At 38.5% G+C, this 136,572-nt stretch overlaps 1 protein-coding gene, 3 long non-coding RNA genes and 1 pseudogene across 7 annotated transcripts; 2 read left to right on the plus strand and 3 right to left on the minus strand.

The window, feature by feature from the left end:
- Nucleotides 1-7,328: 7,328 nt before the first annotated feature.
- LOC124170596 (siderophore biosynthesis regulatory protein URBS1-like) lies at nt 7,329-89,428 on the plus strand. 2 transcript variants are annotated; one of them, XM_046549416.1, is made up of 9 exons: nt 7,329-7,624; nt 75,821-76,013; nt 76,716-76,881; nt 78,069-78,165; nt 78,867-79,049; nt 79,159-79,202; nt 82,626-82,860; nt 85,375-85,443; nt 87,523-89,428. In XM_046549416.1, the coding sequence occupies exons 2-9, from the start codon at nt 75,830-75,832 to the stop codon at nt 87,772-87,774; spliced, it is 1,230 nt and encodes a 409-aa protein (XP_046405372.1). In that variant the 5' UTR covers nt 7,329-7,624; nt 75,821-75,829; the 3' UTR covers nt 87,775-89,428. The 2 variants fall into 2 exon arrangements, with proteins under 2 accessions (XP_046405372.1, XP_046405381.1); XM_046549425.1 differs by lacking the exon at nt 7,329-7,624 and adding an exon at nt 34,111-34,596.
- LOC124170615 lies at nt 78,953-87,516 on the minus strand. The gene is made up of 3 exons (XR_006867520.1): nt 87,408-87,516; nt 79,852-80,249; nt 78,953-79,035 (listed from the first exon to the last, which is right to left on the minus strand). It is a non-coding gene; the product is annotated as an uncharacterized LOC124170615 (long non-coding RNA).
- LOC124173789 lies at nt 83,271-83,381 on the minus strand (annotated as a pseudogene).
- Nucleotides 89,429-93,883: 4,455 nt separating the features above from the next.
- LOC124170606 lies at nt 93,884-98,195 on the minus strand. Of its 3 annotated transcripts, none has more exons than XR_006867519.1 (3): nt 97,571-98,195; nt 97,033-97,167; nt 93,884-95,332 (listed from the first exon to the last, which is right to left on the minus strand). It is a non-coding gene; the product is annotated as an uncharacterized LOC124170606 (long non-coding RNA). The 3 variants fall into 3 exon arrangements; XR_006867518.1 differs by having other exon boundaries at nt 97,051-97,167; nt 97,257-98,195; XR_006867517.1 differs by having other exon boundaries at nt 97,257-98,195.
- Nucleotides 98,196-105,211: 7,016 nt separating this feature from the next.
- Nucleotides 105,212-105,738, plus strand: LOC124153615. The gene is made up of 2 exons (XR_006863706.1): nt 105,212-105,608; nt 105,698-105,738. It is a non-coding gene; the product is annotated as an uncharacterized LOC124153615 (long non-coding RNA).
- The last annotated feature ends 30,834 nt before the right edge of the window (nt 105,739-136,572 follow it).

Consider the following 136,572-nt stretch of genomic DNA (forward strand, 5'->3'; position numbering starts at 1 on the left):
ATTTTCAATGAAATTGGTATTATCAAAATTGAATGTATCTTCAGGGGGGACCACTTCAAGGGACTTCTCCGAATTATTAAAATACTCCTGTATAAGGCAGCTTGAACCCTTTACATACTTTTGCCTCACATCAGCGTTTATATTTTGTAACTTCTTATGATTTATCCAATACAGGACAATTATTTTGCAAAAAATTAACAGTTGTATTTTCATTATTAAAAATAAGTTTAAATAAACCTGGTATATCCCCAACTCTCTCTTCACAACGTTCTCAAATCAAGTGAATTGAAAAGACAAGTTGACACATTATTTCTAGATTTTAAGAAAGCTTTCGACATGGTATCTCACAAACTTTCATACAGATTACAGTCATGTGGATTAAACGAAACAGTGGTAACTGGATAAGCGAATTTCTGAATGATTGTAAATAGAAAGTAGTTCTTGATGGAATTTGCTCTGATGTTTTTAAAGTGACATCAGATGTTCCGCAAGGAAGCATAATCGGAAAGCGTAAGCCCCTTTTGTTCATTATATACATTAAAGACATCTGCTCCTGAATTAGCAGTAAAATATGTTTATTTGCTGACGACACTGTCCACTATTGCAAAATTAGTGATCACTCTGACTAGGAAATTCTATCATCGTATTTAAGCAACGTTCATTTGTGGAGCCAAGGGTGGGGACGCGAACTTAATCTGAGCAATTGCATGTCGGTGCATTTTTTGCAGATTATGTCCAACTATAGCCATGTTTATGCTATGGATGGTATTAACTTAAAGGTAACAGATGAGGTGAAGAATCTAGGAGTTACAATAACCTCAAACGTCTCGTGGGGAACACATATAAGGAATATTTGTGGCATAGCCCTGAAGAAATCAGCATTTGTCAAGCATTTTGGGGAAAGATTTTCAGATGAGAAAGTAAAAGAAAGGTGCTAGTTCGCACTCGTCTCACCACACCTTGAATATGCAGCGAGGGTATGGGATCCAGTGCAGAAAGACTTAATCCGCGAACTGAATAAAATAAAAAGGAAGGCTGCGCAGTTCGTCAAAAACTGCTACGGGCATACAGACAGCATTACCCAGATGTTAAGTAAATTAGGCTGGGAGCCGCTGGAGACTCGGAGGCTGTGCGCTAGGCTTAGATAGCTTGAACAATTGAGAATGGATATCTTTAAGAGTGACAAGGAGAACCTAATGTTAGAGTCCCACTATATTTCCAGGTCTGGCAGAAGTGGTAAATTAAGGGAGATGTTTTGCCGAACGGATAGATATGGGAATTTGTTTTTCCCCCGAACTATAAAGGACTTTCGTATATGCTACATAGTCGTTTTTCGTCGTGGTATGGTATTTGGGGGAGGCGACAGACAGCTGAGGTCATTTGCGCCATGAAGGAAGGGTGGAGAGAAACTCGGCGTCGGAATTAGCCTGCTCCCAACGAAAGGCGCCAAGGGGACCGCGGCTTAACGTCCCACCCAACGGATGGAGTGTTGCACTTGAAATGTCCTCCACACAACATTCAAGCAGGGATCAATCAGTCTCTGAATATTCTCTGCCACCACCAGGATTTGAACCCAAACCTCCGGGGAGGGAAGCCAACACTCTAGCCACCACACCAACCCAATCCCCCTGTCGTAATTTCAATAGAGCATTTCCTTTTTATGTGTAAATGGCTGGTGTTAATACCCCTTGCCACACACCTTTTAGGTGGCTTTCGGGTTAGTATGTAGATGTAGAACTCTAATTGGAAACGTAGTACATTCCAAAAGCCCTTTGACAAGTTTAGACTCCTCTTCATGATTAAGCAGTTTTGCCACCACTGTTCTGTTTGATATTTTTCTTCTCTTGATTGCATCCAACACAATGGACTACATATTTCCATCATATCTTATGTATGGACGCCTACCTCCCCTGATGTATGGAGCTTTCTGGTATTCCCTGGGAATTGCCAGTCACCCCAAAAGTATTTTGAATCTTACCATGGAAAGTAATTTTATTCCAAATTAAATCCAAAAAACAAAATAACTATGTACCTGTACTTTCTCGAAAATGAAAATGAGACTTGGTTGATTTCAACAGATTTATCAACAAAGGAAATCAACAAAGTCTCCCTTTCATTTTCATGTATTAATTTCCACATAGTTGAGCCTAATACAATTGAACATACCTAAGTTTTGTTTGTCAAAAAAATAATTCTCATTAGAACACATAAGTTTTGTCTGATCCTCTGAGTATGATGGTATGGTAACAACGGGAAAAAGCATGCGTGGTCTGCTTGTAATCCCCTCCAACGTTCAATCTTCAATCCTTCTGCAACCTGGTAGGCACATTCAGTGGTTTTCAGTGAAGGCGCTGAGTGCCTTCAATAGAAACCAAATTAAGCAGTATATTTCTTTGATTATTTTCTGAACCATTCTTAGGTGCTCTTACCATTTGGTGGAATGCCATTTTTTGTTTTATATCGATAATGATGGAGCATTCGCTCCTTGATAGTGAAGTTTTCTTGGCTGGAGGTAGAGTAGGATAGAGGTACAGGGCAACGGTTTGCCAAGACATGGCTAAGCAACATGTAGATGCGAGAAAGAAGGCAAAGCCATCACCCCTGCTGGTAAGAGACCTAACATTGAGGAAGAATGGGAGAAAAACAGGAAAAGGGATCCCCACAAAATCCTCAGCTGGCTGCCATTGTGAGCAGGCAAGGGGTAGAAGTTAGTCTCAGGATACTCTACTCCTATCCTGGAATCCATCCTTTCTCATACCCCTCGGGATCCAAGGAGAGAAGCCCCAGGAGCCTATGACTAGGATTTGTTAACTAGTACATCATGCAGCATGCCTGTCCATTGGGGGAGGGAGGAACCTGGCAGTTAATTCTCCACACACAGGTTATCCTTCTCCAGTATCAGGTGCTAGGCCACAGGAAGCAAGGAGTACCGGCAACATGGGCCAATCATCTCTGCCCGAGGCAACGGGAGCTTGTAGTCTTTTGTAGGGTAGTGTGGAAGGCTACATGGCAAGTACTCCAAGTTGGTCCTTAGATACAATATTAAATTTAGGCTCTGTAATAGGCAAAATAAAATGAAAGTAATTACAACTGTATTAAAAATTTTAGTCTATTTTTTAAGCATTCGGGGGGGGACGTGCCCCGTCTACCTATGGCCAGGGTGTAAAGGAGGAATTAGGCGTCTACTATCCAGGGAATAAGGACACTCCAGCGTACTTTCCACTGGTGAGGTGTCTAGTTGCTCGGGTTTACTTCGCTCAGGTCACCAGTGGTGCCACCAGTATCGGTTCTAAAAATTACCCAGCACACAGCAGTAGTTAAAATGGTGTTGTGATGTGAGGACATACTATTGTTAGCTTTTATCATAAAGAAGAGAAGGTAAAGGGTTTGCAGGTTTCGGAAGCATCTATGTTGATGTCTATACTTACCAATGGGCTTCATTACACTCTACATATGCGATGATTTTTGTGCTAGAGGAAGTAAGTTTTTTAACTTCTTCCGTATGTCAAATTCTTCATTTGACAAGCTTCTTGGATGCATCGAAGACGATATCTTCATTCATCACCGGCCCCGGTAAAAACATATTAACACACAGAAATTCAATTCACAAGAGTGAACAACTCGCCACTCATTTGGACTGTGAACTGAGACTGTGGATCTGCCTGGAGCATCATAGTCAGGGAAGTATGATGTGCGCCCATGCAATATTCAATCACTGGTGGTGCATCTCGTCGCCTCGGCTAGTAGGCTATATATACCCCAATGCCCAGAATGTTGCTGAGCGACCTAAAGTAGAAGGTGTGGTCGTGGGGCTCAGTGGACTGGTTTTAGTGGAAAGTCTGGTGGCACGTCTAGTTGCCACGGGTAAAAGTACTCATTTGATTCTATGCCCCACGACTAACAAGTTACACCGGTGAAAGGTTTGGTAGCATGTCTGGTTGCCTCGGCTAATAGAGGCCTTAGAGGCAGATTGGAAGGAGGCCATATACATGTGTATAATTACATTGTTAACTCCTCACAGCAGTGCAGGATTACCACCTATGCAGGTACTTTTTGGAAGCGACTCGTAATTGACCAAGTTATATGTATTTGTTCCTTTCTCAATAAATATAAGGTAAGAATTGAATTCTTCATTTGAGCAGCGTTTCCAATTTTTATGCAAAATTTTACCATAAATATTAGCTAATATCTCAATTCAGTATATACATCAACATGGAAATTATTGATGCATTAAATCCCTTAATATGGACAGTAGAGGTTCGTTCAAAATTTGACAATGCCCAGAAAAAAAACTAGAAATTCAATTCAAAGTCTGCAATTTATGTGCAAGCAACAATTATCCATGTTGACAACACATATAAACAAATCATAAGTTGACCACAAACCGATGCCACTTTTAGGGTCATAAACCCGGAATGGAGGGAGCCCAACTACCCTCGGAGTCCGAGTTAATGCGGAGTCCCTGCCTGGAAAGGTCGAAGAAAGTTGGAGCTGATAGTGTGTTGTAATCTGCGAGACCTATCTTAACATGGGCACAGCCAAGAATTAAGGCTAGGGGGGGTTTTAGGCGCAACTAATACTTTGGGGTGCGGGGTATTGCATACCCACCAGGGTAAGTAGGTGTTGCGGGGGCCCTCCTCCAGAAAATTTTAAGATTAATGGTTCAAAATGGTGAGTTTTACGGCTTTCTGAGGGATATTTGATTAATCATAACACTATTCTATAAGTAATACTGATCCAATGTAAGTAAAATGGATTAAACTCAAAAATTTCTCTGAGCTCTGGGGGGGGTTTTATCCCCCAAAAACCCCCCCTTGCTGCGCCACTGTATCTTAATGATAATGTCCTGCAAAAATGCTCTGCACAGTGGGGACTGAATAGTCTCTTGGGGCTCAGTCCAGCAGTCATGCTAAGGAGAGAACTCCGCCATCTCAAAAGGGTTAAAGAGTGAAAGATACAATGGGTTTGCTAAATTAGTTTTTACCTGCACTTAACTCAAAGGTGAATTGGTACTCTTGCAGCCTGTGGTGCAGCGAGGGGGTGGTTTTGGGGGATAAACCCCCCCAGAGCTCAGAAAATTTTTAAGTTTAATCCATTTCACTTAATTGGATTAATATTACTTATAGAATACTATAAGGATTAATAAAATATCCCTCAGAAAGCCGTAAAACTCACTTTTTTGAACTATTTATCTGAAAAATTTTCTGGGGGAGGGCTCCCACACCTCCTGTTTACCCTGGCAGATATTCCACACCCTGCGACCCCCCAGTATCAGTTGTGTATAAAACCTCCCCCTACGCTTAATTCCTAGCTACGCCCATGCTTTTAGCTACAATACCTATCTTTCCATTCTCATGCAACTGATGAAAAAACACTGATAGCATCACAGGAAATATTCAGTAAAACAACATGTTTGTCAAAAAGAGGGAGAAATTAACCTACAATTGTACAAGAACATAATTTCACTTATTAATTTGACATTTCTCCAGAGTTATCGATTCTGCCACTGCCAACTTGTTCCACCAGCACCATCTGGAACCAACACAGGCTTATTATGAGTGACTTGACTCTAGGGATACCGACTTACAAAAATATTGGGGGGGCCAAACCGTGGATCTTGCCACGGGAAATTTTTAAGAAGTGAGTTCTAAGTTTTTTAAGCATTTCAGAAAAGTCATATGATCAACATAAGTACCCTGATAACTCGAATATCATTATCTTGACACTCCGGGGAAAATTGACAAGCCTGACACATTTTCTGCTCACACCCATAACGAATTTTTGAGAGGGCTTGGGCCCCCTCAGGCCCCATGGAGTTGGCGCCACTGCTTGACTCTCTTCAAACCTTTGACTTTCCCTAACGGCCTCAAAATTTGAGCATTCTTCAGTCACCTGCAGAGGCAAGGGACGATGTCCCCTTCATTTCCTCATTTACTGCTTAACCTCTCCAATTCTTTTGTTAGCTGCTGGTTTTGTTGCAAGTATGTGTGCTGATATTGTAGAGGAAGAGAATATACTAGCATTCCTTCTTGCACCCAGCCAAGCGCCTTTTGTTTAGCGGAATAGGTTGATTAGGTCAACAGATGCTTATTCCGGCCTTCATACACCTGTGGGCATAATATCGAACAGACTTAATGAGCAACTTATTGCAATAAGGCAAATTCATTATTCTATCTCGTTATTAAAATCGTTATACAAGTTGAGGGCATGTTTATGTGAGGAGGATGTTGTGAAAAACACAAGTCTGCCTCAGTAGCGGATACAGAAAAAACTCGAGGGGGGATGCAAAAGATATCTCCTTTACTTAATTTATCCTAATAAAAAATAATCAAGTCACATGCAGAGCTTAAGAAATTTTTAGTTAAATTTATTACACACGTATGCAAGACAATGCCATCTTATGATATAAAAAAGTTATAATTGTGGTTCTGCAATGTTTGGCAATACAGGTGGGCACGCAAAAGGGGGGGGGGGCCTCGCACGCCCTGTGCCCCTATCTCTATCCGCCACTGGTCTGTCTCCCTCCAATCTAGAACATTTTGCTGTAATTCAAAATAGTTCCCTTTCCCGTGTATTTATAAACCCTATTTTCCTCATTCTTTTTCCCTGCTACTCAAAATTCCTGCCTCTTTGTCCTCCAGATCTCCCCAAGAATACTTTCCTCACCCAATAGGTTTATCTAGCTTTTCCTTCCGATGAAGAAGACATCCCCCCCTTCCCTTCATTCTTTTGAACGAGAAATTATATGCTTTGGTAGGTGTCTATTTAAATCAAAATTTCTGTCTGTGGGGATTCTCATATGGTGGGAAATTTTTTCAAAATATCAAACATAATATCCAATTGTTGAAGAAAATCTTTAAGTAATTCATTTTAATTTGCATCAATCAGCAATTAAAAAGAGAACTTTTGGTCATTAACTACAGATAAAATCCATATAGATTTCACTGTGTCGATCAACAGCATTGATCATTTCTTTACCTGTTATTTAATTATTATTTTTCGCCGCAGCTTCTACAAAAATTTGGCAATGAAGAGAACAACTTTTATATCGATATAAATAAAATTCCTTGCTGGTTAAAACATGCATGCAAAGAAAAATTCATGCCCTTTTGAATTTTTCGTATCATTGAAACTGTAGAAAGGTACAGTATGAAGAAAAGTTGTTGATATTTATGGTTATTGAGGAATTGGCAAGTTAAATTTCAGCGACAGTCTGATTTTCCGCATAAGAGGCATCCTCACGTAGTTCCATTATCGACCGCTGCGGATTGCTTCGCTTACAGCGCCGTTATGTGGTCAAATACTGTACTATCTTAATACATCTACTTTCACCATATGACGTAAATAACATGGCGCATCGAGGTTTCGTAATTATATGAGGTGCTGTTTTCGAGATTATTAGCTTTTACTACTTCTGCTATGGTTGATACAAAACTTGCTTTTGAGTAAATCTCCGTGTGAGTGCCTGAGTCATTTGCTTCGTTACTCGCCGCGTCTCATCTGGGTGCGTGTTGTTGTCACTGTCTGCTTGGTAGCCAACTCAGCTGAGAGGAAGCGAGGAGCATTGTGCACTTGTCAACAATAGTTGGAGATAAGGTTTCTGGCGGCAGGCAGAGTTTGAAAGGTAGGAATTCACTCTAATGTCATGAAATCAAATGCATTCCTCATCTCCATTATTTGTATCTCCTCCTACGTTACAAGCGTCACTGCGTAGCTGAACTGTCAGTGCATGTTTAGGGGTTGTGTTTACGGACGCTTTGGATTGCCTTCAGTATTTAGCTCCCAAGAAAACGTTCTGATGAAGAGAATTCACTTATTGTAATTGTTTTCCATTCGTGAAATTGTCATTGCCCTTGAATTTGAATGTTATTTTGGTGTCAGTGTTGAAGATTCGGTTTATTGCCTCTTGTCATTTCTCGGAATTGAGCCAGGGTGTGAAATCATTAACGCTGGTAAACAAAATACCGGTTGTGTCTAATGACTTGTCAATGCAAGTTAAGTGTGAGAGACATAATGTGCATTCTGTTGGAGGCTGGTTATAGAATGCATTATATTCCGCTCGATAACGTAAATTCTGTTGCGAAGGTAATGCTAATGTCTTGAGTAACAATGATATGTTTGCCATTGATCTCGTGGAATCGATGTGTAATGCGTGGTTAGATGTAATGTCATTTAGCCAAAATCTAGGCTTCTCAGCATATATTATGTTCATAGCAACATTGAAGAAGGGTCAACTTTACTCCGCTTCCTTGCTATTATGATTCGCTTACCTTGGTATCCAATTTGATACGTTTTTATGTTAGTTTTTTCATCTTTTTATGGTGTTGTCAGTTGTGAACTTCCACTCTTCTAGTTGGTCGCACAATCTGGCAGTATGAATATACTTCTGCTATATAAATATGTATAGGGTGAAAATAGAAACTGCCGGAGCGTTGACGATATCCCAAAATCTACGTCAATTGCGTGGGTATATGTAGCTCCTTTAGAAAATTCGGTGATGACTCTAATGTTTATTAACCCAGCCATGACCCCGCGTTTTGGCTGCGTCTTCTTACGTGCTAGTGTAAATTTCATCTTGACTTGTTTTTTCTGATCCTTTTTTTTGCCGGCCCGTGGACCATGCCTTAATTTTGGAATAAAAAAATATTCTCTACCTCTTTTCAATTCATACCATGCCAGATAGAGGTAGATAATATAAGAGATTTCTTTTTTTTTTCCTCGCTGTTTTCGTCTTTGAAGATCGAACCTTTTTTTGCAAATTAGGTATTAAACAAGTGGCATAATTAATTTAGTGGTTTCAGCCCACGTCAAGGAAGTTGTTTTAAAATTTATTGTCTTATATGTTGAACTTTCTGTCAAAATACTTATTTATTTTCCCTGCGGATGAATGAGTAGAACGTAATGAGGGGAGCTGTCACATTTAATAATTACAGCGCCGAGTCGTGTGAATATATCTATCTTTGCCAGGTTGCCTTTATGTTTTGTGTGTGGAGAAACTTGAAAGAATGCCGCAGCATGCTATTCGGTGGCGCAGGGTCGTTGCCTGCGGAAACCCTGATCTGCCCAGTTCCGAGGTGTCGCGTATCTCTTCCACGTAAATATTCGATCGTAAATGAACGGCCCTGATAGACAAAGCACACCTTTGGTGATGAATCTCATCTTGTTTACATATCGTTAATGACGTCATTTGTGAAGACAATCCGTGCTGTTGACGTCATCCTGTTTGGACGGAGGTCTTTTGTACGTTTAATTTCCGAGGGTTCAACCCTCGTGGACGCCTTAGTATGCGAATCTCCTGCGTCTGTTTGTTTTTTTGTGATCGTAATTTTCATTCCACTTCGGTGAATCACCTTTTCTCTTGGATTGTTTCCATTTATTTATTTTTTTCGGCACTCATTCATTCAGTACTTCAACTTAAAGGTTAGTTGGATAGGAGAGGGTAGAGCTCAACTCAGACTAAGCTTTTGCATTAACATAGAGGTAACTCGCGGGTTATCAATGCAGTTTTTGATGCAGCCTCTAGCTCACATGACTAGAGTTTTCACGGTTATAGTCCTGCTTGTTTTCCCAAAGTCAATTCTTATTGGCATGATCTTTGGTTGGAGTGTTCAAATGCTTCATCCGGGTTAGAGCACGGGTCTTTATAAAACTTTCCCCTGTTGGCCTCTGCGAACCTTTCATTTAAATTATTTTATGGCATATGTACGATGTGATTCATGTGAAGCTACGGTCGCTCCAAGAGTACAGCGTTCGTAATTCATTGCAAATTCGCCGTCGTCCGCTCGCGTGGCTCTGTTTGACAATCGAGAGATACCTTTGCCAGGGAACATTTCTTTGCCAGGAAACGTGCCTATCTTTCCCCTCTCCTCCCCCCTTAACCCTCCCTACTTGTCTCCCTGCTGATATGAAAAGGCGCTCGCCGGCTGAGCGCCTTCTAAGTCATGTCGCCGCGCCTCTCCCTCTCCCCTCTACCTTATGTTCTGCATTCTCCGCTGGCCATCAAGCTCGGCGGTGGAATTTTTCCACCCAGGAGCGTTTCGGGGAATCTGTTTTGACTCACCCTTTCGTTTGAGCTTGCGAGTCGAGATTCCCCCGAGTGGTGGGTCAGTGACATGCGACGTGAATTTTTAATTTTCGGGGTGGTGTCTCAGGAGTGAGTCTTATTTTTCATAAGTTATAAAATCCGAAGATTCGAGCGTGATAGAGTGGATTATTTTCCATATTGAAGTAAATACTAGTATTTTTCTACGATTATAAAATTTATAAAACCTTCAAGGTAATGTAGTGACATTGAAACCGAGGTCGTAATAAATTTTACTATCGTGGAAAATTGCAAGTATTTATTTCAATATTTTCTTTCGTTAGTCGTCCACGACCAGTACTTGCTCTATCTTCAGGAGCCTTAAACCGCGATTTGAATAAAAAAGAATAATCATCTTCATGCCAGATCTACTCCACGGGCTGACTCATTACGCTTGTGGCAGGGGACACGAGCCGTTATTAAAATGGCGAAGATGAATTAAAATTTTTAAAACGTGCGTGGTGGAGATATTTGACGATAGTGTCCCACCTATTATTTATTTAAGTCTCTCTTGGTCGAGGAAAACTAATTCCTCCACCTATTCGTTTCGCAAAATATTTCTCCTATTTGATCGTTTCCATGAGGCCAGGAAACAAGGTGATTTTCCAACGTGATGTTCTCAGTGTCCCTTTGAAAGATGTGTCTAAATAGCTGGAACAATCCAAGCCTCGGTCATTTCGTATATTGATGCATGATTGTTGCAGAAAGACGCATCGACTTATTTTGCCACGATCGCAGAACCGCTCTGTGGTCAGTGTTTCTTTTAATACGTTTTAATTCTTTGTGAGTGTTCATAATTAAATGTTATTTTAATCTGGACCGGTTCCGGTAGTAAGTGAAGTTCACGGCCTTGCCGTACTCCAAAGGCAATCCGGCATTATCATAAAGTCACCTTCCTTGGCCGAATAAGGCTCAGAAATATTTTCACTAAAGACGAACAGGCAAATAAGAAAAACACATGGAAGGGCATTCATTTTAAATTCATCAGGAAAATCGTAAAGCTCCCAGGAAAAATAATTGGATTAGGGCGAAATGCAATGAATAGGCGTGTGGTCGATGGACACCCTGAAATCGAAAATATAATTTTTTTCTCATTTAATTTTCGTTTAAAATGTTTTTAAATTAATTCGATGGACAATAGTAATTCTTAGGTGATTAAATAATTCCTTCTCTGCACTTTAAATTATCTTCGCCTGCCGAATGTCATTTTGCTTGAGGAAAGAGGTGGAAAAATGAGTTCTTGTGCTGGAATTATAAATGAAAATCATTTCAAATCTTGTATTAAAAGTAAGGCTGGATTAGTGCTTGTTTATCACAATCTAATCTATTAGATCTAGACTAGCTTATAGGGTAATTTAAGGGAGTGGTTTGTAGCATACTCTTGTTCATGTATCTACCGTATTAACGTTCATGCATGCTGATTCCTTACTGCGCAATGATATATTCTAATCAATGTTTCCCATGGGGCTCGTTAGCCAATTTCATATTACTGTCGATTGTATTAGAGTTCAGAAATAAGACCCATATTTTTCCGTTTTTCGATCCATCAGCGACTTTTCGAGCTATTCGCGGCGAAAAATCGATTGCCTTAATTCTTTCGCAGTTAAGTTGATGACGTCACCAACTCATGTCGAGCGTGCCGCCGATTCTCCGCTACTTCTCCATCTTGTGCGTGGGAAGCGTGCGTTTCATTGTTTATTGCTCTCTCGTTAGCAGTTACTTCCCTCAACGTAATGTTCTCCCTGTGCGAGTAAATGAATCTGAACTCTAATGGCGTCACCAACTCGTGAAAGGTGGGCGGCAATTGATGACTATCAGCTATTTCATAATTCGTCAATATGGAAATTAATATAAATTACTTACAATTAGTTAATTACCTCCTGGAATCTCAAATGCTCAACACTTATTTTTCTGTTAGTACGGGGAAAATTAACATCAGTTGATGTGATTGAAGGGAAATTGAATGTTTGAGAGAGCAATCACGTGTGAAATTTCTTTGACCGGGATTCGAACTTGGGCGCCGAGCTTTCCCCCATGGTAGGCGCGGACTATTTCCTCCGCGTCAATCCAAAACGTCTTTGAGTTGGGTCAAGAGTGATTAGGTTACACGCTTGCGAAATCCGAAATTCCCTCAAATAATGCCATGTTTGGCGTTGTGATTTCCTATTTGGCGCGCTGTCGATACGAGGAGAGGATGATGGCTTTTGCCGGACAAGGAATTCTGCCGTGGGAGTTGAGGATAATTGGAATCCGGATGTTGAAACTTTTACTTCCGTGAATACCGGTGCGCAAAATCCCCCTGATTGCGTAGGCCTCAAGACTTTCCAAACGCGCCGGCTAGCTTTGTGTCCTCCTATTACTGCGGCATCTTTCTCTTCTAAGCTGATTCCTAGTTTGGTGATTGAGCATTTTCCTTTGATCACTCGAATCCTGCGCTGTACATCTTTTTGTATCGACTTCTTTTAACTGATGCTCGCGATTTGTCGAACGTCTCCTTATTCTGCGGAACGAATTGACCCATTGACGTGGATAGTCAATCGAAGATGCTATTGGAACCAGTACCTCCTGAAGTCGTGCCAATTTATCGGATGGGTTGAGCTTTCCATATTGACGAATATCAGAGGTTTTTTTCTGGTAAATTATGAAAATTTTCAGGAATCAACCTCATGGCCTCAAAAATATTCCAGCATTGAAATTTAATAATTAGAAATATCTTCAAGTATTTTGACTCCCCTATTATTTTTACTCGTGAAAATAAAACTGGGTGTTAATATGAAATATCGACGCTTGGCCCCAAGAACTTTTGAACCCATCTCGCCTATGCCACTACTGCGCCCTTTCTATGGACTCAAATCTTTATAATTTCGGTTGTATTTGTTTATTTTAGCTCTTTTTAGGTAACTTCGAGAATGGAATTTTATGGTGACTCTATTTTTAAGCCGTCTTACTTCAGAGGTGAAGTATCTAGTTGTAGTTGGCTTTTTTTGCAAAAACACTATCGTGTTCGGAGTGACATCTAATAATGGTGCAACAAGCCATACGGTGATGAGGGCAGTTTTTCGGGTACTCCAGTACGGTTTCGCATTGTTTATCGCATTTCAACTTGGGAAAATCATGTAATCCTTATTTTTCTCTTGCTATGGTTTTTCATTTTTTATTTTGTTCATCGGAAGTGAAGTATTTGTGGTAAGTTTCATCTGGAGACCACTCAAGACTAACTTGGCAAGTGAGACACTGGTCATTTTTATCTGTCATTTTGGATTACAAGTTAACGCGTAAAGATTGCAAAATGCTGGTCTCTTCATATTTTACTGGAAAAGACGGTGATTTATCAATGGGTAATTATAGTACCCACATCCTTTTAATGCCAAAGATATCACATGGAAAGGTAAGGTTTTTGTGTCACTATGTGCAGTGCTGTTTTTAAAGCGCTCTGGCGAAATATACGGAAAATTACCTTCCTAGCTTCACGTTCGACCTTCTAGATTTAAGGAGCAAGACGTGACGAGGAATACTGTGCATGTGCGGCACGTGTCTTCTTCGAATCCCTCTGTAATATTTGCGGAGGATCGCATCCGCTGCCTTGTTCCAGTCGTTTGATAAAGCCCCGCTCCAAATCCGAAAAAACAAACTTCGACTCCATTGCTAAAGAGCCTGAGCAACGTGCTATAGCTTGCGGAGCGATGACCCGGCATTCGTTCTTGAGTCTTTTTGGACACCCTCCAAGTTTAGATTACGGTCTAGAGGGAGGCTTTCCACCACTCTAGTCGAGCACCTGGAGTTTCGCTTTTCAGAGAAATGACGAAGAATCTTGCATGCTGGCTTGTAGATTAAGGAAAGATAATTTTTAGTCCTCGGCATCGGTGTGACGAGAATGACTATAGAATGCCCAACTGATGTATTCGTATCCAGTGGCAGTTTGATTGATGCTAATAATTTTTTGTTCCAAAATGATGTTAAAAATGTCATCGGCTTATCTATTCATCAGCTATGCTTAATGTGGACGTCGAAACGATTTCTTTACTTAAAACTGAGTTCTCGGCGATGGATCAATTCAATAGGTCGCATTATCACCTTAGTTTGGATTCAAGTCAGTGCTGATGGAGCACTTAGTAGGGATTATCTGGTCGTCGTTTAGAGTTGCTTTGAGTGGAGCATATGAGTATACTACAATACTCAGTCCGTTTATCGGAGGAGATATCTCAGGGCAAATATGTGTATGCCATGATGTGTACGCATTAAGAGATGAGCAGGGTCAACATTGTAACTCCAACTTAAATGCTATAATGGAAAATAAAAAAATAGCTAAAGGTAAACTTTTAAATATTTTTTTTCAATCCCGATTCTTCAATTTTTCGCGATGGTGTTATTCACAGAAAATAAAATATTCAATCGAAATAAGCAGCGTACGAAAAAACACTATCATTATGGGAGAAGAAGGAGTAAAAAAAAAATGCATCGTAGTTTTTTCCATCCATAATGAGTTGGGATTAGTTTTCTCATAATTTTTCATTTGAATGCGGCTGTTAATTTCTCCTCAACAAACGGCAACACATCATCCCCAAGCGATCATCTATCCATCGTGGAGTTTATATTAGAAAAAGCGAGGCCTTGCTTAAGGAGGTTTAACACATGTTCCCTTGCTCGTTGATGATTGCCTTAGGTAATTGAAAAACCCTTTTTCGGGGGTATAATCCTTACAAAATGAATTGGAATTTGGATGTCCTGTCCTCGTAACAATTCGCTGAAACCGATTACTCGATCAACTTCAAAAATATAAAACGAGCGAGAGCAATTTTCGGATTCTGCACATGCGACCAGGATTTAAGTGGTAACATTCGAGAGCACGTGATGTTTCTGATTGGCTGAATACAACGATAGCGTTTGTTTTCACGTTGCTCATTTCTATTGGTAAACATAATTTCCATTAGTTTATTACTCACGAAGAAGGATTTCAACACAGTCTATTTCGGAGTGTTCAATTTGCTTACTTTTTACATTGCACGTAATAATGCTGGAGTTGGGGTTTTAAGTGCTATCCTCAGCTTTTTGTTTTTTTTTCACTGCCACATCTAGCGTCTTCGTAAACATAGGCAGAGTAAATATTAAAATGATGGGTAGACTGATTCCGCCCAGGCGACCAAGATTGAAATGACAAAATCCAAAATCACGTGATGATACAGATGGGCTGATTACACCGATAAAAGTTATTAAAGCGTCTCTTATTTCGATAAAATTTGTTTCAGTAAATTCGATTTGAACGAGGAGAAGCAATAGGATTTTAATTAAATATGTTAATAGGTTGTTTAATATTGTGCGTGCCAGAGCACTTAAATGTAGATAGAACGATGTTCCTGAGTGGAGATGTTGAGATTGAAAATATGTGCAAATTTGGGCGAACTACCTTTAGTTTGAACATGATTAAAAAGCTAATGTATAAAATATAACTGTACCTAATCACCCATTTCTGTACGTTCATTCATAACAGTCATTGCTTACAACAACTGAAAGCGTAGTACCAAATATGTATACCTAATACCTATGTATAATGCTTTACAATCGTTTAAGTCGACGCGCCTGAATGACGAGAACCTTCGTCATCCATGCGCAACGTGTTAATGCGCTAACTTTTTCGATTTCCCGCGGTAAAATTGAAGTTCGGGTGTTTTAATCGTTGACCTGAGCGTTTTGTTAATGCACTGCCACATTGAGCGCCTTTGTACCTATTAGTATGCTCCAAGCGGTCCATTCAAAGCCCCTGTGGCCGATCCGCCAGTTTTCCCCGTGAGATGCGGATGAGATGATTCGCGCGGAGAAACGACCTTGGAGTCATCCTAGGTATGATGGTCTCCTCCCTCCACTCACCCTGTTCCGCTCTTCCATGCTTTCCCTCCCCTACCTCCTATGACTACCCTCTCTCACTCTCCCCCTACTTTCCCCTCCCATCCCAATGCGCCTGCTCGCGGCGCCGTATTCGGCCGTGACTTCATTCGCACCGATTCCTGGAGCTCTTTTAAGTAGTGAATGAAACCATTCGATAGACTCACACACAGGCATGGTTATGGGCACATGAAAACGCCCTTTCTCCGTCTTTTATCCACTCCGCACTCAATATTCCCAAGCCTTTTGCCCTGTATTTTGCGATCCATCCGAGAATCGAAGGAAATTGTTCGGACCGTCATTGAAGAAGAGACCAGGGAAAATTATCATGAATATAAAATTTTGACTTTTGTGTTTTTCTCCAGTATTAAAAAAACCGGAAAGTACTCAGAAAATCAGAGTAACATAATGGCTGCATTGACATGTATTTAATTTTTATCATGGATTATCAGTTGCCACAAAACATTAAGCCCGAGTCAAGTGTGTAAAATTGCACTGTGACCAATGACATTTGTGTAAACGTACCCCGCATGTAAACGTTCCTCTGTCTCCCCTTTTTCATCGTCTGATGTGAATTTGGTCTCCTCATTATATATTATCCGGAAATTAGATTTTCAAATCAGAAGTTGTGCATAAGCTCTAATTGCGATGCAGCGCTGAGCTTGGGAAATATGTTGATGGTAATTGGGACGCAGTTATGACGGGAAACTAAGTTAAAGTTCGTCATACCATCATAGGTGTAGTATGGTATCGTGACAGGCATATCGGTTGGTATTTGACTTAGGGTTTTTGTAATTGCTTAGCCTCATTGAGCACACTAGTATTCTTTCACTTCGAGCGTTCCATTCACTGCCCCTGTGGCCGATCTACTGGCGTCCCCCGTGGTGTGTCAGAGTTCAAATCCCAGGAAAAATTGCTGGAGAAGCCGTGATGAAGGCATTAAAATATACCGACACGTTGACCAATACTTTGCATTTAATTCTTTAAGACCTATACTTTAAGACACTAATCAACATTAAAATCATGATATAGTGGCATGGCACCAGCGCGTCGGCGTTTTGGTGAGCTCATTAAGTTTGAACAAGGCCCTATTAAAATATAAGCTTTGATTTGTATTATAATAATTTGAATAAAAGCTCTATAACATTGTAGTGCCTTATTTGCGTCTTGATGTCATCTTGGAGGAAACATTTTTCAATCACTAATGCTAAAAGTATTTGAGTTGCTAAGCCACCTTCCTAGCCATAGGCTTCCCCGCGTGGTTTTGCTAGCGGTGACAACTCGTAACCATATTGCATCTTCGTCCTCGTCTTCAACCGCTCGCAAAACCGGCGTTTCGTGCGGGAAACTTTGCCCTTTGACTTGGCTTTTTCGAGCTTAATGAAAGTCCCGTGGAATTTTCCTTCGAGTTCAAATTAAGTTTGTACTTAATGAGGATACAAGATAAAGATACTCTTCTTTACTCGGAGGTGTACTTGAACTGCTGATTTGATCGATTAATTTGGTTTTCCATTAATATTTGATAATTTTAAGTAATATCGTCTTTTGTCAACCTAATTCTCAGAGTTTTTTAAAAATAGAAATCTATCTCTAGTTGCTATAATACTGGGCTATAAAATTACTTTTTCGTGTTTGCAAATTAAAGCTTTCTTGTTGAAACATATTTATTACGTATCTTTGGTACGTCATTTCTTTTTGCGCAAATTATTGCTTCCTCTGCATTTTCTACCTCTCTTGCAGTAATGGTGATCTAACCTTGTTAGCGCGGAACTTTATGGGAAGAGATCATAATTTAATTTTATGTTGGTCGTGTTTTTGCAATACATGCCATTAAACCCTTTTGATTTTGTCAAGTCTTCCGCGAAGAAAATGTCTCAGCTAGTGGCCAATAGTTTACTCGCCACTGCCCCTGTTAATGTTAGGATATAGAGTCTGCTTAGGTGCCTTGATCAAATTTTATTTTTATCATCTTAGATTTGATTTATCCTCTTGAGGAATACGCAAACCTTAATTACACATTCTACTATTGAATATCGATTTGAGTCTTCCCCGTTTTCACTTGCATAAACGTTAATGGAACACATTACGCTCAAAGCTCGTGTATTGTGAATGGCATTGTCATTAGTATTGCTGCGACTATGATTCCAATTGTATGGCCTTTCAAGGCCTATCGGTTATGTCTATTTTTTGTAATATTAGGATTTGTGGGACAAGTGTAAGTTCTTCATTATTTCAGATGAAACACCTAGAAATGGTATGATTTACCGATAGCATGTGAGAAATATATACCACCGATTAGTTTTTATTTTATTTTTTGGATATTTAATTCGTTGGAAATTTTTATATCAAATTGCTTAGCGACGCAATCTCGATATCGTTGGTGGAATATCGCGATATGCATACGGATAATGTTATCCAACGTACTTCTTTACCGTTAAGTCTATATTTAAATTATCAAAAATATCCCGGGCAAAGACATTCATAATATTAAAAAAAATAAGCTGCTAGGGATTACGCCCCTGTCAATAATTTGCTAGAATAATTATGAAGTAGGTGGTTGATTGTTTGTGCAGGAGTGACTATTGATCATGCTCCTCTCTGTCGGAAAGTGTCTGTTACAGGTGGTGTGATAGGCCTACTGTGATAGGCCTTAGCGGCGATATTTACAGTTGACTGTTTTCAGATAAATTTCTTGCCTTAACACTTTTTGTGCTTTGGACGTAATATTACGTCACATGAAATCTTTTGATTTTTTTCCACGGGCGTAAAATTACGCCATCCGTCTTTTGGAAAATCGTAGTTTGCCATATTTTAACAGAGTAAATCTCTAAATAAAAATAAAAACAAAATCCAAATTCATTCTTTTAAATGACACCGAACACCTATTCCTCGCGTCAAAGGTTGGTCGACTAGAATAAAAGCAAAATTGAGCCTGAGACTATAGAGATTGAAAGCAAAAGTATTGAAAATGGCCAGCACTAAGGTAGAGGTCTACAGTACTGAGGTCTGCACGGTAGTTGTTGAACGACAACGTAAAAATGAGGTGCTCGTAACGGATTCAGTGAGTGATGTTTCACAACTCACCCGCGAGATACTTACCTACCCGTGAAGGTGGGTGGGATATACTCGCTGTTGAGCGACCATCCGTCCCGCATTCTTGAGGGAGAAATTCTCCGTAGACGATGCGACTGCGTCAGTGTTGTTTAAGGGGCACGTACCCACTCACTACTTACGTACGTATGTGCTCGCGCACGTAAATCGCTGTGAACGGGGGCTCTGTTTCAAAGTATGTGGAAAGGAGGCGGCACGTCGTCTCAGCGACTTCTTTACCATGCGAATCGCGAATATCTCCCTCATTCTCTTACCCGGCTTGAGGCTGGAATGCATTCTTCACTCTACTGTGGTGTCTTATAGTCGTCTGAATGATTACAGATCCTTTATTTTTATTTTCGTTTTCTCAATTTTTCCCAGACTCGTGACAATCTCTGCTCCTTTTGTTTTGGAAAAGTATCGTTGACCTACCAGGATCCATTGTATGGAAAGATTTGATTTAGAAAATATATTTTCGTTTTATTTTTCAAGGGTGAAACCTGTTTAATTCAAACTAAACTTTGTATTACTTGGCGAGACGTTGGAGTTAAGTAAGTGGGTACATTTCTGTCGACGTCACGAGCACCGTCTCAATAATCGTAATCTGGAGCAATAGGTTGGCTTGTTGACCCACCAGGAGGCTTTTCAACCCAGATGAGAAGCGTCTATTGTGCGAAAAAGTGGATACGACATACAGAAGTTCCTGGTGACAATTTTTAGTTTTCAAAAACATCAAATTACCCGAGAAAAGTTCGCTCACCATCAGCCGTACAAAATATCGTACGCCCTGAGATCAATTTAATCATTTTGTTAAGTGAGGTCAGGGTTTATATTGATGGTAAATTTCATGTAAGATACAGGGACACTATGTCGCCAAATAATTGTGATGAACGATTTTTACGGCTTGTCATTATACTTCGGAAAGTGAGATTTTAAGAATGTGATGAAGTACTATCTAAATTCTCAATTAAGTCTCACTATGAAATAACTAGAGCATTTCTTTCATGAGCGCAAATCAAAGTGTTGAGAAATACTTCCCTTGAATATAGTTTGTATTACCATGTTTGGCCTTTCGCATTGCAAGATCGCGTCGTTGTGTCTCTGGGCTCTTGCAGCAGGACGAAGGACAAGCAATTTCGTAAGACCAAGAGGGTAATGGCTTGAAGTGAGCCGTGGTTGGTAGAAGGCCAATTCTAATAATATTACAAACTACTAATATTCTGAATTTAGATGCGTAGTCACGAGGTTCCTCAAACGAGGTGAAAATTTTTCCGTTTCTGAGAAAGCAAATGGAAAATGATTTTGGTTAATATGAGCTCATTCTATGCATGGATTTATGTATTTGACATCTTTCATTCCATACCATTCTACGATTGGTTCAATTTGACTTCTTTCACTTTTGTATTTTTGTTTTAACTTCCCTGTAAAGCCGTGTCAAATATTTGTGATGGCTGTGAAGTGACTTGTACCATAATCGTTAGCGTTTTTGTACGTCTCTTCTTTAGGTCCAGTCCATCGACCTGACATTTTATTCATTTAACCTTCAGTTTACAAGAGATTCTTAATGGGTTGAGTCGTTGCTTCTATGTCTGCCGAAAGCTTTTCATTAGTTTTCTTTCATACAATTTGAGAAACTGGAGTATTTTATAGAAAATATGTATGCCCCTTCGTGTCCCAATCACTAACTAAATGAATTGTGCAATAACATGAAAAAAGACGGAGGTTATAAGAAAAAAGAGAATAACTGAGGTTTGAGACCGCTTAGAGAGGCGACGAGGATGGGCGTGTGAGCGGCATTAGAGCTAATATATGCAAAAGCAATTTTATTAGTATTCAAATGTTAAAAAAAATGTGGTGAGATAAGTTTAAAAATGTCGTAATAAAAATTTGAAAATCTGTTAGGTGAATAGAAGAGAAAAACATTTACATTTACGTTTATCTTTGTCACATTCCAAGTATCTTCCAAAGTATTTGTGGTGCGATTGTTTTTTTATACGGCTACGCCTGATCTACTCGAGATTCAGTTTTTTTGCCTGAGAAATTGGTATTTCTGTGCGCTCTTCATATTTTCCAAGTGGAAGTCAAGAGAGGGAGAGAGTGGCGTAAGGCGCTCGATTGAACCCGGCGCCTATGGGCGTCCGTCTGGCGCCCACCCCATCTGCCCTTATCCCGCCGGTTGCTCTTCATGGTCTTCGGATGAACTTTAATACCGTTTTAGGTGATTTTGTTCTTACTCTCTCTCCTTAATTGACAACCGTTGAATATTACCCAACCTCTATATACATCGTAGTTTCCCTGCATAAAACTTTCAATTCAAAAATGATCACTTTGATATTTCACTTGAAAAATATTGAATGGGCTTATATTTTTAATTTGATTTGAAGTCAGGCGAATAATATTCCGCGGGTTATTGTTTCAACCTTCGAGATGTCTAAAATGCTATATCGAGTTAAAATAAAACCTGGGGGTGTTAAAAGTACCCGGCGTTCCTCATGTTAAATCCTGTCGTATTGACTTCGCTATTATTCGGTTAAGATACACTTTCTGCACATTCATTTCCGGGTCCAAGTAAAACGATAAATTAGATTAGGTATTTTGCTGAACGGATGGGTCCGAAGGGATTCGACGAAAAAGGATGCTAATAATGCCAGGCGGAACTTCTTTCGCACATTTCCTTTTTTTGTTGGTTAGCTGGTTGATAGCAATCGCCGCCACACTCCTATTGAGGCGGATTTCGGAGTATTATATGCTACAAATCCCTCAAGTCCTTTGAAAGAAAAATTGTCTGTGTTCGATGATTTTTTTCATCCTTCCCTACGCTGAAGGTCGTACGATTTTTTAAAGCCTCTCCTGCCCTGGCTCGGAACATTGCCTCTGCAGCAAATTCTTCCATCAGAAAATATTTACCTTATTTTTCGGAATAGACTGTAAAAGGGCAGATAGAGTCGATAGGATGTTGACGGTAAGGTATTTAAACAGGCGCTTGTGACTACTACATAATTTCGATTTTGCTACTCTTCCCCCCTCGCATGTTTTTAGGTGCCATTCACTCCAATTTGTTATCCGTCAGCGCAGTTTATTATCGAATCCTCATTCAGTTTCCTCTTCAAAATTCTTTCTCCCCCTCTTCCGTATTTTCCCTCTTTTAAGGCGTTCCAGTTGACGTGTTATTTACGAATTGCCTTTTTATGGTTTGTTAAATCCGTTTATAATTTTTTTCAAAGTGAGAGTACTGTAGATAGACTTCGAGTAATTTCCTATCTGGGGAGTATCATCTGATATCTCTTGTGATATCTGTTTCGTTGGAAGGCGGGGTGTGAGGATGTAGGTTGGATAGAGTGGAGATGGTGTGAGTGGAAACCGTGGTAACTTCAAGTATTGATTCTCCATAATTTTTCCTTTCCGGGCTTGCTTGTTTCTTAATTTTTTTACATCATGACCTTGCGTTGGGCTCTTTCGCATCCTAGGAGTTTCTTTGGAGCAGCTTTTCCTGCTATTTTTTTGCGTAAGAAGACACACCCTTCGACGTGCGTATTGCCATTTCCTTTAGATGGCCGGGGTCACCCCCAACTCCGGTACGTCGCTGTTATCTTATCATCCGCTGTACTGTAGATGAAGATATCTAGCACCTGCAATCGAAGTGTTGGAAAGTGGCGGACGAGGTGGCCGTAAATCTTGTTGTTTAAATTTGATTTCATTATTTGTTGTAATTTTAATGTTGTGATTGTCTAATATCAGCTGTGGATTTCTCGAGTCGTACTTAATTTGTTATCTTTCTCTGCGCGTCATATTTCAAGAGATTTTTACATCGTGTATCCCAAGTTGCTCATTTTAAATATATCATTGGTGTTTCAATGGAAAAATGTGGGGGCCACTTACTGAATTTATCATTATTTCTTTCGAAAGGTCGTACTCAAATATGGGTGAGGTGGTAACGGTACTCTTTATACATTCATTTGATTTTTGTGATGAAAGGGGCGCGTGTGTGATGATATCGATATTTATGTCATGAGCAGCTTAACATCTTGAAGAATTGATTCAGTTTCAAGTAGCTTTGATTTGTACGGGAGTTACAGCAGGTGTTTTCTTACGCTGGTTACGATAAAGAAACGATTAAAAAATGATATTTTTTGTTCATTACGATCGTCGATTGAGATCGTTATCTGCTACTTGTTTTAATTTTGCTCCATATTCACTATGATTCATCTGAAGGTTTTATAAGTTCGGTATATCATCGGTGGACACATTTTCCTTGGATCAATTTTCTTTATTTTGTTTATTTTTACACTAACGACAGATTTAATGCATTCGCTTTTTCGGTGTAGTATGCTTGGACGAGTGATATTTATACAAACTACCCTCATTGACTAATTGGTAGTAATTAATCTAAGTAAAAAATATTCTTAGTCCACAAGATCATAATATCCACTTCCAATTTACCCTATAAAATGCTGCAGGAATTTATTAATATTGTGGTAAGGTCCTTACCGGGTTTAACTGTCAAAGCCTTGGTGTCTCATCTCTAATACAGGAATAATTTTCTGCTTGGATTTATCGCATACCATTCTGTTGTATTTTTTTCCACATGTGCCGTTTGGTGATTGCGCAAAATATCAATATCATCAGATATTATTTATAATTAAACCGTATATTTGGCTGAACAGCAATTCGAGTTATTATGTTCATCTTGCTCATTTGAAAGAATTGAAATTTATTGCAACCATAATTACGGGTAATATGCTGTCTCCGGCCTCGGGTGTCTTTTCTTTTCCAGTTGTCTTTAGTTTCCGTCCTCCCCCCAATTTAATCGTCTTCTTCTCGTAATATACACATTTAAGTCTTTTTTTTTAATTATACCTTTCGCTGTGGCTCCTAGGATATTCATTACCAAGGATTGCCTTGTTCTTTTCCGGGCCCTTTCTGATGTTCCTTAATTCGGTCTGGAGTTGCCCGCTATTCTTCATCCATTTACCATTTTCCATATTCTCCTTTTCCTAACCTTGTTCGTGGAGTTTTTATTTTTATCCTCACCTACCCCAGTACACATTTAAATAGGGGTGAGTACCGAAAATACCCTTATTCCCTTTCAACTATTATTGTATACCTACCGTATACAATGGCAAATTATCTGTCAAACATTGTTATTGAGTGTATCATCGTCGCATTTCTTCTTTAATTCTTTATTCCGTCGTGATATCTATGCATCACGCTTATTTCCATTTATGCCTTCGCACTTAAATTCCTTTACCCGCCACATTCGTCCTTAAGCGTGACGGCCTTCGTGTTCCCCTTTTTCTGGAGCAGGCGTTTCTGCTGCGCAGATGAACTTCCGTGGCGAGGGGTTGGATCAAACTCCTCGACCGAGAGAAGAATGGGGTTGAGATATTTTAAGTGAGGGAGCACTGGGAGACGAGAATTACATTTCAAGGAGGTCATAATTTCTCTGGACGCTTCAGTAGACCGTTCCATTTTCCAGTCTCCTTCCTGCTGCTTGTGGTCATTTCGATGAATACTGCTCGCTCTGCCCGCCTTCCTTCCAAGTGGAATGGATTCGGGTCTAAAAAAATATTGCCGACACGGCCAGTGTACTGTTGTCTGAAGTTTTATTTAAAATTCTTGTTGGTAATGTATTTACGCTCTTACCATATGAACGTATTCATGTAAGAGGGGAACATTTTTTATTCCTGCTGAACATGAGAGTTCGCCTATTATGGGAAGTCGCTATCTGCCTGCTCCTCTCTTATGTCCCCAGGAAAAATGGGTCTTTTGATGCTAATCATAATATTCTTGTGAAAATGCAACCTCCATTGTCCGTTTGAAGAATTATTCTCTTGTATAATGTTATACACTAACCGAGCACTTATTGGGTACATGTTAACATCCCTAGTACGCAGCGATACATTTCCAAGATTTAGGAAAAGAGCCCAATCTTAGTTTTCTCAAACTACGACGCTTAGGACAAGGGTACGCCTCTTTTGGTGTGCCTGTCGCACGGATTTATACGGTAGTTGATACTTAACTCATTAATATAGAGCAGTGTGTCCTGTGAATGACTGAAGATGTAAAGACCAGGACCGTATATGACGTTTATATTACTTACCTTGGATTTGGATATGTTTGGAGAATGAAATTAGCTTCAAATATTACCGAGCTACTTTTATCTGGTATGGTATTTGAAAGAGGCGACGGACAGCTGAGGTCATTTGCGCCATGAGGGTAGGGTATGGAAGGAAGGGTGGAGAGAAACCCGGCGTCGGCATTAGCCTACTCTTAACGAAAGGCGCCAAGGGGACCACGTCTTAACGTCCCATCCGACGGACGGAGTGTTGCGCTTGAAATGTCCTCCACACAACACTCAAGCAGGGATCGGGCAGTCTCTGAAAATTCTCTGCCACTGCGGGGATTTGTACCCGAGCCCGCCGGGTGGGAAGCCAACTCTCTAGCCACCACACCAACCCGATCCCCCTGCTTTTATCTTTGGGAGTAATTGTTTTCAATTATCAAAGCCAAATTTTAGTGATTTTTATAGTATCACAGTTGTGATATTTACTAAGGTACATATTTTGTAGATAAACACTTCTTGATTTTGCACAAAGGTATGTTATTTTTTAAATTAATTTTTAAACATTAGGAGATATCTTTCTGGGAATAATTTATTCGTTAGCGTAGCTTTTATTTTAGGACTGTGGGTGGATTTTTCATCGTTGGCTGTGTGTTATTATTGATCATGCGGTATTTCTCCTGATGAATTGGATTTCACAAACCTGTGCTTTTGCGTCGTTACCTTCGGGTTCGAATTTTTTGCCATGCGATATTACCTTTTCCGACCTCCAGTGGAATCAGACATCCTAGAGAAAGTGATGTGCCGGCTGCGTCACGGTTTTTTGCGGACGTGTCCGAAACCCTCGTTTTTTACCCCCCCCCCCCACCCTCTCCCTTCTTCCTCCTTTGTTACGTCATGCGCCATCTGTCTCACTCTCCCCAAATCCCCTTTTTTTTCCGTCTCAGCCAGACTCCGTTCGTCCACCCACGCGCGGATTTCTAGGAAACCCTCAAAGAGCAATACCATCTTATGTATACGATGTACATTTTTACATTGAGGTATATTTTCCCCTCACATTCAAACTTCAATTATTGGAAGTTTATTTGGATACGATGGACTGTAAATAATGGAGTTATGATACCTTTACGAAATCGAGTAAAGATGTAAAGAAAATAGTTTATCTCGTCGGGTTGTCCCCTTGTGAAGCTAAAACAATTCCTATCTGGTCATCTTGAGAAGGACGCAGAGAATTGCGCACCATTTAAATACATGGGGAATCATGCAGCTTAGAAATTGTTTTCTCAGCCCATTTGATGTGCATGAGATTTCTGTGAAGTAAATTACTGGGATCCCATAAGAAAGTTCAAGCAATTCAAAATGAACTGTCCTCGCGTACAATTTTGCCATTCTATCATTTAACGTTAATGATTTTCGGCTATTTCGGTGGGTGTTTTACTAGCTTCAACCCGGCTCCATCTGATCACTTACGTAGAGTGTAGCGACCAACAATGTTCGCAACATGTGTGATCGTGTCATTATTTCGAGTCAGTTTTGGCGATTAGCAATGGTTACGATATTGTAATTCCAAGTAAAGGAAAGCACTTTTTTCAATGGTTTTGTTAAGCAGTGGTTTTTGTTAAGCAGTTTAAGCTGTATATCTTCGGGGAATATTTACGAAAGCTCTTCAAGACCGAGTTCATATTTGAAATGTGACTCTTATTGTCAGAAGGTGGCAAATTTTGCCGAAAATGCAGACGACTATTTTATTTTTTTTTACGCGATTTCGTTTCGAGCGACGTTGACGTATCCCTCGTCAGTGGCGTAACTAAGGGGGGGGGGATAGATCCCTCCCCCAAAGCCTCAGAGAAATTAAAAAAATATGTAAAACTATTTCCTAGTTTTGACATATAATAACTGCATCTGTTTTAAGTTATTCATATCATGGCGGGGAGACGAGTCATTGACTACCGACCGGTGACTAAGGAGTTCCCCGGACCCCGTTGCCTAGGGTGGTGGGGTCGCTCTCCAGGCCCACCATCCCCCTGAAAAACATAATTCTAGTTACGCCACTGCCTTCAGTAATTGATATCAGTGGAGTGATTTTTTAATTGCCATCCAATTAACTAACATCTTCTTGGCCTTTTTAGCTACCTCAATGTTGTTTCTCTTTAGTTTTGATCAAATTAAAATCATACATTTTGCTCGAAGGGGTTGAAGCAATTAGTTCCTTCAAAATCAAGAAATCGGTGGTAATGGCATCAAGAAAGGGAGATACGCCTTAATCGAAGGGAAGGCAAATCTTTTTCGCCTCTACTCCAAAACCTTCTTCACAAATCGAAAGTCCCTTGGATGGACACCAACATCGAGTTGCACATGAGCATTGATCTATCGATACCGAATTCTGTATAAGAGCTATGGATACTTTCGAGTTACGAGTTTGAAGTACAAAGCAATCGTTTCAAGTAAAAGCATAATTTGTCTCGTTTTTTTTCTGTTGGCTCACACTCAAGAACGAGATTCACGGTCAAACTTATGTGGTAGAAAGACGTGAAAAAACTTATTAGCTGTGATGAAAATGCGAGTGAATCGCTAATAGTACCGCTTGTAAGTACTTCTGAGATTGTCTATTGTACCAAAGTCTCGTCTTTCGAATAAAATGTTTTACCGTGTATTTCCCTTGTTCTAAATTAACTACTTACCATTTCTATTACGAGCTCTACTCCTTCATCTTGCTGTAAACAATATGGTAGTTGGATGAGTGATTATTATGATGTTTTCTCCGTAAAATTCTCCGCTCTTAACTCTGCTCGCAACCCTATCGGCGCGACTTTGGCGTGAGACGAGGACGTAGCGAAGAGAGAAATTGAGGAAAGCAAGACTGAAAGGGAGGTGTGGTTTTTTTTATCGTCGCTACCAAGTGGGACAAAAGATTGTACTCATAAATACGATCGGGGAATATCCCTGAGCCGTCAGTGTCTCACTCACGCGTACTCTTTGCTCGCACTCGTCTCGCCGAGTGACGGCCGAATGCGACATGCATGTTGTGCGTATTCTTTCGCTTTTATTCATTCGAAACGTAGGAAGGGAGTTTTGGGAGGGAGGGATGCCTCCGGTTCCTGTGTCCTCTGTTTAGCGCGCCGCCTTTCCCGCAGGCGGAAAGAAATAATGTCGTTCCGACCAGAGTGGGGTAAGTGATCGAGTAAAAGTAATCGGTAAAATAATAATAAGTAAAAGTAATTTTGCAGTAATTTTATTTGTAACTATTACTTTTTGCTAAATGTAATTTTAATTTGTATTTTTTCTCTTTACGGTGATAAAGGAATCGTTACTTTCGTTTAAAGGTGCGTTTACACTGTGTAACATGTTATATAAAACAAGTTGCTTGTAACATGTTTTGCGAAAAAGTTACGAAAACATGTTACACGGATTTGTAACTTTTTCCGAAAACATATTATGTATAACTTGTTTTATATGACATTGTTATACAGTGTAAACAAACCTTAATCGTTACACTTGATCGGCATCAATGATTATTTCGCTGATTTCACTGATTTAACTGGGCCTACGGATAATTTCGAGTCCTTCGAGTCCCATAATTTGCTTGTTTAGCTTCAGCCACTCGTACGTTTTTGTAGCCTACTTATAATGGGTACACAAAATCACGTCCCTTGTGTTGTTGTAGCAGTTATAATTGTATGTATCGCAGGTGAAATTGCGATGTCAGAAATTTCTATGACTCCATTATACCATATTTTTACTGCAATATTCGACAGTTGCCAGGTGATCTCTTGAGCGGACAATCTTACAATAAGTAATTGCAATTGTAGCTGTAATTTTACTGATTGGATTTTGAAATCAGTAATTTGTACTCGTAATTGATTACTTTTTTAACAAAGTGACTGTGATTGAACCCAGTTACTTTTTTCTCAGTTCTTTTACCAACGCTGGTTCCGAGGACGACGGAAGCATGTTATTTTTTCGATATCTTTTCGACGTTCGATTTGTTTTTTCGATTATTTTTTCTCCCGTGAAAAATGGCTTCGCATTTATTCCCATCCCCTTTTACCCCTAAACCTCAGCACACTCGGTGTGGCATATTGATCGCTTCTCCGAAGGACATCGGCTTGCTTTATATTGTTTTTTTTTATGGAATTTTTTCTTTCGGTTGTGTCCCATGAACTTCTTCCGCTTCGAAAACTATCTGGCGCCGTCCAAAAGTGTTCGAATGCCGTCTGCCTGAATTTCGATGCGAGAATTTCAGACGAAATTTGTTATTTATAGGTATCATTACAGTTGTTCGGCATGATTAATTTATTTTGCAGCGATCGACTTACGTCCATAAGCTGGTTAAGAGGGGTTGGGAAGCATGGGAGCACGTGCCCCTTCCCCCAGACGCTTAATAGATAGATAAGATTTTTAATTCGGTTATCATTACGTTCGTTTCGCTTTGGGTATTACGGAACCTAAATCATTGATGCCTTTAGCCCGAGTGAAGAAAACATATTTGCCGGTGTTTGGTTATTCGCTTGTCAGCGCTCGAAAAAAGCTTCGCCCTGGTACGAAAGGGGCTGAAAAACTGTAGTTATTATCATGGGCGTACCCAGCGAAGGGCAGGGGGGCAGCTGCCCCCCTAGAAGCAAAAATCGCATATGTCTTTAAGGAAAATAATATTTTTTTCAAGCAAATAATTTTAAAAACCAATAAAGAGCTGTTACAGTTTAAAGTGTTGATTTCATTCACCTTTTCCATGCCAAAATACTTACCTACAACATGAACAACCATGGCTTGCCCCTCCTTGTTTTGATCCTGCGTACTTATGGTTTTAATTTATGTAGCTACATTATTATTATTTTCATGTTAATTATTTTTATGTTAAAAGAAAGAGAATTTTTCGTGCAGCAAATGTTGTATGTTGTTTTTTAAAACTCAAATATTAGAAGGCCATATACCTGACAGACCCTTGTGCCCCCCACCCCCAGAAAAAAAGTCCTGGATCCGCCCTTGCTTACACCTGAGCATGTGATTGTATTTTTGTATTATGTTTTATTGCCATTTGCTTTTTCCATAAACATAGTAAGTAAGTATACATTTTTGTCTCGGGATCAAGGTTGTTGATGGCATTCTTCACTTAAAAGAATCAATGCTGCATTCTCTTTACGGAATCGCCTAACCTTTTGAGGACATGTATTCGTTCGTGTTGGAGTTGACTCATCGCTACCCGCATCGGGTCGTGTTGCCTTCGATGAAAGTGAGGAAACAATAACTTCGGTATCTTTGTTTTATTTCATCATATTAGTTGTCGTCGGAAGTCATCACAGGAATAAATAGTCGGCACTGACTCGGCTAATTTTTAGCGTTGGCGTGTAATAGATCATTTTACCCCACCACAAATCATTGAAGTGTCGCTTTAATGTGCGTTGTTTATTTAAACGGAATGGGATATGAAGAAACGGTGAGTAGTCATTGTCTATCATAGTATATGATGAATTTGAAAGGCGCATTTCGTAGCTTTAATCGGATTGTCTATGTCTGGCTAGGATATTCGTAATCGGTAGATATTAATAGTGTGTTTATTGACATTTTCTGTACACTGACGGTCGCTCATACTCTGTTTGTACTCTCAAAACGTTTAGGTCATGATGTGCCTCTTACGTTAGAAGAGTATGTATTTAAAATTTCCGAACCTGGGATGCACGCATTATCTTTCCTCATTTATTTTTTTAATTACTTGTTTTTTTTATTTCCGCCTTATGCCAATTTTGAAAATGTGAACTTTCATTTTAATTCTCGTTTTGTACGCAAGCAATCCTTATTGCTGAAGAAAATTGGTGAAAATATTACTTTAATGCCCTCCGAAACGTTGGACACCGCTGTCCTGCAGCCAAGTCGTCATAATGATAAAACAGTTGCTAAAATCAAATTTTAGCGGCTAAGGATGGTTAGTACAGAAGTTACGATATTTCGCTTCATGTTACTTGTTTTTTTTAAGAAATGAAACCATAGAGGTTAATTAATTTTATTTCATTATGCTTTTCGGGGAACCACAGAATATATCAACGGAAAAAATCACGTACAAACAATACACCACCTGCGAAAAGGTCATCTCCATGGAATAAAGTCATTTGCCCACTTCGCTGTTCCTTGTGGGATAGACGAAACATATTTATCAGACATCATATCTAACCAAGATTGACTACAAATTTGGAAATTTTAAATGCGACTCGTTTAAAAGTTGCGCTGAAATGGATTTTTTATTCTGACATATTCTATCAAGGGAATCGCTCTAAAATTCTTTCTGCGGATGAGTGGACGGCTTCAGAAAATTGACGAAGGTACTCAACTGAAGAATTTTCGCTCTGACGGGTGCGTGTGTTTCTGTCCGCACCTCTTCATAAAAATCGCGGGTCAAAACGTCATCCTCTTGAGTGCAATCTACACTTTGCACGGCGAGTTTATCTGTCAATGTATTGAGAAGTTGACGCTTCTGGAAAAAATAACTAATTTTCCTCAGATGTTAACATTCGTATTTTTTTTGCTTCTGGACGAAAATGGGAAGCCCAATGACTCGACATTAAAAAAAAAACAGGCACAAGAAGACGACTCGGTGAAGATGCTCTGTGATACTTTCAGAGGTCCTTACAGAGCCCGAATGACGTACGTGCGGCCATCCTGATTGCACCATATAGCTTTAACAAAATTCCAAGAGCGAAGGATGTGGAGCGAAAAAATGACAGAGAAAAAAACCTTCTCTCGAGATTAATGAAGTAAATCAAACGGCGGAAGCCTTCAAAGTTTTCCCCTTCCTTTCGAGTTCCCCTTCCCCAGCCAAGCCTCAGAGGAAACCCCTTGACGCCCCACCTCCACCCGTCCGTCGTCTCTTTAAACTCTCCCACCCTCGCGTATACGCCCCTTGCTCCTTGGTCCACCCGCAGCGTCATCCCATTATAACTACGCCATTGCGATGTGCATCAGCTTAAAGAGGACCTTCAGGAAAGTGGCCCCGTGGACCGGTATCGATCCCCTTAGAACTGGAATAATTTCGGCCGAGGGAGGTGATTTTACGCCTCCCTTCCCATTTTTGTGTTGTGTTCACTCCCTCCAGAGAAATAATTGGAAGAGATTATCTGAATGAAGAGTCAACCACGAAAAGGACGCGCGGCAGCGGATACAAGTTCATGTAAGCATGCAGAACTGTAACCTTGACAATGACACGAATCGCCATAAAAGGTAGGTCGATATATGAGTAGGTAAATCCGCGGGTAAATTACTCGGAAAAATACTCATTCTTTCACACGAATTTAAAGTTTTTCCATCAACGCGAAGTCTTATATTTGGCCTAAAGTAATCTTATCTCATAGCTATGCCACCGAACTATTCTTTCCCCTAAATATTTGGTTCAAAAATATTTAAAGCCCGCATGTACTGGTAGTAGAGGACGAGATATTTTGAATCGCGAAGAATTCTTTCATCAATTACGCTAAATGAATATCATCAATTCCTTTTATTTTTTTGGGAGGTTTATAGAAGAAAAAGGAACTGGTTGGCAAATTGAAAAACGTTTTCCATTTGATCGGTTACTTGCCGTTTAGATTCCGAAGCTAGCCTCACACATTTGTGCGCCGCGCGGGAGAAAAAATCAGCACCGAAATGGGTCCTGAGCTCTCTATAACGAAATATGGTGCGCAGTGATAGACGTGCCTTCTTGAAGAGGTCTCAAAGGATGTGCTTCAAGAGGTGCTTAATTCAAATCACATAAAACAATTTTATTCAATAATTACGAAAAAAACACCAAATGGCTGGGAGTTGCCATATCGCAGTCACTCGTTGAAGATCACACAGATATGCGGAAATTCGCGTTTCAGTTATTCACGTTGGTGAGGTATCTACGGCTGACCGTATTAAGAGGGAAATTGCACCATGTTCACCGTTCTCCTTCCAATGTATCCTTCGAAATTGGGCATATTATAGTTGTTTGCCGATAAAAACTATAAATTAATAATATTTCGGCTTTTCCAAGAGTTCATGGACCGGAAAATATCGACGACTTAAAACTACGTGCTAAGCGTAGTATCCAGCTTTTCCGCTGACTCGTGATGTCAAATTATAAGCCGGAAAACAAATCCATGTAAATAACGTTGAGGAGATGACTACTTTGGTCATTGAAATGATAGACTCATCTCTGGTTCTCGGTGTAGGGGCCGTGCATTGCCGCGTAATACGCTGAGAAGTATTTACTATAAATACTAGAAGAAGAAGAAGAAAAGAGGAGAATAACTGTATGCGCGTTAATATGGCCTGATTTATCGGTATTACCTTACTGCCTTGGGGGCATTTCAGATGCCTCGGTTTTGGGTTAGGCGCTGAAGTATAGCCCGTTTTTACAAGGAAAAATATGCAGGAATTGTATCGGTATCTTTCTTCACTGCACTGAACTCTATAAATAGTTCCAGGCGTGAATTCCTCTTAGTGAGTTTTAAATGATAATAGCGTTACGAGTTATAGAATATTTTGCGATTTTGACACTTAGCATACCTCGCTGTTTTAGACGTTGAATCACGGGATTCTTCGCCTAATTGATCCTCCCAAATGAAAATCAATGAACAGTGCCATTCGTCCTCCCTCCTACGAATACTTAACATTCCAATCTCATCCGAATGCTTATTATTCCGGTTCGAATCACCGATTTGTGCGGTACAGACTCGAATCGCATTTCAGGAGTATACTCACTCGACATCGTAAGCAGTTGGTCGCGGAGGGTATTTCCTTCAGGACACGGAATCGCAGAGCGACGACGTTGGTACATCTCTCGTTGATTTCCCGTCTCCACGGTTACGGCCCGGAGCGATAGGGGAAGAAGGGAGGCTTCAGCGGAGTAGCCCGTTGCATTCCGATTGACGTACGCGTTCGCTTTTGCGATTGGTTTGGGATGGAGAGGGGATTCTCGCGATAGAGGGGAGAAGAGAGGTGTATTGAGTGGAGGAGAAAGAGCTCACTGGTGCTAGGCAACTCAAACCGCATGCGGCTCACGCGCCTCGAAGACGTCAACTTTTTTTTGTGTGTGTGTGATCGCGCTGTTAGCAGTGCGGCTCTCGAGACCGCATAGGGAAGGTGGTCTATCCAGCGGCGCCTTTAGTGTCGCTCGCTTCGCCTCGTTGTACGAGTTGAGTCGACACCCTCGGAGAGCTGCCTCGCGTGTGTTTTGCCGATTTTAATCGCGTTTCGTGTCGGTCTCTCGCGGCAGTCGTGTCCGCCGAGGTAGTTGGAAGTGCATCAGGCCATTCGGATGGATTTTTTTTTCGTGGCCGACTCGTTTTCATTATTCTCAAGTGGTTTCTAGAGTGAACTCCATTATATAGTTTCCTCTGTGACGTGTGGTTTAGAGTTGTGTTAAAAAAATCATTCTCGCTGCTCTTGTGTTGGCACACTTGAGATCCTTTCGTTAGTTCAGTGCAGAGGTTATCGAGTACTCACGAGGAAAGCTGTTCCCCGGAGACCTTAGAGGGTAAGCTCCCGTTTCAGTATCTTGGAAATTTTTTAGCATAAAATTCAATGATATGTATGCCTTTCGCGGAAAAATTGCTCGGATGTCTTCATCAGTGACTCATGATCTACTTTAAATTCAGCTTTTTTTGTTCTCTCTTTTTAATTTGTGCCGAGTCCAGCAACTTCCCGGCGTATGCACGCTCTTTATTGCCAAAATTGTTAAAATAAACGAATCAGTGACCGATGCGTTGTAAATAGCCCGTTATTTATTCAAGTATTCAAAGGATTAAGGTAGGTTTCCATGGAGTACGTAAGAATCATTTTGACAGCCTCCTCTTCCTTCGTGTACATGTCTCTTTAATTCAAAATAAGGCCTACTCCCTTTCATTCTACTCTGAAAATCCTGTTATCTTCCTTCCTTCCCCCTCGTTTACCTAACATTCTGCCCTCCAACACTGTTTTCAACATCCCCGCCAAGTACGCGTTCCATCAATACCTTCCGTCTCCTCCGTATCTCATCTAGAAGCTGCCTCTCCTCGCTCACAATGTCCAGCACTTCGTTGTTCATCCCGCTATTAGCCGTCTAAAATCACCTTGGGTATTTCATTGGTTAAAGTTTTCTTTGGCCGACAGTGTTTAAGCCACGGACTCAGTGTCAATCATCAGGGTTCAGAATTGTAAAACCTATGACTGAGGGTTGCTGACTTTATACCTGAACCGTTGATAATACAAGACCTCAGCATTTGGAAACCCAAGAAGATTTTTAACCCCTACTGTCGGGAAATAATTAAAATGTTCTCATTCATTCGCTGCTCTCATTACTTGCCGCGTATTCGCCCGTCCTTTCATTATTCGCCAAAAGGCCTTGTGAGATAGTGCGAATTATTTGCGACTGTAGTAAATTAGCTGAAAATTTAGTTCAGCTATCTTTTCACCCTTGCAAGAAACTCAGGATTATTGGAAGGAAATGAGTATTTGCCATCACTGCTAGCTAAATAATAGAACAATATTTTACTAAAAAATTTAACGTTAATACCAGAAGGTATGTCACGGAGGTTTAACTGTCAAATCTTTGTCTGTGATAAATTATATGGAAAGTCGTAATGCGTTTCATCATGTCGGCCATAAAGTGGTCTTTTAGTCCTAATGACTTTCCAATTGAAAAGCATAAAATCCAAGTTACGTTCGAGCTAGTGAATAACGTTGGGCGGAATCATCTGGTTGGTTGGTCTCTTGCGTAATTCAAAAATAATCTTCAAACAATTGCTTAATTTCGGTAACTTTTCTGTTACGAATTGTTATTTTATAAGAGATGTTTTAGACATGATAGGCCTGGATGCTAGACTCTGAGAAAATCTGAGGTTCATAATATACCTACCCGTAATCATACCATTGACCTCCATATTCCAAAACATCACACGCCTCATATGAACAAATCATTCATAGTAACCGCCTCACGAATATGGAACTCTCTCCCAGCTCAAAAAAGAAGCAGTACAAATATCAATAGGTTTAAACATAGCACATATGGGTTTCTGAAGAATGCCTCCTTAACCCCAAGTTAAATTTCTTTTGTTTATATTCACTTTCTTATGTTAATATTTCTTGTTCATATTTCTTTTGTTTGTCACCTTAAATTTTGTAATTAGTGTGTTATATCTAAGTGCGATTATTTATTTTTTTTGTCGAAAATATTGTATTGTTTTTTTTCATGCACTAGGCGTTATGCACTGTTCACATTTGACTATATATATATAAATATTTATTTACTTTTTGTCTTTTATTTATCTATCTCAATGTGAAATGTAGAAAGCTGTACTTATATTTTCTCATGGGCCCCAGTACCTACGAAAATAAACGATATTACTGTTATTATATCACTCCATATCTACATTAGCTCCATGCTCGTGCATATCGTCGCATTTTTTTCAATCCAACGACCCTTGTTTCTGACTCGTTTAACAATGTCGGTGGGCGTCGATGATAATTTCTTTCGCCCCTCTCCCTTCACCTGCGGAGGCATCTTGCGCATTCTTTCCATTCCTCACGGTGACCCTCTCCGTTTTTATCCCGCCACTTTCCTCGACCCATCCTCCCCTCCCGCTTTTGTTGCACCCCCGCATGAAATGCAGCTTAGACGTCGAGCCGGCAGGAGAGAGGGGAGAACACGTCATCTTCATATGGGGACCGGTGTATGGAGGCTTGAGGAAGTTTTTCCTCGTTCGTGTTAGCGCGGAGACAAACCTGAAACAGCATAAAATATACCTTATCATCATCATCCTCTTAAGTCAACATTCCGAAGATTGGTGAGACGCGACTCTTCGCACTCACTCTCAGCGCTCTCTTATCTGCTAGCCTTTTTCATATTTATGTATTTTTTGTTTTACATCTTTAGCACATTATCCTGTGTAGCTATTTCGCAGAATTCATTCGTCTTTATTCCCACGGCTTATCCTTTGACGATTGTCTTCATCCGGCCATCATGCCTCACCGATCTAGTTGTGCCGTCCTCTTAAGGTCTTGGTATACTTCTTGATTCCTCAGTCTCCAATTATTATAATGATTCATTACTCTTTCGGTTGATTTAATTTATCTCATATACACGTTCTCAAATTGAATTTACCCTTCGGCCATTATTTATTACCATGTAAAATATATTTTAAGTAAGACTTTATAAATTTTATAAAAGTTATAGTCTTCGCCCACGTATAGAAAAGTACGATTTTAAATGTCTATCTTCAAGTTTTGCAGTGTTACCGTGACAAAGGATCAATATTAGAACCAAAAGACCTGTTTTCTCCTTTCATCCCATGAGAAAAGAGTATGAATCATATGCCGTTTTCATTTAGAATAGAGATGACGCGCTAATCAACTGATGCCATGATTGAAAAGTGTTTCCTTTTTATAGCCCATGAAATTCAGCATATTTCAGCGACCTTCCTCATGGAGTGACTGAAATATGTGATCATTCGAATTTAAGCCTTAACGAAGAATTTTTTGAGTTTTTAGTTTCTGCTACTTACACGAAGAATTATGGAATCAGAAATTTTGTACACCAATGCCAAGTTATTCTTATGTGGGTTTCATTCCATTTTATTTGTCCCTTCAGAAGAAATAGCATTCTTTAGCGATAGCATTAGTATCATAGCTGGATAAATTTTCCTGTTATTGGATGGGTTGGAATGCCAGGATTTCTAATGAAGGAGGTTATTTGGATAGGGAGTCTTGAAAGCAAATGTTATTTCACCTTGACCTTCGTTTTCCCTATTTCTATCTGTAATTCACTAAATAGTCCCATCTGACTCGAAAGAAAACGTTGAGCTCTCACGCAAAGGATATCCTTTTGAGTGAATCTCCAGTCATTAACCAGATTTTTGCGGCCTAGAGATTGAAAATACATGTTTCACTGAGAAAAATGTCGATTCTCATTACCTATGGTAATACCTTGGTATCCTCAGTGGCTCTTAGCTTAATCCCCCTAAAATATGCGCGATATTATGTGTTTCCGGAGTAAAATTATGATATTTCACTCTCTACCTTTTATTTGGGCTGCTCGTGGTATAAATATTATTTGACGGTGTTTGGAAAATAATGTTGCCTAAATCATGTAATGGCTCTTTTCCTTGAACGTGTTCTTTAAACGTACCATTATGATCTACCATAGGAATGGCACTCCTCGTTTTTAAGACAAAGTACCATTTTTTTCATGTTTCAATCCCTTCTTCGTAATGCTCCGGCAACTTACCAAGAAGGTGAGGACGGATCTGCCATATTGGGAAGGGCCAAACCTCATGGCATTTGTGTGCATTTTAGGTGTGTCATCTGTCATGAAGGAGCCCAGTGATACAATGGTATACATGAGCACGATTGAGAGCCCAAGGGGGGTTCGTAGAAGGTTACAACACACCGCAGCCGGGACCCAGTAATTCAACTGATACGCCCGCGCTTCCTGGAAGGGACGAAAAAAATGATTGAGACTCCGCCGCGATAGGAGCCCAACAAAGCCTCTGAGGTAGAGATAGGATTGGAAGGGTGGGATAAGGAAAAACCCCCGCCGCTATGAGAGCGACCAGGGCCCACTAGTACTAGCGAAGCCATATTTTATTGTACCAACGATTTTAGAAGATTTTACTATAAATAAGCAAAATTCAAAGATCAAATCGTTGGAAGGTATACATGAGCGATGTCATTTGAGGCCGATTCTGTTAATTGTTTGATGCTGCTACATGTTTGAAAAGAAATGGTGCGCGTATATTTATATTCTTGTCGCGTTGAGATTCAAGAGACGGTTTTCCACGAGTGAGTTCATCGTGAGCGTGGAGCTGGTGACATTTACTTAATTTCACCAGTGAAACTCCTTAAGCGAGCGGAGACAGCGACGACCGGGTGACAGGGATTTCCCCAAAAGGGGAAAAGAGGGAGAGAGGGGGAGAAGGGGTGGTTGGGGAGGACTCCGTCCATTGACGGCAGAATGAACGGGAAGAAGCCTTTTGAGGGCGCTCTCTTCTCTGACGTCCTTCGCCGCTCCTCGCCACCTGTCTCTCCTCCCTCCCCTCCCACCCTCCCCTCCTACTCCCCACCCTCCCTTTCTCAAATCAGTCACTCGCGCGAAACTGTGAATAGTTAGTACATGTAGCTAGTGTCCTTGCACGCACGTACCCCTTAAATAATTGGTTCACCATGACCATAACATATGTGTGTAAGGAAATGAAAGGATGCACAAATGTTAGGTACTGCTAGATAAAAATTATTACCTGACACTTACGGAAGATTCTTGTAAAGTTCCGGTCGAGAACAAAACTATTCCCGTCAGTAAACAAAAACTTCTAAACGGTTTTCCAATTAATATTTTTTCCCTGTGTAGTACTTTGAAGTGGGTCATTCAGAGAATAACTCCTAACACCCTATTCAGTGTTATCCTCTGTTAACCTCTCACCATTGGCGTTAAAGAATTAACGTGTTGTGGCATCGTTATGTGGACTTAAACTTTTCAATTTATTCGCGGGGAGATAATAGTTTAATGTATGATTAAATATCCAGGTTTAGTTAGTGTAAATAAGCTGGGTTTCTCATGAGAACCATCCTTAAAATATTTTCGTTTTAAATTTATTTTCGACGGCTTGCTTGAAATTTTAGACTAGCGTGTGCATTTATATTTAAATTCTCTTTTCCAACCTGCTTTACTGTGAAAGCGTTCTTGCAAAAACATAGTTCAAGTTCTTTTTTCCTTTTAACACATCTGCCCAAGGAAGGAAGAGTAAATTTTCATTATTACTTTCCACGGAAAGTATTCATTATTGGGGCTAAAAAATATGAATTCAGTCTGTTTTTTTTTGCATTCTTTCATATTACTGAACAATCTAATAATTGCTGACCGCCCATTCCATTCTTTCCCAAAGTAATTCCTTCTGTTCCCTTTCTTCTTCTTTGTCACCTTCATTAATTGGAACTAGTACTAGTCTCTTTACCTTCCTTGGAGGACTTTTCCTTTAGTTGTAAGTGGTGAACAAATAAACGCGTCAACGGCTACATTTAGAGACCTGAGAACATATTTTAAATCAAAATTTATACTTTATACTTAAAGTTTACCGGACGCATTCTTCTCCTTAGCTGCAGTTCATTGTGTTAAACTTATTTTGACTTCAGTATTTTTAGTAGGTATTCTATAAAATTCAATAACACTTAATGAGATTATGTAAAATAACTTAATCTGGGCGGCCAATCTACAAGTGACCCTTCTCCTATTTACTTCTCCTTGTTAGCCCTTGTACTATTTCGTTTCTTCATTCCTCTCCCTCGTTACTTCGCTCTTCATTTTCTTTTGAAATTTTTGCCACCAAATTCTAGGGGTGCAGTTATCCTCCTTTAAAAAAGGAAATAAAACGAGCGTTCGCGTTCAATTGCTTCAAGTACACTTGATGCTATAGCAGAAGCTGCATGGTCAAACTCCCCGAATTGATCACAATGCAAAGCTGCAGTTAGTAATTTTACCACCTTGCCATGGTGATTTCTTTTTCTTGGATGTAATGTGTATGTAGTCTTTAAAGGTCATCAAATTGCACCACGATTGCTGAACTTTGCGTTGCTTCATTTAAAACCTCAACACTTCACTTTCGGATTCAACAGGGTCAACATGATGCCTTATTAATTTTGCCTTTCAAGTCTAGTGGTCAGTTTTCTTGTCCTTTTTTTTATCTACAGGGCTAACTAAAACTTCAGTAAAATTTACCTCAATTAATTATTACACAACTCTGAAAAATCGGCTAAATTACAAAATTTATACATTTTTGATGATCTTACGCCATCGGAAATAACAGCTTAAAATCATGAATATCCATATATTAATAATAACCAACGCTATTTGTAATCTTTTTTTCTGTAAGGTTTGAAAAATATACATTTATTTTTCTTTTTTGATTACGAAAAAAAATTATTTTCATTTTTTTAGGTGCTTTGCGGGATCGAAAGTTGACGTACGATTTTAATGATTTTTTTCTTCTACTGACGTATCGCAATTTTTCCGCACTATAGCGACACGAAATTCGTAACTTGAATTTTTATCGCACCACCCTAGCGTTCAGTCCACGTATTTCAGTCTTCTGTCCCTTCAAACCCCTGGTTTCTACCTTTTCACGAATTCTCGGTGGATGGTACTCGACAGTGGGTGGGGGTGGTAGCGGGCGGAAGGGAGTCGGCGACACTTCAAAAGGTCCCCGCCACTCGGGCGCATGCCGCCTCGCCGGTCGCGACTCGATTCCGGTCCCGGTCGCGCGGATTACGCCGTCTTCTCTCTTGATCCATTAACGGGAGAGGGTGAACCCAGGAGTGAGAATGAGCAGTGAATTTATGGCCTCGGGCGACTCGAGGTTGAGGGAGTTTTCCTCGTCTCGTGACCACTGGACGCTCTCCGAAATAGCGATGACTTATTGCTGAAGGTCGTGTTCCACATCCAAAGTTTATCTCGAGAGTTTATCTGCAACGATGTATCAAAGATAAATTTTCGCTCAATTGCATTTACCTCACGTCAGCTACCATGCTGAGAGGTCTTCTCGGAGAAAATTTACGTACTGAGATCTTCGTTACGTTGAGTCGTAGAGCGTTCGTAGGAAAAATAACGGTGTAATGTGTTTCAAAAGTTTATGCTCGAGAACTTTTTTTTAATGAATGATATTTGATTTTGCCGATTATTACGTATTTTTTTAATGATTTCTATCATTTAAGCTAATGTTGATTTTTATGTATCTTACATTTATCGTTAGTTTCATGAGAATTCTCCGTAGAAAAAAGTTTCCATATAGATCATGCTCGTCGACAAAATGTTGGATGAGGAATTTCGTGATTCGAGAGTCACGCAATAGGATATCAAATGAGGTCGTCGTGTCAGCCAGTCGCTTTTGCAAGTGACGAGGCAAATGTGATTCATTTGGGGTTACTGTCGGTATGTTGCGTTAGTAAATACCATTGTTTCTGCGTATTTATCCAAATGGGTTTCTGTTGGCCTCTGAAAATTCTTTATTACCAACATTGGTCGTCGTCATATTGGAGAGCATGTTGACATTGGACAACGGAAGGCGATGTTTATTGTCATTGTTAACTACTTATTGAACAATATCAATAAATCTTTAAACCGTGGACCCAGATGCGTCATTACTAGGCCGAAGGTTTATGAATGACTCGTTTACAAGCACGTCTCTTCATCTTTGAAATTCATCGCTTTATTCAATTGGCCGCATTTATAATGTAGTTTAAGGACAGAGGAATGCATGTATTCCTGTACTATAAAGGTATTTAATTCATATTGAAAATGAAAACAAATTACTATAATTTAGCGTACGCCGTAATTCCTCGACGCTTTAAACTAAAGGTTACGGATAATTGAAGTACCTCTGGTAACGATTTGATGTTTGGGCGGTTTAATTTAAAAAAAAATCTTTTCGTAGACTGAGCCTAACGTATTTCTGAGTCAACGCCAGTTACTTGAACTGAGATTTTCTTTCGTTCATGTGGGCACTGCTGAGTTCCTTTGGCGCCCTTGAATGGGTTCTCTATAAATTGCATTATAGCGAACAAGATTCACTTGGTCCCCCGGATGTAAAAGGCTTGCGGATGTCAATGTTTTTCGAATCCTTTCAAAGCGACTTCACTGGATTTCGTAAATTGTTTTCTTTAGTCTTTCCGTCATTGTGATACGTGAATGAGTTATACCCTACGATGTATTCCAATATTAGCGGCTTATTGGAATACAGGTATCTAACGGCAAACTTATCCGTAATTCACCTCATCCCCAATCATTAATCAGGTCACAATAGTTGATGGCTATCCGTCTATCTCGATTCGAGCTTATTTTAAGTGTTCTTTTTTCAAGTATGAACTTTCATTTCATCATTTTATGTAATCCTAAATCAATATTCACTCGAACAGTTTGCTTTCATTAACGTCTTTTGTTGTCACCACTTCGACATGTTACGCCCCCAGTAGTGCTTGCAAGTGCCCGAACGTATGGTGTAAAGCTTATGATATTGTTTCGTGTATTGAGGAACACAATATTATCACTAATCAACATGAATAAAGTATCTAAATAAATTAGTACAGTGATAGAGACAAGTCAGGTAATAATTAATGAAGTGAGTAATAAAATAAAGAAATAATGTTGGGTGATATATTCGCCACTACAATTTTATTACCGCTGACCAAGATGCAAAGAATAATTGTCCTTTTTAAGGGTGGAAAAATAGCGTCGAGATGCTGAAGCTTTGGTCTGCTGTAACAAACTATGAAAGTAGGTAATTCCATAGTGTAAAAGTTACATTACTCCATGATAATACTCAGGAAAACGTTGAATTATTTCATTCCGCAGTAGTATTCAACAAACTGTGCCATTTCTAATAGATGGCGTAAATCTAATATTTCCAGTATTTATCTAAATAATATTGTTCGCTGATGAGGTCTCGAAATCAAAGTTATCGTGGACGGATGCTTTCCTCCATAGACGCATGCATTTTAGAAAAATAACACGACGGTCTCAGTGCGTTGCTGTGTGGTATTTTGTCCTTGTTATCTCACCATTCGTCGTTTGTAGAATGCTTATATCAAATCGGTGAATTGTTTTCGAACGATACTCGGATGGTTATCCCCAGGGGCTTGTTTTTTTCAGGAATATATTCAGTTTATTTGGATTTAAATCGTTATGCAGTCGAATTAAATGTGAAACTACATATATTGGAGGTCAACTTAGGATTGATTCTCTTCTAAGTACCTCAGGATGGCAGATGGTCGTGTGTGATTAACGACAGTGACCTCTGAGGCCTTGCCCCTCGACCCTCAGAGAGTGACACAGACTCATAAAGAATATTCTTCGAGGGCTCTGAACATTTAAAGACGACCTTGGCAGGTGTGTGGACTTGTGTGCCAAACCGTTGCAGGAGAGGCGGTAGTTCCGGGGTCAATTGATGACCGGAAGGACATCCAAGCGTTGGAAATCTCTTCCGCCATCTCCGTCCGCGAGTACTCGTCTTAACAGCGATCGCGCATCTCATGTTGTCATCTGTTATTTTCCGTGCGACGTAGCCGTTATCGTTGAGGTCATCTATATCTCGTTTTACCTGGATAATAATGACGGTAAAAGGTGTCTTGTTGAGTCTAGTCCCTATGAGGGCTCGATAGGTCTCATTGTTTTATCGGGTGAACACAATTTATATGGGGCCATAAACACGCACTGAATGGTTAAATTCCTTCCTGAATCATCTTTGTCTAGCTCTATATGAATTTAGCTAACAATCAATATCCAGTGCCTCAACCTGTTGTTTAATTTGGGCATGGGAGGGTGCAGTGGCGTAACTAGGAATATGCTTTGGGGGGGTAAGTGGGGGCTCGGGGGAGCTACCTCCCTCCCCTCGGCAACGGGTGTTCAGGAAATTTTTTATTTATTTGATTTATTTATTTTCATTGCCCCGAAAACAGCTCACTTAAGGCCTTTTAAATTCATATCCTAAAACTATTGGGATACAATTGTTACCCTGAATTCCAAAACAGCAGTGGTGTATGTTGAAAGTGTTTAAGGCTAGCTGCCTTTTCTCTACATCATTTGAGTTATCACAGCCATCACTTCAGCTTTTCCCAATTTAATATATATATTCATTACTCCGTGTATCAGTCATGAATAGAAAAAAATGGAAACGACGGCCTTAAAAATGTACTAAAAATTTTCCCCTCATATTCCTGCCGATTGAAATTATGCCGTTACGGAAATCGTAGCTTCGAACTATTGATTTTTCTTGTTCTTCAAATGCTTTTAAAAATACACATCCTTGGTGTAAAAATCTTATTATTTTACATCCCGAGCTATAAGAAATTTGTGCATGAAAGTTCAATTCTCTGATCTAATATTTACATCGATAAACGATAGCACCCGTCCGTCACATACCTTGGTCCATGAGTACCCTGTCCTTCCCCTCCCTCCCTCCCGCCAATACCAATGCTTCCCCACCCAGCTCATGTCCACAATCCGGGCTCTCCTCGTGTCCTTCGGCACCGAGATATTTTCACCTTTGCCCTTTTGTTCAGACTCAGAGCTATCCATTACACATAATGGAGCGACCTGCTTGCCACCAATATTCCTCTGAAGTTTTCTATTCCATTTCACCCAGTGCGTCACCGCACCCTGGTCTTTTCACGTGTTTGAGATGTTCCATTGAGAGGCCATGGCGTATTTAAAAAAAGATGCTCGTTTTTCCCTCTGCCACGTAATTTTTAGCGTAGCCCTCATCTCCGTTTGCATGTACGTTTTTGTCTCCATCGCCTGAGTTAGAGCCATTTCATCTTTCAAGCAGATAAATATATAAAGAACGAGGCAACTGAAAAAATTTTCATCGTGGAACGTCGTATTTGTAGGGTTTTCTCTTATTTGTTTCTACTTATTCATATTTTATATTGATCTAATTCCTTGGAGGCTCCTGAAATGTCGTTACCCATCAATAATCCAGCACTTTGTTGCCACGAACTGATTTCAAGTTTCAATATTTCCTGTCTTGTGTTACTTCATCAAGGTTAACTTCTCTTCTATCCCTAATTCTTTTCTAGATGTACGGTCGTAATTTACGCTCTTTTATGTGTATTTGATTCTCAGGAGGGCATTGCCTTTATCTCCTTTTTTGCTTTAAATATCTAGATTTTTTATGCGTATATAACTCGCTTGCATATATAACATAATTGAGAATCATGTCTGTCTGTCGTATCATTGGAATCAGCATCAATATTGCCCAGACCCTTCGCCGCGTAGTATCCTTTAACGACTGCAACCCGCGAAACATCCTACTTAATAGGCGAGATACTGATTACTCATATTGAGAGGGGGCATACCAGCATAGAGCGTTACGAATGGAATGTTTGCACATTTTTCTTTCTGGGGACAATGTTTGTTCTTGTGTTAGTTATATCTAAGCAATCTCATTACGTTTTGTAAAACGTTTGTGCCATTTTGAAGATTTAGGGTATCGTTTATCTCGACTGTGCGATCAGCTTTCATTTATTAGTGTTATTTTTGTAATGCTGGGCATTCCGATTCTCATTGATTCGATTTATTCATTTGGAACCCTTTTTTTTAACAGTGATGAATTTAATTCGTTATAGTTTGATTGTGTGACTTCACGGAAACAATGTCACAATAGTCTTTGTTGCACTCCAGATAATAACAAGCATAGCGCACTAGCTTGTAGTTTCTGCAAGGTGGGGGGCAAATGCCACGTATATATTTCCTACTCCCCCTTAAAGAGACAATTAGGTATCTTATGCTTTTTACAACGAGTATGATCGCAAACAGCCTCGCCTCATGGGAGTATGTAACCTACCCAGGCGAAAGTCACATCCTTTACAGACTTTACGCCGGTGTCACTGAGGTATTCCATGGCAAAATGGTCGATCAGACCGACTACTGATTTAAAAGACACTTTTCTCCTTCGCGAATGGTGACATTTTGTTTGGATATTCTCGTGTGTTGATTGTTTGAAAATTTCATTCTCACCTTGAAATATTCAGGGTATATGGAGAAGACCCGTTCTAAGAATCATCGGTTCGCCAAAATCTCTTGTTCCTGTAATGCTACTAATCTGTAATGGGTGATTCTTGGTACCTTGCTATAGAGACCGTGAAAATTTCAAGTGATTACTTGAGGTGTACTTAAGTATGACGTCAGAAAAAAGACTGGTCAGAAATAAGTGACACAAGAGGATGAGGTATTTTGTCTGTTTCTTTTGGCTTGTATTAAATGTTTAAAATTTAGGCTGTCACGCCGAAAAAAAATCAATCTATTGTCGCCATTTACTTCTATGTTGATAAGGAAATTTTTTTAAATTCTTCTCAACTTCTCCACCGGTTGAAATTCTCCATGGCCGACGGTTCAATGCTCGACTGAGGTGTCATCCTTAGGGCAGATTAGGACGATATAATTGTCTTCTCTGGACGGGAACTCATCTGCCGTGAGGGCATTGAAAGTCGAGCATTGAAACGTCGGCCATCGATAATCTCAACCGATGGAGAACCTGAGAACAATTCCAACAGCTTATTTGCCGAGATAGCTAATGACCATGACCGGGATTCGAACTCGGATCCCTCGATTTCCAGCCGAGTGCTTTAGCCAGTTAAGCTACCGAGGCGTCATTCTCTCCTGTTTTCCTCTGTGGATTTTACGCACAATTTGTGCATTGCGGGTGACTCCGTAAATGTTATCACCGTGGCTAGTCCCGGTATACTTAAACATAGCTAATGACCTTTTTTGATGAAACTTTTACCTCTATGTGACACATTTAACATATTTAATTTACAGGTAAATGTTTAAAAGTGACCTGTATGTACATAAAATTTCAAGGTGATGAATAAGTTTTAAAAAAAAGCAATACTTCAGGATATCATTAGCCGTCGTGCGAAGGTGATGCGGTTGATGCCTCCTCCGTAAATACCATCCGATTAATCGGTGCAACTCTAGTTTAGAGGAAGCAGATAATTTGTGCCGATCGGTGGCCAATTAGCATGCCGGTGCATCCTCTTTGGTGGACGTGCTATTGCAATGTATTCACCTCGCGTTCATCTCTCTCTCATCCCCTATGCTTTTCTCACGGCGACGCCGAGGACATGTGTTTGTGTGCGTGCGATTCTGGGTGTGACCGAATGTGTGTTGCAGCGTGGATACCTCCCTTGAGTTCTTTACGCTCTGCGTTCTGTCGGGCATCTCATGTCGCGTTGTCTTCTTCAGAGGCCGTGAGTTTCTTTTCACATGCGTAATGAGGAGCAAAGGTTACCTACATCTCCGCTGTATGAGAAAGAGAGAGAGCTCGAATGTTCTGAAGAGTTGGGCGCTGCGTCTTCCACGTTCTCGACCTGGAAACCGAGGACGTAATTCTGCGGAAAGTAATGAGTCTCCCCACTTAAAGTGTCCATGTTGTAAATTTTTCCTCGCGAGCAGAATCCTTCGTAACGGACTCCAGTCGTCTCGTTCCGTCTAGCTCTTTAGGAGTGGAGCGATATGGGCTTCATCTGGATTGAGGCCGATCCCTCCTGTTGTGAAGGTACTTTTCTTAGACGATGCTTCTTCTTCCTAGTGACCTGCGCCAGAAAAAGGCTTGTGACCTGAAGAAAGAAAATAATTTGAATCGTTCATGCATGCATTTGCATGATGAATAAATTAGTTTTGGCTCCAACTTTAGCTTCTGCATATAATATAGCGTAAATAGATTTATTGTTACTCGAGTGTGAAACTGAATCGCTTTCTTTTTCATTTTGAATTCAGCTTCGCAACTCTACCATCCTCTATAAAAAGTAGCTTCGTACTGGGATGGAGCGCCATTTTACTATATTGTTGTTAAAGTTATTTTTCAAATAAGTATTAGCAAAAATATGCTGTATTTGCTTCTAGGCTATTGAAGAGTGGTGTTTATATTTAGTAATGGAAATAGGCGAGTACAAGAAACAAGGGTTAAGTAAAATCAGAGTCTGGTTTCGAAACGTTTAATGCGGATTTAACGGTGGAGTAAGCTAGACTATGTTTCACCGTAGTGATTTATGGTGCATGGGAACTAGAAGTTTATTTAATAAATGAGCCGTTTTACGCCCTCTGTAATTTCAAGAGAGAGTTCAGCGAAGCGAAGTTCGATGTACAATTGTTTTTGTTTATGTATACAGACTTGTTTATTTTGTGAGTTTTAATTCTTTCGGTGGAGTTTAGAAATTTGCTTTATGAGGCCGAGATTAAGCTGGATGCAAAATGATGCGCAATTTCTCTTGTACTATTCCATCCGATCTGCGATTCCCTTCCTCGTAATAGCTCTAATTCAGCTGTGCTAATATTTCCCTCATGTTCCTTCCGAGATAGCTGTATGACTTCATCCAATTTGCCTATGTTCACTCCCTCTCTTGCGTGCATATAGATTTAGTGTCATTTATTTCGTGAGAAGATTGCGAGGTAATTGCCACGTTTTCGTGATCACCCTGTTTCAGGAAGTCACGCAGAGGAATATCTGTTTAGTGACTGTTAAAAAATAAGCAAATTTAACCAATTTTACGATTCCATTCTCTCTGGTATAGATTTCAAATCTTGCTTTTTGTATGCTATTGTAAACATTACTGGTTATGACGTTTGGAATTTAACTAGAATTAACAATCAGTCAGTGGATGCACATGGGTCCACTGATATTAATATGAATATGGACTGCTATCATTTATTATTTGTCGATTATATCATTCGTCTATGCTCAAAAGAACAAGTTTCAAGTTCTGGCCAGAAATACGTTTATTTTGCTGTTTTTTTGTGTACATTTTTTTTCGATTCAGCCCACTGTGCTACGTTTTCTTTCTTTATGGACCGTAAGAGTACTGAATAAATTGATCATACAATGGTCCTCAGTCTAACAGCCATGTACATTCCTGAACTAGGACAGCATAATTATCATTGGTCATTTTCATGGACCTAAAAAGCCAGAAAAGTGAATGCTGGCATAGGTAAATTTATTCACATGGTAATTACTATGCGTTTACTGACTTGACTGAGCCTCTCAAAACGCTAACTAACTATTATTGCAAATTTTCACAACCTCCAGGGATGCCCAAATTCATAAAATTAGTAGTCGACACACCAGATCTCTAATCTTCAATGTCAAAGACTCATGGTCTAAATGATGTCTACTCTGTGTTGAGAGCTAAAGCATAGCAACATGAAACTTGGGATTCCATTGAAAGTAACTAAAATATTGAAAGTGCTCCAACTCAAAAGCGGACTTGAACTACAAGTGTCTAAAAGTCTCCACTTCCCACATATTTTCATCATACACCTGGATATTATGTTGCTGCTGTGTATGAAAACAGATGGTACATTGGCTGTGTTGTTCAAACAGTTGAGGATGGTGAAATTCTTGTGAATTTCATGACACCAGAGGGGAAGGCTAGGTCAAACATTTTGCCAAAACATTTGGATTAGTGCTGGATAATGTTGACTGATATGTTAATGCATGAACCAGAGCGTAAGACCATCACAGGAAGGCAGTGTACCTTACCAAATTCCACAGTCACTGCAATTGAGAAGGCCTGGGATGCTTACCATCAGGCTTAGAGGTCAGAGGTATGTACTTATCCTTCAAATAGGTACATATTCAACCAGTTTTTGCCTAATTGCAAATATCTAGTAAATACATATATTTGCTAAAATGTTTCCATTTTATGCTATTTGGAAATTAAAAATAGATTGCCTGCTAAATTTGAATAATGATAGGGGTTAACAGGAACTTTGATACTCAAATACAACTCCCCTTTTGGGGGAAGCCCTGAAACATAAGTGCAGTAGCCCGCCATTTTACAACCATCAATAAAATAAATCATAGAAGCACTATCCATCATGGGAGCAACTTCAGGTTTAATTTTCCTGAAAGAGGGAGTATAGAGCAAGTTATATTAAAAAACTCAGCCACCTAATTGGTGTCCCTTGTTATTAGAAGTTGAAAAAGTGGCATTTTTCAACAAAAAAACACTAGCGGAATGATGATTTTCATAAGATTTATTAACAAATAAATCCAAAATTGCCCAAAACCTCACTCTATATTAAAGTTGGTGGTCTTTACCATGCTTACAGAGATTTTTATGGCTTTCATTTGATATATGTGATTTTTACAAGTATTTGAAAATGTCACTTTTTTGTCGAAATTTGTCAAAAGTGCAATTTTTGAACGTTTATAGAAAAAAAAGTTGTCAAGTGAAAATCGTTTTGATAACAGTTTTGAAAACTATAGCAGCATGTTTATAGCCTCTAAAATTTTTACTAGCTTCACTCGTTTGGTTTCGGTTTTACAGGGGCACAAATATGGTAGTTTTGAATAATTTGACCGGTGCGCAGAATTTTTGTGTGCGCCTCATTGACTTCAAACACTCATATCTTGGAAAATACTTGCAATGGGTCTTTAATATTTTGGATTTTTCTTAACTAAGGTTGAAACTAACAACAGGGAAAAAATTATCAAAATCTGAGATGGTGAGCGTGGGAACCCCCAAAAATTGGTTGAGTTGACATGGAGTGACCCATATAACAGTTCATTAAGAGTATTTCGTGATAATTTCTCGGTGTAATTATTTCCTTAGGAGTTTGGGCCGACTTCGTACTCATTCAACAAACATTATGTTTACTAAAAATACATCATCAATGTGCTATTATTGCAGAAATTATGCACATTGAACTATGACCCTTTTATATCGGGTTATTGTCAACGTGGCTTGTTTAATGTTCTTTCTAGTAATTGTTCTCCTCGTTCACTTTTATTTTAGGACTCAATTTTTACTGCACGTGGAAGAATAGATATATCGCTATAAATGCCAAAAGGAACATTCCTTACCTTGCTTAAATTTTCAATCGTTCCAACTGAATGTTGATTGAGTAGGTGATTGAGTCGGCAGAGCATAATAAGAAGGTCCAAGTTTTTAATTTTTAATAAAAGTAAATTTAAGCGTTATATTTTCCGTTTTCAATTGGAACCTCCTTCAGGTGACTTTTATCGTTGGTACCCTGCAGGTTTTTAACTGATTCTCTCTCCCATATTAAACCGTCGTCTCTCGTTGCTGTGACTTGGTTGCATCTCTGAATCCGAAAGTGAGGTATTTTCTCGACCGTGTCAACGAACGGCGTAGTTCCGCAGCTGCTCGCGTTAGGTGTTTGAAATCTCATCTCGCTCCCTCACTTTGAACGATGGCGCTAATTGGACCAAACTCGTGCGAATCAACTTACGTCTCCCGCAGATGCGTGTAGGAGACGAGATACGTGATGAGAGGAGACTGCTGAGTGGTATTTGTGAATCAATTGGCGCACCTTTATGTACCCTTCGTTTCAGATAGCACCTTTGAGTGCTTGAAAATGAAAGTGTACTTCTGTAATTTCCTCTTTCGAGCTGTTTCTATGGGTGATTTTTCAATCAGCCCTTCAAAATTTTTTTAATGTCTTGGGGTGGAGAATCCTACCCTTGTTATCCCCGATAAAAGAGTAATGCTTCATCTTCACCTATAGAACGCTTAGGATTTATAGGAAGTCGTTCTTTTGCAATGAGAACGGAGTAAAATTTATTGCTGTCAAAGGTTGTGTCAGTTTGGGGAGGCCCGGGCAAGACGCATATGTTAAGGGAAAGTGTAGGCAAAAAGATTAAAATATATAATTAACAGAACTTTCTTCGTTATTAATCGGTACGCTGTTCCACGAACTTCAACTGAGCTATTAAAAGATGAGAACTTAAACGTTAACAACTCCTAAAATCGATGTAATAAAAACGTACCAATTATCAGTTTTGCCCGTTTTATCCAGGCAAAGCAGTTACGCCGTAAGTGCAAAAAGGATAACTTGAAAAATGAAAAAGTTAGTCATGACAATCATTACAGAAGTAGCTGCCTACTCCTGCATATGATGTGCAGTTCTGTGTGCCCATCCTTTGCACTGGCTGCACCAGTCTTCGGTAATCGACTCATTGTAGTTTTCAGTTCACGCCAAGCAAAAGAAATCTGATATGACATATTTGTTCTTAGATATTTCTGCCTTCTTGCAACTACTGGGTCCTGAAAATTCTGTTATCTTTGTCTTTTTGTTTTTTATTTTATCATATATTTAGCCTGCTCAGCTCGTAGAAGTGGTCGTAAATATCCCCGATTGTTGCCTCTTGTGTTCACGGTTTATTTTGAGAGGACCAAAGCTAGGATGGGTCTAATTTGCAGTGATATGAATATCGCCGAAGGTGCTGGAGTTGACTGTCCCTCTGTTTGCCTTAAAGACAATTGGTGCAAAGAATATGTAAAAACCTTTGCGAACCTTTCGTAAGAAAACAGCAACCGGAAACAAATAATAGTGGTAAGTGGACGCTTTCTGCACTGATTACTATTCCGAGTTGGCTTTTGCATTTGATAGAAAAATCTATTGATGGCGGTAGTTGTGCTCCTATTTACACCTGTTTGTCCATGCTATATATGGTAGTCAAATCAAAGTTGTGTTTCTCCTCCGAAACGAGTACCTGTCCGTTTTGCCCATATCCGTCTTGCCACAATATTAGAAAGATGCATAAAACTTTCAGATATATTTGGCGGTCAGTGGAAGACTACCGTCACGAATTAAAATTAAAGAAAAGTGCCACCGAACAAATAGAAAGTATGATTGATCACTAGACAATTAATGTAAAAAAATACGTACAAACCTTAGCGAAAATCGTAAGGAAACAGTAGAAATCCATCTAATTCACTTTAACGACTAACTCGCGTCTGTATTGCTTTATTTTGACTGCTGTGGTTAAATAGCTGTAGTTGATCAAAATTTGTCCATATCCTTTTTTGCCGACCAAAAATTAAGATTAATCGTTAAACATCGTTAACTATTTTTTTATTTATCTTTGATTTGTTAACATTTGAATTGATTCGTCTGAATTATGCCTTTATTAATATTTGTTACCTTCAGTTAAATTCATGCATTAATTTTTTGCCTATAATAATCTGGCCGAATTTATATCAGCTTGCCTAACAAACCAAGGGAAATGAGAATGGTGTTTTATTTTCTCTGATTACTTTTCCGTTCACCAGTAATGCCACGGAAAATATGGGTATGTGTAAAGCAATGCGTAACGGTGAAGTAACCACTTCTGAAAAACATTCACGTTAGAAAACACTCCGTAATAGCAGCTACAAAAATAACTTTTCACTCATAAATAACTGATTTAATGACATGAGGTGGAAAATCACCATCACTCTTTTTCAGTAAATCAGGATGTCATTCCACTACATCCCGCCTGCCTCAGTTACTGTTTGTTCATTTTATTCTTGTTATTTTTTTAAAAAGCAACCCCAATTTTGAACTAGTAATTTTTTCAGAAATTAATTTCAATATCGGTCTGCTAATTAAAGAAAAATAACTCTCCCTAAACTATGATGTGCACCCGATGATCCCACGACACGAGCAACGCTTAATAGAGGGCATTGGAAGAATCGGATCGGTTTGACGTTGTTTTCCTTCTCGTATCCACGCCTCCGGGAATAAAAGCGAAAAGGGGCGAGAGATGTGGCGAGGTGTATTGACTACGAGCGGGAGGGGGGAGGATGGAGGTGCTTGTTTGTCATTCCGAGGGCATCGGCGCGCGGGAGAGACGTGATTTGCTTCTCGGAAAAGGTGAGCGAGCCTGAGAGGAAGCCGGAATGAGTGTCGGGAAATATTCAGATACCGTTCCACCGCACCTTTCTCCCTCCACTCACTTTTCCCTCACTCTCCAAGGGTTCATGCAACCCTCATCCCTTACCTTCTCCGATCAGATCCATTCTATCGCCATCCCAAAACTCTTTCCTCCCTAAACTGTCCAGTCCCTTCTCTTTCCCAGTTTCCTTGTATGCGCCTGAAGTTAGTGACACCATCGGAGTCAAGTGTTTTATCCTTGAACTACGGACTGTTCCTGAATCTTCGAATCGTCGAATGAGTATGATCTCGTCTTGCCTAAGTATGATCTCGTCGTTTCCCGGCGAATGATGTCTTGTAGTTGGCCTCGGGTTGTCCACCGAGTGAAAATCCGGGTTTAAATCAACGGGTTTTCCACCGGTTGATGTTTTCCATGTCTGCCGACGTTTCGAGCAGCGACTTGCTGTCCATCCGCGGGGGATCTTCTGAAGATTCAGACTTACGGCTTAAGAACAGATCTTACGACTGTTGACGGGTGATGATGAGGGTTAGCTCGAGTGTTAGCTTTTCAGGGGCTTTGAGAATTTTAGCTCAAGATAACATCAGAGAGATGAAGAAAATAATACGAGGAGTATCGAATGCCATCATGAAGGATTTATTGATATACATCTAGATTTGATCACGTTTTTATCGCGTGGAAAAATGCATGTAAAATAATATGGAAAATTACGAAATAATCTGGAAAACTCGGGGAATATTTGAGTGGCTACCCTTGTGTGTAAGGGGAACGAAGTGAATGTGCTCTATGTAATTTACAGGATTTGTATACGATGCTGGAAGAGTAAGAATCACGCTGTTTTACCGCAGCCCTGCCGACTGCACGAGACGTTTTATACTTCATCCGCAATAGTCTGCCATATCGAAATTTCTGCGCCAAAATTTGTGCTCGCATCCGTAAAGTGATGTTCAGATTTTGTAGTTCCAATTTAGCTCTCTTTGTGGCCCGTTTTTTACTTAAAGATCCCTAAAATATCCTAAAAGAGTCCAGGGGTTGTGCATTCCCACTTTGGATCCATTCCAGTCCCTCGTGTTGGTGTGGTGCCCCCTATCAGTTCTGTCGTTGCCAAGTGCCAATCCTTGAAAATACGTGACGAATGTCCCGAATTGAAGCTAGGCCGAAATGTACCTGACTCGTGTGGGACGAGGATCTTATGTAAGTCCTCCGTTAATTGGGTCAGGGTAGAAGAAAAGACTCTATTTGACGTAAGGGTTGGACTGGAACTCAGTTGTGTTTCACTTTTATTTCCTTGAAACCTTTAAAGATGCGGAGGGATTATGCTCATTATTTTTTTTAATAATAGGAATAATATATTTTGCTCAGCATTCTTTGAGTATGTGTTTCGTTTCCTTTGAATTTCACGATGTGGAACTTATCTGGTGCATTGTTCTATGTCTCGCAGTGAACAAAAATATTTGAATAATTATGTGTCTGTTTCTTGCTGTAATTGTTTAGCTTACGGGAAATGTTTTCCGTAGCATCGGTTTATTATTCACGTTTCTTCTTAATTTTCTTTTCATCTTTTCGTTGAAATGGCATCTTGTATTTTTTTCTATTTCCTAACTTTTTTCGAACCGTGGCCGCGATCTTTTTATTACGGTCCGTTACGGGTATGCATCGATCATAGAAAACCTCTCTAGCCTCTTCAAAATGCCCATGATTATTCAATAGGTGCCATTTGAAGAGAATGCAATTTGCCTCATAGATATTGTTCTGTATTTTATCAGTCTTCGAGTGTTGAAATCATTTGCGTTTTATCTGAGGTGGCGTAACTAGGTTTGAATTAAGGAATGATAGTTTAGATCATCATATTCTCATATATCTTACTAGAATTAATCTCACGTTGTCACTCGTGAATGTCCCTTTTCCTCATCATCGAATGCCCATCATTCCTCATCCCGTTCATGCGGCTTATCTGCCCTCCCTTGCTCCCCTGAATTCCCCTTCCACTGCTGTCTTCGCACTAACCTCTCACCGCACATACCTGCGATGGAAATCTGCTCCAGGAATATCTCTATCCGCCCGAAATACCAAGTATATCCTCTTTTTTCTACGTTTCCCTCAATGCCACCATTTAGTTCTCGTAATCGTTATTTCTTATGTCAGAAATATCTGCCCGTTCACTTTCTCTTGAGTTCACGTCTCTTCCCCTAAAATGGTGCGCATTATGATAAGATCTTCTACGTATTTTTATTTGAACCCATTCCTTCCTTCGTTCGGCTTTGGAGTGACTCATGCAAGCCGTTCATTTGTTTTCTTCCAGTTAAAATTTGACCCTTTTTATTTAATTACTTTGAATATCAGTGAAAGCTTATCTGACTCCGCTCCAGGTTAGAGAATCAGTAGTTGCGGACGTTTTAAAACTCATTTGCCAATATTGCTCGAGGCAAATTGCAATTGACGGACGTCAAAGGAAAGGATGGGTTGCTAGCTTGCCTAAAAGGCATCAATAGATTATCTCATGTCCAATTGAGGTAAAATACTAACGTCAGCGGTCATCAGTCGAAGTACTTATCAAATTTTTCGATCACGTTGAAACTTGAGCGTGAATTCCTGGCATAGTACTTGCTCAAAACTTATTTTCTACAATTTGAATTCTATCTTCTTTGAGATAAAAGTTTCATACTTGAGATTCAGTTTTCTATTTTCAATTAATTTACAACTTCATTTTTTACTCTTAATAAAATGGAAACTTCCATTTACTACCATAAGTTTTAAACTCTTCTAATTGGTTGCGTCTCCTTTGTATAAATGAAATTGAAACTTGAATGCCCTACCGTAAGTTTTAAACACATGATATTGGTCGCGTCCTTTTTAGGAATATTAAATGCTTTCTTTCAGCGACTCTAGAGTTGTTGAAATAAAAAATCTCGGTCCTTAACATTGCCTTTTCAGGGTTAAAACTTGTTTTTTTTTTGTTTTTTTTTACGCTTGGCCATAGAGAAAGCACGATCGTTCCAAATGCAGTCGATTTTTGGTGGCGGTTTGCGGAATTCCGGTCGATATTATTGAGGAAGCGGAGATCAGGGGGAAAATATTTGCCCGCCACAGACAGCGGCGGTCTGTTTCCTTTATCTAATAATGGAACTTCATAATCTTGCTTTCGGTATTCAATCAGAGAGCTGCGGTCTCTCCTTTAGGGATACCTCAAATTTTTAACGTTGATAGTTTCATTCCTTTACCGATATCGAAGGACCTTTGCTGCACTTTCCGGGTGTCAGGAGCATTACTCCCTCTATACCGGTCGATATTTTTTACTGTTGTCGTGGCGTAATACTCATTTGGAGCTTGAATCATCATCATATTGAGGTTTTCAGTTTTCAAATGGTAGATCTTTGTCTGTATTTTCTTGTTTCTCAAGTTAAAAAAAAGTTATCTATGGGAATGCCGGGGTAAAATTTTCAAATTTATAGTGTGGACAAATTTTGGACAAAATTGTAGGCTTTACTTACTATTGTCACAAAAATTTCGAGGTGATTCCATAAGCTTTTAATTAGTTGAATCATAAAACTTGTAGATTTCACATAAATAATGTCGAACATAATCTACTAGGATTTTTGATTCAACACGAAGCAATTTCACGAAGTCATACCTCAAACTATATATTTTATTAAACTAGTGTTACCTCGCAGAAAATGAACGTCAAAGCGGAAGTGTAGTGTCGTCTTGAACCAAGAACCAGTTTTCATTTTTCAGGTTTTTCTTTGATTTCAATCCGATTGAGAAATAAAAATAGTATAAAAATGATTTTTTAAACACGTTTTATCACGGAAACAGTGTAAAATTCACTTTAAAAGTAAAAAAATAAGCTTTTCATCTCTCAGAGGAGAAAGCATGGGTACCGGATAGGTTTTTTAGTTATATGTTTAGAAGAGCATGACAGGTAAGGATTGGGTCGCATTATTAAAATTTAATGTTCGTTTTTTTATCATTTTCATTTTCTTACGTTTAGTGGCGAATCATGTCATCAACCAAAACATATTAAACCAGAGCTGTTAAAGAAATTTCTACAAAAAAATTATAACTAACGCTATCTATTGAGAAGTTTTAAACTATGTTTTCCATAAGGAAATTAATTACTTTAACGATTTGGACGCGCAATTGAACAAAATTCCTATTGTTTTGTTATGAAATATTGTGTTGTAATTTGAAGAAGCAAGAGTGTAAAATATCAAGGCGATCTGACGGTGGGAAATGGGTCACAAATCAATTACAAGATTCCATCGATGAAAAAGACCAGCAAACGAAGCAAGTTCAGAAAAAGCGTGTAAAAAAGTGCCCATCGTGAAACTAGTGGTCAGGTTTCTCGTGTGAGGTTATTTCAGACTTCTGAGTTGCACGCACGTTGCCGTTGCGAAACCACCCTGTTTAATTCTCGATTTCAGGTTGAATATTTTTATATTCCGCTGTCACAATCAAAATGATGTTTTATGCGCTGACCTTCGTTGTTTGAATTATATATTCTCATTGTGGTTACTAATGCGGTCGAGGAGAAGCTGCTCAAATTTCTTTTGTGTCACTGTTGTTGCAGCTAACGGGGAATCGAAAGCTTTCATATCGCTCTTGTGATTATGATTGTGCGTGTAAGCCGTGTATTAGTTCATTTATTCCCAGTATTTTTAACAGCAAATAGTAAAATACCAAATTTCACATTCGCTAACTTCAGAGAAGTCACGTTTAGGATGCCGCATTCATGGCAAACCAAAAGAGATAATCTGCGGCGTGAAAATGTAGAATCCGAAAGTTGGCATAAAATGTTTACTCATCCTCGGAGAATCAGATATTTCACGTCGTGTCGAAAAGTCTTTCACATAGCAAAAGCCTTATAGACTCTCTCATTTTTAATGAATCGGTTGCCGTCTCCATGAACATGGAAGGAATCTCAAATTTTGTGGTACTTCAGTATTTTTAATAATATTGCCTAAATGAATATAAACCATAAATATAAACAGATCCCTAGGCTAAATTTGCGCATGGTTTATGATTTTTGTTAAAAAAATTACTGAAAAATTAAAAAAAAAATTACTACTAAATGGTCTTACCGAATCTCAAAGGATTGTAGTGCAAAAAAGGTCACGTCTTAGAATACCTGAAACCGAAAGAGCAGCAGGTGCGAATTACTGTGTAGTTCATGGACTTTCTCCCAGAATATCTTTTATGCGTCTTGTGCCTTGAGGATTTCCCATAGACGAAAATTTTCCTTTTGGCGACTGCCGACTTTGTATGAGCCCAGCCCACGCATTGTCATTATCAAGGCAATAAATTCGTACGGCATTATTCTTTCTTTGCGGAGTGACGTGACAATGGTCCGCCTTTTCTTGGAGAAGAATGGTGGCTATGCTCTCCGGATTCCCCTCGCGTAGCCGAGTTCATTGATCAGAGAGCAGTTTCGCTGGTATCATTCATCTGCCGCATTCAGGTCAGAAAGTGACGCCAGTGCATGGGTGACTGACGAAACTGTCATCGTGAATGGACTGCCCAACGCGAAGGGAATCCCGAAATATCAGTTTCTTGCGTCGATACACCTCAGCTTAGGCATTTTTCAGGAATAGGTCGAAATTATCAATCCTTTACAATTCCCTCTGTACTCAATGCTACGAAATAAGGAAACTTCACCTCGACGGGACCTTATGGTAACTTCTGTTTGGAAGATTCCTTCAATGGCATTGTTTTACTCGTCGCATTAATTTTTTTATTTTGAAAGTCTTGTATAATTTATTAAATTTTAGACTCACGAAGAAGATCAGAGGCATAATACTTGGGATTGAACCTTTTCAAATGCTTTTAATTTTCTATCAACTTTATTCAGTTTTAATGCTAATAACATAATTCAGAAGTCATGGGGTGTCAATGTTTGTCTCATATTTTAACTGCAGCGTCGCTATGTCCATCTCTCTTGTATTGGCTCGGGAAAAACTATTATAAAGAGGGTAGTAATTGAAACCCTGTGTGTTTGGAGATATTCTAATGAGTCTACGGGCCATTGAAACCCTGGAAGCTGTATTTTATATTACCGTTTTATATTAGCTATGAATTCACCTCCTAAAATCCCAACGTAAAACTTGATACGATTCCAATGAAATTACTTTGAATTCAGTGAACACTATGTCTTTACTATGGTCATATGCTAGAATTCGAATTTTGATGTTGAAAAGGATTGAGGCGCGAATGGGGATCTGGAATGTAGTCTTGTCTTTTGGTTTCTTGCTTGGACATTGCGGCTACCTCAGATGATTGCCCACTGGCATGCTAGGTGGTAGCCATGCGCTCAGGTCGACTACATTTTGGGGGGAATACGGTTCTGAACACGAGAAACGGTGGCTGCCGTAGATATGATCTTGTGAGGAAGGTTCGCGCGAGAAAATACGGAATGAACGTCGGAAGGGAAATTCATGTCACCCTGGGCTAGGAAACCTACCATTTTTTTACACGTCTCTTCATGTGTTTCTGAGATATTTGGTCCCGTTGAATATGTGGTAGGATGTGATGGAGCTCGAAGAAAAGTGCGAGTCGAAGATAAGCTTTTTTGAAGATGGAAGAATTTTTACGAAGGTGGTACACGAGTGCCGTCAGAAGGCGTTTTATTTGGCGAATTCTTCGTTTCGCTCACGCCAATACCCCTTACTGCGTTCACCGATTGCTTCGGGATTAGAAATTTTTGAAATTCATTCATAGTTAGCTAGATGATTGGATCTACATACTTCGCCATCAGTTGATTGCACCCATTTTATTGTTAATTTTCAGCACGGAAGTAACTTTCTGGTTATTAGGCGGTATATTGGCTGCTTCATTCCTTGTTAGTGATTTAACGAGTCTCTTACGCTCTTCAAAATTTCGAGTGAACGTACTCGTGAAGTCGATGGTATCAAATGCTTGGGTGAGCCGAAATATCATGACGTTTTTACGCTGAATTTTGTGCTGATTTATGTTGTGATAATTACGGCGAAATGGTGATTATTAAAGCCATGAGACGGTGAAAAACACTCATAAAAATAAGTGTGTCTTCGAACCCTACCAAGCGATAAAGTTGATTTTAAAAATAATTTTCAATTTAAGAATATTCTGCGTAGGTACTGTCGTATTCCGATGAGGTTAAGCATAGTGGAATGTAAAAAATATCTTCGACGGTAGAAATTTACAATTGAAGAAAAATATCATCATAAAGGATGCTTAGTTTTATACATTTTATGGAGATTGTCTTAAACAAAGGAATTGCTCATGAACTCTTAAATCTGAAGTTAGATTTTTTCGAGCGGAAACTCCAAATCCTTGATTAAAATTGTGCTGTCAGCTCTGAACAAATAAATTTATTTTACTACGAGGGTTCAATTTGGATTTCAGCCTCTATGGGGACTCATTCTTTTGTGATGATGGATGACATCTTAATTATTTTAGTTATACTATGCATTGATTTGTTATTCCAGTCGGCTGGATACTACGAAGTAGTTTTGAAGAAATATATCCGAGAAACAGACTGGAAAATTTAAATATAGGAAAAGAAAGTATGAGAAACTTCGATGTGTTTGTTGAAAAACTGCAGGACGTAAGGATTCCCGGAAGTTTTCCGAAAGTTTTCGGTGAAATTTTTTAAAGGAAAAACTCGAGATTCCAGTGCAGCGGCGTGAATAATAATGGGGTTTTCGAGTCGGAGAGCATGTTTCTAGGTGTGTTTAAGAGTCGAATAAAAGTTTTCGGTCGAAAATCTTCGCGCAGCCTTCGTAAGAGTTCGTGGTGGGGATCACTATGGTCGCAAGTAATTCTCTCCTCTCATATTTTTGGGAAAAACCGCACTGCGACAAAATTTGGACGCGAGATTCAAGTTGTTGGCTCTCTATTGACGGAACGCCACGATCATTGACCTGGGTCTATCCCACGTTAATCACACCGCCTCGTACCGTATTGCCTGTGGAAAAAAGTTGACTGCAGCATTAATCACACTAGCTCCGGTTGTAAAAAAAAATGATTTCACGTTTCGTCTGAGAGCCATTTCGAAGTTGTGGATGGGAAATTAATTTATTTTATTGGAAAATTTTATTTCCACCCGAGGGAACTTTGAGATTTGAACTTGTCGTGTCCTCTCCCTCTTTTGATTTGATGAGTAGGAGTATTGGAGGTAATCCTCTTGAACGATCCCTGCCTTTACAGCTCGTAATTGCTGTCGCAGTACTTGACGTGAGCCAATTACAACCTTGGACCAATTACAGGCCTTGCGTTTCCTGATAATTTGTTTTTCCGCTCAAGAAAGCCGAATGTAATTAATTCCATCGTCATATCAGTCCTTTTTATATTATGCGCTTTTTCTTAACTTGCTTCGTCCGCTTGTCTCTTCCATTGATGGAATCTTGTAATTGATTTTTTCCCACTCCCCATTGCCGGATAGATATGAAATTTTTCAACACTTGCTTGGTTTTGATGACAATACAATATCTAATGATCGAACATTTGAAGTTTTGTTCCATTCTGCTCGATTTAACTAACTAAATTTCCATGTGGAAAATTGTTTTGAAATTTCTCAATATATAGAATTAGTTATAAATTTTTTGGCAGAATTTTTTTACACCTCTGTATTCATCGATTACATGATTTTCAAGTAGGCTTCTGCGGAGATTATGACGGTTAGCAGCGATTCTTCTGGGTTTCCTTCCGCGTTTATCCATTTTACTGGACGACATTTGACAGTAAAATGGATTAACGCGGAAGGAAACCAGGAAGAATGGATGCCTACCGATTTCACGATTCACTACTAAAAAGTAGGAAATAAAAGTTAAATGAATAAAGTTAAAAAACACGCATTTCTTAAAAACAGTATTAAATGCAGTAAAAATAAAAAAATGAGCTTTTCATCGCTCGGAGATAAAGCGTGGGTGCTGATTAGGTTTGCATGTATTAATAATACGTGCCAATCTCTACGTGCTCTTCTACACTCCTTTCTTATAAACCTAATCAGATTATACCTTTTAGTCTCCGAGCAATGAAAAGCCTCTGTTGTCCTTTTTAGTGTACCTATACTGTTTTTTAGGAAAACCGTATTTTAAAAAAATATTTCATTTTATTTTAGTTTTGATAAAAAATGGTCAAACAGGACTTCAATCCACTGTCAAGTTAAATTAAATTTCCTCCTTCAGTTAACGCTTATCATTTATTGTTACAAAACTAAGTCTTAATTTTCTCTTGGCTCTCATTAACTACGTTTTAAACAAGCGATTTTATTAGACTTGAATTCATTTGTGAGATTTTGTCACTACCTCCTCTGTAGAGAAAAATGAATTATGTGAATATGGCACTGGAAGAGGATGTTGAAGTGAACCAACAAAAAGCGCTAGGTATTTCATAAAGCAGTTAGTGGGGTACTTCTTTTAGAATCCTGATAGATCACTATAGTGCAGAGGTATTCGGGCTAATTTCAGAGCAGTCTGGGGCGATAATTAATTTGAATGGTGGGAAAGTCAAAAAGCTAGAGATCAGGAGAGGAGTACGCAAATTCTGGAATTCGCTGAAAAGATTGAAAAACATGAAATTGAAGGATCCATGAAGACCTAGATGCATGGCGAAATTGAACCAAACTGATCCTAAGGTTGACTTACGATGTTGATAATTATCTTGAAAGCAATTACGATAATGTAAAAAATGACATCATATGATAGTTATCGCAAATTTTCTGTAGATATCGAGGTACCACGCAATGCGTCTGACGATAGCGATAAAATATCATTAAGAATGTCCTGTCGCAATAATTCGAAACTTGGACAGGATAACGTCTTATTTTCAGCGCACTAATACACTCTGCGGTTTTTGTTGACCTGCCTGCCTTGCCTGAAGTAAAAGAGAATATAAGTAGGCTCCGTTTTCACTATTGCCTTGACACATATCCTCATACACAGTCCCCGGAGTCAAGTATATCTTCGCAATGAAAGCATTCAGATACGCTTTTGGCTGTATCATCTTACCATTCAGAACAGTTGATTTATAGCAGTTAAGTGTATGGAGGAAATATCTGGGAAACCCCATGCATATCTTTACTTGATTCAATTTGGAGACACAATATTTGGAAGCAGATCCGTTCAACTGTCGACGGAAGCTGTAGTCCCGTTCAACAGTCGCGAAAACGTCTTGAATATGGCCCATAACGCCCAATGCGTGAAAGAATCAAATCGGGAAATGGCTATCGCTCAATTGCTTTAAAAAAAAAAAGATATTTACGTGAAGAAAGGCATATTTTATGCCCGCTGACGTATTGAATAATCTGTGGCTGGTCAAGTGGCATGCATTCAAGTTTTAAATATCATACTTATATTGCTTCTTTCTTCCTCGGCGCCAAGGAAAATTATAATTTATCGCCGCTTTACTGAAAATAGATAAGTGGAATCAAGTGAAAGTGGAGTAAAGCTAGAGATGATGAGTTCAGCATTGTATATTTGAGGTTTCTTTAATCCGTGGCTAAAATTATTGACACGAACTTTGACCTTGATCATGGAACGTATTAATACCATTACTAAAGCCGTGCATTAATGCAGTGAGTGAGGTTGTCGTCTCAACATTCTTAAAGTGTTGGGCCATCCCTTTATGCATTATATACCCACGTGGATGAAATTATATGGCTTAACTACCGAGGAAACGCGATGAATCGCTCAGTTCAACCAATAGTTTTTTTCCAAATTGGCTATATGAATACAAAATATATCGACAGAAGTTAAACACTTCTATATCATCATCATCACTGGACAACAATCCTAAAACCTGAATCACACGATCATTTTCTTTCGTCGCGAAGAGTGATCACCAGAGCGATCGCTTTTCGCGACCGGAAAAGTGATTGCTCGAGTGATCATTTTTCTGAATCACACGGTCCCTCCCGCCGTCGCCCTTCGCATCACTTCCGATATCACAGCTCGTTGTCATAGGACTCGCATAACGAAAATATGTTGCGTGTTTGTTTATCTATATCGTTTCCACGATTGCCAAACGTTGCGCTGCAATCGCTCCATACGGGTATGCGTTCTGATTGACTGATATGGGGTTTTAGTGACTGTTTCAGCGACGGAAAAAGCGACCAGACGAGTGATGAAAAAAAAGTGATGGGAATCCTCATCATTAGAGTGATCGCGAAAAACAATTGCCGGCGACGATCATTTGCGAGTGATCACTCTAGGGATCGCTGCAGTGATCACTCGGAAATGACGGATAAAATGATCGTGTGATTCAGGCTTAAGATTGGTTTGACGCAGCTCTCCACTCAATTCTTCTATCAGCTAATCTTTTCACACCTACGTTTTTCTTCTCTATGACATCCTTCTATACCTGCTCTATGTATTTCATTCGAGAATTTGAGCTCTTAAATGTAAGCTCTTATAAACTTGTTTCCTTACTTCTATGTTTAAATTTTCGGTGTCAGTAGGTATTTTTTTCGGTCGAATGCTCTCTTCGCTTGGGCTATTCTGCTGATAATTTCATTCTTGCCTATCCCATCGCTAGTTATTCTTCTTCCCAAATAACAGAATTCATCCACCTCTTTCTGTTTTTGTTTCCCTATTTTTATGTCAGTCTTCACGTCCATATACCGAGTCTAAACTGGTCATATACTATACTCTATACAGTATCATAGATCATATGCTAATAAACGTTGTTCAGCGGATCGGTGAGTTTTCTTGGTTCACGTTCATAAATCGTTGCCCCTACTTCTTTCGCTTGCCTGTGAATATGGCAGGGTTGGCATGGGAATAGCTTTGATGATCAGAAAGGGTAGATGTGTGGTTTGGTCGTTCCAAAGGTGCAGCTAAGGAAGACCGATCATCGCTTTCACGCGGTGACAAGGATGCCCGGAAATTTTTATGAGGCTATGGATGGGAGTGGCGGTGGGAGAGCCGTGCGGAGTGTCCCGGCATCTGGTCTACCGATACTCGTGGACATTCTTCATCCGGCAATGTCATGGAGAATGGGTTGTAAAAGATACGGTGATCAGTCTAGTTCGAAAAGCGATTTTCACCGTCAAACCAATCCCTGCTTCTATTTATTAATGAGATTAAAAGTATTTCATGGGGATCGGGTTGGTGTGGTGGCTAGAGTGTTGGCATCCTACCCCGAGGGGTCAGGTTCAAATCCCGGCGGTGGCATAGAATTTTCAGAGATCCCTGCTTGAATGTTATGTGGAGGACATTTCAAGCGCAACACTTTGTCCGTCGGATGGGACATTAAGCAGTGGTCCCCTTGGCGCCTTTCATTGGGAGCAGGCTAATGCCGACGCCGGGTTTCTCTCCACCCTTCCTTCATGGCGCAAATGACCACAGCTGTCGGTCGCCTTCTCCAAGTACCGTACCATACCAAAGTGTTCATATTCCACTTTTTTCGCTCTTAGTTTATTTTATAAGTATTTTGTATTGTTTATCTCTAGGTATTATTCTATTTATCAAGCTTTGAATATTCATTATGAATATTAAGCTTGCTACGCAGCGTATTTGACCTTATAGAAACCGCTAATCTGGAAGCTTAAAAATCTTTAGCTCTGTGAAACATTTGATTATGCTTAAAGTTTCTCTATTGACTGTTGCGCACGCACTAATGATATGAAAAAGGGTTTTGGATAGGCAAGGGCGAGGCTGAAAGAGAGCAGCATTTTGGTTAAATGAAGAGAGAGGGAGAGAGGACCGAAGAACAAATATTCAAAAGAGGTGAAAAGGACAGTTTTTCAGTTTCGTTGAAGTAGAGTAGTAGAGATGCGTTTTTAGGGGTGCGTCGACAGCAGGGTCATTTGCACCGCTCATAGTCCCTTTACATCAAGGAAGCTTATTGAGTTCTATTAAGCGCTTTCAATTGTATGAAGTCACAAGAGTTTAATTATGCCTGTGTTGATGATATATTGCAGTTTCGTTGAAGATTAGTATCATTTCGTGATATTTAGGGAAACATATCGTCAGCGGTTGATCAAATCTAATGATTTCTGTAGCCGCAGAGCAACCCAATATTATCTTCTTTTAAGAATATCTTCCTAAGAATATTTTCTTCAATTCACATTTTTATTGAAAATAAGGTTATATTTGTTTACTTGAGTCATCATTTATCTCATTAATTTTCTCCATCGTGTTGTATTTAGTCGTATTTTTGAAAACGCTGAAAAGTATTGTTTTACTGTTATTTTAGAAGTCTGGGAAATATTGTTCTAACCGTGGCCAGGTTTGAATCAAATGAAATTTGTGTTACTTTATAGCGTGATTTCCTGAAGGTTATGGAATGTGGGTCGTTGTTATGTCTACTCATGGATGTTGGAATTCCATCTCTCATCCCTTTGTGACGGCGGATCATCTCCCGTCACTCCAGACTTGTTATCTCCGCCCTCCATGTCGCGGTGAGTGGCTTATCGCTGCAATTTTTCTTATTGCTCTCCAATTTAATGTGTGCCGTGTCTACCGCCTCGTGCAATCGTTAGCTCTCGCCGGGTTGATTTTCTCCTGACGAGGAAAGTTTGACGCAACAGTGAGCTAACTTGAAAGGAAAGAAAATCGTGAGTTAACCATTAAATGCACGAACCTTTATCTAAAGATCGATCAATATCGGAAATACCTCGCATTCCTCAGGTTTTAAAGGTATGCCCTGTAAAATGGTCCGACTTGCGATGATTGATGCGTTAGTTAATATTTTACTACCGAAGCGAGTAGTTTGTGTTTTTGCGGTTACTAAACCCTTTTCTATTCCACTTAATCGAACCAAATTATATGTAGGTAATCCATTCACCAAGCTTAAAAGATGTTGGTAAATAAGGATCATTGATTAAATGTGGAGAAGTGTCATTGAAGTATAAATTGCCAGACTCTGATGTAAAAATCCGAAGTTGATGTATTGTTGTAAAATGGAATCATCAAATGAGGCATTAATTTATAAAATTAATGTGGAATAAGTTGCCTTCGCCCTTCTTGGTGCAAACGGTACAACCGCTTCACCTAGTGTTATTCATGGCGTGGCCCACAGCTATGATTCATTATTGCACAGTTTTTCAGGGGGAATCCGCGATACTTCAAGAGGTGGTAGGGGAGACAATTTTAAGCATTTTTTGTCCATAAACATGGGGTCACAACTCTTTAGTTACTGAGCTATGGCAACGAAAATATTATTTTGGATGCATTTTGCAGATACGATGAAAACTATTTTTCTTGGGTATCAAGCCTTTTTGATGTTTTATTTAATAACCTGGATTTTTAAGGACATTAAATAAGTAAAGTTTGGCGAAAGTGTATGATTATTATTGTTTAAAAAAATTAATCTTTGAGCTTAATTAAACGAGAGCTTTGGCCAAGTATCAACAATGCGATTTCGCAATCTCAACAATTTTGAGATTGGTGCGCAATATCCCATCTTGAAAATGCTTTACGCCCAGTCACCGTCTGCGAGGCGAGCGTTGTAAAATGAGATGGATTGAGAATGGCGTGAGACACCTTTTTATTGGCTCGTCATGAAGATGTCCGCGGCGCTGAGATCGAATTCCGTATAGCGATGCCTATGGATGTCGCTAAGTCCTCTTATTAAAAAAATCGAAGTCCGTACGCTCCAGTGTTTGCTTTTAATGAAATGTTGGCAAACAGCAAACTTAGGGAGGCCGAAACAAGAGAAAAAAAAATAGAAGTGAAACTCTGTAATGATATTCATCAGAGGAGGCCTTTTGTAAAAAAAATCTCACCTATGATGCCGATGAAATTGTTGTTGCAATTACGGATCTCATTGGGTTATCTCCTTCGTCTGGGGAACAATGGTTTTATGCTCCATTTTGGGATCCTAAATTGCTTACTTTGAATATCGACTTGTGATCCATGTCGCAAGAGCGCATTTTGATCTCTTAAGTGGTCTTATAAGGTCCCATGGTATTGGCATCGTAGGGCGTTCCATCCTAGCGGGCTACGTGGAACGGACTCCGACTACATTTTCCCTCGAGCAGATTATGGAAGTCACTGATATTAGTACTGCTCCAACGAACCGTAATAGACAGTAGCTTCAGTGCGTTACCAAAGCGTCATCCGGTTGACGACGCTTGGGCTGATATCCTCGCTGCAGCTTGCGCGGCTGATGGGCCTTTATTATTGGCAACGGTGATAGGCAGGTTATGCCGGTAAGTATCTTCAAACCAGTGGCTCAGCGAGGGGGGGTCTTGGGGGATAACTAACCCCAGAGCTCACAGAAATTTATAAGGTGAATCTTTTTTACTTAATTGGATTAATATTACTTATAGAATAGTGTGAGGATTAATAAAATATCCCTCAGAAGGCCGTATAACTAACCATTTATCTTAATTTTTTTTCTGGCGGAGGGCCTCCGCACCTCCCGCTCATCCTGGCGGGTATGCCATGCCCCCAGGCCCCCAGTATTAGTTGCGCCTGAAACCCCCCCTAGCCTCAATTCCTAGCTGCTTCAAACCGATTAATATTTTTTTAAACTGGCTACTCTTCTGAAACTCCACAATGCAAAAATGCAATATTTCATTCTACGTAATGGAAAAAGGTAGTAAAAATAGCTTACTAAAGCTAGTAAATATGAAATAAACAATCCATTTGGTTACCATCTACCCAAAAGTGAAGAATATCAAGTAAAAGTAGTGAATAAAAAAGTGTTACTGGTATTCGTTATTCTTAGTCTACAAAATTTGTTGACGATAGAGTCATGGTCTTCGCTTCCGGTTGTAAGAATCTACTTTTCCTCGGAAGTCGAAGCATAGTTATGGAATCATGCAAATATGGTACCACGGATGTTCTGCCTTGTCATACTATCCAAATCCGTTCTTCCGGTCGACCAGGAAGTTTACTTGGCATTCTCCTGACCTTAAATCATGAATTAAATCCTTCCTTGAGGCAACGCATTATTTAGTTCTTCTTTTCATTTATCATCAGTGTTCATTCCCTCAGAAAGAAATTCACATTTAAAATTTGAATGGTTATCCCTAATGCAAGTTTAATTTATGCCATCATGGAAACTCTTCATGCAATTATGTTTAAATTACTGATTATGCTCTTTAGTCAATTCGAGAAGGTATATCAACCATTTATGGCGGGTTCTCGAGTAAATAATGGACTAAGTGCCAGCGATTGCATTTGGGTAATTATTTGAGTCGTTTCTCATTTGATTTTATGTATGCTGGTGATTCTCTTCTATCTATTTTATTGATAGTCTCAATTATTCAATCATTACCTTAAATATGACTTAATTATTATTGATAGATTTTTCACCGAAATGGCCCAAGATGTTGGTTTTTCTGCCCATTTCGGAATTGAAGTCTTGCCAATGTGACATTTTTCGTGCGCTTGAAGGCCTCCCGTTGGGGGGTATTACTTTTTTATTTCATGTATAGTTTTAAGTTTCAATTCCACGTTATGCTGTTGTGATAATTATGATTAATATTTTCTTACAATTTTTGAAAATGTTTCCTGATATCTTGGACGCCCTGAGATGCGTTGATCATCTGTTATTTAATCAATTACTTTTTGGAAAGAAATAAATTCTGTAATCCATTTAATTAACCTGATGTAATTTTAATCGAGACTACTTTTCCAATCCAGCCATCACTGACGTTTATCATGCCATTTTCTCAGCGAATTATTCTGGACAGCATTGTTCATTCATCTTTTGGTGCTTGAAGTCTGCCTTAACTTGCTGTAATCGAACTAGTGATAGTATTTTAGGCAACCTGTTGCGTGTTCGAATCCCGGTCAAGGCAAATGTTTTTTCCCTGTGGAATTTTTTCACTTTCCTACCATTGCGGTAGTCTTCTAGAAACGGTTATCGCTGGCTACTATTTAGCAGTCGCTATTATTAGTGAAATATGTTTTAAAAGAACTGAGTTCAGAGTTTTAAGTTGCGGTTCTATGCGCACGATGAAGCTAATTTGTGGTAAATTTATATCTGACTTTGTGTACATTTCCCTCCGAAGACACAAAATCCTCCGGGCAAGATGATGTACTTGTAGTTTCACTGATTGGACCTTTTTCGGGGAATCCAGGTTTCAATCCCAGCCAAGGCAAATGATATTTCCCTTTGGAATTTTCACCCTTAGGAGATAGCGGTAGTAGGAGTGGCTTCTTATTCCCGACAGCCTCAAATTCCTCGAGCCTGACCCTATAGCCTTCCTTCCTCCTCAGTTTAGCCTTACCGGATTCTTGGGTATCTGATGTAGGTGTGTGCAGTATTTGTGGATACATATATTAGTATATTCGGCGTTTCGCCCCAATTTATCGTCATTTACGGATATATTTTTGGTTCTGGCGAAGGTTTTTTTTCGCAATTATCGAGAGCAACTGAATTGGTTTTCTGATTTCGTCCGTCGTCAGACCATGGGCTGAAGTCGACATCTTCATCTATACCCTGATCTACATCTGTAAATCCAACGTTGCCATACGATGTCTATTGCAGAGTATGAGAAACGTCGCCATTACCATGATAACCAGGCTCGCGAAACCCAAAAACTAATCCAGTAATTTTAGAAAATATCTTTTAAAGTAAAAACACCGATGTATTCGTTGTAATCTTCCAAATGTCAGTATCAATTATTATTATTATTATTATTATTTCTCCTTTTTCTTGACCTTATTTTAATTTATAAAATGATGTTTCCTGGAGTTTAGGTCAACTAATCTTAATTAATTAATTAAGATTAATCTTAACTCCAGGAAACATCATTTTATATAAGTATCAATTATGTTAGGAGATCTGGCTGAGGGATGGAGGGAGCTAAGTTATTTCCTTCATCCATGGTCGACAGGTTTGCTGTGGTAATTCCAGGGGGAGGCCATTAATTTAACTATTAAATCAGTGAGGGAACTATTGACATCTGAATTTTTTATACCACCGCGCATACCGGTTGCCTCCTCCAAAATACCATGCCTACCGAAGGCCCTGCTCAAACGAGCATCCTATTGGTCGTAGGTGTAAATGTCCAAGTGCCGACTTATGACGATCAGACCATCGTATGATGATTCACTCTTTCCGGCGGGCGTCTGTGATCCTGTGGTGTGTTAGCCGTGGTGTGAGTCTTCGCGCGTCGAACTCTCCCTGGGGAGGCAGATGTTAAGGCGGGAAAGGAAACGCAGAGACCGCCGAGGTGCCCCACTATTTTCCCTCTGCTGCCATTGGCGACCGATTGCGGTCGATTTCTCCCATCGATCCCGGCACGGGCCTCAGGTTACTGGAGTTGTACCACTCAAAAAGGGTTCCGCGCCATCGTGTTGGCGTTATACAAATTGACGCGCGTCGCCATCATTCTTCTGTTTGCTATAACGCACCGCCGCCCACGCGGGACTGTGAGAAAAATATTTATTCTCTCTCCTTGTTCAACGGAGGCAAAGTAAATGATGACGTAGTTTTAGATTGATGTCCTTACCAAAAGAGAAAATGCCAGTTATATGCTGGATTTAATGACTCGTATTTTCTCTATGGTGTGCTTAAAGCCTTGGGGAGTCCTTGCTAACTTGTTACTGACGCATTTTCTTTCTTGTTTTGTTCTTAATCGTTGAAATTTCGCTCGTGTTTCCTGAGTGCTTTCTTTTCAGCTTTCTACGAAGCACAATAAGTAATGGAAAACTTATTTGGATGCCATTTGGTATTCATGGCATATTTCGTTTTATTTTTCGTGTTTATATTCTCTTGCGTTTTTATTCCGTATTATCATTTCACTGCAGTGGTATGAATCCCTGTAAGCATGCGGTAAATATTTAAATCTGTATAAAGCGTCACTCCGTGATTTTGGTGCCGTAGTTATAATGCTTAAAATATTTGCGCGGATTATCGAAAATACTACAGTATTCGTGGTGCCAATGCATTAAGATTAACCTCACTGTCAGAATTGGTGGCGTGTATACAGGATGCATGGCGTTGTCAAGTATATTGTTCACGGCTGCGAATTTTCATATTTTCGGGTGGGAAGTTTTGTTATCCCGATTATCACGCTCTAATCTCTTTATCGCCGCTGTTCTTTACTCTTTTTGCTTCTGTTTAAGGAATGATTCCAGCTGTTTTTGTATTGATCCTTTTTTTATATTTCCTTCTGGATAGTTGTGAATACTCACTTTCTCGTATCGCATTTTAAATTAATTCGTTAATTTTTGCGTTTTTTAAATGAATTTACGTCACATCTCTTACTTATTGTATGTTACGCATAGCTCATACTACCGGTACTTAATTTGTAATCGGCAATATTGTTGTGCCGAGGTATACTGTTTTTCGTGATGACATTCCTTCACGTATGTCTTATGCTAAATAATCTTTGAAAAATATTTACATCTTTATTGTAATTCAAGGAAGTGATGAAAAATTTCGTGACTCCACTACGTCAGGACCGCTCCAGGGTAGGGCTCAGGGAATGAATTCCAAATGGTTGGGAATATCACCTCGAAGGTGTTTATTCTATAAAACATCATAAGAATCTTTGGCATGAAAAAAGTAGTTCATCCGGCATTATAATCCTTTCCCTTGCTTTTAGGCAAACCTTTCCGACTCTCACTTTTCGTCTTCTCCTTATCAATCCCGCTTTGCCTCTCCGGCACCTACTATATCATGAGGTGCATTCCGTCGGAGATTCTCCAGTATATACCGCCCTCCTTCGCTCCCCCCGCGTAACCTCGTCCCCTCTTTTAAGGTCGACAGTCGAGACAGATTGAACTAGAATGCATTCCTGTATTCGCTCTCCTAGTGGTGACGTCACCCCATCGGGATGCACCAATGCGGCGGCGGCGTTACACGCTTTTTCTTGTTGGGGCCTCGCGTTATAAGTCACTTTTCGGTATCGGGACGCGATTCGAATATCGCACTCAAAATGATCTTTCAAAATCGTACGAATTTCGTTTGAATATTAATTAAATGGAATCCCTTGCAGCGGTAGAGAATTTTCTGAGACTGCCCGATCCCTGCTTGAATGTTGCGTGGAGGACATTTCAAGCGCAACACTCCGTCCGTCGGATGGGACGTTAAGCCGTGGTCCCCATGTCGCCTTTCGTTAAGAGCAGGCTAAAGCCGACGCCAGATTTCTCTCCACACTTCCTTCCATAACCTTCCCTTATGGCGCAAATGATCTCAGCTGTCGGTCGCCGCCTCCAAATACCATAATTACACGAAAAGATTCTCAAGTATGCTGCTAAAATTGTTGTCGCACCTCGCCCATTAAAATCAGCTTTCTAAATTGCCACTCGCGGCGTTACTAATCAACTATATCCAATTATCCTTGGAATTTCTCCTTGAATTATTTTCCTCATAATAAATATGCCTGGGTCATCGAAATACATGCCAGGCAACTATTTTATTACGTTGGAGTATTAAATTCAAAACTTCTGTCTAAACTTCATGGAAACGTTTGAAACATTGCTGATTTTTTTCTTTGAAAGGCTCTATAAATCGCACAAAATTATTCCCAGTTTTTGGTTTAGTAGTTTTCTTTATTGAGTAATTTATGGTTATGACTAATTTTCTAGGATTTACTGAGACTGAGTCCTTGAGTTGATCATCAGTCTAATTTTTCCAGTACTTGCGAAATACTTATCTATTTATAGTATCTCACAGAAAGATGGACTTGCACCGGAAGTACTCAAGGCAATTCTTAATGGTGGTTGGTCTCGATAAGTTCTTAACCTTTCACTCTAAATTCCTTGTGACTTAGAGTGTGGGAGAAGTCTCTTAAAAATGAGATATACGAGTTGTAGAAAGGTTATGTCATCAACATATGCATATATATTTTACATTTATTTCTGTGTAATGCTGTGCAGCACATAAAGGAAGTAACTGAAATGAGGCACTGTAGGATTTTGTGCTTTTCATTTTGATGGGTGATGGAATTGATGTGGTGCAATGAATTCCAATTTATTTTTGAAAAAATTCCTCTGTTGGTAAGATATATCAATTAAATTTTCATGTACTGCTGATTTATGGTATTCAACTCATATCCAGATCAGAAGTGGCTATAAACTAGTAAATATCTGCTAACTTTTGTATCCATTGACGATCTGTAAATACAAATCACCATTAAAAATGAATTTTCGAGAATAAGGTTATGTACATGATTTTAATTTTCCTTAAAATTTACTTGTGACTTCATTATTATTCCCATTGCTGATTTGATTTCATTCATGGAAAAGTTTATATTTATTGTTAATGCTGAATGGTGATGGATACTAAGAGGGGTGTGTGCCCCACCATTGCGGGACCATCTGCCTTGCCAAAAACAGTGAACACAAGCAGAACCACAATTGTAACTTTGTATATCATAAGATGGCTTTGCCTTGTGTATGTATATAATCAGTATAAATCAGTGTAATGTTAATAGAAAATATATTCAACTTTGCATGTGACTTGATTATTTTTTTTAATTAGGATGAAAGTAAAGGTAGCGTAAGTTATCTTTTGCATCCCCCCTTGAGTTTTTTCCTGTACTTGTCTCTGGTGCTGAGGCAGATTCACTTCCTAAGTTGTATGCATCTGTTGCAGTACCCCACTAATAATTTTTCTCACCCTCATGTCTTTATATTAAACTCGTGATATACCTAACTATTCCTTATCTATTATTTGTAGGAATCCAGGATGGCATCTAGCTCTGTTAGCCAAGAAGATGTGGATAATGACTATGAGCTGTCATCCCGTCGTACACGCATCAGGACAGCCAGGGCATGCAGAAATGCTAATCCCCCTCCCCCTAGCACAGCCATTACATCTTCCTCTTCCATCAATGCTATACCTCCATCTGCTATGGCATCACGGATAAATGGTAAGCAGTGCTGTATTTAAATGATATTTTAGTGGTGGAAGTACATGAAGTTTATATTCATATGATGCATCTTTTATTGGTGCAAATTTGTGCATAGGAAATATGACATTGCTGCATTTTTTTAGCCACACTTTGTGAAATATTTTCCATCCTACCGAATGTACCATGACTGCTTGTCTATGTTTTATGGTGTTCTGTGAATTTGGTGATCCTCTTTCATCATTCTTTTGTTAGTTTGGTTTCTAGGAAAGTAATTTAGCTATGAAAGCTGTGAGTCCTTCTTTGATATCATTTGTATCATTTGAAATTTTGGAAAGGCCTTATGTTTATATACAGTCATTACATTCATTACAATCAATTACATTTATATTTGACTTCAATCATTCTTATCCTTTGTGATGGAAGAACAAAAGTTTGTATTTTCGGTGAAAATTTATTCAGATCATTTTGTGCGCTTCACTGCTATTCAGCATAGTCATGCATACTGCAGAGCTATGAAACCCTTTGTGCAATCTCTATTGATTTCTGTAGAAAATACACAGTTTGGTCCGGCATCATGAATGTTAAAAATTTCTGTGAAGCTTATCCAGAACTCATCAATTTTATTCTATATTGTTTTTGCCTTCTTCTGTAAAAGTTATTTAATATTGCCGAAAAGCGTGGTGAGAACTATGTGTAGACAGATTTTTTCATTTCTTTAAGATCATCACAACCTTGGCTGTGGAGCTGATCATCCAGATGATGGAAACGGGGACGGCAGTCTTGGCTCATGCTTGGGTGGTGGAGAGCTGAGGAGCACAGAGGGAGCTGATCACAATGATGCTAGCCCTAAACCTCTTGGAAGAGCCAAGGAAAAAAGAGTGAACAGGTCTGTTAATGTAAGATCCTCTGGTTCATGATGATTTTTTTCAAGTTTGTTGCACCATCGTAGAAAATTTGCTGTCCTGTGGGAGTAGGTTTATTATTGAATTTTGTATCATTCAAATGTCTATGTGCTGTCTCATATTTAAATTTTTATACAATTTTTTTATTTGAATTGTCTGCTACAGAAAGTTTTGCTAATGTTCAACCAGATTTTAAAATTTAGGTTCAGGAATTGGTACTTGTGACATTGTAAATAGAGCCAGGTTCCGCCATAAAGTGTTGCTATTTAATTTCTTTCACTGTTGAAATATGTATTCCTAAAAGTGGTATTATGAATATTGGTTCTTCTTGATGGTCCATTTTCTTGATTCAGTATATAAATTTTGCCGTGTATGGGTGTCTGGTGGGTAACATTTATCTGTGGCCAATTTTGAATAACTCTATCACTCCTTGACCAAAGTTTGAAAAAAGGATGTAATACTGTAGGAAAAAGCTACTGATTAGCCAGTAGTGAGCTATGGGTTGTTGTGACCCTAAAGTGCAAAGTTATTCGGTTACTTTTCTCTGTGGAGCTGTCTATATAAAAGAATTTTTACTATCTTTTTTTACATTTCCTAACTTAAAGTTAGTTTAGAATATAGTATATATAGGTATAGTTTATTATGTATATGAAAAATATTTTTTTGGGTCCCTTCCCTTTTTCATGGCCACACTTTTGATGATAATTGGCTATTATATCTCAAGCAATCTATGCTTTTTATCAGAAAACCAATGATCCCTGATAATGGTTAAATCTATGTTTTAAAAGCTTTTTTTTTTATTTTGGGTTGAGCAATCCTCATATAAGAGCTCTTAAGGAGATTAATTCATTCATGAGTCCATTAATGGGGATAATTGGAGAAAAACGGGCATTTTCTATTGCCTGCATCCCATATTATAAGTTCCAGCTATTTGAAGGTGTTTATTCCATGAAACTCAATTAGGAATCTACTTCCTGGGCCAAGAAAACTGCATGCTAAGAAGAAGTGTTCACTATTTGAAGGTGTTTTGGAAAGTTTGGCTCTATAGCCTGTAAGTCATGTTACACATTTCAAATAATCCTATGTTTTGTTCAAATGAATTCATTGCTTAGTATGGCTAAATCATGGTGGATGTGTTTTATTAATTTAGTTCTGTATTTTATTTTGACAGAGCCAATCATCTAAACAAAGGGAAGCAGCAAAGGGATAGGCGGAAACTACGTGAGAAAAGAAGGAGCACAGGTGTTGTTCATTTACCTTCTACAGAGGTAAGATTTTCACCGGCAAATGAGAAATACTGCACTTAAAGTTCTAGCTGGCAAGAATAATATCTATTTCCAGTGGAGATGCTTTGATCGATATCAGGCTAAAAGGTATCATCTTGTGGTCATTGGAAAATATGTTGAAAAAAACGAGCATATCATCCTAATTTAACTAATTTTGAGGCTAAAATATGTAATTAATCAATAGTATGGGGCCAATGAATGAAATTAGAAGTTTCTTAAGAATACTTGGATGCTTTTGTATTTCATTTGTCAAAATTATTTTTATTTTTAATACATAGAGTATTTTTCTTTTCTGGTAGTAGATTTCATGAAGTTCCATCAAAAACTGTGATGATGGATAGTTTGATACTATCAGAGTTTGAATCCAGGTGTTGATGTTGGATCACATCAAATATTATCCCTTCCTGTAATTTCTGGAAAAATTGAAAATGTGGTCAAATTTAAGGTGACTCTCTTGTGATAGTTTTAATTCCACCGCCTTATTAAACATTGCTTAAAAATAGTTGATCAATGTTTGAAAGCCTCCTCTCTATGTATATCAAATCTCAATGCATTGTTGCTGAGAGGTATTGCATCCCAGCAAGGTGCTGCTGAAAGTTGTGAACCCCCATACCTGAAACAATGACATTAATCCACCCCTGACAATTATACTTACTGAGGGTTTTGTCCTTGATGATTCCCAGTCAACTGGTGGGAGCACTGGTGAGGATGAAGATGAGGGTGGCGCTACTGGAGGTGTGATCTCAAATTGTCCCTTGGCTGCAGAGACCAGGCGGAACACCCACCACAATGAGCACTTGCTCCTGGAAAGGACAGGTGCCCCTGATGGGTCTGCACCCTCCGAGTCCAATGCTGTTGATAGTGAGGTTTGTTTAATGTTTTTTTTTTTTATTCTGTAGCCAAAGTGTGTTTTTTAAGTATCATTTTCTTTTGTATTTGAAAAATACTGTAATTGTTTATTTTCTTTTGTTCCAGGATCGAGTGCCTGTGAAACAGTTCACTCAGAGAAGGAACAAGAGGTATGATTAAGAATATGCTTTTTGCACTGAATTGTTGAGGCCTTTACTTTGTAGAATTCCATTATATAGTTGGAAGGAAATTACTTTGCTTTTCTACAAAACACACACTTTATTGCCGACTAGTTTCGGTTACACTGTACCATTTCACTAGTCTTGAAAATGGTACAGTGTAACCGAAACTAGTCGGCAATAAAGTGTGTGTTTTGTAGAAAAGCAAAGTAATTTCCTTCCAACCATAATATGCTTTTTATGGTCAAGTATTCCTTTTTTTCATAGAGAAATTTTAATCAAAATTCTGCTATTTTTTGTTTTTTAACTAATACATAGTCTGTACAGGTTTCATGAGACAGTATTAGAAATTTAGCATATGGTGCTTGTGCAATGATGCATGTGTGCCAAAAACACCCCTTGAAGTTGACATACTCATAGTAATTTTTTGAGTTATAGGCATGTTTTAAAGTTTTATTTTGATATTTGAGAGGCTATTAACTGTAAAAATTTTACCATGGTATAATTTAAGTACAGTTCATGTTAAACTGGCAATGAAAGCATTGGTACGTGCAATTGAAGTGGTTATTGATTGAAATGGCATTTTGAAATTTTACTTATTCATATCAATTGCCCGTTGAAAAATTACTGTCTGACTTACCTTGACTGGCTATCAAACTATGAACACTTGGCTTTCTTCTGAATGACCAAAGGATGGGGTTTTATTTTTTACTAGAGTGCTGGCTCCCTACCCTGAGGGCCTGGGTTCAATCCAAGCAGTGGCAGAGATTTTTCATATCCTCCACTGAAACTGCCTGATCCATAATGGAGGCTTTGTGGGGGGCACTTAATACCCTGCACTCTGTCTGTCAAATGGGACATTAAGCTGTGGTACCCTGGGCACCTTTCATTGACAGTGAATCTGGGCTTCTCTCCACCCTTCCTTCCTTTATCAAATCTCTCGTAGTGCATGTGACTTCAGCTGTCAGTCGCCTCCTCCAAATAACATGCCTTATCTGAATTACCAATCATGGATAGGGTAATGGTTTTTGCATTGTCCTGTAAAGACAAAGGTGTGTTTGTTTTTTCTGCAATTTTATGTTTTGGGAATTATATTGCTGTTAGTGAATAGCATCTTCTAATACTTACCTCTAAATTTTTCATTTTGGAACGTTTTATGTCAGATTGAATCATCTTGCAAGAATAAGCAATGCATCAAATTGCCAGTTATAAGTGTATATCCAGTTTTAGGGATGAGGTTGTAGATGCCCCATGAATGAAGTGTTGTCACCAGAGATCTCAACTTGCCAACTCACAATACCTAGCCATTTTTTCATGTTTTCGGGCAAATGGGAATTGCTTTAGGCCCATGTGAAGGCTGTGGAATGCATGGTTGGAAACTTCCAAATCAGAACTGTACAGTGTTCTAATGCCATTAAAGCTTCAATGTTTGACCATTGAGGACCCATCATCATGAAGTCATGAGTTTCTGTATGGCTTTGAATGGAATGCCTTCTATCAATTATTTTTTAGCCCTAATTTCACTTCAAGTCATTTCCATTCCTTCCTTATCATAATAGAAATGACTCTGTGGCAGCAATAAATTGAATAGGTATTGAAAAGCCTGTTACTAGTTTTGACAAGGGATGGCAAGTGAGATGAAACGAAATTGTTTTGTTTTGAACTGGAGGGAAACAAAAATACGAGGCCTAGGTTTAGTTTCATTCCTGCACGAATTTAAAATCACCAAGGAGTTTAGTTTCGACCTGCGACGAATCTTTACTCCGGGGAACGAAACTGAATTAATCGAAACTCCACTGCTCATAGTTAAGTTTCGATCCCAGAAGTTGAGTGGAGGGGGATACGAGAGAATAGTTTCGGCTCATTTCATGACAGAATGTAGAGAGGTTAAAACATCGAGCTTAAAAATCGAATGGCCAGTTTGCCTTCTCCGTTCTCCTATTAGTGGTAAAAATATGAGGGTCCCATGCATCTAATGGCAGTAGGCCAAACCTATACTTCATTCAACTGTTCTTTGTACAGTGGTCACAGTGTGTGGGTTGAAACTAACAGTTCGAAAGTGAAGCCTGTGGTCCCTCCAGTAGGAAACATTATCTGCGTTTCGTTTCACCCCAGAGTCTTACTTTAGTTTCGATCCTAAGTACCCAGATAGCACAAAGTAAGAGATTTAACCGTTTATTATGGGTTTCTTAGGGAATAAATTGATAAGCAGCTTATCCTAAGCTAAGGGGCTTATATAAGGCAAGGGTAAGATGCTAGGTAAGGAATGCCGTCAAATATCCTGAGGCAATGTAAGTCGCTTCTGTTGGAGCGCCAAAGGCGGCTGTACAGCGTACTACACATGCTACGCGGCTCATCACGACATGAATTTAAAGGCTACCAGTGAAATTAATTGAGTCTTTATAAGGACTTAACTGTTAATAGATTTTCCCGTAAATAGAAAAAAATTGATGACTGCAAGCGACCGGCTAGTGAAGATATAAAGCATAACACAATTACTACATATATCCTTGCGGCGGAAATAAAAAAAATATCATTAGGTGGAACCGAATGCACGACTTCCATATTCCCAGCGCGGCACTCTAACCACTACACCACGGCAGCTATTGTAAGAGAGTGGTGTAGTTACGAACTTAAATTTTAATTATGTAGAAAAACTGGAATGAAAAACTGAAATTAGTCAAGGTCTACACAATTTAACATTTATGAATTTTAATTTATGGCTTGATCACCCTATGACTACAATATGTATATTAGATATTCCTTCCGGCATTTTAAAATTATTCTACGTCCTTAGTCTTGTGAAATTGTGTGTTTTTCTTATGACCATCGTTTCGCCATCAGTTCATAAATGTGAATGATTTTCAAATTATGGTGGTATGATGTTATTTCTCCTCATAATATGGAAGTGCCAAGGATAAAAACATTATTCTTATACATAAAGGCCTTAATAAACACTCTGAAACGATGGGATGATAACAGCATCTACGGAAGTGCTGAAAGTTTGGCATCCATTTTGCCATTACTCTGGATGTTTGTTGGCCTGGCCGTAAGAAACCCATAACAAGCTTACTTGAGAAGCGCCTTCCTTATTTCTTCCTTTCACCTTATCTCAATGACTTATAATGTGCAGCTGGGTAGTTATGACTCCGATTTTGTTTTGACCCTGAGTTTAGCTCCCTGGGTTTAAATCCATTTCGTTTCATTTCTACATTTTGCTCCCAGGAATGAAACTATTGAAATTTTACTGATTTTGACTTTCGTTTAGTTTTTTATTGCCATTCCTGTTTTTGACAGTGCTAAAACTTAATATGTAATGAGAAAAATATCTTAATATGTGCCGTACGATAATTATGTGAAAAGAGTCTGATCAAGATGAGTTGATCCTGATGAAATTTTCTCTTTCTATTCCAGTCCTTCTGACTTAGAAGCTGATGATGAAGACAACCAGGAATTTGACAGCTTAAATCAGTCTGACTCAGCTACGGGCAGTGCTCCTCACCCTCCCACTTCAACTGTGACGGTGGCGCCCCTGCCACCCCTCCACCACCCTCACCATGCACACCACCACCACCATCACCATCATCACCACAGGCACCAGAGTGGCTCTTCTCAGTCTATGCATTCCAATGCTGCTAACAGTACTACGGTTAGTCCTCACTGAAACTCTGTTTTGTGGCTCGATTGCAAATTTTTTAATGAGGAAAAAACTAATTCATTTGATCTTAATTTTGTACTTGAATCTGAATAATATATGACTTATAATAATAATATATGAAGTTACGACTTTCCAAAGAAATCTGGTGTATAATTTCAGATACAGGCGGTCGCCTACTTTCGCACGCAATGCATTCCTGAAATTGTATACTAAAGTATGCACCGAAACTCACCTTCCACTTCTTATTTTGTGTAACCCTGAGGTACAGAAATACACTTAATTAAGAAATAACATGCACCAAAATCACTTTTTACAAATTATATTCAAAATGTCGTAAAGAAGACTAATTGGGCCCAATTTACAATCTGATATTATACATATATATTGCGTAACTTCCATTTCTGTTCCAATGGGTACAATCAAAAATTGTCTCTACGTACAACTGAACTCCCGCCACGGAAATCTTTGGTAAAAGGCGAAAGATTGTACAAATTAACTGAGTTCTGCCGTATCTCTTCCTCCACGATCTTTCTCTCTCATCGCCTCCTTTTTCTTTGCGTCCTTTTCTTCTTTCTGCCGTTCTTTTTAGAGCACGTCTCTCTTTTAGTTCTCTCGATACACCACTATGTTAGCTTTTCTCCTGATCTTTTTAAAACATGTCTATCTCTTAGCTCTCTCAATATAAGACTCTATTAGTTTTTCTTTCCGCGTCCTTCACTACCATTATTGCCTCCTCACTATGATTGTTAATTTTAATTTATTTATTTAAACAAATAACATGGCGGTTTGTTTACTAGTAGAACCATTGAGTTCCATACTAATTAGGGCTTTTGTTCCGTAGAAGCGAAATATACATACTAAAATTTTCTGCACAGATTTTTAAATAATTAACTAATGTTTAATAACAAATTAATAGAATTGCTCACATTATATAATGTCTTTCAAAAATACGTAGAAAATGTAAATAAAAGTTTAAAAAAAAACAAGAATTCTGTTGCATGTACCAATTGAAACTTCCTCTCGGTGTTTTAGTTGACATTCCACTTATAATGTTCATTATAAATAAAAATACAAATCAAGAATCATAAAAAAATGAAATTGTTGAACCCTCACTCTAGATACCTTTAAGTTTTTACACCTCGTTTTCCTGGGTGGGTGACATCGATCGTCACAGCGTATCTTGTGATCGCATATATTTCGCAAGTTCTTCAAAAAAGGCAAAAGACACATAGAATTTGGATATTTTGTGAAAAATTGTTGCTGAAGGTTTAAATGTTGTACATGAATTACACATCACTAAAACAGAAAAACACTATTAGAAAAAAGCAATTCTATTTATTAATTTCATTGAAAGCTGTGTGATGGAGTTCAGTCAACTTTTTTAGGAAAATTCTATCCAATGAAGGCTGAACTACAGCTTTCTTCTTCTCTTGATTAAGGAGCCCATAGCAAGCTGTGTCTCTCAAAAAATCACCTTCATTAAAGTCAACACTGCGATTGCATATGTTCGTATTGTCTGCATGTACTGCTATAAGAAACAGTTGAATGTTGGGATGTACAGTAAAAATCACGGGAATTACAAAAAATTACAGACAAACGTTCGAAAGTCCAAATTTAGCATACGTAGGTAAGTAGGGAAAAGGTGTCAATTTGGAATGTACGGAAGTGTGAATTGCACGAAAGTCAAGTGCATGAAAGTCGAGGACTACCTGTTTTGTGAAAGTTGTTGAATGGACTTATAATCATGTACTGGAAAATGATTTGGTCGCTCCTATTTATTCTGAATGCAAAATAGTAAACATACTTTAACATGTTTCTTAGCTTTATATTGGTGAATTAATTTTATTGCTCTAGTATTTTTGGTTACTGTAGAGGAAAGAGACTGATCAATATCAGTTGCATGGCTTCATTTGAGTAAGCTAAGGGGATTCAATACATTAGATAAGAGCCTGTGTGAAATATATTTGATTATAATAAAGTTTTATCAGATTAGGTACCCAATGCTCTTGTCAACTAAACACTTTGATTTCATTTTTTTGGTTGTGTTGAACCAAACATGTGTTTTAATTTTTTCTTCTGTTTAGTGGATTTAAAATGGTATGCAAAACTCAGTGTTGACATATTACATTGTCTGGTTTGCAAATATTTTTTCCTCTCTCATTTTTCATTTCTTCATATACATGAATGATGTTCAGAATGTCAATGGATTTGTTTTGCCACTGTTAGAGGATGAAGATTATTCCAATACATGGACTCTACAATCCAACAAATGACAATATACTTTAGTGCATTATGCTGTCAGAGATTTTTGAAGTTCATGACCGTAGCTGCTCCACCTATACACATTTATATTGACATAAGTGATGAGTTGAAATTACTATAAATCAAGGGTTGTGTGCCTGTATTTGTGATAGTTGAAAATATATACCTTGGTCCCTCCTTGTTGTAACTAGGTCAGTGTTGTACTCTGAAGTATGATGCATGATTTATTTCTACATCCTTCAGGCACAACAATCTGAGAAGGTACCGAATGGAAATCGACCAGGCACACCCACTGGGGAAAATATGGAAGAGGTATGTGCGTTAGAATATTTTGTCTCTTGATTTATGCACATATGGTTACTCATTTTGGATAGTTCTCAACCCATGTCATACAAATACATATTCTGATAACATTAGTTGTTGATGTTGTGGTTTTGATGTTGTTATTAAGGATGTGCGAGTAGTACTTTTCGATCTCGAGTTTCGAGTCGAGTTGAAAACAAGTACATAGTAGTGTTGAGCATTAGTGTGTGTCGACAGCTGGGTCATTCTGCACCACTACTCAGTCATTTGATTCACGTCTTATATTAGAAGGATCATCGCTGCATAATTTATTTATATAAATTATAAACTTTATTAAATAGACATTATTTATTAAAATTAATTTTTATTGAGAAGAAAATTATTTTTGTTGATAAAAAGTTATCGAGTTGAAAACTACTTGCTAGTATCGAGTGGAGTCAAGTATGGCAATGGTGAACCGGGCAATACAGCAATGCATGCTCCAACATATTCTCATTTTTCCTATCCCCAATTTTATATTCTGAATGCATAGCTCGACGTAAAAAGGAAAAGATAATGAGTAACGTTGGTGTAAATCGTGTCAGAATTAGGAAAGTAAAGATATTATGATTGGATACATAAGTATCCTGTATAATAAAATGAGCGGTACAATGGTCCACTCCGATTACGCCACCGGGTCAGAAGACGGTCAGCTACCGCATCTGACAAAAAAGTATTCGGCGCCCACGTCGACTACTATAGTGGTTGATTGCTACGATTTCAAAAAGCTGAATCTCATAGGCTGTGAGATTAGAACGACTTATCAACCTTAAAAATGGTATTATTACATGAGTTTTCTGATTGCGCAGCCTGTCAGCAGATTTCTGAATTTACTGGCCTTGACAGCTCTGTAACCGAAATTACACGACTCGACTCGACATTCATAATACTACTCAAAGCACTCGAGGCGAGTACCAACGACTCGACTTGCCTCGAATTTTCGAGTACTCGCAAATCCCTAGTTGTTATAATTAAAATTATTTTTTCATTATTTTGTATAACCTACTTCTGTTTTTGTATGCTTCTGCATTTGTATATTTTAATACTCTGTATTCCTCTTTCGGTGCCCACGAGTGCCACTTATACTTATCAAGCAATGGAAGAAGGTTGCTGTAACATCTAATATGAATCAGTTTCCTTCCATGCAAATGCAAATAAGTCAACAAAAGCAACTACTCATCAGCTTGTGATCTGGGTGTGTCAATATCCATAATCAACATGGAAGTAGTGGCTTACAGCAATTCGCAAAATTTGAGGGGGTTTCTAAATTTGAGGGGGTTTTCAGGTTAGATTAGCACTACATAGCCATCGGGGAAAATAGGTGATTCTGAGTAAAACAAGAGTGGAAGTAGATGTGCTCATGCACTCATCAGTATTCTAAGTTATTAGTTTGAGTTTGTGCTCCCTGGATATAAACACCACTTCACGCATTGTGATGCATTTCAAGGTTAGTTGAGCCGAACCTGAGCGTATTGAAGTTTCATTCTAGGTAATAAGTTGTGAAAACATGCCATTTAATATAAAGTTCATCCATATAAATATTAAATTTGCCTCTGCGTTTGGTATCTTCCTAGTTCTATGGTTATTCCTTTTGAGATAAATACTGCATAACAATGAATACGTAAGAGATAAATATGATAAACTTCCCTGATGCTAGGGATGAATGAAATTGAGGCGAAAAGCTACAGCTATTTTATTTTATATTCTTGCCCATAGGTCCCATAATCCTCATCCTCAGGTATCAAAGATTCAAGAATGTATCTTAAATGGCTTTTCAAACATCAGTAATACATTCTTAATATATTTTTGCTGTCTCTAACATCATCCCTGAGGTTCATTTGGTAGTGCTCAGGCATAAGAAGGCCATCAGTGCTGGAATTGTTAAATGGGTGGTCTAAATAACTGATATGTAATAAGCATGAAAAACTTTTTACTTTAATGATTTTCACAGGATATTCCTAGGTTTCCAGATTACTCTTCAGCTTTGCCTCTAGTGGAATATTATGTAACATCCAAGTCTTGTTTCTTTGCATGTTATGATGTGAACAGCTCCTGGAGCGAGCTCAGGAAGAAAATCGACGTCTCCTGCGTCTTTTAGAGGAGCGTGACCGCCGTATTGCATCACTAGAAGCAAGGGTCAGTGCCCTGCGGGAAGAGAAGGAGGAGATTTTGCGTTCAGTCGCTCGTGGTGGCAAGCCTGATTTTGACTCAGACGGTGAGGTACCATCTCCCCTCATCCTGGAAGGAGCTCATGGAGAAAGGGTGCTCACGGAGGAAGGGGAAGGCATCAGTAAGGTGTAAATATTACAGCGACATAAGTTTTACTTTTCATCTCACATCATTGAGTATGGCCAGATAGAGAGTTCTGTTTCAGCATCATGAGAGGTGGCAAGTGACTGCAAGCCTTTTATGCCATGATATTTGTGGCGTTGAGGTCATGTAGGGTTCTAGTCCTCATGTGATTTGTAATATTTGGCCAAAATATGTTCGGGAGGCAGGGGGTATTTTTTTTTTATTTTAGACTGCAAAGTGTAATGCTGGGAAAATACCTGGCTGAAACTGACAGGTAGAAGATGTATCTACAAATTGTCTGAAAATTTTCTCTAAGAATTTATTGGCACATTCTTATCAATTTATTATTATATTCACTGAAACATTGTTAAAAAAGTGTTGGCTCAGTGTTGTCAGAAAATATATTTCAGGTTATTTAATAATGAAGACTGAGTGAGCATTTGCATGTAATTGAAATACAAAAGCTGGTCTTTGGAAGAGAATATTTATTATGGCACTAAGTCTTGCTGAAAAGTTTTGTGTCTACTGATATAAAAACCCTACTTTAGCTCGTTCTTAGATTTTCAAAAAGAAATATTGTAGCAATATGTAAGTAATGTTTATATTGACTAACATACTCATCCTTCATCTTCTAACATTTCATTTTGGCTATTGTCAATAGTTTAAGTGAGCTCAAGGGAAAATAATGCTTGCATATTTGTGAGAAGGAATCGATATCTGCTATTCTAAATTACTTGCAATTTTATTATACTTGTCCATTTTACCATGTGAATTTTTGGCTTGATGCCAAGTATCTCCGGAAAAATAAAATTATATGAAAGCTAAGATCATCAAGAAGGAGAGAAGTTATGATTCCATGACCTAGGTATTGGCAGAACTTCTTAAAAATTTTAAGCAAACTCATATTTGCTTTGTATATAAAATTGACGCTATAATTAAGTAGACTTCGTGCAAAATAAATATTTTCAGTCATGAAATTCAATATGTGTGAAAAATGAAAGGTAAATGAGAAAAGATGCGTTACACTATGATATATAGATACATTTCTCAACATGGCCTCAACATACCATGTGAAGGTTGAAAAAAATCATCCACAACTTCTATGAAATATCATATAAAAATGTGTAGTTATTGATTTTGTCTTGTGAAAAATACCTTAGTATTATTAAATGAAATATCATTCATGGCTAATTGCTAAAAAATAAAGTACATGGAAGTATTAATAAGGCTGTGAGGTTGTACTTAATGTTTTTGTTCATGGTTTGATGGGCTACACAGTGATTATTTTTTTAGGTTTGCTTTTTTTCTTCCATGAAGTCCATTGTTTGTGAGTGTACCATTTTATGAGTTTTTTTTTGACAACTATGAATTAGAACCTGCTTCTAATTCTGTCATTCATGAGCCATTGGCTGTATTTGTATGGCAGCACTTATGTAAGCAAGTGGTATTAAAAGAAAGCACATAGATTAGAACTTTGTGTCACTACATGTCATTTATAAATTTCATTCATGCCCTTAGCATCTTCGTGTGATGCATGGATGTTTTACTGTTTTTTAAATGACCTATTTCAATGATTTATTTTTTGTTAGGTATCATTACCTACATCTTATGCATGTAAACATTTGGCTCTCCAATCTCTGTGCCTTGGTAATTTTGAATTATTTCATGAAAAAAGCCGTAAGACATTATCCTCTGAAAGCTTTAAAATTTAACTCTGACATGTGAGTTATTTCCTGTTTTATTTTTTTTCCTTAATTCAGGAATTTATTTTTATGATCAATATGGTGTTCATTTCTTTTTACTCCAAATCAAAATGCACTCTGTGAGGCACATGCTCCTTTTTTATTTTTAGGATCTTTGAAGTTTTTTACCTTGTTTGAAATAAAGATCAGATACTATCATATATTGCAGCTATTTTAGAATTTGTGATATTTTATATGCCATGTATGTATATTAGTTAATTATTTTGAAATAATTCAATTTCTTGTGTACTATCTATCAGAAACTAAGCTATTTTCTATTTTTGTCACATTTAAATACTCAGTTTGTTATTTTTAATTTATGTTTTATTGCATTTTGGTATGTTCTTTTTTCTCAATAAAAGTAACAAAATTTCGAACACTATCTGCATGTAGTTTTTGATCCTAAAATGTCTTTGAAACAACTAGTACATTAAATAATTTTCAATTACATTTTTCACATCGAAAATTAATTTTGATGATGGTAACAATGCAGCTATTACATATCATTTAAAATGCAAGTCTCTCAGAAGTATTGCCATAATGGTTAACCCATGTCTTTCGTAGAAACATGCCTTGTAATTCATGTTAGTCAGAGTTATTTTTACTTCTATTTAATGGAAAACAAAGTGCACCTCTTATCATCATTATTATATTTCATTTTTTCTGTTTTATTAAGTACGAGGCATGTTTTTAAAGTTAGTACCGTTTTGACATAAAAAAACAACAAGTAAATTTTTTTCAAAAATAATTTATTCACTTGAAAGGCCATACTTTACTCTACTTTTCGACATAATTCCCATTACTATTGAGGCATTTATCGTATCTTGGGACCAGCTTTTGTATGCCATCGTCAAAGAAGCTTGCCGCCTGATTAGACAACCACTGCTTCACGGTCGTTTTCACTTCGTCATCACCGGAATGGCGCTGTCCTGCCATTAAGGGTGTGTTGCTGGTTGATTTTTTGACCTACGGCAACACAATCAATGCAACAGCTTACTGTGCAACTTTACAAAAACTGCGCCGCACTAGTCAAAACAAAAGGCGTGGCATGCTGAGTGCAGGTGTCGTTTTGCTCCACGATAATGCCCGTCCACACATAGCAAATCGAACACAAGACCTTATCACTTCTTTTGGCTGGGAACAATTATACCACCCTCCATACAGTCCTGAACTAGCACCGAGAGACTACCATTTGTTTATGCACTTGAAGAAGCATCTGGTGGGTCAGCGCCATTCCGATGATGACGAAGTGAAAACGACCGTGAAGCAGTGGTTGTCTAATCAGGCGGCAAGCTTCTTTGACGATGGCATGCAAAAGCTGGTCCCAAGATACGATAAATGCCTCATTGTAATGGGAATTATGTCGAAAAGTAGAGTAAAGTATGGCTTTTCAAGTGAATAAATTATTTTTGAAAAAAATTTACTTGTTGTTTTTTTTATGTCAAAACGGTACTTACTTTAAAAACATGCCTCGTATTTCAAAGGTCAGATGAAGTTGGGTGTACTCATATTAAATTTCTTTCACCATAGCTTGTATGAAATTATTTACTGCTCTTTTTAATGTAACACTTTAATTGATTTTAGTACAATAAGTAAGAGAAGTTGGAAAGCATATGTTATCCAAGAGGCTTGAGCAAACATTATTTGTGTGAATCAGTGATTATTTTTTTTTTATATTTACCTTAATGGTAATCATCTCAGTCAGCTCAGTTTAATGATGAAATGGAAAATTATTCAAGCATCATAATAAAATTATTACATTTTTGTAATTATGTTAATATTTATTTATCTCTTAGTAGTGTAACGTGCAATGGCGTGAGAAAAGTATGTTTGGTATGAAAGTAAATTTTAATGCATCAGTTATCATCCTGTGAGGTTGGACAGTGCTCTCTGATATCCTAAGTCATATAATCTTTTCCCTTAATGTTTGTCCCTTACGTGAATTGGTGCCCTTTAATAATAATTTCTCTTGAGTGCCACCCTATCCAGTATGTACCTTCCTACGATCATTATCTGACACAGATATGAAATTGGAGACCTAAACTCTTATACTCTCACTTTCTGAATGTTGTGAGCATCTGTAAGGATACCAATCAAATGCTTTGTCGTTGCTTTGATTAATGGTTATTTGTATTATATTATAAATGTGACGGTCATCGGTCTTGATTTCAGAAGTTATTGATATTTTTTGAAATCTTATCAAGAATAGCAATGAACTGTTATTCAATTCCTCCGTAGTTGGTGATGGAAAACTTTGTAGCATGGGTTAATTTCATTAATTAAGGGACGACTTTTGATCTCTTCTATGCTATATGGATGAGATAGTTAACATTGTGTTCATTGTATTAAGTCTTCAAGCTTTACAATTATTCTATTCATTCACCATGAAATTGCTCCAAAGGCAATTGATTTCTTCTTGGTGCAGAGTTCTGCACTAAAATGCTTTACCAGTGGAAATGTTAAAGAAATATCAGTGGATAATGTAGCCCGTTGACTCCTTCAAAAACACACATATGCTTCAAGAAGTTCCGTCTAAAATAATAATTGCATTATTACGATGATTTAATTTAAACCGTCTGCTATGAAAGCTATTTATAGATGCCACAATATATTTCACACTACAAATATTTCACAATGTGAACAAAGGGCTTTGAAAAATGCCATGAATTTTTCTGGATGTACGAGAGTATGTCGTTTTAAGATGGTGCAGTGGTTAGGTGGGTAAAAAGGACCAGACGGGGGTTATTACTGGCACTGCTTCATGTCTTCTTGGATTGTCCTCAGCCTCTCATGTGAAGATTGTCTGTACCCTTTTTTAATGGTACCTGAATTACCCTCCGAATTTGCATGCAATCATCTGTTTGTTATGCATTTGGGCGTATAAAAAATATTTGTTGAACACAGTAAATTTCATTCCAGTTTTATCACCCTTGTGATATTATCATCATGTACAAATTTGAATCAGAATGATGAGAGAAAATTGATTAGAATGGAAACAATTAAGCTAAAGAATGAGAAAAAATATTGTTAAAAAACAGCTTTTGTTATAAGTAAAAGCAGAAATTTTGCACCATACCACTTAATGATATTATGATATCCTTATATTTTGATTTTGCATTATTATATTTACTACCCTAAAATTGATGCTAGAATTTTGTTCAAAATCTGTAAATGACTCAAATGAAGAGAAATTCATGCATGAAAGTTATTTCTCTTTCATTAAAAAAATAATATTTTGAGAAAAACCTTGCATTCAAAAATAGCACTGGCATGGATCATAATGGGGTCACCTTAAGAGGTAATCCTTAGTTAGTGGACGAGGTGGGCTCCCTACTGAGCCAAGTTCCAAAGTGAAGGAAAGGTTAAGCTATGCAAAAATCTACTTAGAAAGATCTCCTGACAGTTGAAAGGAATAATTGTAGGGTTTCCCTTTCATAGGAAAGGTGTACCTAGAGGAAATCATGGATGCCAAAGGGGTAGATACATAATTAAATATATAATTGAAATCAATTTGGATATTATAGTCTCTCAGATTGCCATTATGATTTGCTATTGCATTTTACGAAAAGAATTTGACATGTCAACTTATGGTCATAAATTCTCAATTGCAAGATATTTAATTAATCCAAAATCTTGACTGAAAGTAATGAGAAATCAATTTTTCTTGTGTGCTGCAGAACATTCACCTTGTTTAGATAAGATGATTCACTTCAAGCCAACTCCTCCAATCATTGCATTGATGTCACAGCTGATATAATGACGGATTTCTAAGTTCCTCTTAATTTTTTTAATGCTTTTAGCTGAAATTATGCCTTGATAATATTGTTTTATTTTAATTGTTTTTTTAATCGTACAATGTGAATGGACCTTTAGACTAATTATTATATATTTTAATGTTAGCTTCTGTAGTTCTGCATTATTCCCTGGAGTAAAGATTGAAAGCTGAATTTTCATCGATGCTAAATGCTGCGTTACCTTTATGCTGTACTTTGAGTAAGTAACTTGTCTTACACAATGGAGTAGCTAGCTTTCTAAATCATATTTGTATAGATTTTGAAAAAAATTTAATGCTTTGTAAAACGTATAAGTCATTCAAAAATGCATGTCATTGATACCTATATTTTTTATACGGGCCCTAATGTCTTTGAAATGACTTGAAATGACCCTTGTTGTGTAATGAATTGCATAGAGAGCAGTGTTAAAATCCCTTGTGCCATACTTGAAAAACATATTGCTGTCCATCGCAATGAAATTTCCTGTCTGATTTGTTAAGGTTCTGCTTTTTTAGTTTTTGTGTCAAATACAATAAAAGTTGATGTAGACTTTTTTGATTTGGCTTTTTTCATAATTGAATGTTATAATCAATGTCATTTAAAGTATTCATAATACAATATCAAGAGGTTTTTAATAACTATTGTCAAAAGAATGATCATATGTCTTGTTTTCATCAGTTTGAATTGCCTCTCTTTAATTGTTAGAGAAGTATTAATAGATGGATTAGATAGTCTTCATTGGTTATTTATCAGAACTTATTTCCTTTTATGTATTTTCGTGGTTTCAAGCCTTTAAATAGTGTTTCATCTCAAGGAATGGATTTCTTTAAACCATTCCTTTTAGTGTTTTGCTATACATTTTCAGTGTGTGCATTTATTCATTCATATGGTGTTACAGCTTGATTACATTATCCTGGGATCCCTGTATGGCCACTTTTCAGCCACATTATAGTAACAGAAGAAGACAGTGAACATGCAGCTACATATATGTATATTTAAGTTGTTGTCTAGAAGCTATTTTGTTTACCTGTTGGATTAGCTATGCATATACTGTTGGCCAGTGAATTCATAAGAGGGTAATGTATATTTTTTATTGGGGAAAATTTGATACAAAAATGTTATGATCACCACCTTGAAAGTATTTCTTTATATTTTTAAAGTATACATTTTGATGACCATGTACTTAATTAAATAATCAAGCTCATGAAAAGGGTATCATGTGTTGCAGAAGCTACATTCCATGAAATCAGGGATCTCAAAAAAGTTGTGTATTGGATGCTTCAACTCTAGTACTCAGTGAGTAAGCCACATTTGGCTAGTTAGAATTTTTGGCCAGTGATTCTACTGGAGCACCATGACTATTGTCCATGTATATCTCCAAATATTTTACAAGTGTGGTCAGAAAGTTGCACATTTTCTTTCTGGTTGTCTGCTTTGATTCCAGTGATGCCCATATTTATTATTAATTGAGAAAAAAATCTCATGCTTCATCTATGCATTGTGGGATTTTTGTCTCATCAAAAATTATGCTCTTTAAGGAATACAAGGAATCCATTGACATTTAAGTGGATAGTAATCAGTGTCTATTGACCAGTGTTGTTCTAGCACTTGGCAACTCAAGTGTGTCATTGAGAGTGACTCACGGGTATCATCGATCTACTCTTTATAATCATTGAAAAAGGTTATCAGCGAAAGGAAGATATTTTTCTCCGGTGGCACCACCTATGCATCATTTTTAAGGTTCACCTGACTTTTTAAATGATATTATATTTAATACATGCATTCACTTATGGCCTACAAAATAATTGGCTAGTAATGCATCAATGGGAAGAGTATTTACTCATGTATTTGGGAAAATTCTGTTAAATACTTCGTCATATTTATTGTGATAGAGGAAACAGTGGAAAAGATCCACAGTAATTCATACCTTGTGTGATCTAATACTGAAAGACATACCTGTTATTGTCGATCCAGGATACCATTACATGTTTTATTTCCAGATTTGTTGATTCTGATGATGCAGGAGAGGTTGAGTGAATTGTATGATAGCCTCTGTAAATATGAGAAATGTTTCAATAAAATGGGCACACAAAAATAGCATACATTTTTTGGCCAGAATTGCAAATGTATATTTTGCTGTTGATGTGTCAATGCATGCACTATGACAGCTTCATTTTGTTAAGAGTTGAAAAATGTTTTTTTTTTTACTTTCTCTGACCTGAGAAAATCAATTAACGAAGATTTAATTATACCAACTAATGTGTAGTGCATCAAATGCATACAGTGGCGCCGACTCCATGGGTCCTGAGGGGGCCCGAGCCCCCTCAAAAATTCGTTATGGGTGTGAGGAAAAAATGTGTAAGGCTTATCGATTTTCCCCAGAGTGTCCAAATATCGAGATTTGAGTTATCAGGGTTCTTATGTTGATCATACGACTCTTCTAAAATGCTAAAAAAAACTCAAAACTATACTATAAAATTTCCCGGGGCAATATCCCCGGTTTGGGCCCCCCAATATTTTTTGTAATTCAGTGTCCCTGAATGCATAATCATTGTTTAGGCTTGAAAAATGTTTTTTATGACTTTCTCTGACCTGAGAAAAACAATTAACATATGTATATGTAATTATACTGTCTAATGTGTAGTGCATCGAATGCATAATCATTTACTAACCAGTTCTTATTTTCAATAAGAATTCTTTATCACATTTTAGCATTCATACTAAGGTGATCTTTCAAATAAATAGGGTTGCCATTTAAGCAGGGCTAAACGTATAGTCCCAATGGATCCCAATCATTGGATATATAAAGCATATTTTCATCACTAGTATGTCATTTATTCCTACCACATTCTGGGGAGATTTTAGAGATCTATTCTACGAAAGTTATATTTTCCAGCTCTTATATTTACTTGAAATTGACCCCAATGTTGGTTAACATAACCAGTACTACTAAATTACTGATGAGCATCAGTAAAAAACCAATTTCATATAAACTGTCTGGAATCAAATGACTCAGAAAGATGTAGTTAAATACATTAGGAGAATAGGCAAGGAAAGTACTTACCATCAACAATGAAGTCCCTGATTAATCATGTGATTATAATTCCTATAAAAGTGGGCTAAGATATCAATCCTGGGGTGAGATGGGGAAGGATTATTCATTACAAGGATAATCTACCAGCAAACATCTTCTTGGCATGGGGGTATTTGACTCTCATTGCTTGTTCCTACATGGAGTGATAGCAAAACTAGTGGCTGTTGCAGCTTTATGGTTTATAAGTTCTGTCATGTGGCTATAGAGCCTAAATCTGTAGACACCCTGGCTCAATTCGGGCCCACAATGTTTCAAGACCCAAGATGTGTACCCCTGCATTGCTGGTTGATATGCATTTTTAATTTATGTGATGTAGTCACGTACATATGAATGAAGTTGCTGAATTACGTTGGGTCGCTAATTCAGTGGTTCAACACGAAGGTTGGCTTGGATAGGCAAGGATAGAGCTCACCTTTAACCCAGCCACAGGCATGTAAATATGTATACATAAATCACACATTCTGGGTATGGGGTCAAGTTCATTTCCCTGGGCCACCTTGCATTTTGAGGGCTTTTGTTTGGGGGTGTCTGAAGGCTTCACTCGGGATTTGATCTTAGTGAATAAGCAAACATTAATTTCACTTCTTTTCCTCTTTAATCAGTTAAAGTTACACTGAATAAACAATTAGAATAAAAACAATTATGCACAAGAAATTACCTCCATCATATGCCTCACCATATATTTAGCTTCTTTCTTGTGAGTATCCATATATTCTTGTACAATGGTACGGACCATGTGTAGTTCCAACACATTCAAAAATTATTGAAAGAGTAGATAAAACATCGTGATTTCCTGAAATTAGAAAAATACTTGTGAGCATAATTTCATTTTTAAAATCACTGTTTCAAGGATAGGTTTTAGCCCTCTCATTTAAAAGGTACCAAGTCACAAATTCCTGATATTAAACGTGGTAGTCTTGTTTAGCTCTTGCTGGTGTTACCATTTTAAAAGTCATGGATTAAGCGGGCCACTTAATTATGCCACAATTAATGATGAAGTTCTTGTTCATTGTGAATGGAGTATGTGGGGAGAGCAATATAGGTAGTCACCGTGATCACCTTGATTATAAATTAATTAAGGTGACAGAAAATGGAACAGCCTTCCTCAGTCATCTTTGCTGTTTGCCTGATATCATTGAAAGTCCGACTAGGGGGTATATTTTTATATCAGAAATTCATTTGTCATGGCTCCTTACTTGAAATGTAAATCGAATGGGAAAATTATTTGATTGGCCATTTTTCCTAAAATTTTTGATTTTCCTTTCAGCAGTCACTTCGTATTGAATCTGATCTTGTCTTTCGCCGAGTAATTGAGCCAAATTGTTCTGTAAGCTTCTGACATTCAAGTTCTGTTTTATGCAACTCCTGTTTCAAATCCTGAATCATCGTTTTGTAGATACTATGAATGTCCGAGCACGTTTTTTGCACATTGGTAATAGTTTTATGAGTGTTTCTCAGCTTTTCACATGAGGACGAGGTCTTTGGTTGTCGGCACGGACTCTCTGTCCTTGATTGTCGGCACGGATCATCCGTACCTTCTTGTCGGCTCGGACTATACATCGATTTAGCGTTGCCCAAATTTGCAATTGAGGTTTCCTTAGAATCTGAATAGCCTGCTGTTTCTTTTGCGGAGTCAGACGGTGATGTTGCGGACATTATGACAAATGTAGTAATTAAAACCACTGCAAAAAACACTAGCAACATGTTCAAATCTTCATTTACGCCGTACAGTGTTCCGAGCATTGGCGATTTTTTTTACTATCACTGATTAAATTTTGACTAGCTACGTGGCAAGTGGCAACTAGCGGTTACTATGGAAGATGCGTGACTAAATAAATAAAGGAAAATGGTAAACAAACCGGCCGGGCAGGACGTAACGGACCGAGTTGTGTGCGAAATACGGAGTTGCGGAGGGATTCCGGGGTTGGCGTAGGGCACAGGACCACGGGGGTTGAGGGGGAGCGCCGATCGGGCTAACCTCGAAACAACCACTGGGCATCCAACAATTTCAAAAGAGATACAGGGCACAATATTAATTATATCCGAATTGATCACGAAGATCAGTACGCTCCCAACGCAATACCTATACCTACCAAATAACGCGATTCACACCTCGTTGCAATGGGCGCGTAAATCTACCGGTTCATTGAACTCTAACCTTGTAAACAAATTTCTCCGAGCCGTTGTCTTAGGTGTCTATACACGATTCCTCCCAGAATTTAGAGAATTTTTTAAGCTAAATCCATTTTACTTAATTTGATAAATATTACTTGTAGAATAATGTAAGGATTATAAAAATATTCCTCAGAAGGCCGTAAATCTCACCATTTATCTTAAAATATTTCTGAGGGAGGGCCCCCGCATCTCCCCCTTTCCCTGGCGGGTATTCCATACCCATTAACTCCCCAGTATTAATTGTGCCTAAAACCCCTCCTAACCTTAATACCTAGCTGCGCCCCTGAAACTCTATGTTCATAGGCTTCAATGATGGAAACATCTGATATTTCTAGTCAATAATATGAGAAACTCTCCATATCACATACAATACTTTTTGTGGATTGACCACACTGTGGATGTGTACATTGCCTTTTTCCAAGCAGAATTACAATGCATCTGACTTTTTTTCAGGTGAAGTAAATGATGCTTTCGTGATTGACGCGCACTCTCTTGTGGGTTCTCAAAAGTCTCTAAACCTGCTCCAAGTGATGCTGATGCCACCTCCTCAAATGTTGTTTGGCGGTATTAGAGTACTCATGTCGGGACATCCTATACTTCTCCACGAGCAAGATCGCCATTCAGAATTCTCCAGTTGGACTACAGGGGGACTTTCTTAGTCCTGTGATGACTGTCGTAATTACGCATCAAGCATGCAATTTACCAACTGTGATCAAAACCTTGATTTTCACTTACTTACATGGTTGCCAATAATGGTAATTATTGTATTTTTATTCTTTAAATGTGAACTTCTTGTCGTCATAACTAATGGCTTGGATATAGGACGTAGTTTGTAGCATTGGAATTAGCATCGTGAGAATAAAGTTGCTCACCGGTTCTTTGTTGGTTATGATTATGTTTTTGGAGTCGTCATTTTTAGAATCAATATTCATGCTCTAGTATCGATTACGTCAACGTATTCTCGTGTGTATATGTTATGAGGGGTCGGCCGGAGACTCAATGGCATCAATTAGTTCAGGGAACTTCTTTTTCCCTGGCTTCACTCCATCTTGGTTAACACTCCATGTCTTTTAGCTCAGCTCAACAATACTATTGTACATATTTTTCATATTTAATTTATTTTTATATTCAATATTTAATTTGCAATTGTATATTATATAAAATCTTATATCGATAATATTCCATAATTCGTCAAATCCTCCGATCATTTACTTTCTGATTCATTTATTGAGTCAGCAAAAATTTTGCAGATAAAGTAGAATAAACTTTCCTTTGTTTTGTAGAATGAAAACAGTATTCTCGAAGTTTGTTCATTAATTGGTAAATTTATGGAAAAACCACACGAAGTCTCTGTGGGAATCCCCCCCTTCTTCCTCGAAAGTTCTGCCTTCGGACTGCAACTACATCGCAGGCAATGTTTTGTACGTTCAGTATTTTCATGTTCAATGTGCAGCTAAAGCGCTTCCTGATGCACGTAATTTTTTAAAGTACATATTCAAATAAAAGGTGGTAGCACTTTTTCACTTCAATGTACCGAAATTCCCCCATATAACACCTGAATCAGGTGAACTTATTTTTAAGTACATTTAACCATCCTTTCCTATCACTGATGTCTTAATTAATCATACCTATACCTCGATTTGTGAAACGGTTGAGGAAAGATTTATCAATTAGGCATATTTCTGTTGGGCCACCCCCTCTTCTAGGCTAGGCCACTGCTCACTTGTTTTTCCCCCTTCCCACACCACCTCCAGATGGGAGGTGGTGTGGGGATGTGAGTTTCTTGGGCAAAATCGTTTACATTTGTCCAAGGTACAATTACCTATATCGCATTTCATGCTTCCCTCAGAGTATGCAACGTTATGCTGACCGAGTTGATGAACATAAGTGATACCTCAAGAGTTGTTATGATAGAACAATGGTGGCCAAGGGCACAGACCAGTAGCCAGGGGAGAGATTTTGTGGACTTAGTTCCCCCCCACCGGAATGATGTAACCCCTAGTGTCCATTGCCCGCGATACATATGCTGAGGATGACACTAGCTCAGGCTCTCCAATCCTCCGAAACTTCTTTCGATACAGTTACAATTAATGTCTGTCGCAAAATATTTTTATAAAAAATGAACCGATGATCGTAGCCCGAAAGGGCTAATAATATTTGGGAAAAATCGGGCGAATTTACGTGAAAGGAGACCAAGCCATACAAACTGTCAGTTTTGGTAAAAAAACGAACGATGGGTATGTATGATTTTCAGCACTAATCTAACTAAAGTTTTCGCTAATTAAATGAAATGCACGGTTTTCATATGCATGCGAATGTGCAGCAAAGAACACCAGTACATGCAACCGGCATACCGCCAAAGAACTTCTCCCCCGCCACCCATCCTGAAAAAATTTCTGTCCATGGGCCGGGCCAATCGCTTTCTTGAAAAAGGTCCCATCTTAGATAGAGATCCTCTACTGAGTAACAAAATGCACATAATAAGATGCTATTGAAAGTAATGAATTAACAAATTTATGAATTAAATACTGTAATAATCTGCTGCTACTTTATCTTTATTACAGTTATTATATTTATAACAGTTTTTACGCTCTTATGTCATTACCATGCTTTCAATAATGATAAATGATGTAGAAATAATTACATTTTTAAATATAAATGTTAAATTACGAATTAATAATAAATTAGGAGAATATCTACCTTATTTGTAGAATATTAAAAAATGCTGAATTCGCAAGTCAATGATTTCTAATAAAGAATGAGAGAATTTACAACATCAAATATGTTTTATTAAATTTATGATTATATTAATAAGTCATTATTCCTGATGCATAATAGAGTATTTATTGAAGATGTATGCCAAGACGCTCCAAAAATGTAAATGAACCGATTCATTTAAACAATGCACGAAAAATATTATATCTTCTCGAAGCCGTACCGAAAGACAACAATACTGTTGTCAAAGCAACACTCATATTTCCGTATATCAGCGTAAAAGAGAGCGAGATAGAGAATAGAGATAGAGAAGCGTTGCAGTTTTGCAGAAGCATTTGAAAAGATGGGGCAGTGCTGTAAGTTAAAATTTCACTTTATCTCAGTGTCAACAAAAACTGCGATTTAATTTAAAATATTGAAGAAAAAGAATGAAAAAAAATTAACCGAGTATGGGTAAATAATTGGCATCTCCATCCAGTCCCATTACCGCACCACTATTAGCAAATCGAAACTTTCTCATCATATAAACACATTATTTATAATTAAATATGATGTCCCTTAGCACTCTGATATCGATGAAAGGATACTTAATTAATCTCACTGCAATACAATGTCGTTGGTGACGACGCAGGAAATTTTTTTAAAAGGATGAGTTAATTATCCCCTGGCAAATGCAATTAAATATACTTGCCGTCTCTTCCTTGCAACCGAAGCAATACTACCCCGAATTAGGCATTAAAAAAACAGTGAATGCTATAAAATCAATTGCATTGAGGAAGCCATATAATCTTTTCATCGCAAAATAACTCAATCGACGATGAAAAAATGGAATTGTAATATATTGATAACTTTCATTGCTCTTCTAGGCTGTTGTCAGCGAAAGAAGGAGGAGAAGATAGAGGAGAAGGAAATACCACCAACCGCCACCCCTCCCTCTTCCCTCACCTCTTCCCTTACCCCTTCCCCCTCCTCTTCCTCTCCTGCTTCACCTTCCATCATCTTATCCCTTCCCTCTCCTCTTCCACTCCTGCTTCACCTTATCCCACCCTTTCCTCTCCTGATTCACCTTCCCTCTCCTCATCCTATCCTTCTTCACCTTCCCTCACCTCTTCCCTCACCCCTTCCCTTACCTCTTCCCTTACCCCTTCCCTCTCCTCTGTCTCTCCTCCTTCACCTTCTCCGCCCACACTTCCACCAGTTTTGGGGACAATTTTTGACCCCGGGGAAACTAAAATGGGAAGATTTTGGATTTACTTTCAAGAAAATTAACACACAGTGTAAGTGAAGCACTTTATAAATTTCCTTCTAATCTCTCATTTGGTGGAAATAAATTTAAGTTTTTGTTTTCAGTAATTATCGTTGAAAAATTGCTGTAATCAGGTAAAATCTATGAAAACTCTAGAAATATTGTCTCCTAAATTTTCAGTAGTATATACCTATGTGGCTGCTGAGGCGGTCACGGCGGCATTTGAGAACTTTTTATTGCTTACTTGAAAAAAGTGTCTGTGTTCTCTATCTTGTGATGTTCCACAACTTAGACAGTTTTCTTTCCTTCTTGATCGGTAGTTTAAATTATCGAATACCACGGCTAAATGCTATTGGAGCAGATAATTACCTAAATACACAGTTTTATAAATAAATATTAATAAATATATTTTTCACTGAGTAAAAAACTCAAACTTTTGAAACTCTATTATTCGTTGTAACGATTTGTTGAATTCTTTTTCAATATAAATATCTTTGATATGTCACTTTTGTAGCGAAAGAGATTTTACTTTTCATCTCTCCTCTTGACGGAAGAAATAAATTCTAATAACTGATCGTCTGGAAAATAATTAACAATTAGAGGAATGGGATGAGCAAGGTATTCATTCGGCAAGAAATCGTGCTTGGGTAATATCAGCAGACCACGAGACGCGACGTCGAGAACCTCGCAGGAGGAACTATATCACTTTGCGGGATAAAATTTATGCCGGATTTTCTCATTTGAAAAAAATTCGTCGTGGATTGGAGGAAGGATTTCTTTACTAACTATTCATGGAATGTAACGAGAGGATCCAAGTCAGTGCTTGATATTCTTAAATTAAATCCCTTCAATTTCTACGATTCGAAAATATCTCATATCTTGCCAGGTGGATCGTTGAAACCCCAGGACCACACATCCGGATTGTATATTAATCCATGCTCGGAAAATTTTACTAAATAACTAGATATTAATCATTCATCATCATTGGTCAACAATCTTAAGATTGGTGATGGTTTTCCGGGTTTACACCGCGTTGATACATGTTTTGCGGACGACAGTTTCGGGCGCGTTCCAGCTCCCGTTTTCGGGTCCAAATGATTTGCAGATCTGTCATTTGGACCCGAAGACGGGAGCTGGAACGCGCCCGAAACTGTCGTCCGCAAAACATGTATCAACGCAGTGTAAACCCGGAAAACCATCACCAAATAACTAACCGCGGAAGCCTCCGTAATAATCTTAAGATTGGTTTGACGTAGCTATCCATTTCTCTCTCCTTTCCATTAAACTTTTTATAGCGACGTATTTCTTCTCTTTTACAGCCTTAATACCCCGTCCTATGTTATTTTTTCGTGGCTGTTGCTTGCCCTTCTTCTCTTCCACCTAAGCTTCTAAGATTGTTTTCATGAAATCATGACGTCTCTTAATGCGGCCAACTAAGTTGACGCATCTTCTGCTTGAGGTGCTCAGGAGGCTTTTCTTTTCTCCAACTCTGGACAGAAATTTTTTCAGGATGGGTGGCGGGGGAGAAGTTCTTTGGCGGTATACCGGTTGCATGTACTGTTGTTCTTTGCTTCACATTCGCATGCATATGAAAACCGTGCATTTCATTTAATTAGCGATAACTTTAGTTAGATTAGCGCTGAAAATCATACATACCCATCGTTCGTTTTTTTACCAAAACTGACAGTTTGTACGGCTTGGTCTCCTTTCACGTAAATTCGCCCGATTTTTCCCAAATATTATTAGCCCTTTCGGGCTACGATCATCGGTTCATTTTTTATAAAAATATTTTGCGACAGACATTAATTGTAACTGTATCGAAAGAAGTTTCAGAGGATTGGCGAGCCTGAGCTAGTGTCATCCTCAGCATATGTATCGCGGGCAATGGCCACTAGGGTTTACATCATTCCGGTGGGGGGGAACTAAGTCCACAAAATCTCTCCCCTGGCTACTGGTCTGTGCCCTTGGCCACCATTGTTCTATCATAACAACTCTTGAGGTATCACTTATGTTCATCAACTCAGTCAGCATAACGTTGCATACTCTGAGGGAAGCATGTAATTCGATATAGGTAATTGTACCTTGGACTAATGTAAACGATTTTGCCCAAGAAACTCACATCCCCACACCACCTCCCATCTGGAGGTGGTGTGGGAAGGGGGAAAAACAAGTGAGCAGTGGCCAGTGGCGGATACAGATGGGGGGCGCGCGCCCCTCCCTTGCGGGTCCGGCCGTATTGCCAAACATTGCAGAACCACAATTGTGAATTTTTTATATCATAAGATGGCATTGTCTTATATATGTGTATAATTACTTTAATTAAAATTTTATTTTACTCTGCCTGTGACTTGATTATTTTTTATCACGATAAAAGTAAAGGCAACTCAATATATCTTTTGCGCCCCCCCCCCCCTTGAGTGCTTTCTGTATCCGCCACTGGCAGTGGCCTAGCGTAGAGGAGGGGGTGGCCCAACAGAAATATGCCTAATTGATAAATCTTTCCTCAACCGTTTCACAAATCGAGGTATAGGTATGATTAATTTAGACATCAGTGATAGGAAAGGATGGTCAAATGTACTTAAAAATAAGTTCAGCTGATTCAGGTGTTATATGGGGGAATTTCGGTACATTGAAGTGAAAAAGTGCTACCACCTTTTATTTGAATTTGTACTTTAAAAAATTACGTGCATCAGGATTCAATACGAAGTGACTGCTGAAAGGAAAATCAAAAATTTTAGGAAAAATGGCCAATCAAATAAATTTCCCATTCGATTTACATTTCAAGTAAGGAGCCATGACAAATGAATTTCTGATATAAAAATATACCCCCTAGTTGGACTTTCAATGATATCAGGCAAACAGCAAAGATGACTGAGGAAGGCTGTTCCATTTTCTGTCACCTTAATTAATTTATAATCAAGGTGATCACGGTGACTACCTATATTGCTCTCCCCACATACTCCATTCACAATGAACAAGAACTTCATCATTAATTGTGGCATAATTAAGTGGCCCGCTTAATCCATGACTTTTAAAATGGTAACACCAGCAAGTGCTAAACAAGACTACCACGTTTAATAACAGGAATTTGTGACTTGGTACCTTTTAAATGAGAGGGCTAAAACCTATCCTTGAAACAGTGATTTTAAAAATGAAATTATGCTCACAAGTATTTTTCTAATTTCAGGAAATCACGATGTTTTATCTACTCTTTCAATAATTTGTGAATGTGTTGGAACTACACATGGTCCGTACCATTGTACAAGAATATATGGATACTCACAAGAAAGAAGCTAAATATATGGTGAGGCATATGATGGAGGTAATTTCTTGTGCATAATTGTTTTTATTCTAATTGTTTATTCAGTGTAACTTTAACTGATTGAAGAGGAAAAGAAGTGAAATTAATGTTTGTTTATTCACTAAGATCAAATCCCGAGTGAAGCCTTCAGACACCCCCAAACAAAAGCCCTCAAAATGCAAGGTGGCCCAGGGAAATGAACTTGACCCCATACCCAGAATGTGTGATTTATGTATACATATTTACATGCCTGTGGCTGGGTTAAAGGTGAGCTCTATCCTTGCCTAGAATATCAGACTTCTAACCAAACCAAAGTTCCCTCTTAAATCTCAAGTGGACATATCACCACCACTGCAGGAAGAAAAAATGGCAAATCTCACACTCCTTCTCCATTGAGTATGTTCTTTTCCCTACTTAAAATTTAAAGAGTTAATATTGGCTCTTTTTCCAATTCCGTGCCTACAGTGAGATCTTCATTTTCAGAGAGGGAGAAAGAGAGTTGATTTCTTCCTCAATGTGGGTTACAAATGAGCATTTAGAAGTTCAACACAATATTTTATGTTCGTTTCCAAATTTTTCATGATATTATAATTTCCAATTCGTATTATCTCGCCAAGCAAGTGTGGTCAACGGTATAAGTACCTTTTGGGACACGGAAAGGCAGAAAATGTTGAATGGCAAGAGTAATTATAACCTATCTAGGCACCTCCGTAATAGCAGTTATTTAAGAATTCTCCACGGTTTCCTTTACCAGAATGGATCTGATATACCCAGTGGATGATATATATGATGTTCGAGGTCCTGAATTCAAAATATCGCATACACCTAGAAAAAAAATATCGGATAAAATATTTTTTAACCCATATGAGAAAGACTTTTAACATCTGGATTCACTAAATGTATTCTTTTGGGACTCGAACGTGGTGATTATGTCGTAAAATCATCCAGCCTTTTACGTACAAGGTATACTTAAAAACGAACGATTTTTTACCTTGCGCTGTTACTACATCTAACTATGTCGCAAATTGCATGATGTGACTCAGAAAAGGAGTAGCAGCGAAAGCTACGTGAGTTTGGAGCGGAGCGTGCGAAAAAATCTCATTCGATATTTTTAATGTGATTTTAGGTTTCCCCGCCTTTCACAATGGATAACAAAACTGTCGGCTCAGTAAGTCTGGCAGAGGAAGACTCCCATACTCCGGCCGGAAGCAAAGCAGCAGTCACAGGATGGGGAACAACAGTGGTATGTACATTCCATTTATTTCTATCCACAATATTAAAATATTAACATGTTTTTAAATATCAGAGTTTATTGTGAATACGCCTTTCGGAATTTTATATATTTTAATAGTAAATTAAAATAAATTATAGATGTGGGAATTACACCCCACTTGGATATCTAAGATAGCTCATCCATGCCCAACGGAGCTAAGATTGATTTTCCGAATTCCCAATATAGGGGCACAAGCCATTGATTAACTAAAAAAATACAATTTGATAGATGTTACGCAGTAAATATTTGCCATTAGAGTGGGAATTAGCATATCCATAATTGTTATAGAAAGTGCTATTCGGTGTCTACATTAAAGTCTATAATATGTCAATTAATTATTACTCTTAGCCCAGTAGGTATTGTGGGTTTTTTCACGGCTGTTGTTTAATAGCTCTACCTTTCAACACGCAAGACTTCACATACGGTATATCAAGAACGATATAATAAAATGAACTCGGTAGTAAGATGTGGGATATGACACTCCACATGGAAACGTAAAAAAAAGGTCTTCCAACGGAACCAAAATATTAATTCTCCGTGTTCAAAAGAATTGGCGAAAGTCACTTGTTCGTTCCAAAAAGTAAATTCTTTCGTTCCAAAAAAAATAAGTTTCGATAAAAATCAACATTTTTTCGCGGCAATTTTTCAATAAAATTTGATGCACAAAAAATAAATTGCTAAGATTTTCTTTTATTCCTTTTCTTTTTAAACAACGAATTTTGTCGGCCATTCGTGGAACTAATTTCCATTTTTAATTCTATGTTCTACATAAAAATTGAAATAATGCTGAAATCCCGTCCTTTTAATGGCCGTAGTGCTGCCATCGGATATTGGAAGCCATATTTTGGTCTAGTCTCCATGCATAATTTTATATTCTAATTAAAAATCGAGATACAACTCTAATGGAAATAATAGTGTACGAATTTTCCTTTGTTATCTGATTCTCAGCTATCGCAGAAATTCCTGCTTGATAGCTATTAGAAAATTAGGTTAAAATTGAGTCGCAAGATTTGACCGTGACAAAATGAGATAATATCAAAGTTATTTAGTAAAAACGTAAAAAAGAAAACCCGTACTTTTCCGTACTTCAACCTATTGCCTAGCTCTCGTGTTACTTCCAGAGAATATATATAAACGCTAAATCTTTTACATGTTAACCCTTTACCGCCCACAGTAGCCATATGGCTGCATCCTACCATTCCGAGCAAATGAAGCTCTTGATGAAAATCCGCGCAAAGTTTTGCTGTGGAATTGTTACAAATATGTTACGTCAAAAATATTCCTCGTCATGCACCTTACTCAATTGGAAATAAATTCTTCTTACTTGAACAATTTTTTTTCTTTCTTAAACTTTTTCGACATAAGCCAGCTTTGTGAGCCTTCTAGGTTATACCAGGAGGTTTGAATTCCGTTTACCCCATCTTGAAATTCTTATATTTAAAAATGAAATGATATTTAAAGAAAGTATTTGAACTTTCCCTTGAATGTGTGAAACACCAAAAAGCTTTAATATATTCGACATATTGCGTATTCTTCCATACGCATCCATCAAATGAAATGTTGAGTGACTAACCTGATTTGTGTTAGGGTCCATTATAATTAACGTAAGATAACGATTAAAACATTTTCCTCGCCAATTGATGAAAGTCCACTTACTTTGATGTTTGACTTGAATGATAACTTCTTAAATTTCCAGGTAAATAAAAAAGAGATATCTGATCATCAGAAGCAATGACGACTGACACCTAAAAATTCAGAAGGAAATACTGAAAGGGGAGGAATATCACACTTCTAACCAAACCGAAGATCCCTCTGAATTCTCAAGTGGATGCCACTCACTGCAGGAAGAAGAAATGGGAAATGTCACTACTCCATCTCCATTGAGTATGTTGTTTTCACTGTTAAAAATTTAAAGATTTAATATTGGCTCTTTTTTCCAATTCAGTGTATACCGTGAGACCTGGGCAGAATGCTTGACTACGAGAAAATAGAGGAGAACCGCACCAGTTCCTATGGGGTAAACATTTTATACAAAGCAGGTCTTTTTGTGGACTCAAATGAGGATTTAGTATCTGGGTCAATGATGTATTTGACTATCCTTATGGCTCAACGGATTTTCGGACGGAATCAGGTATAGGGTAGCATTATGACTAATGGCTATTGCCGAATATTAAAAATCTATGTGTGTACACCAATGCTATGATTTCTCTCATACTTTCTACTCCTAAGTGAAGTTTCAACTAATCGTCAATGTGCACATAAAACGAACTTCTACAGGATAATAATCGTAATCTGCACTTTTTAGATACATACATTTATCACCGCAATTTAACCTTTGACGGCGTATTAACTTTAGTAATGGGAAACCAAGTCTTTAAGGTTTAATGGAGGTTTTAGTAAAAAAAATAATTATAAAATAATAAAACCATAACAATGGTGATATTCTATAGACCTAACAAATTGATAGTATTATTACTGTTGATTTTATGCTGGCATAAAAATATTGTAAACAACTTAATTTTTCAACGCAGTTTAGCACTCTTCAATTCCATAATTTCAGTGCACATTAGTAGATATAATTTTAAATACACCAAAGGATGAAGTTCGCCATGAAAAATATTTGACTTTGGCGGGATAAGCCAAATAATTTTTCATGGCGAACTTCATCCTTTGGTGCATTTATCTTTGCACCCGTGCGCGTGACTGCGTACAAAGTCACTTGTTCCTGCAGTGCTTGAAGTAGATATGTTTTATGCACTAAATCTCATTTTTACCTGTTCACTGTCATGGACATACATAATTTTGAACTAACTGAAGAGTTATTGCCATTCACGAAAATTCGTTTTCTAATGGTAGTATATCAAGGGGATAATAAACAAATCATCCATAACTATTTCAGGCCATTAAATCTAGTTAATATTAACTGGGTTTAATGGCCTGAAATAGTTATACGGAAGAGAAGTAGGGAGTACAGCGTTGAAATCGGAAAAATTTCCTCAACAGTAGAACAGCATCAGGACATTCAGAAGAATAAATTCAATAAATGTTTCATATACTATATTTACTATCTTTCAATTTGTACAACGAATACGAATCTTTTTTCAGCTGGGATGAGCTTCCCTCCTTCCATCCTGGTGCGATCATCCCGTGCATACCAGAAAAGGCCAAATTGAGATTTTTTAAGGATTTTAAAAATACATCAGTCTTTAACCTCTATTTTAATGTGTAACGGCAGCACCTGATATGTTTCTATTCACCCTTATATTGAGAAGCACTCTTCCTTTTTTCTTCCCTTCCCTTTTATTTTGTTTTATTTTTTTTTTGTTTTGTGAAGGTTTATCTTATTTTATGCTTGTGTGCGCGTGCGTGTGCCATATTTAAATCCCGCGCACAGTGATAAGTGCTCCGCCTTAAGAGAATAAAGCGTACTTCTGGCCACCTCCCCTCCCTTCCCCTCTTACGAAGTTGACGTGGAAGAAAGTGGGTCAACGAGGAGGTAGAACACGACAGACGACCGGGGAATGCAGTTCAACTGCTGCTTGCTCAACAGCTGAGCGATTGAGCCACTATTGCGTCAGGAGCTACAGCGCGTGGAAACTTCCTAGCCAACAGCCCGATGTAGACGCATCCCGTGGCCTGCAACCCCATCAACCTCTGCCAACCACCGTGGGAAATCATCCCGGGGATAGACACGGCTACCGATAAAACCTTGCCAAACCGACATGGTCAGTCGCTAATGGTATTCATTTTAAATTACATCATCTAATTTGAGTAAATGACAAAGAGAGGGATCAAAGAATTAAATTACTACTATGACAAAATAATAAACTTACCCAAAGGGATCAAAACACAAGCCAGACTTCTCCTCGGCTTCCACCACCATAACACTTCATTCTTCATTCACAAAGATAACCAACAACTCGACGAACGGAACACCACTCCACAATGCACAATTTACGAGCCGTGGCTTTTTATAGGGCCATTGGAAATGGAGTGAGGCAAATGTGGTGAAGGGAATTGTGTATAAGGTTTTGGGAAACCCCGTGAAAGGGTCCCATCGTATTAGTGGTAACTTTAGTTTAATGAATTTATGTGGGCAGTGGAAGATTTGGAGAGGGCGGGAGGAAGAATCGTAAGGTGGATAAGCAATAGTGACGTCAAGCATGGGTGCTTTCCTTATCGTAGCATGCAGGGATCTGAAAACCGTCAGAACTCCGAAGACGAATGTCCCAAACAAGGTGACGGCATTGAGGAGCCCCAATTGCAGCCCAAAGAACGCCGATTTCTGTTACCTCTTCGGTCGCATTTTAAACCATTAAGGGAAGGAGTAATGACAAATATATCAGACTTGGTCTTTTTATTGTTTCAGATCACTCACATATTTGAAATAGTTTGGGATACAGTCAGGGGTGGTCTGAGATTAATGGGGGGCCCTCGGCTGGGGATCGTAATGTTATATACCATTAATTTTGGCCGAAAAATGTTAACCTATAAAGCAAATATATTCTGCTCCTCCAATATGTTTTACGAGCGTGATGCGCCTGCTCTCAGCAGGCTTCCCCCGCTCTTTTCAATGCAGGTCCACAGAGAAATAGGCACGTTTCTAATTTTAAATAAAAAAAAGGCAGGGTCTTATGTACAAATTGAATTGGAATGTTTATGTACAAATAGAGGTCAGAGGACCTCTTTAAACATAACAGTGGAAGTAATTACACCATCCTCTGTTAAAACTTTTTTAGCGTTTTCCTTAATATTTACAAAAATATTTTGAAAAGATCTTACCCTAGAGAATGCTACATAAAGTTGGCCATGAGAGAATACAGGGTCATGCAGGAATAAGCCTGCTCTTTGCAAAGTTTGACCCTGAGCTTTGTTAATAGTCATCGCATAGGAAACCTTAATTGGAAATTGTCTGCGATTCAAATGAAAAGGAATGGTGGGATCCGACGGCGTTAACTGTATTCTTTGGATGAGGACACTCTTGCGGGAATCGATTATTCTCGCTGTAATTGTAAAGTCTCCCAATTTTCTTCTGACCATTCTGGAGCTGTTAAGAAGTCCAGCTTTAACATTTAAATTTCTGATAAGCATAACGGTTGTATTTTCCTTAAGCACTAATTTGTGAGGGGGTAGGCCGGAATGAGTAATACTGTGGTACAAAGGTGTATACACACATGTACTGAATTTGAGTATTAGTTGTTTCAAAGAAGAATTGCGAATTTCTCCGTGGAAATATTTAAGTGAAATAGTACTTCATGGCGGCCCTGTCAAAATAAAGGAAACATTTAGACCAAGCCGCTGTTACTCCCGAGAAAAAAGTGGCTTGTTTTTGAGGCCGCGGTAAAAGTCGGAACTAATGGCAGCACCTGTCCTCAACCCTGGCAGACGTCGTTATGGCATTGAAACCCGTGTAAATTAAGGAAATATTTGCGGAGAATATGTTGGATTCCAGAGATATAAGGCTAAATCTTATTATATTAAATTCAATAACCATTCTTTCATGTGAACTGTATGAGCTTACGCAGGGATTCTAACACTCCTGTACATTAATATTGCGAATTATATGCCGGTGACTTTTTCCCTTAGGCTACGAACTTGTAACTGCTAAGTACGCCTTTAAGCAATGGAATAAATACTGGAGATTATCTACGACATTAGCGAACGGATTCTCATCACAGTAACGAGATGTTTACGTAAATGACGCGATACAGATACTAAATGTTTATCACAACAGATGCACAGTACAAATTTCTCAGATTAGGTAATGGAAGAGAGTTATACTAAAAATAAATTCATTATATCTATCTTATTAAAGGTTTGGTTCTAAATGAAAAGAAGTAAATACCCTTTGCATTTAAGTTAATTTATTCAGGTTTGGAGATACCTTTGAAACGTGCAGATATAGTTTGAACAAATAAAAAGAACAACGTGACCTTCTCAATACAGGGAAGTGGTAAACTCCATAAAAGGGTTAAGTATGTATGTATTGCGATGACTTCGTCCCTTAAAAGTTTATCTGCACATTTACTATGGCTAAGTTTCCAATTCACGACATTAAAATCTTCCAATCTGAGTCATTACTGGCACCTATCAAAGAACATCACTGCCACACAAAATTATATCCAATAATTTTCTCCACAGATGAACCGTCTTAACATAGATGATCCTGTAAGCTGGAATCATTGCAAATGATAGGAAAAACATTATAGGAATATCAATCTGTACTGTCACATTACAAAAAACACCACTTTGGCACCGAAAACATACTGAAGTCATTTTCTTAACATATATTGCTGATAAACAGATGAAGCCTTAGTATAGCCCATCACGCAGGACTAACAAATTTATAAGATTCTACGTAGCTAAGGAAATCTCCAATCATTAAAAGATTAATACCTAAAGAGCATCGTGATCATAATCAGCATTCATATTAATTCTAACTTACTTGATGAACAACATTGATTACCATCTGAACTGAGGTAAATAGTAAAAGCATTGGCACCGAAGCCTGAAGTCACTCAACACACGTGGCAATGGTATATTTGTAATCCAAACAGAAAAGACAAATCGAGAAGACATTGAGCATTCTCAGGCGATCTCGGCATCTAAAAAGAGAAAGACAACAAACTAAACAGGGCTCCATACACAGTTGATCATGAATGTTCACATTAATCTGTACTTACTGGATGAAAAGCCTCGCATAAACTCAGGAGCTTAGCATTGACATTGATGGAGAGGGCTAACAGGGCTATTCTGTAACAGATAGCGGCTCCGCTATCACGACGGAGATGCTATTTCTGGCGCAATATTACGCCCCCCCGATTCACTATCTCAAAATAGCGGCCCCTAAGCGGAATTTGGGGTCGCTTTATAGCATCGACAATAACGCCAGCATTTGGCTCGCGTTATTCCGATAGCGGCCCCTACCAGGGGCGGAGTTTTGTACACGTCCAATCATATTTCTCGATTCTTTGCAATAAACAAATGAGACACTCCGAAAACGCAGCAGGATACTCGGCAGCCCGGGAAGAAGTTAAAAATACGATGTGGCTTGTGTTTGGAGATTTTGCTCTTTTTCTATCGGATATTTTCTTGCCTAAGTAAATAAGCGTCTATATTCAAGGGTTCAACAGTCGACGACGGAAGAATATCGCCAATTTTTGAGCTTAATATATCGGAATTTACAAGTATAATTGTCTTGAAGAGGACTTCGTCCGCTACGCACTATTCGCTCACCTACGCCTATAATGATTATACTCTTATGATTAGTGGTGACGAAATTATTTTTACTAGTACTTTCATCTTCAGCCACGGCTTGTTTACATCGTTTGTCTCATTGCTCACCGTAATTCTACGATGTCCACAGTTGTCCACACGGGTAATTATTTAATTATAAAACATTTTTGTCACTTGAAATCACATTTTAGGCCATTTAAAATACATTCGTTGAGGAAAACAGCTGTTTTCTAGAGTACGCGGATGTCATGGAAGGAATCATCGCGAGTGTTGTGATTGTGAACTCGTGTGACATACTTTACGGTTTCTAATACCAATTTCTCGAGCAATGATTATGGAAGTGTTATCATGTTTGCATTTTGATACCATTTCCATGTTACTTCAAACAACTATTAGCGTTGATATGACTCGGACTAAATATACTATTACAGTGTAAATTTGTGATATGCCGCAAGAGGAATGATGTTGAAATGAAATGTATGCAGTTTTATGATGAATAATTCATTAAATGTTTCCTTGTTTCGAGCAATCATTCTGTTTATTGCCCCTTTCTTCCGTTGGAATCACGGTATACGTACTTGTTAGCATATATTAGTATGCATTGTCAATTGCAGCGGTGCTGTCTGTGCTGTGTGATAGAATGCTCGCAAGGGCATTTATTAAGGTAGGAGAGATATTTTCATGTTAAATCCCATTCTCAGCAGATGAGCTTGATCATAAATACTGTAAGAAATTTTCGTCGTCTGCAATGCGCGGAACTGTTTTCGACCGTCATTTGTATCTTGCTCTCGGAGATCTTGGATTTGCAGGTAATATCATAAAACCTTAAATTGGCTTTCGCTGACCGCTAGATAACGATGGAATAATTTAAAAAAAGATATTTTAATCATTATTATGTCTAATAATTAGATATTTATAGATAACTTAATGAGTTACTCGACTTGTATTACTTGCCCTACACTAATTTTCATACCGACTACAGATTTCACGGGGGCGATATATTACGCCCCCAAAATCGGCGTAATATAACGCGATGCAATTTGAAGAATCAAAATCGATGCCATTTGAAAGAGGGAAATAGCGGCGGCGCAATAAAGCGCCCCCAAGATACAGAATAGACCTGAAAGTTTACTTAAAAAATTCACAAAGTATCTGTTAAGAAGGGTATCCGACTTTGCCATTACCATCTCTCAACAGCTTCTTCCTGACGATGTCGTGGGGCATGAAATGCCTTGCACACAGTACCTGCCCTGCCTTCAACTCAAAGTTTACCCTCGGTATCGCAGCTTGCCATTTACTCCTCTTAACAGGATCTTTGGGGGCAGGGAAAAATGAGAAGGTAGACTTTCTAGAGCCATACCCCTCAGTACACCCTGGTGCGACACAGCTTCGTGGCATTTCAAATATCGCCGAAAATTAAGCGAACGAGCTCCTGCCTCACCCGTGAAATCCACACAGTGAATTACTTTAGCGTTTAGAATCTAAAAAAATGCTGAAGAACTCAATTAAATAGTTTTTCAAGTGCTAATAACTCGCTTAAACACACGTGAACTAACCGAACCACATACAAAGCATGGGTGGACGACAAGTGGCGCTCGTAGTTCGTTAAAATTCCGCAGCCTCAAAAACCTGCCACCAAAACTGTACGGCGGGCATAGGAAGTTGCACTGGTGTGATTTAGACCGTTGAAACACCATGAGATTAGACGCACATGATGACTCATACTTACCTACGTATCAGCAGGAGACTTGGATGTGGAATCAGCCACATTTTTTAAAAATCTTTTTAAAGAATGCGAGATATTGTTGCAAATGAACAAATGTATCAGTTTGTGCGCCGTTAACGTCAGGAATATTTACCGGTTTACCTCTCGAACATTCCACCATAACCAAGACACGAAAACAAAGAAAAGAGGGGGCCAGAGGAAGAGAGACAGAATATGGTTCGCCATAAACTGAGTACGTGTTGAGTCCAAGACCTTTCTGTGTTAACTTGAAATAATATGTTGAAAGCGCGTTATATTGCAAAAAATATAATAATATGTATAAAGAAACTCTATTGGTATCAATTAAATATCCTGAAATAAAGGTTTCCTCTGCACCATGGAGCAACCCACACAGCACATCGTTGCCAGAGGACGTCCGCTGCGCGTCCGTCGCGTCCTCTCAGTGTCCGCGGATTTTCAGGACAGCCAGAGGACATCCGCCGGCTGTCCTGGCCATCCGTCCGCACACTGTCCTATCTCGGATGTCCAGCGGACGTCCAGCTAGTGTCCCATTACGCAGGGTTTGGGAGTTTTGGTTTCCTCTTAAAATACTCACCTCCTCAAGGAGGAACTCCGAGAGAAAGTCTCATGATCCTCCTCCGAGTAGGGAGTATAGGAGAAGGGAGAAAGAAAAAAAACTCTCTCTCGTTTCTGAAGCCAGAATACTTCCTCCCGATCGAGGAAGAGGAAATTTTTCGTGGAGGAAGAGATATTTTGAGGATTATTTTAGGTAACCAAATGTAATCCTCTTGTTGGAGTGTGGACTCGGAGGAAATTATAAACTATTTAACGAAAAAAAAATTGACATTTTTACCGCTTCTATAGTTTAAGAACAACAAATGTACGCTATTTTTAAGTTTTATATTGTTTATAACAATTAATTAAGTTTAAACAAAGTTAGCAACAATTTAAGTAACATTTACGAGCGTTAAAAATTTCTACATGCCTCACGGGTTAAACAACAACAATTGAACGAACAATTGAACTCTCTACATTATTTATAACAATTTTTAAAGTTTAAATAAATTTAGCAACAATTTTAGAAACTTTCAAAAAATTAAAAATTTCCGCATGTTGTACGGTTGAGAAGCGTTGGATGAACAATAAACCCGTACTTTTCATGATTAGAAAAATTACTTAAATTTCAACAAATTTAGCAACTTTTACAAAAATTAACAACAGGAATAATGGAATTTATCGATTTTTACTGAAATTTTATATTATGTACCAATGTCCTGCGGACGTCGCGTAGCCGTCTCGGGGACATTCCATTCCTACAGGTTAAATGAACTCTTTCAACTTATTGATTAATTAATATTTACTCTCTAGGGATTAAAAAATCTCAGAGGCGATTGATTGGAAAGTATTTTAATGAAACATAACGCTTTAAATTCATTTTAATTTTTAATGGTAAGAATTCTCCTAAAATTATCACGGCATCGATGGCCTCATTCCCAGATTAGAAATTGTAATTGTCCAATTTAAGGATAGGCAAGTAGAAGAAGTAGTAGAAGATAGAAGGTAAGTACTGCCGTACCTTTACTTTATATCGAAATTCTAGTTTTTTTGGTGGCGAACGAATTTTGAATCTACCGCTACCATGGTTCTCCACATTCCTCCGTTCCTCCTTTCCAACAGAGGAACTGGAACGGAACACCGGAGACAGCATGGTGGTTTGGCGGTTACAAAGATGCTGCTGCAAGTAAGTTTGATGTGACTTCTAAATAATTTTTTCTTGGCGTTCACTGGCGGCAGTATAGTGTTTCCGCATGCTCCTTATATTTCTTATAACTCAGCCTGTAACATCTCGAGGAAAAATATGGCTCTGCTTGGAACAACATTACCGTCTTGGTAAAACCGTTACTTGGCAACTAAAGGTAGCGTCTTTTTCCGTTGTTCATGGTGAAATTTTCGCTTTTGTTCCTTGTTTACATGATATAATTTAAAGTGGAAGTTCTTGTACTATAGTCTCTGTACGCGAGAACGTATAGGAAATAATGTAAGTGCTAGCGCATAAAATAGAACCTGTTATTTTGATAGCGTAGGCTACGGCTGAATTTGTTGGAAGTCCCAACGGTCCGTTTGGTTCCGTTCCTAAATCAAATCAAGTAGGGTTCTTGGCAATAAATATAACTAGGAATTGTACTTACGTGTAACCGGGGGATTTTGCAACACGCATGTATGATTAATAGGTTTCACGTAAATTATTAATTCTTTGAAATCGGACTACACCGTGTGATTTCTTTCGATATGTATAGTTACGCACGCATCGAAAAAGAACAATAATGTTATGATAGGATAACCACCAATGTTTAGCCTTTTTACAAAAAGTTTTTATACTCTTTATATGTTTGATGGAACTAGGTTAATAATTAAAAACTTTAGGTCCTAAATAAATAAATGATCTATTATGTCAGTAAAGATAAGGCTTAGGGATTGAAAAATTACAATGCCGACGTAACTTTTATAGCGTTTATTATATTTTTTCTGCCAAACTTTGCTAACCTAATAAAATATAAACTAATTTAACTACAAACTAAGTAACTGTGCTATTAGTCATCCATGCATTTAATTTAGTGGAAACTATAGGACGACTGTAAGAAATTCGGGATGAATCTAAACAAGGTCTAATTGTAAGTGATATATTGTGTAAACAAACCTTAAGGCTATATTTTATGGTTCATTTATTTGCTCAAACTGCTGCATGAAATCTTATACCCAGAAAATAGAACTTGTGCATCTTTTCGTACAGCCATCGGTACACATTTTGGTGTAGAGTATCGTGAAGCTGATATATTTACCTGGAGGCATTTACTGACTATAGCTTTCATGTAGTGGAGTTGAATAAAAATAGTTCATCTGTATTTTTATTTATTTCCTATCTCTATTTATAAGTTTGTATGTCTCTCTTCTTATAATTGTCTGTATACTTATTTGTCTTCATTCTTTACAGATGTTGCATTTAACCAGGACGATACAGCCACCAATTCTAGTGTGGAAGTTACAGTGAAGAGTTGGCTGGAACATGCTTAAGCGAGGCATGTGAGAGAGGTGTAAGTATTCGTTTGATTATTATATAGGTTTGAGCAAGGAGGAATAATTTTGGTCTGGATACTTTTTTGGCAAGTTGCTCCTGTAAAGGGAGCTCATATAAAGTAAATTTAAATAATTATTAAACATCTTGTAATACAAGGTTCACCCTTCCATGCTAAAGGTAGAGAAAATAGTATTGTTATGTATTATTTTCAGATGCAGATTCCACTACCAAGTAATTCAAACATTTGAAAACAATTTTTGTTCTGCATATGGGAGGTATAATTACCAAAAACGTGGTTGAAAAGGATCTCATGCTCTATAAAAGTTCGATGTATAGCACCTGTAGAACTTAAGAATGGGATAACTTATTCAACAGGGATAGTAGTTGCACAGTACTACAGAAGCTACTATTTTCTAGTAGCTCTAGCTAACTAAGATGTTTTGAAGTAGGTGTTTTTGTAGGAGCTATAGAAATTTCAGTAGCTCACAGCAGGCCTTAGCTGCTATTCCCCTGTTATGTCTCTGTCGAAATGTGAATATTGCCAGTGAGCTAGGTTGTCACTTTTGCCTTGATACCAGACTACATTAGAAGATCTATTTTAATTATTAAGATTGGAAGAATTCGGAGATCTAAATCATGGAATGGCCTTAACTACAGCAAGTTTTTGCTAGTTTTTCAAAGTTTCTATTTTTTTAAGTTGCATCTCGGCCAATGCAGCTAAGTGGTTTGTGTGCCAAATCAGTGTGGCTGTTTTCACACTAATCCCAAGAGATCTAGTTCACTTAAACTTCCTCCTTTAAATTTTCTAGTTTCCTTTACTCCTATATCATATTCAGCTCTTCTGCATTAGTCTTCCTTAGCTCCAGCTTATGTAACACTTTTCTTCACCTCCACAATTCACTCTAGTGTAGTCATAATCTTCAAGGGGAGACCAATTGTTCAGAAATATTATCCTCCATTTGAATGCTTTTTCCAATATCTTTTTCGAGACCTCTACTAAGCTGTCTGGCAAGGATGGATCAAAGAATTTTTTTCTAGATGGTGCACCAGGGTCTAACAGGCAACAGTCTTCTCATATTTGGGATTAAAATCTAGTTCAACAATTGTTCTATGAAAAATGTTCTTAATCATAATATATACATTACTAACACATTAATAATTTTACTCAAAATCTTTTCTTATTTAAGAACAAGAAAAAGTCAAAGAAAAGTTTGTAAAATGTATTCAGCCTGTAATGGACAGGTTTCCTAATTTTGAAACCTTAAGAATGTTAAACATGTGACTAATAAGACTGTAGCGTCCTGTCTTATGTAATCTGCTTGTTACGTACAAGATACAATTTCTTGCTACAATGAAATGTTTATATACTTCATTATTACAGGAGCAGTGCAGGAGAGCAAGACAGCCCCTGAAAAGGATGTGGAGGTTGCCATCCAAAGCTGGCTAAGGCACGCCAAGGAGAGGTTACAGGGGAAGAAAGTTTAAATCGTATGTAGTTTCTGGCATTGTACTGTTTTAAGAAGCCAAATAAATATTGTGCATGAAATTGATGCCTTATTTATTTAAATTCTTGTCTGGACCTATTATTTATTAGTATCGAACAAAATGCAATCCTAACCTAAACGTGTCCTGAAGGTGTCCAGAGCGGACAATTTCAGGTCGTCCATAGGCCACCTTTTTTACTGACATGCGGACTTGCAGCGGACATCATTTTGTATGAATTCGGCTGTCCGTAGGATGTCCATAGGCCACTTGGCGGACAATCACCGGATGTCCGAAAGGTGTCCGTGTGCTGTGTGGGAAGTGCGTAACGTCAAGATGGCGGATCGCCTCATCCTCTAAGAGAAATATCAAGGGCAATTTTTTAAAACCAATTTTAGGAAACAATAGCAACATTTAGGAAGTAAGATATGCCGTCGCATGTTCTCTGATAAATTCTGTACATTTTGGTAACTCATTTGTAGAGTTTGGTGCGTATAAGTTGAGAAAATGGTATCTATACAGTAGAAATAATATAGAAGATTAACGAAACAGATTCCCGACCATCAATCAACTGTGTAATTTTAAAAGCCGCTATAGCATAAAATGTGATTCCTAGGGATAAAAATATTTACGTATTCTCCAATGGGAGGTTCTCCACCCGATCCGTTCCCCATCCGACCACCAAACTAACAATCATTCTGGCTTCGCCCCTGACTCCATGAGTCGAGCGAGGGCCTACTTCCCTATCGGTGAAAAAGAGATAAGCCCGTGGCGGAAGACATATTGACCGGTGATTTTCATGATTCGTTGCCTCAGGAGGAGACAGTGACCAGCACCCCTTCCCTCTCCTTCGCCTATCAGTTGAAAAAAATACTATTCCATCCTGTGCTGCAAAGTAAAATAAGTGGCTTCTGGAAGTGGGAAGAAGAGGAAGAGGATTTGACTCGCGATTTCTATGACTAGATACTCATGCGTCTCGGTCCCCGTGCCAGAGGAAATGCTTCACGCCATTGAGTCACGAAATTTTCCCCAGAATATGTCAGAATACGTAAGCCATTTGTGCGGAACTATAGGATGCGTAGTGCTAAATATTTTTAAATCCCTCAACGATCGTGGATAGCTGGGATGTCTGACAAATATGCTAAGTCTCTCGTAAAAGAGACAGATAAATAGATAAATGGGCCGAGGGCAAATGACATAATTCCGTGATTTAAAATGCGGAAACCTATCTTTAGGCATCTATCCTACCTATCTGCCTTGTTTGTATGTGATTTTTTTCCGCTGCTAGAATCTAAGCTGCTTCGAAAACCACTTGAAATACTAAAGATATCTACTGCTTCGGTTTAATGCGTGGAAAAACTTATAAGTATGGAGAAAAACATTATAGTTAACGTACCCATTCTTCACGAACATCTATCACCGTTAACTTCTTATTATTTATGAGTATTAGTCGTGTTAATTTTTTATTTGGAGAGCGTGGAAATACTGGGTAGAACGCTTGGCTTATGACGGAAAAGTCCCTGGTTTAAATCTTTGGTAAAAACTTCGAAAAACCTTAAAATAACTAAAGTAAGAATTAGCCGAGGGAAATAAACATCTAATCTACAATGGAAATGCAAATTTCGTGCCTTGCCCCTTGGTCCGTGGTGCTGTTCACTCACTCATCAAAAGCACTGTCTGTAAAAATAGTTTGAGTAGCTCTATCGCATAAACGAAGCAATCCATTTCAATGAAACAAAAAGCAGACGAAATAGAATTTATTTTTACTCTTTGTCGTTTCATTTGAAAATTCTTAGTCTTCACAGTATTACCTGCTTTATGCATTTTCTTCCAGACAGTAGCATTTAGGTTGATGCGTAGGGTGATTCTAATCTCTGAGGAATTTTATGTACGTCTGGAGTTTTATTTTATTCAGCTCGCGTAATAAAAACATGCTCCAAAGTCAACTTAGTTTTCATTTACGAAGTCTTATTGAGTTATAGCACGAATAAGTATATGATATACTTACTCTATGGTTATACCTAAAAAATACTTCAACTTCAAACTCCTTTACACTTTGATGAAACAGGAATTTCATGGCTATTTTTTGAGTGTGTTCAATCAGGAACAATGCCTTCCAACGTAAAAGAATTATTTTTTCATTTCAACCTATAATTTTTCCTTTAATTGTGGTTTCTATCTGTTCAATTTCATGAATTAATCGATTGCTAATTTAAATTTTTAAAAAATAAAGGGTTGTCAAGGGTTAACGGTTGTTTATTAGTTACCGGATAAAACCATCAGTCAAAGAAACAAAAAAGACGTTTATAGTTAAGGATTAATTAGAAATTACATTATTTACGTTAATACTGTGTCTAATAGTTATTTATGGAGCAAGAGAAGAACTAAATCAAATAGGTTATGAGCTCGCTCGCACTTCGTTAACGGTGAAAAAAGTAAATAGTGAAAAAGAGTCAAGTTGTGGACAGCAAACAAAGAAGTTAAAAAAGTGAATTCAAGATGGATAGCAAAAGACATCAAGCCGCTGGCGGGTAAGGGAGACTGGCCACTGGGGTAGAGGAAAGTTCGCGATTTGCTGGATTATCATGAAAATGCTCCCAACATCATTGACAAACTTATGGAAACCAGGAGCGTTGGCTGAAGATGCGACCGATGAACAAATCATGGAACACAAGAGGAAGTCTGATTTGCACCGTAAGGCGAACAGCTGTGCAACGTCAATGATTTTTACCTCGGTGAGAGATGAGGTCTATTAAAAAATAATGGACAAGGAAACAACATATACATGACTTAAATGACATTGAAACAACTTTTAGAAGCATCAAGTAAGGACCAATTATTTCAAATTTTCACCAATTTCTTTGCTTTTGTTTGGACATTAGGAGAGTATGTATCAACTCACATCGCAGAGTTAAAGAGCCTGTGGAACGAGATGAATAATAGTTTAAAGGCGAAGGGTGAGAACGTCATGCCACAGGTGATTTTAATGCAAAAACTCTTGCACATTTTGTAGAGAACATTTGAGACACACAAATCAAGTTGGATGTTGTTGAGAAAAGACGATGTCAGGTCTACTGTGGAACTCACAAGCCAGTTATGCATGTTCGAAAGGAATTACAAGAAAATACGTCAAGAAGAAAATTCCCAGGAGGCTCTTGTGGTCAAGAAGGACAAACAGAAGAGGGAAAGTAATTTCAATCCGGGTCACAAAAGTTCAAGAAAAGAAGATTGCTGCAGTTATTGCTTCAAGAAAAGCCATTGGGTCAAGAATTGTGAGAAGTGGATTGCAGATGGAAGACCGGCGAAGAATGAGGTTAGAAAGGTTGCACACAGCAATGCAGTCGACTTCAAAAGTGCACTAACCCTGGAGTGCAGCGAAGTGTTTGCAACAGAGATGCATTCAACAGTTTGGTGGATTGACAACGGAGCAACAAAGCACGTAACAAACTTTTCTGCGTATTTCAGTGAATTTAAGGATATCAAGAGTCCAAATTCAGTTAAAGCAACGGGCAAAGAGAAGCTTCAGGCTGTTGGGAAAGGGACTATAAAGATTTTGTCCAAAGTGGAGGGCATAGTTTTGCATTTGGAGCTACGAGGTCTTAGGTATGTCCCTGACATTTCGAGAAACTTATTTTCTGTTCTTTCAGCTGATGAGAGAAATAAAAAAAGCAAGTGTTGCTCGACGGCAACGAGGTTTTAATATCAAGTGGACAACCAAACCGTTGTTTGTGGATCAAGAAACTCCCATCAAAACAGAGATTGCAGCGATTCTTCCAGGGAGTGATGATGGCGTAAATGTAGGTGTAGCTGATGGTTATGCACAGCAATTGTATCACGAAAGATGAGGTCATCAAGACAAGAGGTACGTGAAATAGATGCTTGAGAAGAAATTGGGAATAAAGGTGTCTTCAAAAATGGATCTGTGTGAGCCATGCATTTTTGGCAAAGCTCATCGTTTGGCATTTGGCACAAGGAAGAAGACTCCAAGGCCTGGAGAGCTGATTTATGCGGCCCATTTGATGATACATTAAAAGAAGGCAATATTTAGTTATGTTGAAGGATTCTTACACAAAATATATCCCTGGATACATAGCGATGAGAAGTTAGATGCGAATAACGTTCTCAATACAACGATTTCACACGCAAATAAACAAGGACACATCATTAAAGAGTTATTTTTCAGCATTGCAAAGGAGTTTGACAATGAAGAGGTCAAGATGACGCTTCAAGCAGAAAAAATCACGCTGAGACTGACAGACCGTAAACTAGAGAAAACCGGTTGCACCGAGCGTGAGAATGGCAATATTTTGTATATGGCTGGGAACTGTATGTAATCTAATCCAAAGGTTCGGTTTCCAAAAGCTATTTGGGCTGAGTTAGTAAGTACTGCAGTTTATATACTTAACAGGACTGGCAAATCATCAGTGGAAGGTTGCAGCCCTCATTGGCTATCGTTTGGAAGTCTTCCAAATCATCGGATCGATTTGTTTTGTCCATATTCTCGTTCATAATATAAATAAAATGGACGTGAAAGCGGTGAGAGGTAATCTGGCTGGATACGACGGAGAGGAGAGGTACAGAGTCTACGTTAAAGAGAGAGGCACAGCGTAGTTATGCCCAGAGACGTCAAATTACAAGAAGAGTTTACCGAATGCACGGAGAGACTAAAGTTGCCACTTCGAGACGTCTAGGTGAAGGAACCACGAGAATATATTGAAGAAGAGCAAGCTCAAGAATAAGTTCGCAATGAACAGCCACAACAACGGGTGCAACAGCAAGACGTTGAAGAAGATTAGAACGACGAAGAAGAGGATAAAGAAAGCGAGAACGAAGGAGAATCACAAGAATCAAGAAATGAGCTTCCAATAAAAAGAGCTGAGAGACCAGGAATGCTAGGAAGATTGAGATGTTGTGTTTAATGAGAAAACTACTTTCTTACGCAGAGTGCATCGTAATTTCTGACAAGTTTTTCATGGAGAATATTGACACAGAGTCCGTTTTAGAAGCTTTGAACAGCCGAAGATTTTTTCAATGGAAGAAGGCCGTCGACAGTGAAATGGATTCATTGCTTAAAAATAAAACATGGGAGCAGCAAAATTTGCCGCATGGTGCAGAAGTAAATTCCTGCTAATTGCTTTTTCGTTTCAAGATGAAACCAGACGGAAGCATTGACAAGTTCATGGCAAGAGTACGTTTTAAAGGCATCGGTCAACGTCTAGGAATTAATTTTAGTTAAACCTACGGTCCTGTTGCAAATATGGGAAAGATCACGTCAATTTTGAGCATAGCTTCGAGTGAGGAAATGCCATTAGCTCAATTCGACGTCTCAACCAAATTCCTGGACGGAAAATTAGAAGAGAAAATTTACATGTGTCAACTCAAAAGTGGACGAGTTTCTTGTTTGAAGATGAGCCTTAACAGTTTTAAACAATCCCCAAGGTGCTAAAACAAACGTTTTTGCGGTTTCTTAAAGAAACTGGGATTCCATGTCAGTGAAGGAGATCCATTTAGTGAAGAGTTCTCGGGAAAGTCAACGGGTCAGGAACTGCATATCTGACGACGTTTGGATGTCCGACTCGTTCATCGTCCTCAGGGCTGTGAGTGTGACAAAGAAAAAGTTCCATAAAGAGAGTGAGAAGAGGATCCATGTCTATTTATCAAAGAAAATAATGGAAGGGAGCTCATCATTGCTCTTTATTTAGGTGATAGATTAGAAGCAGAAAATAAAAAAAGACAGAGAGTTTTCTGAAACAACTACAAGAAGAGTTCAATATATCATCGAAGGAAGCTTGTTAATTCCTGATGCTTCAGATCTAAAAAGAATATAATCACATCAATATTAGTCAGAAAGGCCAAGTAATCAAGGTTTTTCAAAGATTCAAGCAAATTTGCAGATTGAAAATCAATGTCAACACCGATTTTAAAAAGGCCATTGAATTCCAAATCAGGGAAAGAAGAGGAGACGAAGGGAAACAAGTTTCCTGACCGACAAGCAGTAGAAGCATTAATGTATCTCATGACTGGAACCAGACCATAATTGGCGTATACCATTAGATTTATCCCAAGTTCATTAGAAAACACATCATCAGAAAATGTCGCAAGAGTCAAGAGGGCATTTCGATACTTGGCAGGGACGAGTAATCTGGGTACAACACACATATCTAAAGCAAAGAAAGGCATTTTAGAATGTGACAGTGATGCAGACTTCAAAGGCTATGTCAAAACTGGCAGATCGGCTACAGGAGTAGTGTATCTCACGCTGGAGAGGCTATTTCGTTGCTATGTCAAAGACAGCCGATGGTTGCTACTGCAACAACAGAAGCTGAGATTGTAGCTACAACTGAAACAGCAAGGATATTATCTGACTGACAAGACTGTTCAGACAAACTAGACCATTGAATTCACTCCCGATTTTGCAATTGAATAACTCAGCAGCAGTACAACTGGCCGAAAATCCATAATTCCACAAAAAAACGATGCATGTGTCAATGAAACATTTTTTCGTTCAAGAAAAAGTGGCAGCGGGCAAGCTGGGCATTTAACAATTTTAAATTTAGAAGCGAGAGACGGACATCGCGACGAAGCCGTTTCAAAGGGTTTTATTGAAGATATTAAGATCCATAATGGGTCTTTTATAAATTAACGAATCCAAGAGTTGAATTATTCATCAATTAACAAGAGAAATAGTTTGGGTAGTATTTTAAACGATATGCTGATTTAAATCAACATGGAAAAGTGTCGAAGTTAATGAAATGTTGTATTCTAAATTTAAATTTAAAAAAGCAAAAGGGATGTCAAGGGTTCATGGCTGTTTATTAATTACCGGATACAAACCGCCAGTCAAACAGTCCGCGTCCGGCACAATACCAGCTGTCTGTAGCTTGCCAAGGTGGAAGAACGTCATACTTCCAAGTGCAGCTCAAGCAATTGCTGTATACCAGGTTAGAAAGAAACGGAAGAAAAGTGCACGTCAAAGGTGGTTTTGGGTGCACCCTATTCTGGCAGGAAGAACATTAACAGCGGCCTTAGTTGCCATATTTACTGAACTTCGCGCTGATGAATATAACTTTTTCAATTATTTTCTCAGTATCAATTTCACTATCCATGACGAATGGACGCAATAACAAGGTTATCTCCGAGCTCGTTCCAATTCTACTGACAAATCTGCATGGTCCGAAACAGCCGTCCGCGTTCATGTGGAAGCACAAACCTTTCTCTGCGGCCAGCACGCGCGCGGATGATCCAGGGGGGTGGTGGGGCCACGCGGATGGCTCCTCCGCGTGCGGACGGTTCGCCCTCATGTGTAAGCTTCCATTATCGTCAATGGAACCTTATCTGCGTTGGTTGGCGAATTCGGGTTTCTCTCAGCCTTTCTTTCCCCAACGTTCCATCATGGCGCAAAAACTTATACTGTCTGTCGCATCCAACAAAAGAGGGGGGTGGCAAGCCAAGGGATACAGGTGATTTTTTAGAACTGAGTTTGGTAAAGAAATTAGGTAAAGAAAACAAACGTGGTAAATTAGATATCGAGAGGAGCATTTCAATTTCCGCTCGATATCAGCCCAATACGGAAACTCAGTACATATACAGGGTGTCCCATTTTAAGTTCCCACCCCGAATATCTCGAAATCTAAGCAAAATGAGAAAAAATGTTTCAGACAAAAGTTATAGGGTTTAGAGGGGGACATACGATGGTGACTTTGAAAATGACCTTGAAGTCGATTTTCAAGGTCAAAGAGGGGGTAACTTCCATTTCTTAAATAGAAACCCATATTTTTTATTGCAGAATCGTATTCTACGGAAAAAATACAAACTTCTTGTTGGAAACTTTTTATTGAAAAATGTATTTTTCCAGAGTTTTCTCACAAATTTCGCTCATCTTCGCGCAAATCTGGCCCCCACCGAACTGGTTCATTGGGTTCAATTTCATGAGCAGGTAACTGCGATATTCATTTTCATCTCCATACCTCGGAAATTGAAATCTACATTTCTGCCATTTTTCAAATAAAGGAATGGGTAACATTTAATTTTAAAAAGCTGTTCGTAATGCGAAGATGTTGCTCTGTCTATAAAAATTACTACGAAAATCACCAATCAAATATTTTTCCCGTGACGAGATGAAGTTGACGACCGTTTCGCTGTTTTCATTGTTTTTCGCGTGTTCCTATTCACTCTTTCGACCGTAGAAGCTAAATGTTTACTTTTAAACAATGTTCCATGATTCATTGTTGTAGTTGAATAAACAATTAGTAAACAGAAATATGACGAGACCCTATCGAGCTTCGATACGATTTTATACTCTTGCTTAAAGTTCAGCTTCTACCTTTTCTGTGACGATAGTAGTTCGAAACGACGAAGGTAACACCTGAATAAATATTTCACCAAAGAAAATTGCGACCACGAGAACATCTAGACTATTATTTTACCACAAAAACTAATACCCGATTCCAGGTTGCTGTGAAACTACCGTGTTTTTCCCTGTTCCGGGAGCGGCGCGATCCGCGAGGGTTCCTCCCGTAGCCCCCTGCTCATGAAATTGAACCCAATGAACCAGTTCGGTGGGGGCCAGATTTGCGCGAAGATGAGCGAAATTTGTGAGAAAACTCTGGAAAAATACATTTTTCAATAAAAAGTTTCCAACAAGAAGTTTGTATTTTTTTCCGTAGAATACGATTCTGCAATAAAAAATATGGGTTTCTATTTAAGAAATGGAAGTTACCTCCTCTTTGACCTTGAAAATCGACTTCAAGGTCATTTTCAAAGTCACCATCGTATGTCCCCCTCTAAACCCTATAACTTTTGTCTGAAACATTTTTTCTCATTTTGCTTAGATTTCGAGATATTCGGGGTGGGAACTTAAAATGGGACACCCTGTATAGTACCCCTTGGCCATAAAGTTTTTGTTTATTAATATATCAATTCATAGACGTATCCAGGATCAAAACTAGAGGGGGACATGCCGTGATGATTTAAGTTGTAACAAAAAAAAGGCTGAGGAAACAAAAATTTTAAGAAAATTGTAATAGCGCTTTATTAAATTTTTAAATTATTTGCCGAAAAAATATTTATATTTTAAACATGTAGGCTTTATACTAATATTAATTTCTCGGATTAGAGGATTTTTTTTTCAAATCTTTCGCGTTGAATTAAATTCACTTTTGCTTCTAAGGGTGGGCAGCTGTCTCTTGCATCCCCCCGCTGGGTACGCCCATGCATTAACTGCTGTATGTTACTCTGTTTACCACTCAAAGGCAGCGGCGAAGCTGCGAATTAAGAATTGGGGGGGCTTTAGACGAAACTAATACTGGGGGTCTGGGGGGTTATAGAATACCCGCCTGGGAAGTAGGTTGGAGGCCATCCCCTAGAAAATATTATGAATAATGGTTCTAAGCAGTGAGTTATAAGGCTTTCTGAGGGATATTTTATTGATCCTTACCCTATTATATCAGTAATATTAATCCAATTAAATAAAATTGATATAACTTTAAAATTTATCTAAGTTCAGGGCGTACCACTCACTCTCCTTGGCATTCCTCCGCTGTGATGCGTACGTAGAAATTGAGGTAGCCGATTGCGTCGACGCCTTGCAGGGCTCTTGGTTGATGCCATGGAGGGGCCTGGCCAATTTCTGTGCCAGCAGCATCCGCCCCAATAAGAGGTTGCCGGAAAAACCAATCCGAGATGGTTCCATCTTCTCCTTCTTCTGATGGTGTACCCACCACCTCCACGGGAAGACCGCCACTACTTCGCGCGGGATGACGTATGACCAACGAAACCGCGCGAACCACCCTCTCTCCTTCGTATTCCTCTGCTGTGACGCGTATGATGACATCATCGAAGACCATAGCGTCCACGCCCTGCTGGGTCCCAGGTGGATGCCGCGAAAGGGCCTGGCATATTTCTGGGCCAGTGTAACCCGCCCCAATATGAGATTGCCGGAAGAACCAATCCGGGATGATTTCATCTTGTTTTTCTCCTTCATCTCTCTCATTACCTCCCCATCACTCGCCCCAATATCTAGTTGCCGGAACATCCAGTCCGGGATCATTTCATCTTCTTCTTCGTTCTCCTACACCTGCGAATAGGGGCGTGGTGGACTTGCCCTTGCTGCCTCCGAGGTGCTGAGTGGCGGTCCAAATTCCACCGGTGGAGAGGCCTCATCCCCGATGACCTCCTCGCTCCTTCCTCGTCGATATTGGTCCTCGCGGTTCTCCGGCCGTTTTCGCTATCCTGGCGGGAAATGAAGAATAAACAGTCTTATAATCTTAATATGAAAACGGCCGTCCAAGCGAAGGTGGATGCGAAAAAGGGTTAGGGACGGCTTGTGGTGTGTTACATAGGTCGGGTCAGTGGCATAACAATGAGGGTGGGATGAGGGTGATACAGAAATATAAAGAATGTATAAAACAATTGTCTGGTTTAATAATAACTGCATCTACCTTGAGTTGAATTTTAAGTGCAACGTGATGTAAAATGTATTTCCAAGCATGCCATTTTTCCACAAATGGAATGCCTGTTGCCTGGGGGAGGTCGCCCCCTCAGGCCCACCCCTAACTCCCCCTATGCATAATCCTAGTATCCTAGTTACGCCACTGGGCCAGGTTGTTAAGGATGCGAAAGAGAAAAAAATACACTAATATGAAATTAATAATATATTTTCAGTGGCGTAGCCAGGTGGGGGGTGTCACAGCGTGTACGTGTCAACCCACCCAACGCATTTCATTTCAGGGGAAAAATCTCACCTACAAAATAAATTTATTCTTCTCCACCAACATATTTAAGCAAAAACATTTTCCTGACGACCTATCAATCGCCTAATGTTAAGTTCCAGAATAACATAAAATGCCATTTCTACACATAAAAGCGTTCACATTTTACCCAAAGGGGGCTCCGAATCCGAGTACCCTTTCGTCGTGCGCCCTCTAACATATCGTCCTGAATACGCCCCTGCCTATTAAAGTATATATATTACCATTATTACACAGTACTGCCGGTAGTTCATCAACTTAAATTGTGGAAAGGACACTTCAGTAATACATTGATTTTTTAATGATTTTTTCAACCTTTCGCAATTTCATTTACAATCAAAAACGAATTTATGAACCTAATATCAATTAAATTGCTTGCAATCATACATGATTGCCCTAAATGTTGCAGTTTAAATTCCTATTTTATCCATTTCTCGAAACACAATGTATGTGAAAGACAATCAATTCAATTCAACCAGATCTCGGGCATTGATTATATGCAATTTACGAACACTCAAGGCCATACTTCAACTTTGATTAGGATTCTTATGTAATAAGACACTATCGACACGCTTCGTCGCAGTAACTGGTCATCGCTTAAATTAAGCGAAAGCGATTTCGTATAAGAAAGAGGACCAAAGAATGAAACCTGCCCTTGAATTCATGAAGCACTCCATCGACCTGAACACATAAGGTTCCCGAACACATAAGGATCCCGAATATTGTTAAGATTATTCCGTTCTCAGGGATATTACTCCCAAAATGAAGACGATACGCAATTTCTTGTGCATCAGCAATCGAAAAACATTGAAGTATTTAAGACCGACCAGCCAAGGGATGTATGATGTTCATATTCAAGTGGTTGCTAAGCAATATTGTTTCCACCACTTATATCGAATTAAAATCAGCATATATTTTTTGGATTTAGGTCTAGAAATACTATCTAACAATACTTATGACATTTGCCCAAACATTGACCCATGGTGTAGTTGATCGTTGATCCTTAAACCTCTGCAAAATCCTTAAATCAATTACGTATGCTCTTGTAGCGTAACGTTCTTTCAATTACGGAATACTAATTGCAATGGCATTTTGCGTCGCCAATCATAGCTCTATTGATTTTCCGATCACCCGTATTGCATCCAACACCGAATTCTTAAATTTGCTTTCCTTCTAGCCTCGGGATTTACTTTTCAACCGCAGGTTGCTCATTTTTCTTTAAATTCTACCTTGGTTATCAAAAATTGAATGAGATATCATTTCTGATAGCCTGGGTATCTAGAATTTATTTGTCTCCGCTTCCTCTATGAATGGGCCACTATTTATTCGATACTTCAATGTCATCTTTTCACCTCAGTTGTCAAGGTCTTTAATTGTAAGCCTGAAAATAAATATTTATATTCTCGTCCGGTACTGTCATTGCATTTCTACTTTTTCAAGAAATAACCTATTTTCTCTCTAATATTATTGTATTTTATTACCGAATGTCAATTTTATATACATTATGAGTTATGCATTACGCGTTTGCATGTATACAACTAATTAGTAGATATATTTGTGCTTATCCTAGCTTTCTAGTCTTATAAGTATAATAGGGAGATCAATGCCTTACATGTTAAATCCAAAGACATTAATCGCTTCTGTTTTCATTATTATTACTTCAAGAACTGTGTTCATCATAGTATAGAATACGAATTAATTCAATATCATATTAGAAAAATTGAAATACATTTACCATGTCCCATTTCACCCAATGTTTTGCAATCCTTTTCTCGCCCTCCGGAAAACGAGAAAGTTTCTGGCAGGAGTTGCTTTTAAGTGAATCGCACTGGTTCGTAAGGAGCACGAATATGACACAAGAGGATCCTCAATTCGGCCAATTAATGTGTCGTCATCACCGCGCACTTAAATGGGTTTACAATAGTCGCCACTCGCGTCACTGAAGGACTAAGTGATTCGAGTATCACGGGGGAATAAGGTATAATTAGGGGTATTCTCCGAAATTTATACACATGATGATGTGATCTATCAAATTCATAACTTTTCAATGCTATTCCTCACTTTTGCAAACATTGTACCGTAAAATGTTGGGAAGAAGCGGATAGCATTGCTAACACCACCGCGCTGCGGTCATTTTTAATAACTCATGAAATGCATCGATGTGGCAACAGAAATCAACCTTCGGTAGGATGGAATTGGGCCTCCTCCATGCAGTTGGGCGAATCGGAAAAATCAACAGACGTGCAACGGCAAAATCCTGAGCTCTGAGACATTTCTCCACCTTGGGCCGATTAAAAACATATCGCCACGGCATAATGGCGAGAGGTTGTTTGCCATCTATGTTGACATGTGTCCAACGAAGCATTCCCACCAGATAGCCAATTATAAGTGATAGTAAGTATAGCCAATAATAGATAATAATAAGTGAGCTTTTCCACTTTGTCTGTTGCCGTCAACGAGCTTAAGACTTGTTCTCAGTAAATAATGCTTCCGCTCTCCATCTAAAACTTCATATACGTCGTCGTCCCGTATCGTATTTGTGCAGGTGAAAGATTCCAATGCGAAAGGCATACCGTGGCGCCTTGCCATGGTAGAAAATGTTGTAAGTTAGCTTATGATTTCATATGCTTTTATCCGAGAGTGGGAAGGCAAAAATGAGACATTTTCCAAATATAGACATAGGGAGGGCGGAAGGTAAAACTATCAGGAGGATATAAGGAGAAAACTCCGGTAGAAGGAAAAGCAAACTCAATGGTAACTTTCGATACATATCGGCCCTCTACAAGCTTCAAAAGAGAAAAATGTACAGATTTTTCATAAAATTAATATTTATATTTAATAATTAAAAAGTTTAAAATGTATGAGTGCTATAAAAGGTTGAATTTTTTTGGTGCTATTATTGGCCGATTTGGTGCCAATATTTTATCATTCTCTGCTACTTATACCGGTAGGATAATGAAAAAAGGCATTACGAGAAATTATCATAATTTTAAAGATGTATTAAGATGCGGAAAAATAAGAAATATATTTTTTTTACAACCTCTTTCAAGCCTACATGCGTCGTTTGAACTCCTGATATTATTCGACCTGAAACTTAGGCTAATAATCTTAATGGTTGCTTAACCTACATTTTGGAATAGAAATTGAATGCCTGAATTAAAGCCTCTTGGAAATCAAACCTGAAATGAGATCTAATATTAATTATAAATTAAAATATTTCAGCTATAAAATCAGCCTAATGTTCAAAATCATAGCGTAATTACGAACAATTACAATTGATTGCATGAGTCTTAATTTGCGTTTAATAAAGAGAAAATAGATCTATCCATACTCGTCTGGATGGTAGAATTTGTTATGGATAAAAGTTATTCAGAAATCACAAGAGAGTGAGACAATAGTAATACTACAAATTATGTATTTCTTTCGCAACTTAAAAATGACAATAAATATGACTATAATGCTGCTAATAAAAATGTTTACTTTCATGCATAGCATTCTTTGATATTAACAGCCTAAATTAGGGGGCAGAAAACGTGTACAGTTCACTTTGAGTAAGTGCGAACCCGAGCGAGCATATCCTCAGCGGTTCTGCCACTAGGCGCTGACGTTTCGTCCCCTCACTCTGCCGGATGCCCCGTAAACTGCGGGTGGACCGGCGCCGCACTCGCACCCTCCGCGAGGAGCGCGCACGCCGTCCCAGAGGGTCATCTCCCCGGACACCGCCGCCCGCCTGAGGTCATCACCCGCGGAAGAACACGGAGCACGAGGCGCTTGGACCCGCCGCCAACGCCGGAACCCCCGCCAGAGCTGTCGTGGATCCACGGAGATTCCCAGAGAGGCAGTTCCGGACAGAGCCGGACCCAGCCACGCGGAAGCAGCAGCCGCGGACCTCGCTCGCCCTTACAGACCCCCATGTAACTTTCTGAAACTAATAAACGCACCCGCCGGGTGTTTTAAAATTCCTATCCCGGGCTTTCCTTTACTCAACGCCATGATTACCTGATCCCAGGTCTCCCTCGCAACCGAGAGTGTCGCTGGAGCCGCGACATATTTTTCACTTAGGAGGACAGGGCTCAATTATGCAAGTAAAAGATGGATGCACCTGCAATTAATTAAATAATGGTTAGAATGATCCAGCGTGGCTTATAATTTTATTTTGGATGGGTGGCGGTTGGTGAAGGGATAACTTGCACATATGATGCGGGGATCACTAAGCCCCTTTCTCGCATCAGGGGATAACCAACGATGGTGTCTGAAGCAGCCCGACGTACGCCAAAGCGTTCAAACTGATATCTTTCCTCCTCCTCTATCATCTCTTCCTTCATCTATGGCTGACCACAGCCTAGGAGAGCAAAGAAAGTTATCAATATATTACAATTCGTTTTTTCATCGTGGATTGACTTATTTTGCGATAAAAAGATTAAATGGCTTCCTCAATGCAATTGATTTTATAGCATTCACTGTTTTTTTTAATGACTATCATATTTAATTAGAAATACTGTGTTGATATGATGAGAAAGTTGATTTTGCTAACAGTGGTACGGTAATGGGACTGGATGGAAATACCAAACATTTAACGAGGCTTGGTTAATTTTTTCCATTCATTTTCTCCAATATTTTCGATTGAGTCGCAGTTTTTGTTGATGCTGAGATAAAGTGAAATTTTAACTTACATCACTGTCCCATCTTCGCAAACACTTCGTCAGCACTTCAACAACACGTTTTGTATTGTAATGATGGTGAAAAATAATCAGTTGCTTTTTATACTTTCACTCTCACATAGACGGAATTATGAGTGTTGCTTTGACAACAGTATTGTTAATTTATTTCCATGTATTCTCAGAAATATTTTCAATTAAGTCGCAGTTTTTGTTGATGGTGAGATAAAGTAAAATTTTAACTTACAGCACTGTCCCATCTTCGCAAATACTTCTTCAAAACTTCAACGCTTTTTCTATCGTATATCTCGTTAACTCTCTTTCACGCTCAGATAGACGGAATTATGAGTGTTGCTTTGACAACAGTTTTGCTGTCTTTCGGTATGGCTTCGAGAAGATATAACAATTTTCGTGCATTGTTTAAATGAATCGGTTCATTTACATTTTCGTAGCGTCTTGGCATACATCTTCAATAAATACTCTATTATGCATCAGGAATAATGACTTATTAATATAATCATAAATATAATAAAACATATTTGATGTTGTAAATCTTTCATTC

This window comes from Ischnura elegans, chromosome 1, assembly GCF_921293095.1.
Source record: "Ischnura elegans chromosome 1, ioIscEleg1.1, whole genome shotgun sequence".
NCBI classification, from domain to species: domain Eukaryota; kingdom Metazoa; phylum Arthropoda; class Insecta; order Odonata; family Coenagrionidae; genus Ischnura; species Ischnura elegans.

Excerpts from the sequence above, each read along its gene's own strand:
- LOC124170596 (XM_046549416.1), top strand. The coding sequence starts at position 75,830 with ATGGCATCTAGCTCTGTTAGCCAAGAAGATGTGGATAATGACTATGAG. Across the intron at positions 76,882-78,068 it reads AAGGAAAAAAGAGTGAACAG|AGCCAATCATCTAAACAAAG; the intron begins GTCTGTTAATGT and ends TTATTTTGACAG. Across the intron at positions 79,050-79,158 it reads CCAATGCTGTTGATAGTGAG|GATCGAGTGCCTGTGAAACA; the intron begins GTTTGTTTAATG and ends CTTTTGTTCCAG.